The sequence below is a fragment of the Saccopteryx leptura genome, chromosome 2 (assembly GCF_036850995.1).
Source record: "Saccopteryx leptura isolate mSacLep1 chromosome 2, mSacLep1_pri_phased_curated, whole genome shotgun sequence".
Lineage (NCBI taxonomy): Eukaryota > Metazoa > Chordata > Mammalia > Chiroptera > Emballonuridae > Saccopteryx > Saccopteryx leptura.
In genome coordinates, this window is record NC_089504.1 from 176,087,661 (window position 1) to 176,231,839 (window position 144,179).

The 144,179-nt window shown below is 37.7% G+C and overlaps 1 pseudogene; it reads right to left on the reverse strand.

Annotated features, from left to right (window-relative positions):
• Nucleotides 1-30,399: 30,399 nt before the first annotated feature.
• On the reverse strand, nt 30,400-94,104 carry LOC136391698 (ferritin light chain-like; annotated as a pseudogene).
• Nucleotides 94,105-144,179: the final 50,075 nt, after the last annotated feature.

Sequence of the window (144,179 nt, forward strand, 5' to 3'; positions counted from 1 at the left end):
AGTCAAACAAATTGAGCCATGGCTGTGGGAGGAGAAGAGAGAGAGAGAGAAAGGAGGAGGGGAGGGGTGGAGAAGCAGATGGTCGTTTCTCCTGTGTGCACTGACTAAGAATCGAACCTGGAACATCCACATGCCAGGCCAACAATCTACCACTGAGACAACTGGCCAGGGAGACACCTTAGAATTCTTATATGTAATATTTCAAATCAGATAATAGGTTTAATATGTAATGAGGAAACATAGATACAAATATTTTAAATATAGAATTCTAGACTCACAGGATCCAGTCAATTATATTTAATACCAACCATAAAATATTTTACTTGTGTCACAAACAAAATAAAACTAATATCCTGTGTGTAATAAATAATATTCTCAAAGCCTGTAGCTTTTACAAACACATTAATCTTTTTTTTCTTTGTAAGCATAAAGAAAGCTATTTTGCATCATAAAAATGGCTCAATTAATAGCATTGTCTCTTTGTGCAAGAATCAGAAATGAACAGAGAAAAGATTGTGAAGTAATTTCTAAAGATGGCTTTTCTAAAGCTTTTTTACATGTGCATTATAACTGTTGAATAAGGATTTGATCATTCAAATTAAAGAACAAGGAATTAATTAGTTTCAGGTAAAACTGTTTTATCATTCAATTTTTCTAGTAAGCTAATTGAATACTGCAGAATTAAACCTAGAAATAAGAAGCTACCCTTTTAAAATTTTGCACTCTTTTTCTGCTTCTGATATGAGTACTTTTATACATTTCTCATTGAGAGAGAGAGAGAGAGAGAGAGAGAGAGAGAGAGATGAGAAGGGAGAAAGAAAGACCTATTGGGTATATAAAGAATACAATTTTCTTGTGGTATAGTGAGTTGTTAAAATTTCTTTTTTTTTTTTCTTGAGATCCAACCTACATCACTTTTGGTTTATAAATCTGTATGTATTTTTTTTATTACTACTTTTAGAGAGAGAGGGAAAGGAGAGAGAAAGAACATTGATTTGTTGTTCCAGACATCTATGCATTCACTGGTTGATTTGTGTGTGTGCCCTGATCAGGCATGGAACCCACAACCTTGATGTATCAGGACAATGCTCTAACCAGCTGATCTACAAAACCAGGGCTCTATATGGTTTACAATATTATATTTCTATAAAACATTTCATTTTAGAACACATTTTTCACTTGTTTTTGCCATATTATTGACTATCTGTAAAACTTTATAAGGTTTTACTGTGAGGTGAAACATACATATGAAGTAATATATAAAAAAGAAATTTTGCCTGACCAGGCCATGCGCAGTGGGAAGGGAATTGGACTGGGACGCAGAGGGCCCAGGTGCGAAACCCCAGGTCGCCAGCTTGAGTGTGGGCTCATTTGGCTTGAGAGCGGCTTATCCAGCTTGAGTATGGGGTAGCTGGCTTGAGCCCAAAGTTTGCTGGCTTGAAAAAGGGGTCACTCACTCTGCTGTAGCCCCCATCAGAGCACACATGAGAAGCAATCAATGAACAACTAAGATGCTTCAATGAAGAATTGATGCTTCTCATCTCTCTCCCTTTCTGATTATCCATCCCTATCTGTCCCTCTCTCTGTCTCTGTAAAAAAAGAGATTATATTGTCAATTGAGACTATATTGTTATAATTGGTAGACACACTTTTAGGTATGAATATAGAATAAACTAGAATTTAAAACTGGCACAGTGAGAATTTCCTTGAGTTCAGCTTCAGTTCTCTGATGTTGAAGTTTTTAAAAGGCAATTAACTGAGAGTATATATTACAGCTGTTTGACTTGGTGAAAGTATGACTAATTAATAATAGGAAAATAAAAGAATGAATTAAGTGGAAGAAAGAAAGAGAAGATGTGGAAACAAATGACAAAGAAAAGAAAAGAAGAATTACTTTGAGGTTACAGAGCATTTTTATAATGTTATATCATAAAAATCCTATAAAATAAATATAATTTTATAAATAAGGAAACTGAAGCCCAATTTTTAAATAAGTTACCCAAGGCCACATTAGTGTAATTGGAAAAACACAAAATGCACACCATAAGATACAATTATTTTTAATATCTGTTAAGATACTCTGTGTCTGTCTGTTTGCTAAATCATTTAAGTATCAATGATAACCATTTTGCCATATGCTCCTAATAATGTCTATTTTCAGCTGCTCCTGCTTTATAACCATCTTATAACATTTAGAAAGTTTAACTAGAAATTTTCTCTTGGGCTGTATTCAAATTATTTATGATAATATCCTTAGCAAAAAGACACATCATTATTGTGATTAATCTCATCTGGCGAAAGTATCATTGCACACTAAATCATCACATTAGAAAAAAACAAAATCAGTAACTCCACTTAGAAAATTTGGTGATGATACTTGTTCAAGTATTGCAAAATTCATATTAAAATTTACCTCCATATGGCATTGCCATACTGAAGACCTCAGTTTAAAAAATTGGTGAGTTTCCATTTCTATTGAAAGTGTTACATCCCAGGAGACAGGCCACAGCAAACCCAAAGTGAATTTTAAAAGTTTTATTGCAAACCTGCGCAGGGACTGCAGGCAACCCACGTAAGGGAGCACTGCAGCCCCACAAACCTGCGCAGGGACTGCAGGCAACCCATTCAGGGGAACACTGCAGCCCCACAAACCTGCGCAGGGACTGCAGGTAACCCACACAGGGGAACACTGCAGCCCCCCAAACCTGCTCAGGGACTGCAGGTAATCCACACAGGGGAACACTGCAGCCCCCCAAACCTGCTCAGGGACTGCAGGTAACCCACACAGGGGAACACTGCAGCCCCCCAAACCTGCGCAGGGACTGCAGGTAACCCACACAGGGGAACACTGCAGCCCCCCAAACCTGCGCAGGGACTGCAGGTAACTCACACAGGGGAACACTGCAGCCCCCCAAACCTGCACAGGGACTGCAGGTAACCCACACAGGGGAACACTGCAGCCCCGAGCTTCTAAAATGGCTCCTTTTTATACGGTGGCTATCTAGGTTGAGCAAGCATTATACAGAAGCTGATGTGGCTGTTAGCTATTGGCTAGGGAGGTCGTGTGCAGTTATGGGGGGGGTATTGCTCAGTGGAGAATTTCAAACATAAACTTCTGATAAGGGTCTCTGACTCATCTGAACTCTTTGTTCTCAGCGTCACAGGGGCCCTATCAGCACTCCCTGTTCCTTCAATAGTTACACTCTTGGCAGCCCCAGCATATCAGCACTCCCTGAATCTAACATTCCCCCATCTCTTTTGGGCATAAATCAAACCCTTGATTCTTCATCAGTGGGGAGAATGGTATAAGGCTGGGGCTCATGAGAATTTTCTACTTTAGCTGTAGCTATAAGCAAATTGGGTCAGGGATCCTCCCTAGTATGTGCTGGCACACTGATAGTGTGCCCTTAGTACTACAAGCTTTACGGCTTGAATTCTCTTTTGTACATACTGTGTGAGGCAGTTGATAATATATGGACTAATGGTGACCCCCCTACTATAAGCAAAACGAGGGGTCCGGTAAGAGCTGTAAGTAACATAGTGAGCTAAGGGGATGAAGAGAATAAATTCTTACACTAATTTCTTTCTGCCTTGTATTTTTCTTCTCTGTACTAACTTCTTACAACTTGCACAAACCTTCTGCAACTTATATAAACCTTCAACTTTTATGCACTTTCTTATCCAGAAATAACTGGCCTTCATAACAACTTACTTTTTCCTTTTCTTTTCACAAGTACCTCTATACCTTATACCTTCTATTATCAAAACTATACAGTACCTTTCCAAATAATCAAAATTCTTAATTCCTAAAAACCTTAACCTTCAGCGAGGACTAAGTTAGTAATAAGTAATCCTCTTTTAAAGATTGCTTTTTGGAGGTGTCCTTTTCCTAAGTAGCCTATTGGATACATGACCAATATTCACAGGTTATTCTATAGTGGTATTTATAAGCACATATATAATTTTCATTTACCTTAGTTTCCCTCCCTCCCCAAAGTCTAATTAAAAGGAGGTCCTTAGTGAGTTTCTCTAGGCATTAGCCATGTGTGGACCAGTTAACTTCTGGTTTGTGGCTGAAGCAGGGCATGCTGTCCTTCTCAGGGTCAGCCTACAAGGGTTGGCGGGGTCAGTCTTCACTGTCCACAAAGGTGTCTCTGCTGGGACTGCAAGCTTCAGCCGGCTGCAGTGGACCCAGGTGGGTATGCCTTCTACCTTGGCAGTAGTGGGAGTGGTCAGGATCATGGTGTGTGGACCCGTCTACATGGGAGTCAGTCCTTGGGTGGTGTACTGCTAGGAGTGCCTCTTGGACAGTCTTTGAACAGTTTGCTGAGTAACCTATAAAACCTGCAAGTACTTAGGGAAAGGGTGTTACATTTCTACACTTTGCAGTTAGAGTTTAAGTCCTAGTGACCACTGCTTCTAGCTGGAATTAGCAGCAGGTCCCAGCCTATAATAGGCATGGGGCATTGAGATAAGAGAAATAAAGGAGATACTAAACATTAAATAAAGCAATAAAATCAGACTGTCAATACCCACAGTAGAGATCTTTGAGGGATAAATAATACTTAAATATTCAAGCAAGGCATAGTAGATGGCCCTTGTGTTTACAAGAAATGAGATTATCTTATCTGCTACTTGGAAGAAATACCTTAGGCTCATGAACGATGTCCTTGGGCCTTCAGTGGCAATTCCCAGCATGCTGGGCAAGGTCAGGTCACAGGTAGCTGGAGCAGGGCTAGAAGAGACTGAACCCTCCCTCCATGGAGCAAGGGGGCAGCTTACCTTCTCATTTCCCTCTTTCCACAGCACAGACTTGTCAACCAGTGGGGCTGGGAAGCCTGGCAGGCTTCAGTTCAATGACCTTTCTTTCCACTCTGGAGCAGGGCCTTGATGAAGCCCCTTAGAGCACTGGAGCCAAAAGTTGGTATTTCCTGACTTCTTTTGGGCCTTATTTGCCTTTTCTGTTACTTTTTTGGTCATTATAGACCTTAAAAGCCATGCTCAGAAGATCTCACTGAGGGGCTTGACTAAGAGAACAAAATTGGGAATCCTGTATTTAAAGAAGCCTATTAGACCGAGGAAAGAAAAGATTTGATCTGTGGTGGTAGGTGGAGGTTCAAGATTATGTCTCTAGAATTCTCTTTTCTACCTATTATGTTAAGAATTCTTCTATTAAGCCAATCAATAGTAATATTTGTTATCTGGGTTTTGTGACCTAACATTGAACAATTAACAATTACTGAATTATTATATATTCCCTAATATTTTAACTAAAATTTTAACATCACAGGCTATGAAATAGCAAATGAAAAGGAGAATTAACAAAAGACTGTTGAAATAACATATACATTTCTAACATAGAAAATGTTTTTTACAACAACAGATCCTTGGTACAAAAAGGAAGTCTTTGTATTTGACAGACTATACAATTCTATTATGGCTAAAGCAGTGGGTTTAGAAGGGGCCGTATTCCCTAAATCTTCTCCTCTGGTCTGGCTCCAGATAAAAGGCGGGGATTCCCCGGAGCCAAAGCAGAGGAGGTCAGGGGCTGTATAGCAAGGTGATGATAACCTCTAGCTTACTGCACTGTTATCTTTTGCCTGACTAAGCAGTGGCTCAGCCCTTGAGCCAGTGCCCAAGGGGGAGGGGCAAGTGCCTGAAACTGTGAGGGGAGCCTGCCTCTTCTCCTGCACACAGCTGCAGCATGGCCGCCTTTTCCTTCTCTACCTCTGCTGCTATACTGGGCTGCATACTGACCGTGCCACCCGCCTGCAGGTGGGTACTGGTGATAGTACGCTAAACTCTCTCTGTTTTCTATGGGTCTAGCAATCCTTGGTTTGGCCAGTCTGCTCTTAAGTTGGCCATTCTAGTTCACAAAGGGTCCGCAATGTGGCGGAATCAATAGGAGTCCCGTAGTCTCGTGCCCTGTGAGAGAAATCAGAAAAGTTATGAAGCAAGCACTGAAGTGGCATTAGGGCAGCAGATTGCCCCTGACCCATGGTCCTTGACTCTCGAAGGAATCCTGTGAGGAAGCAATGGGCGAAGCAGACAAACAAACCAAATATGCACACAAAACTAACAAAACTTCTACAAATATGCACACAAAACAAATGTAAGGCCAGGAGTGTGAGTGGGTTTTGGAGCCCAGTGTGTGTTTTTACTTGCCCGCCGGGTGCAAGCTAGAATTAAAGATGACAGCCCATCAGTCCTTGGCTCCGTTGTTTCTTTACCGACTGTCCGAATCCAATGCGAACCTGCATGGGCTGGGCAGCTGTTTCGATAGTGGCCCTGGCCGTGGCTCCTGGCTTTACAAATAATAACTCAGATTTTTGAGGATTTCAATGTGTTCTGCAGCATGCTCATTTCTTTCACATGCATTCTCAATCAATTTTATTCACCTATCTTTTATTCTATCTCTTTCCCTTTCTTCCCCCTAAAATCATAATATATATTTGCACTTAAGGAGAAATAGAACTTTCTGTACAAGTCAGGGAAAATTTGGCAGATTTTCAGATCATAAAAAGTTTGCATCACTTAAACCCAAAGATGATTTGAAGCCCAGTGTGTTCCAGGGCAGCGAATAGAACGAGTCAGGGGTGGGAGAAAAGGCAGCAATGCCTCAAACAACAGGAAAGAATTGTCTTAACCCAATAATTCATTATTGTAACTTTTCTTTGGACCAATCAATATTGTCTTATTTTTTTTTATTCCAAATCCTTGACTTATAGCATAATCTGTCTTTATACTATTGACCCTTTGCTTTATATAACAATGTAATATTGTTTTTGCAAATTATGTTTATTATACTGGGCATCTAAAGATTTTTTTCACATGCAAATTTGTGTTAAAACCACTGTAAGGCCAGGAGCCGCCATCGTGGCCATTCACATGCAGGTTCCCATTGGATTCGGGCAGACGATAAAGAAATGGTGGAGTCAGAGGATGGGGGGCCATCCTATTTATTGGTGTCTCACCAAGACAGGCAAACCACAAAAGAAGACAAGGGAAAAGCAGAAAACCAGCTCTTCCCATGAAGGGCAAGGGATCAGGGAAGCCCCTGCAATCGTGATAGCAGGAACTGACTGACTCAGCTCCTGGTCTGTCCCACTTTATAGTGTAGAAAACCAAAATCCCTTAATCCAATATACAAACAAGGAAGTCTCTGATACAAAGTCACTTATCCAAGGCATAATTGGATTCCTCATGAGAGTGCACCACCCAGATCATACAATTAGTCAAGGGTGTGGGGAAAAGCTTAGTCCCAAAACCAAACCTTAGGCTACAATGACCTGGCCTGCTTATAGCCTGTCCCCCACACCCAATATAAGTCACAAGCGAGCAAACATATACATCATATTTACAAACTTATTTGACCAACATTCCACCCCTTTTGCTCGCTTTACAATCTAAACCACAGGCATCTTCCATGATGGTCACTGTGCAAGGAGTAGGATACATTGCATAAACAGAAATAGTACCAACTACAGCAATAGGATTAACAGATCAAAAACTATGGGCGAAATGAGAGAGCTGTCAGTGGCACCAAGAGAGGCAAATCTTTTCCCTCTGGCAAAATACAGGCCAGAGTTTTGTCTGCAGACAGCACCCTAGCTGGCACCAGAGGCCGCCCTGAGCGGGCATACCAAACCTTATTGGCCAATACACCAGCATCTGCTGGTTCTATGTGTAGTAAAATAGGGGAACTCATTATTGGCCATAAAGAAATTACAAAGGTGCCCTTCAAAATGCTGTCCCCTTGAGCACTCAAGGGATAATACACTTCTACCTTAGGTGGCCAGGTGCTGGTTGCCCAAGGAGTTAACTGGAGGTCCACCTCTAACCCCTTTCCCCATGGTGCCAACAAAGCCACCCATCTCATATGGGGGGCCTGTACAGTCCAGGGCCAAGTCCATTGAAGCCGTTGTCCTTTAAGAAGGGCTGTTGGAGCAGGCAAGAGCACGTTGCCCTGCTGTCCGAAACCTGGCTTGAGTAAAATGTCCTTGGTGCGTATCTGCAACTGAATAGGGGCAGCTGTCCGATGCAGGAGGGCCTCTACTGGAGCTGGGCTTCCCCATCGAGGTCGCTCATTCAAAATCCGAAGTACTGTCCATAAGCAGCGTGTCCATCCAGTAAGAGAGCCGGTGCCCCCCTCCTGTCGCAGTCCCTGCTTTAAGAGTCCATTATAACGCTCAATGATACCAGCAGCCTGGGGGTGGTAGGGAACATGGTACTTCCAGTCCACCCCCAGCTTTTGAGCCCATTGCCTCACCATTGAACCAGTGAAGTGGGTACCATTGTCACTTTCAAGGACCAGCGGTCACCCGTATGCAGCACTCACGCGGTCCAGAGCCTGTATGACTGCCCTCTGGTCAGGGTTACGAGTGGGGTAAGCAGCAAGCAAGCAGCCCAGTGGCAGTATCTACACAAGTGACTGCATACTGGTACCCTTCTGACTTTGGTAAGGGTCCAATGATGTCTATCTGCCATCGTGTCAGTGGGACATGACCCCTCTGGATCTGTCCAGGTGACACCAGTGGTCTCCGAGGGTGTTCCTTGGAACATACTGCACATTGCTCACAGGCTGCAAGTACCTCTGCATAGGACACAGGCAAGTTCCAAGCCTTAACCGTAGCCCACATAGTTTTCTGTCCTGCATGGAGCAGGCGCCGGTGGAGCCACTGTGCCACATCACCTGCAGGTGCAGTCTCCAACCATCGCACCCTTGCCAACATATCTGCCTCATCATTCCCAGGATGGGCTAGAGGGGCATGCCCTGTGACATGATATACTGTCACCTGCTTCTGGTGTCCTATTTCCCATAAGTCCTGCCACATGGCCTGACCCCATAATGGACGGTGCATTACCATCCACTGGTTAATGTGCCAAGTAGCAATCCAAAGGGTCAGTCCACGATAGACAGCCCAACTGTCAGTACAGATCACCAGAGGTGAAGGTTCATTATGGGCAACTAGCCAAACAGCTCTTAATTCTGCCCATTGGCTGCTTTGGCCTGTACCCGTGTCCATCCAAATAGTCTCAGTGGCCGGATGGAAGGCGATAGCCGTCCATTTGGCAGGTTGGCCCCTGCTGGAACCATCAGTTTACCAGGCATCTTCGGGGATGGGCACCCGCCCCTCCTGGTAGGGACTGACCTCAGGTTCTGCCTCCTGAGCCCCAGTTGCACCTGACTCTAAGGTCGCATAGGTGACTGGACCCAAGACTTCCTGCAGTTCTGCCCTCAATGGGCTGGTGCTAAGAGCACAGCGTTGTTGCAGATAGGCACCCCACTTGGCCAGGGTAGACATTTGGGCCATACCACTACGTGGTTTAGTTGCCCAATCTCTCACCCATCCAGCTATAGGGTATGTTGTTTTGACTGTAACTGGTGTTGTGGTTGTAATACTCTCAGTTGCCAGGAGGGCAGCATACACAGCTGCCAGCTGCTTCTCTACTAATGAGTAATGCACTTCAGCACCTTTCCACAATTGGGACCAAAACCCAATAGGTTGCCGTAGGCGCTCTGTCTGCTGCCACAAGCCCCATCCAAACCCCTCAGAGGTTACATGAACATCCAGCTCACAGGGTCTGGCAGGATCAAACACATTTAAGGCCTGTGCCACCTTGACAGCTCTCTTAGCAGCTGCAAATGAACCTTGCGCCTGCTCAGTCCAATCCCAGCGAACCCCCTTTCGAATAAGGTTGTACAAGGGGCGTAGTAACTGAGCCAAATGCGGTATAAATGCTCGCCAATACCCCAACAAACCTAAGAATTCCTGTAACTGTTTTACCGTAGTGGGCAAGGGGTATGCTTGAATCTTATCTATAACTGCGTCAGGGATAACTTTTGTCTTACCCGACCAGACAACTTCCAAGAATTTAACAGATAACCCAGGTCCTTGTAATTTGTTCTCGTTAACTGCCCAGCCACATGCTTTCAAATGGGATAGCAGGGTAGGGACTGCTTGCTCCAATTCTGAAAGAGAATCACTAGTTAGCATAATATCATCAATATAATGGTACATACGGACTACCTCTGGCTGTTTCCATTTACCCAGGTCAGCAGCCACCAGCCCATGGCACAAGGTGGGGCTATGCAAATAGCCCTGGGGTAACACTGTAAAGGTCCATTGTCTCCCTTCCCAACTGAAGGCAAATTGGTCTTGACTCTCTGCAGCTATATCAATAGAGAAAAAAGCATTGGCCAAGTCTGCCACAAAGTGGTATGTCCCCAACTCATGGCTTAGCCGATCCATCATGTTAGCTATCGAGGGAACAGCAGCGTGCAAAGAGGGAACAACTTTATTAAGTTCCCTGTAATCTACTGTCATTCTCCAGGTTCCATCTGCTTTGCGCACAGGCCATACTGGGGAGTTGTAAGGACTGTGTGCTGGCCAGATGATCCCCACCTTTTCTAGTTCAAGGATTGTCCCTGTGACTTCTTCATAACCACCTGGCAGGCGGTACTGCTTGGTGTTAGTCACACGCCGAGGGACGGGTAATTGCAAAGGGGAATGTGATGCATGTCCTCGCAATACTGCCTTCACAACCCTGATCCGCAGCCGGAACTCCCCAGCTGTAGTTTCCAACCACAGTCCTTGCAAGACATCTACCCCCAAAATATATTCAGGAATAGGAGATACATACACCTTATATGGCTTAGGAGGCAGTCTCCCTATCCCCAATGGAATAGTTATTGGCTTCACTTGAACAGTTTGGCCCCCATAACCGTCAATGGCCACTGGGGTCCCAGGAAACCGCTCTGGGTTTCCATAGAGAAGGGAACATTCTGCACCTGTATCCACCAAGGCCAACACCTATTGTACATTGGAAGGGGACCAGTGGATAGCCAGTTCCACATGTGGCCTCCGGTCCCCGCCCATCCCCGTTAGACGGGTCCCTCGGCCTTTTTCCTATTCAAACTGGTACAATGGGTCTTGGGAGTTCCCCTCTCCCTTGGCCGTCTCTATCATATAATCTTGTAACCGAGCTGTGTGCGCACCAAACGTTTTATTGGTAGCTGCTGGGGCCTTTCGTCTCAGTGGTTGGAACTTCTGTTCTGGTTTAAGCTGCCGCCAAAGCTCCAAAAGAATTTTATTAGACTGGCCATCCAATTTTCCCTTATCTGCTCCAGCCGCAATCAAGTCTACCCACATCTGTGTTTGGGTAACCTTTACAGGCCCGTTTCCCTTGTTAGTTGGGGGGGAAACATAGGCAGCAGCCCTCACTGCTTTATGATCCCGAGCGGCCTCCAGCTCTCCCAAATCTGCTACCATCTGTGTAACTGCATTGATGGACTGCCCCACATAGGGGCCCGAGATAGCCACAAGTGACCCAAAAAGGGCTGACGGGGCGCTAGCAAGGACAAATTCCCTCATTTTGGCCGTAAACACTTCCTCGTCTGGCCCACGAGACCCAGGGTTGAAAACAGCATTCTTCATACCTAGTTCTCGAAGGACCTTTACTAACTCACTGTAGCACTGCCACCGACTCCTTGCCCCGGCAGTTCTCCAGCATTCTGCCAGACCATACGAATGGCAGCCATCACCCATTCTAATAGGGTATGGTCTCCTGGGTTGCCATGGCAGTTCTGAAGACGCTGCCTCAAGGAAGAGTGTGTGGTAATGGCGGCCAATTTCTCCATCTCTGTTTTGGAGAGCATGATGCCATCCACCCCTATATCCCATAATTGTAGTAACCAGGCTACCGGGGATTCAGTAGGTTTCTGCCTAAATTGTTCCCCCAACTCCATCAGCTCTGCCTGGGTATAGGGCCGGACCACAGAGTGTTCCATTACCTGGTCAGGAGGCTGTGGCTGCCCTTCAGGGACTCTTTGTTGCTGGGTTTTTACCTTCTTGGCGACAACTGGTCGGGCTCTCAGTGTGCGTATGGCAGCTTCAGCCTGAGCCTTCTCATCCTCAGAAGAGGAGTCGCAAGCGCTTGCTCCCGCTGACTCAAAGCCAATCCACCGGCATGGATGCTGCTGCTCCTTTGGTGACCGTTTAGGCTCCTGTGGCTGCTGGCTTTTGGCCAGAAGTTGAGACTCGAGCTCTTGAATCTGCAGTTGTTTCTCCAACAACTGCCGGTGAAAACGTTCAGCTTCCAGGGTAAACTGCAACTCGCGAACCTGTAATTCCTTCTCCAGTGCTCGCTCCAATTCCAGCCTTTTCTGCCATTCTATTTGCAATTCATACTGAAGCTTTTGACCTCAGGCAGTTTCCTCTTGAGTAAAAAACATGTAGCCCATGGCCCCAAAAGGACTGCCATGGGGAGCCAGAGCAGCAACCAGTACTCTATCCCACCCATCAAGGGTGGTGGCTCCATACTAATCTCTGAATCCTGCCGGAAACTACGCCAGTTGTAAGGCCAGGAGCCGCCATCATGGCCATTCACATGCAGGTTCCCATTGGATTCAGGCAGACGATAAAGAAATGGTGGAGTCAGAGGATGGGGGGCCATCCTATTTATTGGTGTCTCACCAAGACAGGCAAACCACAAAAGAAGACAAGGGAAAAGCAGAAAACCAGCTCTTCCCATGAAGGGCAAGGGATCAGGGAAGCCCCTGCAATTGTGATAGCAGGAACTGTGTGTCCAAGCTCCTGGTCTGTCCCACTTTATAGTGTAGAAAACCAAAATCCCTTAATCCAATATACAAACAAGGAAGTCTCTGATACAAAGTCACTTATCCAAGGCATAATTGGATTCCTCATGAGAGTGCACCACCCAGATCATACAATCATTCAAGGGTGTGGGGAAAAGCTTAGTCCCAAAACCAAACCTTAGGCTACAACGACCTGGCCTGCTTATAGCCTGTCCCCCACACCCAATATAAGTTACAAGCGAGCAAACATATATATCATATTTACAAACTTATTTGACCAACAACAAACAAACTTCTAAACCAAAACCAAAGGGAGAAGGCAGTGTCCTGCATTCCCCGACTGACCAGGTGGGGAGAAATCAGGTGGCCTCCTGCCTGCTCCACTACACCCTTTTCTAACCAGAGCTCTGTTTCCAAATACTCAAAGAGGAAGCTTCCTTACCAAACAGTCTCGAGACTCCAAATGTTTTGAATCAGCCAAATTCAGTTTCCAAACGGCAACTGCCGGAGGCTGGCCAGCTACCAATGTCTGCTGCAGCCCACTCCGTGAGGAGGGGTCTTACACAGCCTATCTCTCTGGGGGCCTTGTTGGGCAGATAAAATATATTATGCTCACTTTGTTAAAGATGACGCTGCCCACGTGAGGCCGTCGCCCAGGTGATATTAATGTGTGTTGGGGGCAGGCAGGATCACTGTAGCCTGAGGCTTGGTTTTGGGATTAAGCCTTTCCCACCCTTTTTGATGTGGGGTGGTACAATCCAATCATGCCTCAGAGAAGTGACTTTGTATTAGACTTCCCTATTTTGTATATTGGATTAAGGGTTTGGATTTCTACACTATAAAATGGGGTCGGAGCGGGAGCTTGCGCTCTTCGTTCCTGGGATGATTAGCATGAGAGAGCAGAGGGAGCAGAGCAGAGAGCAGAAAGAGGCCATGTGGCCAGGAGAAGCAGCCAAGATGGCGGAGTGCTGAGTGAGATGCCAGTTTGTGCTGAGTTTGTATCTGGGATAAGGAAGGAGATGGGGAACTGAGGAGAATAAGGCTGGTGAGCTAGAAACCTTTGATTCTAGGAAACTCGGCTAAGTCGGTGGCTTTGTGAGCACTGAATGTGAGTGGGTTTTGGAGCCCAGTGTGTATTTTTACTTGCCCGCCGGGTGCAAGCTAGAATTAAAGAAAATGGCCTATCAGTTTTTGGCTCCATTGTTTCTTTACCGACTGTCCGAATCCAATGCGGACCTGCATGGGCCAGGAGGCTGCTTTGATAGTGGCAGCCATGCCTACTGGCTTTACAGGCCTCCATATGTTACATCCCAGGAGACAGGCCACAGCAAACCCAAAGTGAATTTTAAAAGTTTTATTGCAAACCTGCGCAGGGACTGCAGGCAACCCACGCAAGGGAGAAGTGCAGCCCTGCAAACCTGTGCAGGGACTGCAGGTAACCCACACAGGGGAGCACTGCAGCCCCGCAAACCTGCGCAGGGACTGCAGGTAACCCACGCAGGGGATCACTGCAGCCCCGCAAACCTGCGCAGGGACTGCAGGTAACCCACGCAGGGGAACACTGCAGCTCCCCAAACCTGCGCAGGGACTGCAGGCAACCCACGCAGGGGAACACTGCAGCCCCGCAAACCTGCGCAGGGACTGCAGGCAACCCACGCAGGGGAACACTGCAGCCCCCCAAACCTGCGCAGGGACTGCAGGCAACCCACACAGGGGAACACTGCAGCCCCCCAAACCTGCGCAGGGACTGCAGGTAACCCACACAGGGGAACACTGTAGCCCTGAGCTTCTAAAATGGCTCCTTTTTATATGGTGGCTATCTAGGTTGAGCAAGCATTATACAGAAGCTGATGTGGCTGTTAGCTATTGGCTAGGGAGGTCGTGTGCAGTTACAGGGGGGGGGTATTGCTCAGTGGAGAATTTCAAACATAAACTTCTGATAAGGATCTCTGACTCATCTGAACTCTTTGTTCTCGGCGTCACAGGGGCCCTATCAGCACTCCCTGTTCCTTCAATAGTTACACTCTTGGCAGCCCCAGCATATCAGCACTCCCTGAATCTAACACAAGCACCTCTTTAGACTTGTCAGCTACTTGAGATAAAACTGGTATTGGAGGAAACTCACTCTGATCAGTGCTGTTTCTGAAACCGTTCTTTGCCTAAGATTTTCAATAAGTAATTCCTCTCCTACTTGAAAAACCAAATTTTCGGTAAACATGGTCTCATAATAGTCTTCGTAACTCATGACCCTGGTCCCTAGATGAGATGATGTTGCCAAATTTTTGTTGCCTAATCTATCACATACCAGTAAAATTGGTTTTATAGCATCATTTCATTGACTCTGATTTAAAACTCAAGTTGGAGTTCTGTAAAACATTGAACTGTTCTATTTCAAGAGGATCAAAAGCTATCTTGTTTCAAACAAACAGACTTAACTTCAGTGTTCCCATCTTAATCTCTTCCACCTAACAGATATTCCTCTTTCCTCTCTACAGCACAGTTGGCACATCTCTGTTATCCACTTAATGTGAAGTACAGCTCTTTATATATTTCATTGACACAGGGACCTTGTCTTATTTACTACTGACATCTCACAACCTGGTTCATTCCTACTCAGTAAATAACTGTCAAATGAATAATACTATTTATTTATTTATTTAATTAATTTATTTATTTTGCATTTTTCCAAAGCTGGAAACGGGGAGGCAGTCAGACAGACTCCTGCATGCGCCCGACCGGGATTCACCCGGCATGCCCAAAAGGGGGCGATGCTCTGCCCCTCTGGAGCATCACTCTGTTGCATCCAGAGCCATTCTAGCACCTGAGGCAGAGGCCACAGAGCCACCCTCAGTGCCCGGGCCATCTTTGCTCCAATGGAGCCTTGACTGGGGGAGGAGAAGAGAGAGACAGAGAGGAAGGAGAGGGGGAGGGGTGGAGAAGCAGATGGGCATTTCTCCTGTGTGCCCTGGCTGGGAATCAAACCTGGGACTCCTGCACGCCAGGCCGACGCTCCACCACTAAGCCAATCGGCCAGCACTGAATAATACTATTTATGATAGTTAATTATTAAAAAGTGAATGCTTACTTTACTATGCATTTTACTTATATTGCCTTATTTAATCCTTATAGCAATCCATGAAATAGATTCTGTCATTATCCTAATTTTAGAAATAAGGAAACTAAAACAACTGATAAAGATTAAGTTACACAATCTTTCATACAATAGTATAATGGCAACACCAGGAATAATTTGAACAAGTCCCTGGAGGTAATTGAAGGCGATGAGATTAAAAACACAATTAGAGGATTATATTGAAAAAGAGGAGTGTTACTGTTTTCTCTGAGATTTGAGGGAAGGGCATAAGCATAAATGTGAATATTAATTTGGAGGGGATATTTTTAAGTGAAAAGGAGTGGAAAATGGAAGAAATTCTAACTATTGATCAGAGAAAAGCTATGGCCCCAGGAGATTACTGGCATAGAATTAGCACCTTCTGCTTTAGACTGGTACTTGTTAAGTGTCAGAGCACAAAAGTCATATTACACCATAGCATTCTCATCAGGTACTTTAAATTTGTGTTTCATTTCAGTTTCTGATAGCTGGTCCTTACTTCATTTTCACCCTCATTTTATGTCTCTAAGTTTCCAGACGAGATTAGCAACATATACACACACAGAACATCTCAAAAAAATGTCTTTCCAGTATTAGACCAACACCTTGTTGTGCCAGTTGGAGAGCTGATGTTAGCCTTGTGGCTTATTCTGATGTATTGTGCTCAGTACTAACAAGACAAAAGGGTTTCTATTAATGTATTAAAATGATAGGATCTCTATAATCATTAGCTTGAAATCTATAACATATAAAGAAATCATCTAATTTAGAATTAAATGCCAATTTTGCTACATCCAATACAAAAAAAAAAAGCATCAACTTATTTCCCCATCAAATTGTTGACATTGAGGAAGCCCAAAATTCCTAAAAAAGAGTACTTTTTCCAGATTTAGAAGATGGAATAACGGACCACCTGGATTGCCAATTTGCAAATCCACAGGAATTGACTCAGTAAAAGGTCAGGAGACATCAGTTCCTCAGGGAACACCAGGGATACCGCCTTAGCTTTTCAGAAAAGACAAATAGCCCTCCTTTCCTAGAGAATGCTTTGGAGAAAGTATTTAAAAATTAAATCAATCTTAACCACTCCTAGATGTTTTTGATCTCTAATTTACAATGCTGTCTTGTCAAAAGCTACATTCTAGAAGTATAATTATCTGAATAGCCTAACCCTTGATTAGACACAAAATATACTACTCACAAAAATTAGGGGATATTTCAAAATGAATATGAAGCCATAAAAGAAAGAAACATTTGATTTTCTTTTTTTTAAACAAGAACATCAGAAAAGCAAGCTACAAGTCAAAGAAAGTTGTTTGATTTTGTAAATGGTGCAAAACCAACTTTTATTTCATTGGTGAAAATGCACTATTAAAAAAGGCTCAAAGTACTGGAGTATCTGCACGTTCTCTGATCCCCTCATTTTTGTGAGCAGTATATTTCTTTTCTAGATTTAGCAACACAGAGTTGTGATTTGATTCATACCTACCACCTTGGGTCAAATTCTGTATATAAAATTACAGAAATAGACAGGAGATAATTCTCTCTCTCCTTCCCTCTCTCTTTTTCTCTGCATATCTAAGGGCTTTAAGGTCAACATCACAGGATTACATACTTGTAAAGGTTTCAGCAGCAATCTATCTTCAGAATACTTCAGCTCTGGCCCTGGCTGGTTGGCTCAGCAGTAGAAAATCCACACATCGTGTGGAAGTCCCGGGTTCTATTCCTGGTCAGGGCACAAAAAAGAGGTGACCATCTGCTTCTCCCCCTCTCCACTTTCTCTATCTCTTCCCCTCTTGTAGCCATGACTCAATTGATCCAAGCACATCTGCCCAGGCACTGAGGATGGCTCTCTGGAGTTTTCACCTCAGGTGCTAAAAATAGCTCAGTTATGAGGGGCCTAAGATGGACAAAGCATTGGCCTCAGATGGGGGTTGCCGGGTGGATCCCAGTCGAGGCACATACAGTAGTCTGTCTTTATTTCTCCTACTCTCACTAAAAAAAAAAAAAAAAAATACTTTAGATTTTAACAATGAGGACTTCTTTTCCTGGCAGTGATGATAATATATGTTCTGATTTCTCTCATCAAGCAAAGGTTCAGATTCCCGTTAACATTTTATTCTTCAGTTGATCTTCCGAATTCGTCTGGAGCTACTAAGGAAGCTATTTCTGAAAGCACCTAGAGTAAGCAATGGGAAATATTACTGTAATAAATCATGATTTCGAGGCCCAGAGACAACTGGGTCCCTGGGTGACATAAAAGCCCTTCAAAAGACTTGATCAGATTGTCTTAACAGTGGCCGTCTGGCTACCAGCTGCCAGGAAATATATCTGTAAGAATGATTGTTACTGGAGAATAACTGGGTTTTAGTCATCTGCGTAGAATTTAAAACTTTGTCTCTGATATTTCAGAAAAATAGAGCTTAATACTATATCTGCTTCAGTATGTTTGTGTTGAAAACACCACAGAGCAGTACTAGGTGAGAGGAGAAGGATAAAGATTATGCTCAAAGGAAATGACCTGTAGGTTAAATAAAGTATCCAGAAGTGGTGACTCTACCAAGTCAGCAACAATATCAGACAACAAAGGACCTTTTTCAAGGATGCCTGGGGCTTTTATTTTTACAATAGCTCTTTATATCTGTATACCTCTCTGGAGATTACAAAATACTTCAAGCACATTATAGCAACTAGTTTTCCTTCATACCCAAAAACCCAACATCAAAAAAAACAAGGTGCAGAGTAAAAAGGAAATATGACTGTGGTTACTTCTGTCCTATTTCTGAAAAGGCACTTTGCATTTCCTACAGTCTCATTTTGTTGATGAAAGATGAGACAAGTTTCTCCAAGTTTCTTGAAATGTCATGAGTTCTTAATTATGAATAACCTTTTTTCCTTGAGTACTTGTATTTTTAAATGCCTAATTCAGGGCTTCTCAACTTTGCTATTGTTTACATTTTGGGTGGGACAATCCTTGGCTGTGGGGAGGGTGTGTTGTCCATTTAGGATGTGTAGTGCAGCACCTCTGTCCTCTACCCACTAGATGCCAACAGCTACCACCACACCCCGTTGTGAAAGTCATACATGTTGCCAAATGAATTGGGGGCTGGGGATATAAAAAGACTAATAAGGCAAGAGAACATAACAGCTGCTGTGATTTAAATGAATTCTTATATGAAAAAAATTCATATTATATATGAAAGATTTAAAAGAATTGTTATTAGCAAATATGTTTATTACACACTAAAAAGAATATTGTTGATTCTTTTGGACATCACATGAACAGGTAAGGTCAAACATTTATTGTTCCACCCAGCCAAATGAGTCTTTTTTTACATTTTGGAAGAATTTGTTTAGCCTTTTAACTTTGACATACCTTTATGTTTTGGGATTCCTCCTGATACAAGGTCCTTTCAAAAATTAGATTTGGTATTTTATTTTTATTCTTTCAAACCTCTCTTTTCTTTAGCTGACAAAAAAGACATAACATTTTATTGTAGTTGTATTATACTGGATTCATGCTGAATCTTCTGAGTCACACTTCCTCTTTTTTGTGTGTGAACAGAACCTGTATTTGCAGAATCCCTTCTAAACTAATGATAAAATACAGATGTTCATTCCTTAAATTAATATATCTCAAGAGATAACCTAAATAAATTTTAATCTCAAGTAGAAGTAAAGACACATCAGGCAAATTGGGAATAAAAATTTACATAATTAAAAATATTTTACAGAATTTTTTAATGGAATTAATGAGAATAAGGTGCAAATAAATGTCAATTAAGCTATTTTCAATCTCTGGATAATATATAAACTTGGAAGAAAAGCAAAATGTTAGCTTGATCCTAATAAAAATTTAGCAAAACAGATGAGATCAACTGGATGGATGGATAAGGTTCCAGCAATTCAGGAATAATCAGACATTATAAAGTGAAAGAAACTGAAATTCATTCAAGAACTAACTAAATAAAAATGAGGTGGGCACATGAAAATGTTTTGGAGGTCTCAATTTGATAAAAATATAAATAGGCATGTGAATAACACAAATATTAAAAGTAACTTTCTTGAATAAAGCAGATAGACCTTATATATTAAAGAGAAGAGTTTATCTTTCAACTTGGAATAAGGTATTTTACTCATTTACAATAGATTTACAGGACTGTTGCCCTGACTTTTCTGGTCCACTTGAAGATAACACCCTGTGAAGTATCCAACTTCATTGTCATCCATAATATTTATATTCCTTTAAATGCAAAGTTCTTACAGTTTTAAGCAGTTTTATGTTAACGAGAGCCCTAAATTCTGTAAACATTCTAGTAATTTCTGTGCAGTGCCCAATTTGGGATTTTCTGAAAGCATGACATAAAGAGCCAAAAAGAGAACCAACTGACCAAGATTCTGCTTTGGAAGATGATAAATCCAAAGCAGAACGTGATTTAGCTTTAAGAACTAGGGATTTCTTTTGGAAACCAGAAACAAATATATATATTTAGTTTATGTCTCACCCTGTAGGAGTCATGTGGGCTAATGAACTATTTTATTTTATTTACTTATAAGATGGTTTTAACAACTGTTATGCATCAATCACTGTCCTAGGAACTTACTGATATCAACTTATTGCCTCTTTGAAATAAGCCTATAAGGCTCATAATATTATAATCCTTATTTTTTAATTTAATTTAATTTTTTTATTTAGTTTTCTTGTCCCATTTTTTTAGATAAGGAAATTAAAGAGGTAAAATTACTTATCCAGGACTTTCATTTGACAGAATGCTAAGCCAGCATTCAAGCACAGACATTGAGGCTCTGTAGTCTATGCCTTATGTACTATACTCTGCTGCCTGAATCAGAAATCAAAACATAACTGAAGCAGCCCTGCAGAGGATGAGGACTTCCTGAACGCTTTTGACAGCTCGAGTGATCAAAACCTGGGAAATCAATTTTACTGTGGGAGCCAGGAGTGTGTGACAAGAACCTAAAAAGAGAGAGGAAGGTCAGAAATCAGCAGAACTGAAAAATGAAATAGCAGTAAGGAAAGAGAGTCTAGGGGAATGGCTAAGAAAAATTTGCATTATATGTCAGGGCTGCCAGCCACCATGTCACAGGTGGATCAGGCTAATTTAGAGTAACAAAGTAGAATTTGAAGAAAATTTCCCCCTGTGATCTTATGTCTCTCCTCACTTTCTCAGCCTCCCAGCACACAGTGGGGATGTAGGACAGAAGGAAAAACAACTTAACACGTTTCAGCTATCATTTTAAAAATTACTGTTCTTTCTTTATACATTGTTCTTGCTAGTGATTACTTCCTTTTTCTCTAGAACTGCACAATTGATAAAGGAAAATCTTGGCTCCGAGGCACTGTTATGTTCAGGGTACAAAGTGAAAAACAAATCAAGATCCATATAAGATATCATTCTGATCACAAACAAGGTATAGGAAGATGAATCTAAAAATAATGGTCCTGTAATATGTTAAGTGAACAAAAATACTATCATCATACATCACGTAAGTTATGTTTGATACATAAACCGACTTGGAGGTGAGTATACAGGGTGAATTACATGTCTTTTTACTTTTATATAACATTATGAATTAAGAAATTAGGTAAATAACTTTCAGTAACAATTGTGACTTTAATTGACACCTCTTCTCCAGCTTTTCCCTGAATTGGGGGAAGGTATATAAATATATAGAAAAGTCTATTTTAGTCTATAAAGCAGGGAAGTGAAAAGTACATACATGAAACTCCTCCAGCATCTGAAATGGAGACTGGTGGTACACTCCTGTCAAAAGTACAGGACCATGTGGTAAAAACAGTCCACACAGTAAGTTACTATATATGATATATTTGGGAAACAATTTTATTTTACTAAAATCCTTGGGAAACCTATAAATAAAAGAACAAGAACTTTAAAAAGATGTTTGCTCCATCTGGCATGTTCATCGGGCAATAGTCTTGCCATGGGAGTGGTACAGACAGCTGCTGTAACAGACTTACAAGGGCCTTCTCCAGCAAAGGGGAGCTTCTCCTTACTGAGAAAAATTGTAGAAGAAACACATCCTTCTTCCATATTCTATCCCATATGATACCTTGATTCCAAAGTGGCAAAATAAAATCACAATAAATACAAAATAAAAAATGTTCTTTCTCCCTTTAACCTCCCTGGCAGATTCTACCAGAGATGCACAGAGTCTCCTTGGAGAACCCACCTCAGTTCACAAGTGTGCATGAGCACAGATCTGCCTCTGTAAAGATGCATAAAAAGAAGAAAGTCTCTGGGATGAGAAATGCTTTGGCAATTCAAAATAAGAGAATCACTAGGAAGATTGAGAAACAATCATTCTTCTTTGAAATAATGTTTCTGTAAGATAGAAGGTAGAATGTTAGAAAGTCTTTATTTTCAACAAGACATAAGACACTACTAGAAGACATCAAGCACAAAAAGGGAAATTATGACATCAGGAAAAAAATGCATGGACAGAGAAAACATAATTAGAAAAAAATTTTAAAGCACTGGAAGCTGCAAAAATTAATGGTAATACTACAGACACCTAGAATAATGAAATAGAAAACATAGTTGTTTTTTAAAAAGTAACTTAGAAAAAAAGATGGGGGCATGATATTAATAAGGAAAATGAGAGACATAAAAGAAATAATGGTTTGTTTACTTATCAATCTAGTTAACAAATACAGGGTAGAGAAAAAGTAGGTTTACACTTGCAAGTACACAAAATACAATTTGTTCTTGTATTATTATTTATTAATTATTGTTATTATTTTCCATACAAGCAACTTTTTGTATGGAAAATACTTTTGTATGGAAAAGTAGGTAAGCTTACCTTTTCCTCACCCTGTATATTTTGAGCACCCACTCTTTAAAGGCACAGCTATAAGCACAGATGATAGAACAGTGAGCAAGACAACGTGCTTGCCTCAGAAAGGTTAAATTATAGTGAATAGTACTGACAGCAACCAATGAGCAAATGAATATATAATATGATGTCTAGTAGTGTCAAGTGTGAAAACAGCTAAAGCAAGCAAAAGTACAAGGAATAATAATGTCAGACATGGCCTCTACAAGGTGACGTTTGATCAGATAATGCAATAATGTAACCAAGTGAACTGTGTGAAAAGCATTCCAGGTAGACTTTAGCAAGTTCAAAAACCATGAGGCAAGGTTAAGCATGTCCAATCACGTCTTTTAACTACTAAAAGTAATGGAATGACCAAATGTACATAGAATGCTAGATGATGAAGTCAGAGAGTTACTCAGAAGCAGATATTTTTAGATCCTAGAAGATCACATAAGAAGTTTTGATTTACATGAGAATGATTAGAGACACATGTATCTGCTCTATATTATTCTTTTCAAAAAGAGAACTGAAATTATAAATCATAATTACAAAATTTGTTTACCTATTCTATAGTAAGTGAGTAGAAGGAAACTGGGTAGAAAGAGGGGAAAAAGTAACAATTCCTTGTATGGAAAATACTTTTGTATGGAAAAGTAGGTAAGCTTACCTTTTCCTTACCCTGTATATTTTGAGCACCCACTCTTTAAAGGCACAGCTATAAGCACAGATGATAGAACAGTGAGCAAGTTTTTACATATTCAGAATAAATACAAACAGGAACAAGGAGCCAAGCTATATTCAAGTAAGTAACATAACTGTTTTGAAACAGAGATGTGAAAAGAAGGATCTCAAAATATATGTTGCTCATGTATTTTGAACACATGCTTTGAATTTAAAAATAAAACAATGACAAACCTCTAACTCTTCTTAAAACATTTGTTGGTGCTTAGAATTATTCAAAATGTTTTCCTCCTAGCTCTGTAAGCTTTCCACTACAATTTATTTAATCAACAGAGTTATTGCTCAGAGATATCGGAACATACCTTTAAGCTAGTCTGTTCAAACTAAATTTGAATGATGACAGAGCAGAAATGTCACGGACTTGGAACCTTACAGACAAGATTCCAAATTTGCTCTTTGTTTGCCGTCGGCATTAGACAGATCACTTAATCTCTTTGAGTATGGTTTTCTTCATTAGTAAAATTGACATAAACATAATAAAATCTAATTTACTGGATCATAGTGAAAATTAAATGGCATAATTGGGCAGAGTGCTGGATATGCACGACCTATTTATCTGAAACAAAAAGCAATCAAGTTTCCATCTTGTTAGAGTAGTAGTATCTCCAGTGTTAAAATATAAATGACTACATTATATACATATGATTGAAGGCTAACTTAAGAACCAAGCAGCAATAAATAAGCTTGAAGGAGATCCAATATCAATGTGTCAGTTAACATAGAATTTATTTGGGGAATTTTTTTTTTTTTTTTTTGTATCTTTCTGAAGCTGGAAACGTAGAGAGACAGTCAGACAGACTCCCGCATGTGCCTGACCAGGATCCACCTGGCACGCCCACCAGGGGCGAAGCTCTGCCCACCAGGGGGCGATGTTCTGCCCCTCTGGGGTGTCGCTCTGCAGCGACCAGAGCCACTCTAGCGGCTGGTGCAGAGGCCAAGGAGCCATCCCCAGCGCCCGGGCCATCTGTGCTCCAATGGAGCCTTGGCTGTGGGAGGGGAAGAGAGAGACAGAGAGGAAGGGGGGGGGGGTGGAGAAGCAAATGGGCGCTTCTCCTATGTGCCCTGGCCAGGAATTGTACCCGGGTCCCCCACACGCCAGGCTGATGCTCTACCGCTGAGCCAACTGGCCAGGGCCTATTTGGGGGATTTTATATGACAAGATTTAGGTGTTAGAGAAGTTCCTTTTGGTGATGATGAAACCTTTGTAATCTAAATTAAATATAGTAATCATTCAAAATTTTCCACACTTAAGATTGAAAAGTAGGTCCTGGCTGGTTAGCTAAGTGGTAGAATGTTGGCCTTGTGTGTGGATATCCCAGGTTCAATTCCTGGCCAGGGCACACAGAAAAAGTCACCATCTGCTTCTCCACCCTTCCCACTTCCCCTGTCTCTCTCTCTCTCTCTTCCCTTCCAGCAGCCATGGCTCAGTTGATTCAAGCATAGGTCCTGGGCACTGAGGATGACTCCCTGGAGCCTCCATTTCAGGTACTAAAAATAGCTCGGGGTTGCGAGCATGGCCCCTGATAGGCAGAGCATCAGCCTCAGACAAGGATTGCCAGGTAAATTCCTGTCGAGGTGCAGGTGGGAGTCTGTCTCTATCTCACTTCCTCTTACTTGAAAAAGAAGGGAAAAAAAAAAGATTGAATAGTCAGTTACATGGACTTTAGTAGATTTGGGTCTTGATGCAAAAAGAAAGCAAATTGGCCAAAAAAGGGACATATTCCTTTAATCATCTTTAACCTGCTCACATCTTTTTTTTTATTATTCATTATTTATTCTTTTTTTTTTAGAGAGAGGAGAAAGAGTGAGAAGAGAGAGAGAGAGAGAGAGAGAGAGGGAGAGAAAGGGGGGAGGAGCAGGAAGCATCAACTCCCATATGTGCCTTGACCACACAAGTGCAGGGTTTTGAATCGGCAACCTTAATGTTCCATGTCGACACTTTATCCACTGTGCCATGACAGATCAGGCCAACCTGCTCACATCTTGGTAGTAAGGGTGAACACAGGACAGTGAAGCAATGGTTTTCCTTGCAGAAAAGATGATTCTTGTTATTAAGATGCTTAATTTATTTTGTTATTAAATAGTTGCTTATAAAAACTAAATTTCATTCTATTTTTCAAAAATATAATGTAAGGTCTATTGATAATTATTCTGGTAACAAAATAAAGAAAATGAAAAAATTTGCATTTCAAGCATGATTTGAGGAACACAATGACATTATGAGCTACATGGCAATATTTTAAAAAATTATTATTTTTCAAAATAATATTACATAATTATTTTTCTGTCCTGCCAACACAATTCAGTGAATATTTTAGACTAGTATGAATAGTAATATATATATATATATATATATATATATATATATATATCCAACCATATTTAGAATTCTTATAAACCAAAAGGAGGCATTTTTTTTTGTTTGTTTGTTTGTTTTTTATAATTTTATTTTTTTAATGGGGTGACATCAATAAATCAGGATACATATATTCAAAGATAACAAGTCCAGGTTATCTTGTCGTTCAATTATGTTGCATACCCACCACCCAAAGTCAGATTGTCCTCTGTCACCTTCTATCTTGTTTTCTTTGTGCCCCTCCCCACCCCCTATCCCTCTCCCATTCCCCCCTCCCCCCTGTAACCACCACACTCTTATCAATGTCTCTTAGTTTCACTATTATGTCCCACCTACGTATGGAATAATACAGTTCCTGTTTTTTTCTGATTTACTTATTTCGCTTCGTATCATGTTATCAAGATCCCACCATTTTGCTGTAAATGTTCCGATGTCATCATTTCTTATGGCTGAGTAGTATTCCATAGTGTATATGTGCCACATCTTCTTTATCCAGTCATCTATTGATGGGCTTTTTGGTTGTTTCCATGTCCTGGCCACTGTGAACAATGCTGCAATAAACATGGGGCTGCATGTGTCTTTACGTATCAATGTTTCTGAGTTTTTGGGATATATACCCAGTAGAGGGATTGCTGGGTCATAAGGTAGTTCTATTTTCAGTTTTTTGAGGAACCACCATACTTTCTTCCATAATGGTTGTACTACTTTACATTCCCACCAACAGTGTATGAGGGTTCCCAAAAGGAGGCATTTTGAATCAGAAGAAAATGAAGATTATAATGAATACTGTTCAGATAGTAACTATTTAGAAGAAAATAAAGTTTTATTACTAATCCTAACATATAAAAAGGAATTCTAGATGAATTGAAGTTTCAAGCAAATTAACATTTGGAAGAAAACATACAGAAATATTTTAAGAATATTGGAGTAGAAGAGTACCTTTAAGGAAATGCACCAAATTCAAAAGGCATATAGATACAACATGACAGACTTGACTACACAGAATTTACAAATTTAATATAGTAGCCCTGGCCGGTTGGCTCAGTGGTAGAGTGTCGGCCTAGCGTGCGGAGGACCAGGGTTTGATTCCCGGCCAGGGCACACAGGAGAAGCGCCCATTTGCTTCTCCACCCCTCCGCCGCACTTTCCTCTCTGTCTCTCTCTTCCCCTCCCGCAGCCAAGGCTCCATTGGAGCAAAGATGGCCCGGGCGCTGGGGATGGCTCTGTGGCCTCTGCCTCAGGCGCTAGAGTGGCTCTGGTCGCAACATGGCGATGCCCAGGATGGGCAGAGCATCGCCCCCTGGTGGGCAGAGCGTCGCCCCATGGTGGGCGTGCCGTGTGGATCCCGGTCAGGCGCATGCGGGAGTCTGTCTGACTGTCTCTCCCTGTTTCCAACTTCAGAAAAAAGAAAAAAAATATATAGTAAAAGATGCCATAAATGACAAGCAACAAAAGACTGGGAAACATGATTTAAAAAGAACTTCAATAAAGCAACACAGGGATAAATAACTGAATAGTAAAATGGGCAAATAATGCAGGCAATTCACAGAAAATAAATAAAAATAGCAATAAACACACCAAAAAATATCCAGGCTCATTAACAAGAAAGGAAACAAGCCTCACTAGCTGAATAGAAATTGTATAGTCAAGAGCACAGGTGCACAGGTTGGAGCAGCATTTTGTCTTTATTTAGAAATAAGAAGCCACACAATTGGAGAAAACACCTTCAACTCCACTGCCTTCATGAAACAATGTTGCTGATACAAAGGGATCCTTGATTCATAGGTATTCTTATAAACTTCTAGGCCTGATTTATTGATGGTTCAGCTAAATTAAAACTTAATGAACTGCTATTGATGTTCAGTCATAGTACCATCTATTCGTCAACAGAAGTGGATGTGGTTATTCCAGTAAGTGGGAATAACTCAAGACAGTCTTAATAGCCTTGGTCAATACTACACTTGACAAATTATTTTATATTTTTACTAATACTCAGGCTGTTGCTGATGTCCCAGTTGTCTGGTCTATCAATTGGTAGACTATAGACTGGCAGATTAAATACACTTTTTTTAGCATAATCTATTGAAACAAATCTTAGCTGGCAATCAGATAGACTGAGTCACTTATATGGATGTCTATAGTAAGGGCCTATTCTCTAATGAGACCAAGTGGAATCAAGCTACTGTCAATCCTCCTCAGATGACCATGATCACTACCTAATTCATTGTGTGCTGGACATAGCAACACATTCACTTTTGTAAAGTGGACATAAAATAAAGAACTATCTGTTTCTGGGATTTGATTTTTACCTTAGTTACAGAAATCACCACTTCATGTCACCAAAAGTTGACACATTTGACTAGCAGTGGGAGGCCATATTTCAGGAGTAATTGCCCCAGCTGCTTTCTGCAAATGCACTACATGAAATCTTTGATCCCTCTCTTAAGGCTGTTTGTGGTATTTCATGACTGTCAATGGTTTTTCTGGTCATGGTGTTGTCATTCTAGTTTAATCAGCTAACTCTGGCCACCCTACTATGACAAATTTAAACTACCATGTTCCACTTTCCAATTTATATATGGTTTTACCTTTTGTCATAACAGTAAAAAGAAATAGGCTGATGATCATGAAATTTAATGGACATTCATGCCCCTTATCATCTTCAGGCTGATGGAATCATTAAAAGATGAAATAAAGATTTTTAAAAATCATCTAAAAATTATTTCTGATTCAACCTACTTTATCTATTTCTGGTCTATAGCCTTTATAAGACAATTTTGTCACCAAATGTGGCCATTCCAGAATTGACTGATCACCTTCTGACTTCCTTCTGGGAGAGGAAAGGGGAGGGAAAATATATAAAATTCTTTTAAAAATTCAGGATTCTTCCCTGACCATTTCTGAGCATGATGCCTATCTTATTCTTACCAGTAACTGCAGGTAGCCATGACTGATAAACCCTCTGGTTGGTAGCCCAGCCTAAGAGCTTCAGACATAATTCTGGTTCAGCCATCTGGATCCCAGAAACATAGGGGCATCCATCAGGGCATTCTGCATTACCACTGAAGAACATGGGGGTAAGAGTATGAGGCATCATCTATTTATGCTCACACGCTGCTTGCTCTATTGTGAGCACTAAAGTTCTTTGTCTCTAACCTTAGAGTCTTGTGTCTTCTACTTTCATTCAGGAAAAAATAATAAGCTAGTTCAGTAGCTTGTAACTAAGGTAAAAATAAAATCCCAGACCAGCATAGACATGAATCTGATACTCACCAAAATCTGAAAGGCACTGAATATGATGGTAAAACAAAAGAGATTATGTGTTTTCTGAAAACACAAAGCCTGATTTTTCTTTTCTTTGATCGTTTCAATTTATTTGGTTTGTTCAACAGTTTGTGCTTAAATTTCAGTTAACTGAATTATACCATGAAACTGTTGCTATAAAAAGAGGACCTGTATTATAGTGATAGAATCTTACCCACAGACATAATTTTTGATTCACTCATTATAAAATATATTTATGTCCAAGAAAAATACCTTCCTGTTCTTTAAGTCATTATACTTATATGTAGTACAGTGTTAGTTTTAATTTTCATTAAAAAGAAATTGTTAAATTATATTTAATGACAATTATTTCATTCAAGAAATTACCCAGATTAGTTTAAAAATTAGCTTTTAGGATATTATAACTTAGTTGTATATATTATATAAACATTTTATGAAATGAAAGAAATCTAGTTAAATTATTTATTTATTTATTTTTATTCAGTGAGAGGAGGTGAGACACAGACAAATTCCCACATGAACGCAGACTGGAATCCTCCCAGCAAGCCCACTGGGGGTGATGGTCAGCCCATCTGGGGTGCTGCACTGTTGTTCAGCAGTGAAGCTCTTTTTCATGCCTGAAGTGGAAACCATGGACCCATCCTCAGCACCAGGGACCAACTAGCTCCAATAGAGCCATGACTGCAGGAGAGGGAGAGATGATAGATAGATAGATAGATAGATAGATAGATAGATAGATGATAGATAGATAGATAATTGATAGATAAATAGATGATAGATAGATGATGATAGATAGATAATTGATAGATAGATAATAGATGATAGATAGGGATAGATGATAGATAGATGATAGATAGATAGATAGATAGATAGATAGATAGATAGATAGATAGATAGATAGAAGTGAGAGAGGAAGGGGTGGAGAAGCAGATGGGTGCTTCTCCTGTGTGCCCTGACTGGAAATCAAACCCGGGACATCCACACGCCAGGCCAATGCTCTACCACTGAGCCAACTGGCCAGGGCATTACTATATTTTATTTATTAAATTTATTGGAGTGGCATTACCTAATAAAATTATATAGGTTTCAGGTGTACAGTTCTAGTCTACATCCTCTGTATATTATATTGTAAGCTCACCACCCCAAGTCAAATATTCTTCCACAGACATCTAGTTAAATTAAAAGAACTAAGGAAATAAATTTTTTCAGCAAACTGTCAACTCAAGAGCAGCTTTCTGAACTTCTTATATTTCAGTTTTTATTTTTGACATTTTTTTTCTGCTGCAAAAAAGCTTTATTGTTTCCATTTGGTTCAATGTCTGGGAAAGGACTCCAGAAAGATTAAAAGGATGCCTCAATGGTTTCAGGGAGAGGTTCAGGCAAAAGCCAGACACAAAGGAAATGCAGAATGGTCCCTCAAAAGCCTCTGGGCTCCAAAAGATCCTAGTTACACTAGAGAGTGAGCCTTTCAAAGAGATACTCACCCAGCCCAGCCTGGGGGCTTGGGTGGGTCAGCCTGTGGAGGCTGGTCAGGTGGTCACCCATCTTCTTGATGAGTTTCACCTTCTCATCCAGGAAGCGGTTCTCCACGAAGTTACAGAATTGAGGGTCTGTGTGGATAGAACCCAGGTTATGCAGATCCCAAGGGGTCTGGTTCAGATTCTTCTCCACTGCCATGGTGACTTCCTTGGTATCCTGAGTCTTAACTGCACTTATTGTGGGAAGGCTTCGGCATGTCCTGGAAGAGAAGGTGACCACCGCACTGTAAAGTACCCCAGCCCACTGGGAACTACCAGTGTCACGTGGAAGAAACCTACTCAAGACACAAACTTCTGTCAACAGGAAGAGAGGGGGAGGCTTGCCAAGGGAGGCAAAGAAGACCTAAATTTCTTTCTCACGTAGGTTTTATTGATCAGAAGCAGAACAGAGGTAACAGGATTACAAGGAACGAAGGCCAGGTGGTAAGGGGAAAGAAGAACTAATGGCCATTTTGCTGACATGGAGAAAGGGCTAATTTGGGTCAGTACATTCTTTTTCTTTTGCTAAGTAACAAGCACAAAGGAAGGGAAAAACTAGAACCTCAAAGCTAATTTTCTAAAGCCTGTTCACATGCATTCCTTTGTGTCTGCACAAAGGTCACTCACTCACACAGCTTCTTTTTTTTTTTTTTTTTTTTTTAAAGCTGGAAATGGGGAGAGACAGTCAGACAGACTCCCGCATGCGCCCGACCAGGATCCACCCGGCACGCCCACCAGGGGCAACGCTCTGCCCACCAGGGGGCGATGCTCTGCCCCTCGGGGCGTCGCTCTGCTGTGACCAGAGCCACTGTAGCGCCTGGGGCAGAGGCCAAGGAGCCATCCCCAGCGCCCAGGCCATCTTTGCTCCAATGGAGCCTTGGCTGCGGGAGGGGAAGAGAGAGATAGAGAGGAAGGAGGGGGGGGGATGGAGAAGCAAATGGGCGCTTCTCCTATGTGCCCTGGCCGGGAATCGAACCCGGGTCCCCTGCATGCCAGGTCAACGCTCTACCACTGAGCCAACCGGCCAGGGCCACACAGCTTCTTGGTGTTTGCACCCAAGAGACATTCACTCAGGGCTTTTAACTTTTTAAAATTCTCCAATCTAAGTCATAGAAGGTTCAAGGTTAGATGGGTGATTCCCTACAGTGCTAGGTTTGCATTATTAAGAGATGCTGGGGTCCTCACACTTTCTCTCTGGGCAAATTGTGGAAGAAGTGGCCCACCCCCTCCATAGCCATACATCGTGGTCAAAATAGAAACCTAGAGAGAGGTAGGTGTAGGAAGCCCATAAAGGTAGTTTGACCAGGTGTTTGATAGCAGCTTCCACATCAATGGAATAATTTTGACAAGTCTGGGAGCTTGTGGTTGTTCAGCAATAAAGAGTTAAGGTTAAATAAAAAAAACAGTGTTGTTTGCTTTGGATGGTATTCTCGGTGGTAGAGCATTGCCCAGCATGTGGATGTCCCAGGTTTGACTCTCGGTCAGGGCGCACAGGAGAAGCGACCACCTGAGTGTATCCACCCCCTCTTTCTTTTCCCCTGCCCTGGCTCAATTGGTTTGAGTGCACTGACCTCAGGTGCTGCGGATGGTTCCATGGCCTCCGCATCAGGCAGTATAAAAATAGCTCAGTTTCTCAGCAACAGATGGGCAGAGCATCATCCCATAAAGAGCCTGTAGGGTATATCCCAGTTGGGGTCCATGCAAGAGTCTGCCTCCCCTCTTTTAACTTAAAAAAAACCAAACCAAACAAACAAAAACTGGTGTTAGGTGGTCTTGAAGGCTGAGGATGGCTGAGGTGGTTCGAAGGCAGTGACTGGAGAAGAAGGAGGGTAAGGGAGATTGGAAAAAGAGGCGTCTCTGGGTTTGTTTCATCCAAACACTGTTGAACAAGAGACAGATTTGGGGACCACCAACAGCACTGCAACATTTTTTTAAACTAACTGGTTATGTGTAAATCCAATAAGATTAAAAAATGTCAACTTATTATTTCCATACGAACAAATATCCTTTGCTAATATTTAAATGCCATCATTACTGATAGAATTTCATCATAGTTTCTACTAAAAAAGACAAAGATCACAATGCAAATTAAAGGTCTTTTGTGTGTGATGGCAAAGTAAAATTTGAGAATATTCACTGGTGTCTTTGGTTAACAAAAGTAATTAATTCCAACATGCATCTATATAGCTAGTAGAATAAAAGCTTCCTTAGAAATATGTGTGTGTGTGTGTGTGTGTGTGTGTGTGTGTGTGTGTGTACATGAGATGAATGATAGCTTTCTGTATAGAAAATGTGAGTCACAGTAAAATATAAATTTTTTTTTGCTTCTTTAGTTCTCACCAATAACTGACATTTTCTGGGTTGGGAGTTTGTATATTTAAAAAAAGGTTTTTGAACATACGTTTATTAAAGCTGGGGACAGTGAAACAGGGAAGGACTTAGAAGAAGAAACAACAGGAGAGAGCCTAGGCAAGGCTCCTTTGGTTCTCTGAGAAGTAAAAGTTACAGTGAAAGATGTGAGCCAAGACAGCACTACTATCAGCTCACTGGAAATTCAGAGAAAGGGGCCGTGGAGACAGGTTCAGGGGGTTAACCCAGATGAGCTGCCCCTGCCCAGTGCTCCCTTGGTTGCAAGTCTCCTGGAGTCCCTTGGAGTTTAGGGGATGCATGCCTGTGGGGGAAGAATAGGGAGAAGGGAAAGGCATGGCATGTTCTTGGGAGGAAGAGCACCAGTCTGTACATTGTTAAGTTACCATAATCAATATACTGGTATTAATTTTTTAATTAAATTTATTAGGGTGACATTGGTTAATAAGATTATACAGGTTTCAAATGTATAATTCTATGATACACCATCTTACATTTACATTGCGTTACATTGCATTACAGTGTTAAGCCCACAGTTTTGCACAGAGCATACTTATATTTTACCTTCTAAATTAATTCAAAGCTGATGAAAATATAATCAAGCTTATGTTAGCTAGACTGTAATTTAACTATTTATAGGAAGAAGCTTTTATATTTCCAATATACTCTTAAGTGATGGGGAAAATCTGATTTTATACGGATATTCTGTGCATAATTTTCATGATATGTTACTTTATATTGATGCAATCTCAATTCATTTTTCCCCACAAAACTGGAATCAGAACCTTAAACTAAGGTGTGCAGACAGCCTTGTGCAGCGATTTTCAACTGGTATGTTGCAAAAATTTTTAAAACATGTCTGAACTGACTACAGACATTCTTTGGGTTACAAGTGAAATAGGTTCTGTAGATTTGTTCTTAAGCTGAATTTGTATGTAAGTTGGAAAAAGTACATTTACCTATTATATGCAACTTAGATGTTTGTCTTAAAGTAGTATTTATGTTTTCTTTCTGTGCATATAAATACTTAAACATTTTCAAATACATCCTTAAGCCATTGAATGATAGAAGATGATGGACTTGGAGAGAATGCTACTGGAGTCAGTTTCTTGAAGTAGGCATCAAGAGAGTTTTGTATAGAGCTTTCCTTTTTCTCATCATAAATGGCCTATAGCATCTCAGGCCTTTAGTAACTGTAGGGTAAACTTTGGTAAACCTCTTTGTATCAGAATCTTGCTACTCTAACTTTGTCGTTCTTGATTCAATGAGACACAAAGCATCAGCAACTCTTTTGTAGAAAACTTTTTCTGTTCTGGAGTTTTTAGGTTCCTGTTTTCTTCCCTAAATGCTATCATCTGCTGCTCTAGTTCCATAAGGTCCTCATTGGTTAGTTCTTTGCCATGGGAGTAAAGTAACTCTATAATATCATTTTTACTGATGTCCAACTGCAGTTGATTACCAATAGTCCTTATGGTGCTCCATTTGTAAGTATGAGTTGCAAGTAAGTTGGATGTTTGTAACTCAGGGACTAACTGTATTTTGTCAGGTGCACTGATCTATTTTTACTTAGATTGCCAAATTAAAAAATGACAACATCCAACACAAAATATATATCTGATGTAAATAAATCAAAATTATACCTATTCTTTTTGTCTGATAAGCAAAAAATAAATTTTTTGGTGTGTTACAGAATTTTAGTAGTTCGTGTGTGCCATGAGATGTAAAAGGTTGAAAGTCACAGCTCTATTGCAATAAGTTATCTAAACTTTTTTCAAGTAGCACAATTTATTAGTAAAATTGTTTGAAAAGAAATAGTTCATTCAGTACTTATTTAGTATTCTTTCTACTCCACCACACTGAAATTATAGCATTTAAAATTCTGAGACTATAACCATAACAGTATAAAAGTAAGTGCCTGGGTTTTTAGGACTCAAAGTAATAAGATATTTGAATCTTCCTCTGGCCACTATTGTTGAGACATACATGTTTGGAAATATTGGTAAAGGAATATAATCAGAAAGTGTTTCCTGCTTTTTATTTTATTTATTTAGTTTTTTTTAATTAAATGAGAGCAGGAGAGGCAGAGAGACAGATTCCTGCATGCCCAAATGGTGACCCACCTAGCAAGCCCCCTAATGGGGGAATGCTCTGTTCATCTGAGGTGTTGTTGCTCTACTGCTGGGTAACCAAACTATTTTTAGCACTTGAGGCAGAGGCCCAGGACCCATCATCAGCACCAGGGGCCAACTTGCTCCAGCCAATTAAACCATGGCTGCGGGAGGGTGAAGAGAGAAAGAGAGAGAGAGAGAGAGAGAGAGGAAAGGGAGGCGTGGAGAAACAAATGGTTGCATCTTCTGTGTGCCCTGATCAAGGATCAAACCCAGGACATCCACATGCCTGGCCAATGCTCTTCCACTGAGCCAACTGGCCAGGGCCTCTCTGCTCTTTAAGATCTAGGAAAAGAACAGGGAAAGATGGACCTGAACATGGTAGGGCCTTAACTAATCTAATTGAAACAATAATAGAGACCCTGATGTTATCTACAGTCAAACTGTAGCCCTAAACTCATCTTCTTACAGTATTTGAGGTATTTGATTCATTTTATTAAGCTGTCCTTTCAACTTTCTGAGGGAAAAAGGAGAGAGAAGAGAAAGTAAATAGTACTTCTTACTATATTCCAGATTTGGTTTCATACAAATCAGAGTTCCAACTGTCTATTTGATGTAATTACCTAAAGGTAGGCATCTGAAATTGGACACTTTTGAAATAAAGCTTCTCTTCTTATTCTCTACCTCCTTTATTTTCTTAAAATCATTGACTCTGTGTCCCAAATCAGGGGGCATTTGATGTCATTCTCAATGCCTCCTTTACACCTCTCTTCTTTCCCATTTAATCAATAATAGAGTATCAGATATATTTGGAGATTTTTAGATTCATTTTCCCCTGTCTCTCCCAGATGTCACAGTGTTAAATCCAGTCCTTCATCATCTCTCAGTTGAATAATTGCAGTTATAACCAAGTACTGTGGATGTGGAAGATATCTAAACTTTTGTGTTTCAGCTATGCTTCTCCCAGAATTCCCATTTAGTCACCAGTTCTGATATGCTTATAGTCAATTTCAGGGATTTTTAAAATATTCTCTTGAAAGTACTAAGAAGGTCAAATATCATGAGTCATTTTCATATCCTTCCATTGTAAATGGAATCCTGTATTGAATCTCTTACATACAAAAAAGGTCAGTTTCACTGTAAATATCATGTCTGTCATTGAAACAAGATATTGCTTAGCTACTGACTGATACAGTTATTCATTTACAGTCTTCCCAAGAGTAGTTTTCTAGTCTTAAAGTCTAGTTTTCCAATATAAATTCCAATCCATTAACAAGATTCATATGGATGAGTGTTTTTTATGCCATGATTAAGATTAGAGAGTTTGGGGGAATGTGTTCAGCCTTCTTTATCTAGGAGCTATGTGACCCTCAGCAAATTATTCAACATCTCTGAATCTGAATTTCCTTATTTACACCATGGATATTTAAGATATTTTTGAGAATTGCATGAGGTAATATATATTACTATATTATACATGGTGAGCATTACATAACTGCTATTATTATGTAAAATTTCTACTTTAGTTTCTTTTATACCTCAAACCAACATACTCTTTTTTCATTGCTACATAAAAAAATCTTACCACTCTTGTAACTTTTATCTCAAATTCAACTTTTCAAATATTTATTTATTTATTCATTTATTTTTATTAACTGAGAGGTGAGGAGGCAGGGAGACAGACTCCCACATGTGCCCCTACTGGGATTCACCCAGAAAACTCCCTACAGGGCAATGTTCTGACCATCTGGGGCCACTGCTTTGTTGCTGGGCAACTGAGCTATTTCAATGCCTGAGAAGAAGCTATGGCACCATCCTGGCACCCGGGACATACTCACTCCAATTGAGCCATGGTTTCAGGAGAAGAAGAGAGAAAGAGAGAAGTAAGAGGGGAGAGGTGGACAAGTAGATGGGCACTTCCTTTATGTGCCCTGACTGGGAATCATACCTAGGACATCCACACATCAGGCCAACATGCTACCACTGAGCCAACCAGCCAGGGCCTACAAAAACTTTTTAGAAAAATTTGCAATGTAAACAATTGTCTAGTAAATTTTATTTTTATATTTGTCCTGTATAGACATCTGTTTTTCTGAACTTACTACTTGCTTCCCTTAAATAATAAATTCAAGAAATTATTTCATTTTCTTCAAAGTAAATCCAAATTTTATGCAATAGTTAAATTTATTTAGCAATCAGATTAGGCCACTCAATTGAATAGGGGAGGAATAGGTACAAAAAAAACCCAATTCAATTCACCATGGTAGATTCTAGGACTGGAATATGGTTTCATTGTCTCAGATAGTACCACTATAATAAATGTTAATATTTTAAAATAACAAATGTTAGCAAGAATAAAATATATTTCTTTTTTCACTCAAGGTATTTTAGATGTTAATATTTTAAAATAAATGCTAGTAAGAATAAAATATATTTCTTTTTTCACTCAAGGTATTTCCTATTCAAGATTATTATTCAAAGTAAATACAAACCATATGCAACCATTACATAATTAGCTAATGGATTGATTTGTCCTTTTGACTCTAGAAGGACACAAAAAACTCATTCTGCCCTGGCTGGTTGGCTCAGCGGTAGAGCGTCGGCCTAGCGTGCGGAGGACCAGGGTTCGATTCCCGGCCAGGGCACACAGGAGAAGCGCCCATTTGCTTCTCCACCCCTCCGCCGCGCTTTCCTCTCTGTCTCTCTCTTCCCCTCCCGCAGCCAAGGCTCCATTGGAGCAAAGATGGCCCGGGCGCTGGGGATGGCTCTGTGGCCTCTGCCTCAGGCGCTAGAGTGGCTCTGGTCGCAACATGGCGACGCCCAGGATGGGCAGAGCATCGCCCCCTGGTGGGCAGAGCGTCGCCCCGTGGTGGGCGTGCCAGGTGGATCCCGGTCGGGCGCATGCGGGAGTCTGTCTGACTATCTCTCCCTGTTTCCAGCTTCAGAAAAATGAAAAAAAAACAAAAAAAAAAAAAAAACAAAAAAAAACTTATTCAGTCTCAAGCATCAATCTCAGGTATTTCCAGTTTGATTCCTGAAATGTATATAGGCTGTGGGTAAAGTAACTTTATAACTGTTCCTATGGAAAAATGCAGTAATTAATTAATAATAATATAAGAATAAATTCTGTTTTGCATACTCAGAAATGTGAACCTACTTTTCCCCAGTACTGTAAGATAATTATAAAAAATGTATTAAAATACTTTCTTTTATTCTTTTATTTTTTCCAGGAACATTGTTTGATTTTCACGTCTTTTATTTTCCAAGAAAATTTGTTCATTATTAATTGTATATAGGCATAGTACAATGTACTATAAAAAGTCTTCAAGAGATTGCAAATTCTAATGCTAACCCATATTTAGCCTTTAACTGGTTAAATATTTTAGCTGAATATTTTTTCTATGGAAAGAATTCTAAGGTGATAGTATTTAACCTATAATTCTCTTTTCTTTGTTCATTTGTATGGAATATATATATATTTTTCCTCTGTTTAAAAATTTTTCTCTCACGTGGTTTTTAGTAATTTAAGTATAATATGGCCTATGTAGCTTTCTTTGTTTATACTACTTTGATTTTATTTATCTTTCTGAATACGTGGGTTTAGTTTTCATGACATTTTGAAAATTTTCAGCCAATGTAATATAAAATTTTTTTCTTAATTCCCCTTTTGGTACTTCAACTATGATGACATTAAACAGTTTGAATTTTTTCCATGTATCCTATAGACTCTATTATTTATTGTTTTTATCTTTCTATGCTTTATTTTTTATAATTTCTATTTCAGTGTCATAATGCTCATTGCTCTTTTTATCCTGCATTATATAACCTGGTGTTATTCTCAACCAATGAACTTTTAAATACAGATAGTGCTTTTTACGTCTAGAAATTTATACCTTTCATTTCTTCTGTCATTATTTTCATATTTTTCTTACATACTTGAGCATAGTTTTAAATAATAAGCCAAACATGTTGTATTAACTTCTTAGGGAAATTCACGTTTCTTCTGAAGCAAGTTAAATGGTTAAAAATATATGTAAATATCAAATAAATTTATGAAAGTGTACTAAGAGCATTAAAGACATAGAAATTATACTGCTCACAAAAATTAGGGGATATTTTAAAATGAATATGAAGCAATAAAATATCCCTTAATTTTTGTGAGCAGTGTATATGCACAACATTAAAAATTAGCAGGTTTTCCCTTTCACTTCTGTTCATCCTCCATATTTAAAGAATTTATCCAATAAAAAAAATGTCTAAAAGGTTGTGGTGCTGCCTCCATAATTTTTATTCTGGAGAATAAAAATAGAATAGCAATTTCAATAATCCTTTTGCATCAATTGACATAATATAAAAGAACACAAGGGACTGACTGTCAAAAGACCAATGTTTCAGAATTTTTAAAAAAGTGTGAGATATACAGTCTGTCTTCTTTCCTCTCTATGATTTCATCAAAACTTTAGTTCTATAATCTATGATCTTGTTCTCTAATATATCAGTTTGTTTCCAAAACAATGTTTTTCACATGTAGTCTCACTTTAAGTTTGGTGTTTTTGAAAGGTTTACTGATTTGTTTACTAGAGTGATCCAGTTGCCTTTTATAAACCGCAAATGTTAAGGCTGTAATTTGTGACTGGAATTTAAAAGGACAAATAGTAAGAAATGCAACTAGAAAGAAGGGCAGCAAATGTTACCTACAGGGATCCAGTGAAAACCCATTTTGACTGGAGGAAGTTAAAAAAAATATTTTCTCCACCTCTGGGCTTAAAAAAGAAACCACCTTAAGTTTAGGCTTAAAGGTGTCCTATAGCTGTATAGACTCAATATCACTGGAAAAGTCCCATCCTCAATTCCAAGGGAAAAGAAGCTTGCCTAAAATGGGCTCAGTTGTGACAAAAAAAAACACAGTCCACTCCTTACCAGACGAATTAGCATGATACATAATACTAATACATAATAAGTAACAAATAATAAATGTCTACCACTGAAGAACTAATAAAAAACATGGAAAAAAATCCACCTTCTATGAGTGGCACAGGCTTAGAGGAAACACAGAAAGTTGAAGGTAAAACAGTAACACTGAGAAAGTCTAGCAATTTGGTCCTTCAGTAAGCATAAGGTAATGCTAAAGAAAAATTTAAAAAGACTTTGTTTATTGATTTTAGAGAGAAGAGGGAGAGAGAAAAGGGGCTGTGGAGTGGAAAGCATCAACTCATAGTAGTTACTTCTCATTTGTGCCCTGATGAAGCAAGTGTAGGGCATTCCAGGTCAATAGGTCAGGCTACGGTAGGGCAATTTGAAGGCTGTAGTACACTGAGGACAATAACAAACTTCAGACAAAAATAAACAATGAAACCCAAGGCCCCCTAAATTTGTAACTAGATTAACTCAACCCAGCACACTTAAGACAGAGCAGAAAAAGAAGCAGGCCAATTGCGGTCAAAAATATTGTTTATCTCAGTCTCTTCTGTTCTAAAAATTATGAAATATACACACACACATGAAAAAAAAATCAAGTTACTATTAGAAGACAATCAAGAATAATACAACCTAGTATTAAGGATAAAGTAATCACCAGAATCAGGTGTTGGCAGGGAATCTAAAATGACTATGATTAATAAATTAAAAGTTCTAGTGGAAAAAGTGGACAACATGCTTGAGCAGAAGAAAAATTTAGCAGACACATGAATGAAATGGAAATACTAGGAAACTAATTGTGACAGAGTTGAAAAGTATCTTTGATTTAACAAAACAGAATAAATTAGCAGAAAAATAAATGACAAAATATTCTGAGATATTATAAAATGATTTAATGTTATGTGTAATTAGAGTTACATAAAGTTAACTGAGAAATAATGGAGAAGGAATATTTGAAGAGATAATGACTGAGAATTTTCAAAAAATAATAAAAATCATATATCCAAAAGCTCATAGAACCCTAAAAAGAATATTAGAAAAAAAACAAAACTAATAACAACAACAAAAAACACCAACAACAAACACCCCACTCATAAACACATCATATTGAAACTGCTGACAATTATGAATAGGGAATAAATCTTGGAAGCAGCCAGACATGAAAAAGACAATTTTCACCCCAAAAGACAAAGATAAGAATTACAGAAGCTGTTTCCATATCTTGGCTATTGAAAACAACATTGCCATAAACATGGGGGTGCATTTTATGGGGGTGCATTTCTTTTTTTTGAATCATTGATGGTGTTCTTGGGATATATTCCTAAAAGTGGGATGGCTGGGTCAAAAGGCAGTTTAGTTTTTAATTTTTTGAGAAATCTCCATACTCTTTTCCACAGTGGTGGCACAGTCTGCATTCCCACCAGCAATTCAGGAGGGTTCCCTTTTCTCCACATCCTCGCCAACACTTATTATGTGTTGTTTTGTTAATGAGCACCATTCTGACTGGTGTCAGGTGATATCTCATTGTGGTTTTAATTTGCATTTCTCTAATGATTAGTGATGTTGAGCAAGTGCCAGTCAGTGGACAAGTGGATTAAAAAGCTATGGTACACAATAGAATACTATGGGGCCATGAAAAAGAAGGAAATCTTACCATTTGTGACAACATGAATGGACCTGGAAACTATTATGTTAAGTAAAATAAGCCAGGCAGAGAAAGAAAAATATCATATAACCTCACTCATTTGAAGAATCCAATGAACAATATGAATTGAGGAATGGAATAGAGACAGAGGCAGGATCAATGGGTCCAGAGGGAAAGCAGACAGAGGGAAAGGGGATGATAGGAAGGGATCAGAAAAGGGAAAGAGATTGGTGAATTTATACACACATCATAAAACGTTATAGAGAGCAGAAAAGCTAATCCTGGAGGGGAAAGGGGAGAGCATTGTGGGGAGGAGAAAAAGGGGAATGTTGTGGGGAACTTGAGGGGGGATGCATTCAGGGGGACACTAGAATCTCTGCAAACACAATAAATTAAAAAAGAATTAAAGAAAAGAACTACAGAAGCCTTCTCATCAAAATTTATTCAATACAAAAGACAATTTAATGTCATCTTTAAAGTGTTGGAAGAAAAACAAAGTCAACCAGGAATTTACTACCTAGAAAAAATAGAGGGATAAAGACTCTTGATAGGATGAACAAAAACTGAGGGAATTCCTTGACAAGATATATGAACTAAAAAATTTTTTTCTTTAAGTTGGAGTTTTATGATATCTAATAGAAAGTAGAATTTGATGACCACTAGAAATAACCACTAGAAGTGGCAAAAAATAAAGATAATTTTTTTAATTAAGTGAGAATCAGGGAGGCAGGGAGGCAGAGAGACAAACTTTGTGTCCCAACCAGGATCCACCTCGAAATCCCCCTTCAGGGTGATGCTCTACCCATTTGGGGCTGTTGCTCCATAGCAAAGCAACTAAACTATTTCAAGGCCTGAGGCAAGGCCATGGAGCCATTCTCAGCATCCGGAACTGACTAGCTCAAACCATTTGAGCCATAGCTGCAGGGGAGAGAGAGAAGGAAGGTGGAGAAGCAGATGGTCATTTCTCTTGTGTGCCTTCACCAGGAATCAAACCTGGGACTTCCACATACTGGGATGATGCTCTACTGCTGCTGAGCCAAGCAGCCAGGGTCAAGATAAATTTTTAATAAATAATATTTTTTTTCCTGAATTGGACTAAAAGATAATTAACTATACAATATAAAAAATGTAATAAAATATATTTTGTCTGGAGCATATCTAAAAGTGGAATGTACTGTTAAAATAGCCCAAAAACTAAGAAAGAGAAACTGAAACTTTCTAGATTTATATGGTAAGTTTCAGAGTTCTTACAATACTTATCCATACAAAGAATAAATATATGGCTCACGAAAATTATGAGCTATTTCAAAATGAATATGAAGTAATAAAAAAAGAAGTATTTGATTTTTTAAAATTAAATAAGATCATCAGAAAAGCAAATGGCAACTCAAAAAACATTTTGAGAGACAGCCACCCTAAACCCTGGGATGAGTCACTCCCCAAACCTGAACTGAATATTTCCCCTGAAAACAGCAATATCAGCAAAGGGAAGCAGGACACCAGTCAAACAAGCTCTCCCGTGGCACTCAGAGCAGAGTCGCTTAGAAGGAGGGAGCTTTCAGGACTACAGTAGTGAGTGTTAGGGTCTGAGCTGCAGCACCCTCACCCACATGGCTGAGGGCTCACCTGAGGGCTGACAGCAGTGGGACACAAAAGCGCGGTTCTATTGGCAAGGGCAGAAGCCAGCTGGCCACCACTAAGGCCCAGTTTGTAAGCTCAGTCTTGTCTGGCTGGGGAGGAGGGGACATGCAAAAATGGTCAGGCCCAGGTGCAGGCCGCCTGCAATCCAGCCTGTGGGGGAAGGGCAGGAGCCCCAGAAGGAGCGGAGATATGCCCTTGAGCAAGGGTGCAGGAGCACAGCCTTGCCCCGCCTGCAGAACCAAGGCTTGTGGCCTAACTTGGGAGCTGGCTCCTCCTGCAGGGGTGGATCCAAAAGCCCAGAACAGGTGGAGTGCCACTACTGAGCTTGGGCACACAGTCCCACCAGGCATGTGGAGCCAAGGTTTGCAGACATTCCACAATTGGGCTTCTCCTGCAGGGGTGGGGCAAAAACCCAAAATCAGGTGGAGACCCGCAGCTGAGCAAAGGTGTTCACCCCTGCCTTCAGGGCCGAGCATAACACCACCCGCAGGGGCGGGGCGAAGATCAAGGCCACTGAATCTTGTACACCCGAGCACATGATCACAGCCACTCCCGTGAAGGACAGGCAGAAACCACAGCAACAGCCCCAGTGGGCAGGCACCAGCAACGCCCATACCCGAACGCCCTAGGCAGCAAAAGCAGAGGGGGTGGAGGGCCTGCAGACAGACCACACCTAGGGAACACACAGGCCAACCCAGTGGACTCCAGTGGCCAAAACCTTCCTTTACACAGACAAAATGAGAAGGCAGAGAAATGCAACACAAATGAATCAAGAGAAATCCCCAGAAAAGGACCTGAATGAGTAAGATATACCAAATTACCAGATGCAAAGTTTAAAATAACAATTGTTAGGATGCTCAAACATCTTAAAACAACAATAGATGGTCATTACAAACACCTAAATAAAGAGATAGCAAATATAAAAAAGGATATTGAAATAATAAAAAAGAATCAGTCAGAAATGACAAATACAATATCAGAAAGGAAGAACACAATGGAAGGAATTAAAAGCAGTATGGATGAAGCTGAGAATCAAATCAGAGTTAGAAGACAAAATAAATGAAGGCACAGAAGCAGAGCAGAAAAAAAGAAAAGAGAATCAAATTGTCTGAGGAAACTCTAAGAGAGCTCTGTGAAACATGAAGACAAATAACATCCACATCATAGGGGTTCCTGAAGAAGAGAAAGAACAAAGGATAGAGACTTTGTTCAAACTTATTATAGCTGAAAACTTCCCTCAATTAAGGCAGGAAAATGTCTCACAAGTTCAAGAAGCACAGACAACTCCATTAAAGAGAAACCCAAAGAAATCTACACCAAGACATATCATAACTAAAATACCAAAGCTAAGTGATGAAGAGAAAATATTAAAAGCAGCTAGAGAAAAAAAGACTATCACTTACAAAGGAGTCCCCATAAGGATGACATCTAACTTCTCAACAGAAACACTTGAGGCCAGAAGGGAATGGCAAGAAATATTCAAAGTAATGCAGAACAAGAGCCTACAACCAAGACTACTTTATCCAGCAAGGCTATCATTTAAAATTGAAGAAGAAATAAAAAGCTTCCCAGACAAAAAAAAAAAAAAAAAAAAGCAACAAACAACTCAAGGAATTCACTACAACCAAACCAATGCTGCAAGAAATGCTAAGGGACCTGTTGTAAACAGATCAAAGGAAAAAAAGAATATAGCAAAAGAGAAATAAAGTTTTAAAGAATAAAATGGCAATAAACAACTACATATCAATAATAACCTTAAATGTAAATAGATTAAATGATCCGATCAAAAGACACAGGGTAGCTGCTTGGATAAGAAAACAGAACCCATACATATGCTGTCTACAAGAGATATACCTTAAATCAAAAGATGCATATAGACTGAAGATAAAAGAATGGGAAAAAAAATTTCATGCAAATGGAAATGAAAAAAAGCTGGGGTAGCAATATTTATATCAGACAAAATGTACTTTAAAACAAAGGTTATAGTAAGAGATAAATAAGGTCACTACATAATGATAAAGGGAGCAATCCAACAGGAAGAATTAACTGTTATAAATATCTACACACCTACTATAGGAGCAACTAAATATATAAAGCAGACTTTGATGGATTTAAAGGGCGAGATCAACAGCAATGCTATAATAGTAGGGGATTTCAATACCCACTAACATCACTAGATAGATCCTCAAAAAAGAAAATTAACAAGGAAACAGCAGAATTAAGGGACACACTAGATCAACTGGATTTAATAGATATTTTTAGAACCTTTCACACAAAGCAGCAAAATAAACATTCTTTTGAAGTGTGCATGGTACATTCTCTAGGATATACCGCATATTACGGCATAAAACGAGTGTCAACAAATTTAAGAATATTGAAACCATATCAAGCATCTTTTCTGACCACAATGGCATAAAACTAGAAATCAACTACAACAGAAAAACTGAAAAACACTCAAACATTTAGAAACTAAACAGCATGTTATTAAATAATGAATGGATCAACAATGAGATCAAGGAAGAAATAAAAAATTTTCTTGAAACAAATGAAAATAACCATACAACAACTTAAAATATGTGGGTCACAGCAAAAGCAGTCCTGAGAGGGAAGTTCATAGTATTACAGGCATACCTTAAGAAGCTAGAAAAAGTTCAAATAAACAACTTAATCTTGCAACTAAAAGAACTAGAAAAAGAACAGCAAGTACAGCATAGAGGAAGTTGCACAAAGGAAATAATAAAGATTAGAGCAAAAATAAATGACACAGAGGCAAAAAAAAAAAACAAATACAGCCGATCAATGAAACCAAGAGCAGGTTCTTTGAAAAGGTAAACAAGATCAATGAACCCTTAGCCTGCCTCATCAAGAAAAAAAGAGAAAAAACTCAAATAAATAAAATTAAAAATGAGGGTGGAGAAGTAACAAGGGACACAAAGGATTGTAAGAAAGTACTATGAAGAACTGTATGCCAAAAAATTAGACAACCTAAGTGAAATGGACAAATTCCTTGAAAAATATAATCTTTCAAAAATCAACCCAGAAGAATCAGAAAACCTAAATAGACCGATTACAACAAAAGAGATCGGAACAGTTATCAAAAACCTCCCAACAAACAAAAGCCTAGGGCCAGATGGCTTCACAGGCAAATTCTACCAAACATTCAAAGAGTAACTAACTCCTATCCTTCTCAACTATTTCAAAAAATTCAAGAAGAGGGAAAAATTCCAAGTTCCTTTTATGAGGCAAGCATAATTCTGATTCCAAAACAAGGTAAAGACAACACAAAGAAAGAACTGTAGGCCAATATCCCTGATGAATTTAGATGCTAAAATTCTCAACAAAATATTAGCAAACCGGATCTAGCAATACATGAAAAAAATCATACATCATAAAAAAGTGGGGGAGGCAAGGCTGGTACAATATTCTCAAATTATTCTGGGGAGGCAAGGCTGGTACAATATTCTCAAATCAATCAATGTGATTCATCACATAAACAAAAGGAAGGAAAAAACCCACCTGATAATATCAATAGATGCAAAAAAAAAAAAGCATTCTATAAAATCTAGCACCCATTTATGATAAAAACTCTCAGCAAAGTGGGAATATAAGGAACATATGTCAAAATGATAAAGGCCATCTATGACAAAACCACAGCCAACATCATACTCATTGGGCACAAGTTAAAAGCAATCTCCTTAATATCAGGAACAAGGCAGGGGTGCCCCCTTCCACCATTCTTATTCAATATAGTTCTGGAAGTTCTAGCCACAGCAATCAGACAAAAAGAAAAAATAAAAGGCATCCAAATTGGAAAAGAAGAAGTAAAACTATCATTATTTGCAGATGATATGATATTGTACATAGAAAACTCTAAAGTCTCAGTCAAAAAACTACTGGCTCTGATAAAAGAATTCAGCAAGGTGTCAGGATATAAAATTAATACTCAGAAATCAGAGGCATTTTTATACACAAACAATAAACTGTCTAAAAGAGAAATTAACAAAATAATCCCCTTCACTACTGCAACAAAATATATAAGATACCTATGGGTAAATTTAACCAAAAAGATTAAATACTTGTACTTGGAAAATTATAAAACATTGATAAAAAAATCAAAAAAGATATAAACAAGTGGAAGCATATACTGTGTTCAGGGCTAGGAAGAATAAACATTATTAAAATGTCCATATTACACAAAGCAATTTATAAATTCAATGCAATTCCTATAAAAATACCAAGACCATACTTCAAAGATATAGAACAAATATTTCAAAAATTCATTTCGAACCAAAAAGAACACGAATAGCCTTAGTAACCTTGAAAAAGAATAATAAAGTTGGTGGTATCACACTTCCTGATATCAAGTTATATTACAAAGCCATTGTACTCAAAATAGCTTGGTACTGGCATAAGAACAGGCATATAGATCAATGGAACAGAACAGAGAACCCAGAAATAAACCCACACCTTTATGAACAATTGATATTTGACCAGAGTGGTGATAGCATACAATGGAGTAAAGATAGTCTCTTTAACAAATGGTGCTGGAAAAATTGGACGGCTACCTGCAAAAAAATAAAACTAGACCACCAACTTACACCATTCACAAAAATAAACTCAAAATGAATAAAAGACTTAAATATAAGTCAGGCAACCATAAGCATTCTAGAGGAAAACATAAGCTATAAGCTTTCTGACCTCACTCATAGCAATATATTTGCTCATTTATCTCTATGTGCAAGAGAAATAAAGGACAGGATAAACAAATGTGACTATATTAAACTAAACAGCTTTTGCACAGCTAAAGACAATAAGAACAAAATAAAAAGGCAAACCACACAATGGGAGAACATATTTGACAATATGTCTGATAAGGGGTTAATAACCAAAATTTATAAAAATCTTGTAAAACTCAACACCAGGAAGACAAACAATCCAATCAAGAAATGGGCAAAAGAAAGGAATAGACACTTCTTCAAAGAGGACCTACAGATGGCAAATATGCATATGAAAAAAAATGCTCAACATCACTAATCACTAGAGAAATGCAAATTAAAACCACAATAAGATATCACCTCACACCATTCAAAATGGCACTCATCAACAAAACAACAAAGAATAAGTGCTGACGAGGATGTGGAGAAAAGGGAACCCTCCTGCACTGCTGGTGGGAATGCAGACTGGTGTAGCCACTGTGGAAAACAGTATGGAGATTCCTCAAAAACTTAAATTTCTTTGACCCAGCCATCCCACTTTTAGGAATATAACCCAAGAATGCCACATCAACGATTCAAAAGAATAAATGCACCCCCACGTTTATGGCAGCATTATTTACATTAGCCAAGATCTGGAAACAGCCCAGGTGTTTACCAGTGGATGAGTGGATTCAAATGCAGTGGTACATATGTACAATGGAATACTATGGGGTCATGATAAAGAAGGAAATATTATTTTTTGCGACAATATAAATGAATCTGGAAATTATTATGTTAAGTGAAATAAGCCAGGCAGAGAAATAAAAATATCATATAACCTCATTCATTTGAGGAATCCAATGAATATGAACTGAGGAGTGATGTAGAGACAGAGGCAGGATCAAACAATCCAGAAGGAAAGCCAACAGAGGGAAAGGGGATGATAGAGTGATAGGATGGGATGAGAGCAGAACAGCAAATCCTGGAGGGAAGGGGGGAGGGTGTTACAGGGAGGGGGACAGGGGGGATATACTGGAAAACATGGGGGAGAGGAGGAGGTATTTGGGGGGACACTAGAATCTATGTAAACACAATAAATTAACCAAAATAAGAGAACTCTACAAGAGTTGTCTGACTTCATTAGAAAGAGCAATAGAAGAGTAATGTGTATATCAGAAGATGAAGAGGGTGAGAAGGGAATGGAGAGTTTATTCAAACAAACAGTTGATGAGAATTTCCAAAGCCTATGAAAAGAGAGCCTCAAAACAAAGAAGCAAAGAGGACACCAATTTACCTGAACCCAAACAGACCTACTCCCAAGCACATCATAATAAAATTGTCAAAATCAGTAACAAAGAAAGAATACTCAAGGCAGCTAAAGAAAATAAGAACATAACATAAAAAAATTATCTTTAGACATCTCAGCAGAAACCTATAAGCCAGAAGAAAATGTATCTCAACATTCAAAGTACTGAAGGAGAGGAATGACCAGCCAAGAATACTATCTTCATTAAAGTTATTCTTCAAATATGAAGGAGAAATAAAAATGTTTGTGGACATAGAGAAGCTGAAGAAATTTATCACAATAAAACTCACACTGCAGGAAATACTCAAAGGACTTATTGGACCAGATACAAAGAACAAAACAAACCAAATCTACAAGTAAAGGTCACTGTCGTGGCAACAATGAACAACTTGGAGACCAGATGACATGCTTTGAGGAGTGAAGGGGAAGCAACAGCCAGTCAGCAGCCTGAAAGACTGAAGCCCCATCCTCAGTCTTACTCAGGTATCTATTAGCAATTGCAAGTAGCTCAAGGAAGCAGTCAGCAGAAGTTTTTAGGGGATGAAATAAAGGACAAGGAACAAACTGACTTCTAATTTCTGTTCTGAAAGCCTAAACATTATCTGTTATTGAACTTATCCTGCTGTTTTGTTGTTTCCAACATGCACTGTTACCTATATGGGTCAGAGTGGAGGCCCCTGTGCTCTCATCTGCTCAGGGATGTTGCCCTAGGGTGCCTCTCTGTTTCTAATTCTTCATAGCATGTTCTTACATGTCCTCCTGACTTTGCTTTTCTTGTTTGTGTATTTGGGGCTTCAAAAGGCTATTGGCTCCTTCTGTAATATCTGTAAGCTTGGGTGAATTTCTCAAGTTCTTGAGGCCTCTAAGAATGTTCTAATGTTCTTTTTTTTTTTCTTTCAGAACAATATTTTTCTTCCTTTTAAAGTCCTTTCTATTCTTTCCTTTTCTCACCTTTGTCTATTTTATCAGTTTTTTCTCTTTTTTTTCTCTGTACAAACCTTCTAAACCCTACACAAACCTCCTGCAACTTACACAAAACTTCACCATTTAGATATAACCACCTTTCAGAACAATTTACTTTCTTTCTTTTTCTTTCAAAGTACCTCCATACCTTATACTTTTTACTATTAAAGCTATATAATTTTTTTTCTAATTAATCAGAATTCTCAACTTCTAAAAACCTTAACTTTTAGTAGGGACTATGTTAGTAATTAACAATTTTAGATTGATACTTATATAAACATATTTTATGACCTTTAAAAACAGATTCATTTCTTGAGAAACAAACTAATATTTTCAAAAGATATAATAGAGATAACAGGAACCTTTTCTAAACCAAAGGAAAAAAACTATATTTTTAAAAGAACTTTAAAAGAAATTAATTAAATTAAACTAGTAGTGATATCAAATGTATTTCTAGACCACCTGGTTAAAAAAACTTGAAGTAGTTTTATATTTTACAGTATTATTCATAACTTTTCTGTTGGTCTCAAGATTACAATAGTTCCTAGGTCTTCAGGAGAAGGTTTTAAGATATTTAAATTACCTGGTTTCTTTATTTTTCTTCCTAAAATTACCCTCAGTTTTATTTTATTGTTCAAAGACCCAAATTAGGGTTATCCTAGTTACAATATTAAGTATAGTTTTAACTTGGCCTGATAATTTGCATAAACACAACAAAATAATCAATAATAATTGATCATATTCACATTTTATAATCTGTTTTGCTAAAACTTTATGAGGGATTTTTAAACTGAGTTTTAATCAGCCACTCAGGGCACACAGAAAAGCCATGCTACAATATTGTTATTAGGCCCTGCCTGTAATCTTTCTGAAAATGTCCTTCTTTCCCACAGTTGAAATAGGTTTCTGGTCTTGGTCACAGACTGTCTCCCTTTCCCAACCCTCAGGTCCCTCCTTAAGGCTTTGTCCTAATGACTCTTCCAAGAATCATCCTAGGGTAGGGAGAGTTACTTAAGGGAAAGGTAGGGTTGGGTGGGGGAAATTTGAGTTTTTAAAGGGGCTCTGAATTTAAAGGAGCCCTGAACCCAAACCTAACATTCTAGACTTTTGTTTTTTAAGAAAAATTTGTGAAGGTCTCTTTTTCTGTAGCTACTTCTTGCTGGTTAGGGTCAATAAAAGATCTAGGGGGAAGGGCTGGTCTGAGGTCTGGGCTAAGTGTTAAGAACAGTTTTTACAAGCTCTTTCCAATCCCAAGGGGTAATTTTATATCTCATCATAATTTTTTCAACCACCCCCTTGGTTAAAGTACTTTTCCAATCTTCTAAGACTAAACTTCTCTTTTTTGGATACCAAGGACATTGTTGTTAGAATGTAAGCAAAAGGGCAGTTAAATTCCAATCCAACACTCTGTAGCTTGGAGCAGTCTCTGTAACTATAAGTTGAGACTCTGCTACTGAGGAGAAAGGGAATTTCCCATGAGGAAAAAGAGATTAAGGGAGAGGAAAATCCCTTGGCTTGATCCCTAAAAATGATTTCACCACAAGTATTCAAAGGCCTTTCCCCTGCTGCTTGTGTCCCTTACCAAATGGAATGAGTGGACGTCCTTTTCCTTTACCAGGCTTTGGTAAGTCTTTTCTTCTGGTCCGTCACATGGAGAACACTTGTTGCTGCAACAATAAACTACTCAGAGTAACAAACCTGTTTTTGTTTCCTGTTTCCCACAGAGAGCACCACTTGTAGCAGTGATAATGAACTACACAGAGAGCAGATGATATGTTCCAAAGGGTTGAGGAGAATCAACAGCCTCAGTCAGCAGACCAAAGGACAGAAGTCCTGTAGCTAGCCTTAACCAGATATTTATTTACTAACAAGTAAAAATAACCAAAGGAAACAGACAGCAGATGTTTTCAGGGGATGAAGTAAAGGACAAGAAACATGCAGACTTCTGATCTCTGTTCTGAGAGCCCAAACATTCTCTGTTACTGAATCTTATCTTGTTTTGCTCTTTCTAGCATGACTATTTCTAGTACATGTAAGAGAGGCCACTGGACACTCATCAACTCAAGGCTTTCACCCTAGGGCACCTTTCTGTCTCTAATTCTTCACAGCATATTCTTACAGGTCACAATAAAAAGAAGGATAACCTGTGACAATAATAACATAAATGGGAGAGGATAAAGATTTGCAGTAACAAAGAAAATTGGAGTGCAAAAGCATTCATAAGACAAAGGACTACAGTGGTCCCTCATCTACCATAAGGGTTAGGTTCCAGAGCCCCCTGTGATGGGCAAAAATTCAAAAAGTAACAACCTTATATTTATTTTATTATTCATATACATTTTAAGGCTTTATAAACCCTCCCCACCCACACTCTTATAAAATTTTCCCACAGTGTTATTAACCTTGCCCACATTCTTATAAACACTTCCTATACTCTTAAACACTTTGTACACTCTTAAACCTACATAATTTTAACAACATATAAAATTCTATATGGGTACTCAGCAGTTAATACTAATATATTTTAATTAATAGTTATTTTTTTTTTTGTATTTTTATGAAGCTGGAAATGGGGAGAAACAGTCAGACAGACTCCCGCATGCGCCTTGACCGGGATCCACCCAGCACACCCACCAGGGGCGACGCTCTGCCCACCAGGGGGCAATGCTCTGCCCCTCTGGGGTGTCGCTCTGCCGCGACCAGAGCCACTCTAGCGCCTGGGGCAGAGGCCAAGGAGCCATTCCCAGCGCCCGGGCCATCTTTGCTCCAATGGAGCCTTGGCTGCGGGAGGGGAAGAGAGAGACAGAGAGAAAGGAGGGGGGGGATGAAGAAGCAAATGCGCGCTTCTCCTATATGCCCTGGCCGGGAATCGAACCCAGGTCCCCCGCATGCCAGGCCGATGCTCTACCGCTGAGCCAACCGGCCAGGGCCTTTAATTAATAGTTTTTATATTTTTTATTGTTTTTAAATTTTAGGCTATAAAATGCATATTTTATCAAAAAATAATTAAAATAATAAATATATAAATTATCTATGTACCAAAAATCCTGCAATATAGTGAAAAATATGTGATACAAAATTAGATATATCCAACTTAAAAATCTATGTTACAGCCCTGGCCGGTTGGCTCAGAGATAGAGTGTTGGCCCGACGTGTGGAAGTCCTGGGGTTTGATTTCTGGCCGGGGCACACAGGAGAAGTGCCCATTTGTTTCTCCACCACCCCCATCTTCTTTCCATCTCCCTCTTGCCCTCCCACAGCCAGGGCTCCATTAGAGCAAAAATTGGCCAAGGCGCTGAGGATGTCTCCATGGTCTCTGCCTCAGGCACTAGAATGGCTCCAGTTGCAATGAATCAATGGCCCAGATGGGCCGAGCATTGCCCCCTGGTGGGCATGCCAGGTGGATACTGGTCAGGTGCATGTGGGAGTCTCTGTCTTTTGCCATCCCCCACCCACTTCTCACTTTGGAAACGTACAAAAAAATAAAAAGCCATAATACAGTGAGACCACAAAAATGAACTGTGATATCATGAAGGATTACTGTAGTATACATAGGAAAAATTTTCTCTTGATAACTTAACAGAAACGACCCATGAAAAAGCCACTAGTGAAATACACAAATTAAAAAAAAGGAGAAACAGGGAAAAGAAGAATGGAATACCAACAAAGAAAAACAACTGACAGAAGAAACACAAAAGAGAACAACCGCACAAGACACAGAGCTACCAGAAAACAAAACATAAAATGGCTATAGGAAATCTTCAAGTGTCAATAATTACCTTACATATAAATAAACTGAACTCATCAATAAAGAAGCACAGAATAACAGATTAAATAAAAAAGCAAAACCCAACTGTATGCTGTCTTTAAGAGACACCTCTCAGTTACAAGCACAGAAGACTAAAAGTAAAAGGTTGGAAAACAATTCCCCAAGCAAATAATGTCCAGTGAAAAGCAGGTGAAGCTGTACTCATAATTAATAATGCTGACTTCAAAACAAAGGTAATCAAAGGCAAAATTGAATATTTCATAATAATAAAGAGGATATTATATCAAAATGATATCACTTCTTTTTATATGCACCTAACCTGGGAGCACTAAAATATATATGAAGTCTATTAACTTATCTAAAAATAGAAGCAGACAAAAAACATAATTATACTTGGAGATCTCAACACACCATTGGTGGCTTTAGATAGACCATCCAAACAAAAAATCAATAAACAGCCTTAAATGACACCGTGGACCAAACGGACATAACAGACATTTACAGGACATTTTATCTGAAAACATCAGATTATACACTCTTTTCCAATGTGCATAGGACATTCCAAAAATAGACCATATGTTGGGCCACAAAACTAACATCAACAAATTCATAAAATTTGAAACTATATAAAAAAATATTTTCTAACTATAAACTTTAAAATTAGAATTCAATTAAAACAAAGAAAATGGAAATTAAATAACATACTTCTAAAAAATGGGTCAAAGAAGGAATAAAAACGGAGATGAAACGATATATAAAACAAATGAAAATGATGAGACATATCAAAATTTCTTGGATGCAGGAAAAGCAGTAATAAGAGCAAAGTTTATATCATTACAGGCTTATGTGAAGAAATAAGAATGAACCCATGTAAACAACCTAATATTGCACCCTAAGAAACTAGAATAAAGAGATAATGTCAGAGTAATGGCACGGTAGGAAGTGATACCGATAAATCTCCCCCAAAACTCAACAAGATCTTCAACCAGAAACAGAAAAACCTATCCTTGGAGCCTCCAGATGTTTTGCAATACACCCAAAGGTATGGTCGAGTGAAAAATTAGCTAAATATATAATCAAACCCCAAAGAAAATAGGGAGTAAGAAATGCTCCGCCTTCCTCACTAACCTAAACAGGGCTGCTTTCACTAGGAATTGAGAATATAGAAACTAAGGTGGGCAAAGGGGGTGAATAGATCCAGGCCACGGCACAAACGGCCGAGCCAGGCTGTGGCACAAAGATCCAAGCTGAGGAAAAAATGTGCCTGTGGCAACCCAGTCAGTACAAGTTAACACTCGCGCCAAACCCAGACAAAGAAAGACAAGCGGGGCAGCCATTTTCCCCGATCTCTGGGTCGACACGTGCAAATATTGTGTGAGAGATTCCTCCGAGTGCCTCAGCACTGGGCGCTCGTGTTACCCCACAGAGAGGCAGCGTCAGGGGCCTTTGTGTGTGGAATCTCCGGGCTTCCCCAGTGCCCTGAAAAAGCCGCGCAGGGAGAGGGAGCGAGAGCCAATTCCAACACTGGAACTTTACCGTGCGGGTGAAGGTTTCACTCAGAGGGTGAGGTGGCTGGCCTGATATCCTGGTCTGCGTGTGCAGATACTGAGCAAGAGATTCCTCCGAGTGCCTTGGCAGTGCGCGCCCATGTTATCCCACAGAGGGGCAGAGTCAGGGGCCTTTGTGTGGGCCAAAAGCGGAATCTCCAGACAGCCCCAGCGCCCTAAAAAAGCCTCACGAGCCAATTCCAATGCTGGAACTTTTCCGTGCAGGAGGAGGTTCCACTCAGAGTGTGAGACTGCTGGCCTGCTATCCTGGTCTGCGCACGCAGATAGTGAGCGAGAGTTTCCTCCAAGCACCCTGGGAGTGAGCGCCTCCCTGTGTTACTGGACAGAGTGGCAGAGCCAGAGGTCTTTGAGTGGGTGGAAGCCCTGCCTGATTATGCTAGCAGCTCTGACTGACTGAGCCTTACCCAGAGCCCTGTGCTGAGTGGGAATAGAGTGGGGAGTTGCCAGCTCTTTGAGCCTCTTACTGTCCAGGCAGAGGCAGCAGCAACCCCATAGCTGGATTATCAGGCTACTAATTGAGGAAGAAAAGACTAGGAGAGAGGCTCCAGGAACACGAACTCTCTCACTGTTGGAGCCTATAAATGCTAATGAGCCTCGACTGCCAACGAGACTGAAGCACAATACATGACATCGCCATAGAGACTTATCAACTGCAAAACTCTACCTGAGCATGCCAAAGGGGCAGAACCCAGGGTACAGAGTCACCAACCAGGAAGAGGGAGAGAAAAGAAAAAGGAAGAAGATAACCTCTCAAAATCAAGAAAAATCCACAGACTTTATAAACTATCCCATTTTATTATAGTTGTTCATTTGTTTCTCTTATCTTCATTCTTGAATTTTTTTTCCCTCCTCCAATTTGGTTGTTTAACTCTCTGCCAGTCATACTCTCTCCTCTCCTTGAACTACACTACCCATAAGTGTTACATCTCCCATTATCTTTTCTTTCCTCTTCCTTTCTCTCTATGAGGGTTGCACTCCAAAACTCTTAACTCTCTCTCTCTCCTCTTTTTTCTTTTTTCTTCTTTTAGTGGTTCTCTCTTTTTTTCTCTCTCTCTCTTTCTTTTCTCCCTCTGTATTAGTTTCTTTCTTTCTCCTTTACGTCTCCTCTCATTCAAAACTCAATAACAAACAAATTATCTTATCTGAAACTCAAACTTATGTTTGTGGCATTGTGGAAGGTTTTTACTTCACCTTTCTAACTCACTAGCAGTGCTCCCATCCCGGGCTCTCCATTTTATCTAGTTCTTGTTTGACTAAATACAATAGTAACTTTTTAATTTGTCCCCCCATTTTCCTGTTTCCCTTATTCCTCTCATCATAACTCTTAGTCAACCAACACCTAAAAGCAAATCATTTTATTCTTGACCTAAATTTTTTCCTTATTTTTTTTGTGGGTCCATACCCCCCTTTTTTTGTTTTTTCTTTTTGTTTGTTTGTTTTTTGTTTTTTGACCCTTTATTACTTCTCCCCAATTCAGGCCCTCCATTACAGGCATTGTTTGTTCTATTTAGTACAATATAATTCACAGTTCACCACAAGATTTTCTCAAGAAAGACAGTAGAGGAGAGGAAAGAAAAAAAAGAGGGGAGAAATAATTTCCTTTTCTTTAATTTTAATTTAATTTAATTTAATTTATTTAATTATTAATTTTTTTAAAAAAAACAACTCTTTTTTTATTTTTGATTCATTTTTTTAACTTTTTATTCTTTATTACATATCATTAATACTATCAACAAAACCACCCTCAGATGCCATTAAGGAAGAGAAAATCGAATATCATGGATACAAAAGAAAAAGAGGTAACACAGAGAGATGAAGAAAAATCTATGGAGAAAAAATTTAATGTATTGGAAACCTTGGAGTTAAACTACAGAGAATTTAAAATAGAAATCCTAAAAATACTCACAGATATACAAGAAAACACAGAAAGGCAATATAGGGAGCTCAGAAAACAACTCAATGAACACAAAGAATATATTTCCATACAAATTGAAACTAAAAAACAAATCAAACAGAGATGAAAAACTCAATTCAGGAGCTGAATAACGAGGTAACAAGCTTAGCTAATAGAACAGGCCAGAGAGAAGGTAGGATTAGTGAAATAGAAGACAAGCAACTTGAGGTACAACAGAGAGAAGAAAGAGACTCAAAAATTTAAAAAAATGAGATAGCCCTACAAGAATTATCTGACTCCATCAAAAAGAATAACATAAGAATAATAGGTATATCAAGGGGAGAAGAGAGAGAAAATGGAATGGAGAACATACTCAAACAAATAATAGATGAGAACTTCCCAAGCCTGTGGAAAGAACTAAAGCCTCAAATTCAAGAAGCAAACAGAACTCTGAGTTTTCTTAACCCCAACAAACCTACTCCAAGACACATCATAATGAAATTGGCACAAACCAACGGCAAAAAAAAAAATTCTCAAGGCAGCCAGGGAAAAGAAGAATACAACATATAAAGGAAGGCCAATAAGATTATCATCAGATTTCTCAGCAGAAACTCTACAAGCTAGAAGAGAGTGGACCCCAATATTTAAGTCCTGAAAGAGAGGAACTTTCAGCCACGAATACTATACCCATCAAAGCTATCCTTCAAATATGAAGGAGAAATAATAACATTCACAGATACAGAAAAGATGAGGGAATTTATCATCAGAAAACCTCCACTCCAGGAATTACTAAAGGCGGTTCTCCAGTCAGATACAAAGAACAAAAAAAAACAAAGCCACAAGTAAAAGCTCCAAGAAGAACACAATAAAACCAAATTTAAACTGTGACAACATAAAAGAAAGGGAGGGGAGAGGATGGAGATTAACAGTAGCAAAGGACGATGGAGTGCAAAAGTACTCACAAAACAGTGCACTACAATGAACAGGGTAGGAATGCTTTTCATTACTTAAAGGTAACCACCATTGAAAAAACCACCACAGAAGCACATGATTTAAAAAAGATAGCAACAGAGGAAAGATGTATGGAATACAACCAAATAAAAACAAAAGATAGAAAAAGGAAAGAGAAAGATCAAACAAGACACAAAACTAACAGAAAGCAATCTATAAAATGGCAATAGGAAACTCACAAGTGTAAATAATTACACTAAATGTAAACGGATTAAACTCACCAATAAAAAGGCACAGAGTAGCAAAATGGATTAAAAAAGAAAATTCAACTGTATGCTACCTACAAGAAACTCATCTAAGTAACAAGGATAAAAACAAATTCAAAGTGAAAGGCTGAAAAACAATACTCCAAGCAAATAACATCCAAAAAAAAGCAAGAATAGCAATACTCATATCTGATAATGCTGACTACAAGACAGCAAAAGGACTCAGAGACAAAAATGGCCATTTCATAATGGCTAAGGTGACACTGAATCAAGAAGACATAACAATTCTTAATATATATGCACCAAACAAAATATATAAGACAGCTACTTATTGACCTTAAAACAAAAACTGACAAAAATACAATCATACTTGGAGACCTCAATGCACCGCTGATGGCTCTAGATCGGTCATCCAAACAGAGAATCAACAAAGATATAGTGGTCTTAAACAAAACACTAGAGCACCTGGATATGATAGACATCTACAGGACATTTCATACCAAAGTGAATGAGTATAAATTTTTCTCCAGTCTACATGGATCATTCTCAAGAATTGACTATATGTTGGGTCACAAAAACAACATCAGCAATTTCAAAAAAATCAAAGTTGTACCAAGCATATTTTCTGATCATAAAGCCTTGAAACTAGAATTCAACTGCAAAAAAGAGGAAAAAAATCCCACAAAAATGTGGAAACTAAACAACATACTTTTAAAAAATGAATGGGTCAAAGAAAAAATAAGTTCAGAGATCAAAAGATATATATAGACTAATGAAAATGACAATACGACATATCAGAATCTATGGGATGCAGCAAAAGCAGTGATAAGAGGGAAGTTCATATCACTTCAGGCATATATGAACAAACAAGAGAGCGCCCAAGTGAACCACTTAACTTCACACCTTAAGGAACTAGAAAAAGAAGAACAAAGATAACCCAAAACCAGCCGAAGAAAGGAGATAATAAAAATCAGAGCAGAAATAAATTAAATAGAGAACAGAAAAACTATAGAAAAAATTAATAGAACAAAGAGCTGGTCTTTGAAAAGATCAACAAAATTGACAAACCCTTGGCAAGACTTACCAAGGAAAAAAGAGAAAGAACTCATATAAACAAAATCCAAAATGAAAGAGGAGAAATCACCACGGACATCGTAGATATACAAAGAATTATTATAGAATACTATGAAAAACTTTATGCCACTAAATTCAACAACCTAGGAGAAATGGATAAATTCCTAGAACAATACAACCTTCCTAGACTGAGACAAGAAGAAGCAGAAAGCCTAAACAGACCTATTAGTAGAGAAGAAATAGAAAAAACCATTAAAAACCTCCCCCAAAATAAAAGTCCAGGCCCAGACGGCTATACCAGCAAATTTTATCAAACCTGCAAAGAAGACTTGGTTCCTATTCTACTGAAAGTCTTCCAAAAAATTCAAGAAGAAGCAATACTTCCAAACACATTTTATGAGGCCAACATAACCCTCAAACCAAAACCAGGCAAGGATGGCACAAAAAAAGAAAACTACAGACCAATATCTCTAATGAATACAGATGCTAAAATACTAAACAAAATACTAGAAAATCGAATACAACAACATATTAAAAAAATAATACATCATAATCAAGTGGGATTCATCCCAGAATCTCAAGGATGGTTCAACATACATAAAACGGTTAACGTAATACACCATATCAACAAAACAAAGAACGAAAACCACATGATCTTATCAATAGACGCAGAAAAGGCTTTTGATAAAATACAACACAATTTTATGTTTAAGACTCTCAACAAAATGGGTATAGACGGAAAATATCTCAACATGATAAAGGCCATATATGATAAACCATCAGCCAACATCATATTAAATGGCACAAAACTGAAGGCTTTCCCCCTTAAATCAGGAACAAGACAGGGTTGTCCACTCTCTCCACTCTTATTTAATGTGGTACTAGAGGTTCTAGCCAGAGCAATCAGACAAGACAAAGAAATAAAAGGCATCCATATCGGAAAAGAAGAAGTAAAGGTATCACTTTTTGCAGATGATATGATCCTATACATCGAAAACCCCAAAGAATCCACAAAAAGACTACTAGAAACAATAGGCCAATACAGTAAGGTCGCAGGATACAAAATTAACATATAAAAGTCAATAGCCTTTCTATATGCCAACAACGAAACATTTGAGAATGAACTCAAAAGAATAATCCCCTTCAAGATTGCAACAAAAAAAATAAAATACCTAGGAATAAACATAAGAAAGAATGTAAAGGACTTATACAATGAAAACTATAAACCATTTTTAAGGGAAATCAAAAAAGATATTATGAGATGGAAGAATATTCCTTGTTCTTGGTTAGGAAGAATAAATATAATCAAGATGGCCATATTACCCAAAGTAATATACAAATTTAATGCAATTCTCATCAAAATTCCAATGACATTTTTTAAAGAAATGGAGCAAAAAATCATCAGATTTATATGGAAGTATAAAAAACCCCGAATAGCCAAAGCAATCCTAAAGAAAAAGAATGAAGTTGGGGGCATTACAATACCTGACTTCAAACTATATTATACGGCCATGACAATCAAAACAGCATGGTATTGGCAGAAAAATAGACACTCAGTCCAATGGAACAGAATAGAAAACCCAGAAATTAAACCACATATATATAGTCAAATAATTTTTGATAAAGGGGCCAAGAACACACAATGGAGAAAAGAAAGCCTCTTCAACAAATGGTGCTGGGAAAACTGGAAAGCCACATGCAAAAGAATGAAACTGGACTACAGTTTGTCCCCCTGTACTAAAATTAACTCAAAATGGATCAAAGATCTAAACATAAGACCTGAAACAATTAAGTACATAGAAGAAGACATAGGTACTCAACTCATGGACCTGGGTTTTAAAGAGCATTTTATGAATTTGACTCCAAAGGCAAGAGAAGTGAAGGCAAAAATTAATGAATGGGACTACATCAGACTAAGAAGTTTTTTCTCAGCAAGAGAATCGGATAGCAAAATAAACAGCCAACTAAATGGGAAATGATATTTTCAAGCAACAGCTCAGATAAGGGCCTAATATCCAAAATATACAAAGAACACATAAAACTCAACAACAAACAAATAAACAATCCAATAAAAAAAATGAGAAGAGGACATGAACAGACACTTTTCCCAGGAAGAAATACAAATGGCCAACAGATATATGAAAAGATGCTCATCTTCTTTAGTTATTAGAGAAATGCAAATCAATACTGCAATGAGATACCACCTCACACCTGTTAGATTAGCTATTATTAACAAGACAGCTAATAGCAAATGTTGGAGAGGCTGTGGAGAAAAAGGAACCCTCATTCACTGTTGGTGGGAATGTAAAGTAGTACAACCATTATGGAAGAAAGCATGGTGGTTCCTCAAAAAACTGAAAATAGAACTACCTTAAGACCCAGCAATCTCTCTACTGGGTATATACCCCCAAAACTCAGAAACATTGATACGTAAAGACACATGCAGCCCCATGTTCATTGCAGCGTTGTTCACAGTGGCCAGGACATGGAAACAACCAAAAAGCCCGTCAATAGATGACTGGATAAAGAAGATGTGGCACATATACACTAGGGAATACTACTCAGCCATAAGAAAGGATGACATCAGATCATTTACAGCAAAATGGTGGGATCTTGATAACATTATACGAAGTGAAATAAGTAAATCAGAAATAACCAGGAACTGCATTATTCCATATGTAAGTGGGATATAAAAGTGAGACTAAGAGACATTGATAAGAGTGTGGTGGTTACGTTGGGATGGGGGAGAGGGAGAGGGAAAGGGGGAGGGGGAGGGGCACAAAGAAAACTAGATAGAAGGTGACAGAGGACAATCTGACTTTGGGTGATGGGTATGCAACATAACTGAATGACAAGATAACCTGGATATGTTATCTTTGAATATATGTATCCTGATTTATTGATGTCGTCCCATTAAAAAAATAAAAGTATTAAAAAAAAGAAACTAGAATAAGAAGGACAAAGGCAACGCAAAGTCAATAGAAGAAACAAAATAGTAAAAATTAGAGAACTAAATAAAATAGAGCACAACATCAACATAAACATAAAAATAACTAATACAACAAAGAGCCAGTTCTTTGAAAAAATAAATAAAGTTGACAAACCCCTGGCTAGACTAAGAAAAAAAAAAAGGCTTATATAAACAAAATGCAAATGAAAGAGAAATTATCACAGACATTATAGATATACAAAAGATGATATATTATTATGAAAAAGTATGTGCCATCAAATTTAACAACTTAGAGGAAGTGGATAAATTTCTAGAACTATACAATCTTCCTAGACTGAGTCACAAATAAGTGGACAACATAAATAGATCTAAAAGCAGGGAGAAAATAAAAACAACTATCAAAAATCTCCCCCAAAATAAAAGCCCAGGATTGGACCAGATGGCTACACTAGTGAATTCTACCAAACTTTCAAAAAAGATTTGGTACCTGTCTTTATCAACATCTTTCAAAAAATAGAAGAGAAGCAATACTCCCTAACACATTTTATGAGGACAAAAAGTTCTGCTATCAAATATTGGCAAGGACAACACACACACACATACACACACACACACACACAAAAACTACTGTCCAATAACTGTAATGAGTACACATGCAAAAATGATAAACAAAAGACTAGCAAATTAAATACATCAACACATTTAAATAAGAATGAATTATAATTAAGTGGGATTCATTCCAGGAGCAGAAGAATGGTTCAACATATGAAAATCAATCAACATAATACACCACCTCAACAAAACCAAGAACAAAAATTATATCTTATCAATAGATGCAGAAAAGGCAATCAATAAGATACAACATCTCTTTAAGTTTAAAACACTCAACAAAATTGGAATAGAAGTAAAGAACCTCAATATAATGAAGGCCATAAATGACAAACCATCAGCTAATATAGAAATGTTAAAAAAAAAAGGCTTTTTCACTAAAATCAGGAAGAAGACAGGATTGCCTACTCTCTCCACTCTTATTCAACATAGTTCTGGATGTTCTAGAGCAATCAGGCAAAAAATAAATAAATAAAAGGCATCCATATCAGAAAAGAACAAATAATGAGATCACTTTTTGAAGATGACATAATCTTTTATATAAAAACCTCAAAGACTCCACCAAAAAAACTATTAGAAACAATAAACCAATACAGTGAAGTCACAGAATATAAAATCAATATATAAGTCTTTTGCTTTACTATATGCCAATGATGAAACTTTGGAAAATGAACTCAAAAAACAATTCCCTTTATAATTGCAACAACAAAAATAGTAATATAAAATACCTGAGAATAAACTTAAGAAAGGATGTGAAGGGCCGATATACTGAAAACTACAAAGCATTATTGAAAGAAATTGAAAAAGACACAATGAAATGGAAAAATATTTTATGTTCATGAATTGGAAGAATCAACATAGTTAAAATGATCATATAACCCTAAGCAATATACAAATTTAATGCAATCCCCCTCAAAATCCTAGTGTCATTATTTATTTATTTATTTTTAAAATTTTTCTTAAGTGAGAAGCAGGGAGGCAGAGAGACAGACTCCCGCATGTGCCCAACCAGGATCCACCCGGAATGCCCACTAGGGAGTGATGCTCTGCCCATTTGGAGTGTTGCTCTGTTGCAACTGGAGCCATTCTAGTGCCTGAGGCAAAGGCCAGGGAGCCATCCTCAGTGCCCGGGCCAACTTTGCTCCAATGGAGCCTTGGCTGCAGGAGGTAAGAGAGATAGAGAGAAAGAAGAAGGGGAGTAGAGAAGCACATGAGTACCTCTCCTGTGTGCCCTGGCTGGGAATTGAACCTGGGACTTCCACACGCTGGGCCGATGCTCTACCACCTAGCTAACCGGCCAGTTCCTATAATGTAATTTTTTCAAGATATAGAACAACAAAAAAAGTTACCAGGTTTGTATGGAACCATAAAAAACCTCAAGTAGCCTAAGTAATCCTGAGGAAAAAGAATGAAGCCAGAGGTATCATACTACCTGACTTCAAATTATACTATAGAATCACAATAATCACGAAAGCATGGCATTGGCAGAAAACAGACATACAGACCCATGGAACAGAATTAAGAACCCAGAAAAATCCCCACACATATCTGGGCAAATAATCTTCAACAAAGGAGCCAAAACATACAATGGAGAAAAGAAAACCTCTTTAATAAACAGTGCTGGGAAAATTGGAAAGCCACATGTCAAAGAATGAAACTTGACTACAGTTTGTGCCCTTGCACAGAAATTAATTTAAAATGGATCAAACTCATAAATGTAAGATCTGAAACTATAAATTATATAGAAAAAAACATATGTACTAAGCTCATGACCTTGGCTGTAAAGAACAACTTATAAATTTGACCTTAAAGTCAAGGCTAAGAAAGGCAAAAATAAATAAATGGGACTATGTCAAACTAAAAATTTTCTGCAAAGCAACAGAACTGGACTACAAAACAAATAAGGCAGCCAATTAAATGGGAAATGACATTTGCAAACAACAGCTCCAATAAGGGTTTAATATACAAAACATAAAAAGAACTTATAAAGCTCAGCAATAAACAAGCAAACAATCCAATTAAAAAATGGGGAGAGGACCCACCCAAACAGACACTTCTCCCAAGAAAACATACAAATGGCCAACAGATATATGAAAAGATGCTAATCTTTGCTAGTATTAGAGATATACAAATCAAAACTACAATGAGATACCACCTCACACCTGTTAGATAGACTATTATCAACAAGACAGGTAATAACAAGTGTTGCAGAGGCTGTGGAGGAAAAGGAACCCTCATTCACTGCTGGTGGGAATGCAAATTAGTGCAACCATTATGGAAGACATTAGGGTGGTTCCTCAAAAAATTAAGAATAGAATTAACATATGATGCAGCAATCCTTCTACTGGGCATCTACTCCCAAAACTCAGCAACACTGGTATGTAAAAACACATGCACCCTCATGTTCATCACAGTACTATTCACAGTGGCCAAGACATGGAAACGCCAGCGTTCCTCAACAGAGATTTGGATGAAGAAGATGTGGTACATATATACAATGGAATACTACTCAGCCATAAGAAATGATGACATAGTGCCATTTATAACAACATGGATGGACCTTGAGAACATTATACTGAATGAACTAAGTAAATCAGAAAAAGCTATGAACTATGTGATTTTACACATAGGTGGGATATAAAACTGAGACTCATGGACATAGACAAAAGTGAAATGGTTAACAGGGGGAGAGTGATGAGGGAGAGGCAGCTGGGGGGAAGATGTAAAGAGGGACAACTATAGGGTGATTGAAAATGATTTGACTTTGGGTGATGAGTATAGAACGTTATCAACAGTTCAAATGCTGTGGAAATGTTTGCCTGAAACCTATATAGTCTTATTGATCAATGTCACCCTGTTAAATTTAATTGTATAACTAAAGAAAATAAAAAAGAAATGTATGTATATGGCTAGAAATGTTGTCCAAAGGCAAAAATGCTTTTTGAGTGGTGATATTAGAACAATGAACAAAAAATTTTTATACATTTCATATGTTTAAAACTACTTGCAAATCATGAATGAACTTCCCTTCATTGAATGGTACTTAACAATTTGTTTTTTCTTTTTTCTCAAGAAGACTTAACTCTTTGCTTGAAATTTAGTCTAAAGATTAAAAACATTGTACTTATTAATCCAGTGAAGCTCTCTATAATTAAAAATAACTTCATACCTAATTCTTATTTCTTGACAATGTAATTTGACAATGACTTATGATATTAGATCTGGCAAAGATGACAAATTTGATGTTAGTTGATAGACTTCTTTCACCTGGTAGAGCCTTATGGATGTGTTTTGATAGAAACAGTGAGCCATGGAACTACAGACCACCTTTCTTTACTAAAACCACAGAATCTGACTTGTCCTAGCCATCATCTCAATAGGACAAACAAATGTAAAGAGAATATGAAATTGGCCCTGGCCGGTTGCTCAGTGGATAGAGAATCAGTCTGGCATATGGACATCCTGGGTTCGATTTCTGGTCAAGGTACACAGGAGAAGCAAACATCTGCTTCTCCCCAACCTTCCCCTACTCTACCTATTTTCCTCCCACAACCAGAAGCTCTGTTGGTTTGAGCTTGGCCCTGGGCATTGAGGATAGTTCAGTTGGAGCACATCAGCCTCAGGTGGTAAAAATAGCTCAGTGTGAACATTGGCCCATGATGGGTTTGCTGGGTGGATCCCAGTCAAGGCACATGCGGGAGTCTGCCTCACTATCTCCGCTCCTCTCACCTGAAAAAAATAGTAATAGCAGTAGAAAAAAAATGGTGAAATTATTTTTTTCATTAAAAATTTTCTTAGTAAAATATAAACTAAACTACTTCAAGAATTCCAATATAGAATGAAGTTTTCCCACTCAGGAATTTCACCAAGTGATCTGATTAAGGCAAACAGAATATCAATTTCTCCAAGTTCTGCTTTCACAATATTGAAGAAAATGTGAGGAAGTTAAGGGTAGATAATGGTCTTGACATTGATGTCATTTCAATTTTATCGTCTCTTCGAACCAGCTCACCCATTTCCACAGTGTAGGAGTTTATCAAAGTATCTGTGATCCTTCAAGGTTTGCTTTGCTTAGGAGTAAGGTAAAAAACTTTAAAAGATTCTTCAAAATCTTTTGTGTTGAAAACAAACCCATGATTTGGTAACATACTAATCATTGATAAACAAGTCTTTTATTAAAAGTCTTTACTCTCTAATGTATTCTTAAAAAGCAGATATATTAAGTGCTATACCAGGCAAGATTAAACACAGAAAACAGAAATGGGTATTTTAAGCAAAATGAGATTTAATACAGGGAAATAGGTGTTTAAAAATCATCCAAAGGGATGGAGAAGTAAAATTCAGGTGTCTGATTTAGGCGTTTGCACTTTAAATAATACTATGCTAGGTATGAGGGAATGGGAAATTTTTGTTGTCATTGTTTCCTCCATTGCAATGGTGACAGCTGCCCCATGCTCCTTAAGGTGTTGACTAGACAGTGAAATGTGTCAGCAGTGCCATCAGAGGAAAGCCTCTACCTGCTTTCTGTCTTTGCATTATCACATGATTATATGTCCTTGACAAAACATAGCTTTCATTCAAAACCCTAGCTGGGAAGTGGAAAAAAGAAGAGGATGATGAGGGATGCCAGCAGCCATAGACAATACAGGTGTCCCTTTAGCTTTGTTTTTCTGTATTTCTGTTAGTAAAAATTGTTCCATACTTGTAAATTATATCCAATGATGAAAATAAAACCAATGGATATACAAACTTCTATATCCAACTTTAGCTTTATTTTTTTCAACTTAAGCTTGATTCAATGTATTATAATATATAGACATTTATAAATGAAATATGTTCTTTAACTACTATTAATGGTAGACTATTTTAAATAATAAAATATGAAAGTAATAATAATTGCATATATAATATTTTGTTACCCTTTGTGTTTTTTTGGAGTGACAAAACACGTTTTACATCATAAATTCAGCATCATTTCACACTACAAAATAATTTTCAAAGTAATATAAATTGAAAAAAAAGTTCTCTTTTGGGGGGATGAGAACTAGCTAAACTTCCTAAAGCCTGTCTATGTACATTCCAAATTATCATGGAGTTAAAAGTTTATGCTTTCAACTGAAACTAATCATATACTTCTAGAAACCAGTTAGGAACAACTGAAGAACCAGGAAACTGAGGATGTTCAAATTTACCTTATACACAGAAAGGAATTTCATAGTTTAAAAGTTTTGGACAGAGAAATTCTAAGTTTTTTTTTTCTTTCAATAGTTAAAAGTTGTTTCTTTTTCTTTAAAATTAAATATATTTGGGTGACACTGGTTAACAAAATTATATAGGTTTCAGGTGCCCCATTCTACAACACATCTCTGTGCACCATATTGTGTATTTACCCCCAAAGTCGAGTCTTTGTTAATCACCATTTATTTCTGCTATGCCCTCATTCACCCCCCACCCCTCCCCACTGGTAGTCATCACACTGCAATTTGTGTGTGTGAGTTTTTTCTCTCTTTTTTTGTAAGGTTTTTAGCCAAGGTTAAACCAAGATTAAAAGGTGAAGGTGTATGCAACTTAAGGATAAAGAAGATAAAGAGGTTTTAGCTGGTTAGAACAAAATTTTCTGCTTAGTGAATCAACCTGATCCAGAGCAATAGCATATACCAAACCCACACACATGTTGAGGTCTACTTTTACTCCATCGTAATAGGCTTCATGGAAGAGAGGCTGGATTTCAAGTAATTAACCCACAGTTATTCAAGAGCAATGAGCATTTACTGATCGAAGGGAAACACCCCATTCCCTTTTAAACAATTTTATTTGTTTTATGATAGGTTCCTTTTGTTGAACAACATAGCTATATGTAGGTTACAGTTACGTTATGTATGTTATTTTCCAGGTTTTATTACTAAGTAAGTTACTTATAATTTTTTGTAGGGCTTTTGTTGTAGAAATATGTTAGCATTTGATTAGACAGCTTTTGGAATTTTTTAGTATACTTTGTAAATAATTGGTCTTTGTTAATTAAAGGGGAGAAGGTAAGAAGGATCAAGTTTTACAATAGTTGGGGTTATTTTAGATTAGCTAAGTGAGAGAACATTTCCTCAGAAGATGACATTTAAGTAGAAACAGACATAAGATAAAAAAGTGAGCCACAAAAAGAGCTAGAAAAGATAGCTTCTGGCAAAATGAGGGGAGTGAGTGAGAGGGTGCTCACTTTGGAGAGGCAGCAGCGCACCTGAGAGGTGGGAACCTTGACTGGACATGATGACTACTTGAATTTGTATGATGACAAACCACTGGAGGGTTTGGGGCAATAAACTAATATGACCTAATTTACATTCAACAAACAAATACATAAAACCTCTCTCTGGCTATTGCCAAGGAAAAAAACTTTAGGGCATAAGTGGAAAGCTAAAGCATCTATCCAAAATGACCACACTCCCGCCAAGTCCAAAGTGTTATAGGAGTTATAGGAGTAAAAAGGAAGGAATGATTAATTCAGTCTGTGTGGATTTAACACTTATTAAAAGAGTGAACCAAGCCTTTAAGAACAAATAGAAATATATAAATGGACACTGGGGGTAGGAGAAATGGATCCCTAATTAAGGAAAAGCTGAGAAAAACAGAAATAAGATTAGGGAAGATGTGATTAGTGGAAGGCTGTGGGTTAGATGATTAGGGAGTTCACATAGAGAAGGACTGGGAGATGAGATGGTTTAAGTACAGCCAGGCTCTGTTCTGGAGCTTGTAATTTATTCCTTTAACAGTGGAGACCAATTTTTTAAAATTAATAATTTAGATTTTATTTAATGGAAAAAATCTATTTACCAACTTCTTGAAAGTTTCCCCTAGTATAGAGTGCTCTCCAGGGAACTGGAAATACAGGAATAAATAAAACCAAAACAATTGCTTTGAAATTTCACAGTTTTCACAGTTTGGTTGGAAAAAATGTAGATCCCAAAAGCAAGTAATGTCACCTTTTCTACAGCTTCTGGAGGTGGAATTTCCCTGGTCTGTGGTTATTATAGCTTTGTTTTAGAGTCTCTGGTTTTCCATTTCTGTGGAGTTCAAACTCAAGGTAACATAAACTCTTGCCCTTCTCTCATTGACCCAATGCTTCCTACTTATTATCTTCCACATTATAACAGATCCTGGCCTCATATGATAGTGGGAAAGATTAGTTTATATTGTCATTAAGCATCCCAATTAAATCTGGCACCAAATCCCCTTCCACAAGACCCTCCAGTTATTTCTGAGAGTCCTCCAAGGAGCTGTTTGATGAGTACTCAGGGATAAGTTCCTCAAATGTTCTACTTCAGCTTATTCATTAATTCATGAGCATTAATATTGGTAATAAGACATCACACAGAGAACCACTCTGCAGGGTACAGTCAGCATCTCCTGGAGATAGTCACTTACTGTGGCACTTGAGAAGGTAGCCTTTCCATCCCCTCCAATATTACCCCCTGCTTAACAGAGAGCAGGCCTGTCTCAAAATTCACTGCACAACTCTGGGATGCAGACCTAATATTTCCCTGAAGATGTGAGGGCAAGAATACAGAACTACAGCACCAAGCATAGTGTAACACTAGCTCTTAACTATGCTTGTTCTCAGGGTCCACGTGTCCCAGGGCGGACATCCTCAGAATTTCTTACTTCTCTGTCTAGCTTGTGGGAAGATGCTAACTCCTGCTCAAAACACACACACACACACACACACACACACACACACACACACACACACACACACACACACACACGAGAAACTACTGGGAGTACTCTGTGCATATCTATGATTCCAAAGTGAAAGTTACATAGCCATGAGGGGAAAAGCAGTTTCAGAGTCAGAACTCATGTTTTATCTTGTTTCCAACAAAGGTTTTCTTCGGATGCTTCTAAATTCCTCACCATTAAGAGTAAAGACTATATTGTTTCCCAAAAGGATGTGGAACCATCCTTCAGTCACTACATTCCTATCAGTTGGAACTGTTGGAATGTGACCAGCTAGATCCACAAAGATACCAAGTCCAGATGGATCTTTGAGGAGTTTATTAATTATCCGGCTAGCTACTCGGGGCACAGTCCCAAATCATATAACCCCCATACAACTCTGAGGCTACTTTTATAGACCAAATCACATTCCAGTTGGGTTGAGTAAGGATGGGCTCGTGATCTCTTTGTCTTTTATGACTTTAGGGTGAGTCTGAGTATAGAAATTCTTGATTAAGGTACATAAACATTGTTGTCTGAGGTTTTCAGATAAGTTCTATCTTCTTTGCTCTGTGTGGCAAGTGGCCCCAGGCACCCTTTCAAAGAATTCTAGGAATTAGCTAAACTATGACTAAGTGACCCAGTTGCCCTTGTAAGTCAGGAAGCTCCTGCATTCTTCTCTTTCCTTTCTCCACAGAAAGGTGGGGGTAAGTAGCCTGACTTCCTCTTTAAAATGGCTTTGCAAATGCTAAGTTTTACAGTTCCTTAGCATCTTATCACAGAACATAATATACTGTTCCCAAAAATTAGGGAATATTTTATAGCTTCATATTCATTTTGAAATATCCCCTTATTTTTTGTGAGCAATATAGTTCAAGAGTGGCATACCTGAATCATTCATCTGAATAACAACATGTAAAGAGTTCAAAAATACTAGTCAACCTGTGTGATATAAAGGTCAGACCAATAGATTTTTCCTGCAGTATCAGTATAAGGGCAGAAAAATTTTCTTCTTTTTAGGTACTTTGACTGCTCTAATAATTAAATTGACATAAAACAGAATAACAGGAGTAAAACATAGTTTGTACATATGGGAGCACCATAAAACTATGAGGCACCCTGACAGTAAGGTAATTGAGGGTTATGTTCCATGCTGAGCTGAGGAGAAGAGGTGGGCACTGGAGCTTCCTGGAGGAGGGATACAATTCACAGGCAAGTGAGAAGAGCAAATGTTTGATAAACAAATATCTGCCAGGCTGGACAAAGGAATCTTTCTAACATAAAAAGTTATCTGGTATTAGCTCTTTTTGTGGCACAGATTCCCTATTTAAATTCTTTTAAACATTTTGGGAAAGGTAAAAAGCTCTTCCAGAGTCTGCTGGGTCTCCCTTGTCTTTAGTTAAAAGTGATCTGCATGCCAAAGTGACACATTCCAGTGTGGTGTCAGGGTGGTATATTCTGTTTCCCCTCATCAGTTTTGTCCATGTTGGGCAGATAAAATATATTATGCTCACTTTGTTAAAGATTACGCTGCCCATGAGGAGGCCGTCGCCCAGGTGATATTAATGTGTGTTGGGGTGGGCTAAAGGCAGGCAGAATCCTTGTAGCCTGGGGCTTGGTTTTGGGATTAAGCCTTTCCTACCCTTTTTTGATGTGGGGTGGTACAATCCAATCATGCCTCAGAGAAGTGACTTTGTAATAGAGACTTCCCTATTTTGTATATTGGATTAGACGTTGTGAAGCTACACTATAAAATGGGGATGGAGCGGGAGCTTGCGCTCTTGGTTCCTGGGATGATTAGCATTAGAGAGCAGAGGGAGCAGAGCAGAGAGCAGAAAGAGGCCATGTGGCCAGGAGAAGCAGCCAAGATGGCGGAGTACTGAGTGAGATGCCAGTTTGTGCAGAGTTTGTATCTGGGATAAGGAAGGAGATGGGGAACTGAGGAGAATAAGGCTGGTGAGCTAGAAACCTTTGATTCTAGGAAACTCGGATAAGTCAGTGGCTTTGTGAGCACTGAATGTGAGTGGGTTTTGGAGCCCAGTGTGTGTTTTTTACTTGCCCGCCGGGTGCAAGCTAGAATTAAAGAAAATGGCCTATCAGTTTTTGGCTCCGTTGTTTCTTTACCGACTGTCCGAATCCAATGCGAACCTGCATGGGCCGGGCTGCTATGATGCTGGCCCTGGCTGTGGATACTGGCTTTACAGTCCACAAATATTTGAAAACCATTATACCCAAGGCTACAAGTATGAGATCAGTTTATAGTTCAGCGAACTCTAAATTTTGGCCAGGAAACGTTTCTTTCAAAAGGGCAACAAGTTTGCAGGCATGGCTTCAGTTAAAAATTATACACAGCATTGTCCTTCACCTGTAAGAGCAGTGTTATTCTTAAGATAAACATTTATATTCTGATATTTGTTTTGTTTTCTACAAACATGGGAGGTGCTTAGATAAAAAAAAAAGTATATTCAAAGATACTTTTCCTAAAACAAAAGTACAATTTTCTTGAAAAGTCACAAGAAATTTTCTATATTCAGAAAAAAAAATAGGGCTCTTTTTTTTTTCATATATCAGATTCTTAAAACTCTCAAGATCTCTCTCTCTCTCTCTCTCTTTATCCAGGGAATTCTTGTAGCCAACTCCAGTTGCTCCTGTGGTCACATAGTAGACTCCTGCTCATCTTTCACATGTCTGAGGAAATTTCATCTCATGTATTGTTTGTCCCCCTCACTATAATGTCAGCTCCTTAACAGTAAAGATGCCTCTCTCCTCTGTGCCTCTAGACTAGCTTGTAGTGGAGTGCCTGGCATATGGGAAGTGTGCCTGGCACACGCTGAGCTCAGTGCTCACATCTTGAATTATTACATTCAGAAGATGATAGATTTTCCAAAAATAACTAGTAAGTACAAATGAATAGGGGATCTGAATGTTTACCTCACACTATGTAATAGTTTTCATGGCTACATTTCTTTCCTCACATTTTTAATTGAATAGATACCTTTTACTCTACTAAAATTATTTTCAAAAACTATTACCCATAAAGCAAAAATAAACTTTTTTCTTTTCTTACAACAATGTCCAAGTCAGGCCCTACTTCAATTTGTATTCTTCCCTAACCTGGCCCCCCAAAATAATTTTTTTGTTTTGTTTTCTCATTTGTGTTCATAATAGTTTATAACATTGTGCTTCTATTATACTTTTTGCCACAGCATAATTAATTTTTAATAGTGTATTTTTTCATAGTCTTTAAATACTTCAGAAGGCATTCTTTTTCAAAAATCTCTTTTAAAAAGAAGCCCAGGAGCCTCCTGCTGGGTGAACACATGGGAATCAGGGAGAATGGTCTGTTCAGGGATCATAAAAGCTCTTCACCCTTCCCAACTTGTCCTATGCCTCTCTTCTATCTGACTGGTCCTGAGTTATAGTCTTTATAAAAACTGATATTCTATAAATTTTCTCCAATTGGCCATAGTAGGCAAAGTCGGATGTGCTCAAAATAAAAGAGAAATCAATGCAGCACTGCCGGCTTGAAGATGAAAGAACCACATGGAAGGACTGAAGCCTGGCCTCGAGGAGTTGTGAGCAATCCCTGGCCAACAGCCAGCAAGAGAATGGAGGCCTTGATCTTACAAACACAAGGAGCTGGGTATTGCAAACAACCCAAAGACCATGGACGCTGATTCTTCTCCAAAGCTTCCAGAGAAAAAGCCAGTCTGGCCAGCAATTGACCTTGGTCTTGTGACCTTTAACAGAGTACCCATTAGAGAGACTGCCAAGCCTTCTGTTCTATATCTACAGAATTGTGATGTAATAAATAAGTATTATATTTATAAAAGAAAATATAAATATGTAAAATCCACACACAAAAATATTCTCAGCACTTGTGGTTGCTCAAGAATGTTTTTGGAGATACCATTAGAATAATGCAGAATAATATCCTTAAATATGCCTTTTGTCAAATAAGTCATAATAATTTACTTTTAAAGGAAAAAATATATAGTAACTTTGAAATTACCAAAAAGCTACCATTAGTGGTTAAACTCCTCTTGCAATCTTACTTTGGGAAAACAAAGTAATGACTTGTTTTAACTTGTCTATTCTTATCTCCATATATAACTCTATTTATGTGGTTCTTTTTTTTTTTTTTTTGCAAGAAAGACATGGAGACAGATATACAAACAGACAGGAAGGGAGATAGATGAGAAGCATCAACTTCTAGTTGCAGCACTTGAGTTGTTTTTCATTGATTGCTTTTCATATGTGCCTTGACTGGGGGGTTCTTGCTGAGCCAATGACCTTTGTGCTCAAGCCAGCCACCATGGGATCATAATTTCATGCTCCAGCCAGTGATCCTGCACTCAAACCAATGAGCCAATGTTCAATCTGGCCACCTCAAGGTTTCCAACCTAGGACGTCAGTGTCCCGGGTCAACAGTCTATCGACTGTGCCACCACCGGACTGGCACATCATTTTTAATTGGTTGTTTTGGTCATGTCAATGGATTATTCTTTCCATTTATTAGTTAATAGTACTTTATTTTTCCAGGAGTATTTAATAAGATGTCTAATTCACTGTTTCCTGATTTAAAAAAATTCTTCAGGCAGCTAATATTTTTACTTTATTCAAGTATTTTAGTAAATGTAAAAAATAATTATGAGATTCTTTAGAACTGAACTTTATAGGTATAAGCATTATATTCCTATCTTCTATTCAAATTTCATGCCCATAAGCTAAGCTATCAAACATAACAAAATATAGAACATATGCTGATATGATTTTAAGATACCAAAAGCTTCTCCTTACCATCAACATTGATGGTCAAAACAACAGTCATTTAACAACATCTTCTCTTTGCCAGGTGTCTGTCTGTTTCTGTTTATCTCAGCTGACTCCCTGTATCAAGTCTGTTTTATGCTCTTTCTTACCATTCTTTTTGGTTCAGTTGAACATAGATAGTCAACTATTTATTGAAGAATTGTTATTGTGAATATAAAGATGAACAAAATGATCTCTGCTTTCAAATATTTTGCATGTGGAAATGACTATAATGTTATTTAATTGAAACAATAAAATATTTGTCTGCAGGATTCAAAAAAGGAAAAAAAATGATCTGTCATAAACATCCATCGAATGTTGACTGTGTTTTCCAGATAGATGTGTTAGTTTACAAAGGAATGATCATTGTCCCCAAAAGAAATCTGAAACAATGAAAGCTAGAGTAGTTTTAGATATCAAGTGATCTTTCATGAATGCAAATCTGACCACAGTGTATCTCTGATAAAAATAATCAGTGGCTTCCTTTTTCCATTAATAAAACTACCTAGCTTGCATAATAGGCCCTTAACCACCTGATTTATGATAGTTTACCAGTACTGGTTTTATTTATTTGTTTATTTTTGTATTTTTCTGAGTGAGAAGAGGGAAGGCAGAGAGACAGACTCCCTCATGAGCCCAATGGGCATCCACCCAGCCAGCCCACTAGGGGGCGATGCTCTGCCCATCAAGGGCATTGTTTCCTTGCAACCCTGAAGTCATGCAGCCACGAAGCCATTCTCAGCACCTGGGGGCCAACTTTGCTCCAATGGAACCTTGGCTGTGGGAGGGAAAGAGAGAGACAAAAAGAAAGGAGAGGGAAAAGGATGGAGAAGTAGATGGGCACCTCTCCTGTGTGCCCTAGCTGGGAATTGAACCCAGGACTTCCACACACCAGGCTGATGCTCTACCACTGAGCAAACTGGCCAGGGCTTACCAGTACTGTCTTTAATAGTTTCCTGTAATGTATCACCTTTCCAAATATGAATATTTTACACTTTGGTCATACAGAACTGTTTACACAATGGCTATATTCTCATAACGTTGACTTTGCATAAGCTGTTTCCTGTGCCAGGATTTCCCTTTCTGAGATTGTCTAGTTTGGCTTTCCAATCCATTCAACAAATCATTCAAGCTGGAGTTTCAAAACTTCATCCTATGTTCTCCCATCACATCTAAAGTCATTATACATATATGACATTTAACACACTGATATTAGATAAATTTGTCAATCTACTTAATGATTATTTCTTGAACCCCTTTCACCTATACTGAGTAGTAGGATACTAACATAATACACTGTACTGTATTTAATTTAAAAAAGCTGTTGGTCTTTAAAAAAGAAGTCAGAGAAGGAATGATTATCATGTAGGAATTGACAAAAGTAGGTTTAAAGTTGTTTCTATGGAAAATAATACAATAATTAATAAATATAATACCAGAATAAACTGTTTGTGTTCTGCACTCACTACTGGAAACTTACTTTTGCCCACCCCTGAATATGATATTTGATATTCTATAAATTACATCTTTTTGGGTTTCAGAAAATATCTGCAAATTAAACTAAATTTTTCAAAATTTTGTTTGATATTGGATGTGAGACAGCAATAGAACTTACAACACTTTCTCCTTTTGTCCATGTCTAACATGTTTGCTATTCATTTATTTTTTTTTTGCTATCAGAATAAGATTAAAGATTTGCTTTTTGCTTTTTGATATTTTCTCTGTATGATTGCCTATCCATATCATAATGTCTTGTCAGCACTATGATTAGTATTTCACTAACAATGCCCCTTGAAAATATGTAATTGTTGTCAATAGCCCCAAAGGTACACCTTGAAATTAGGCCATGTCTTGGATTCTAGAACATAAGCAGCCTTGGAATTAGATTCTGCCAACTTATCTTTAACAGGCTAAAAATTAATTACAAGTAGAAGGGAAAAATAGTTTTCTCATCTATGGCGAATAGGAGATATTGGGAATCTAAATGTTAATTCTACCTTTGTTTCAACAAGAAAAATTCTATTTTCTTTGGGCATATCTCTTGCACAGAAAACAATTTTTTTCTTGATTTACACTAACTTTAAGGCATGTTTGCTTCTGGTAGCTTGTAAATTAAAAGGTTTTTATTGGATATCTGCATTGTCTCTTACTCAATATGTTTCTTGTCTGAACATTTAAATTTTAGTAAAGGTTTATATACTTTCAGTGCAGTAATTTTGCCATAATACTGGTGGGAAAATGTTATAAAATGTTTGACCATGTGGCCTCTTGATGCACAACATTTAATACAAAACTCAAAGTAAACATTTCAAAAGTACTTTTAAAATCATTACCAAGTATTGATGCTATATTATAAAGGATATATGACAAGCTGAATGTTAAGCATCCTTAAATTGAATAGCACTTTCTTAATAACAGAAAAAAATGGGGACTACAGAAAGAAAACATATTTAGACATTAGACTTTACCTAGTCAACTCAAATCAGGTGAGATCACATTAATTTGAGGATGCCATGTCCTTAAGCCTCATGGTTATACAAAAAAGATTATTTTAGAATTAATAATATTAATACCTTTAAATTACAAATCTTCATTGAAAATGTTTTGGTTGTGACAGAAAAGATTTATTTTTTAACATTATATTTGTTCCAGATTATAGATTGCATCATCTTGTATGTGCCCTGACCAGAGATTAAACCCACAGCCTTGGTGTATCATTAATGATGCTTTAATCAACTGAGCTAACCCGGCAGCGTTTCTATACAAACTTTAATTGGTAATTAAATTTTCTTATTTAGTGGTTGAAATATGTTAAATAGTTAATATGAAATACATAGAAAATATACCATCTAAAAGTAATGCATCTTAAATTCTTAGGGCAGAATCACAGAACTTTCTCAACTTAAATTATATTCAGAGATCTCCATGATGTTTGCAGTTTTACATAAAAATTTTGTGAACTTTTTTGTTGTAATTTATATAGAATAAAATCTAGTATTATAAGTGTATGATTTCAGGAATTTTGATAAATATATTTGTATAACCACCAGCAGAACACTTTTATCATTCTAAAAAAGTTCTCTAATGTGCGTTTGAAACAAATTTTCTCATTGCCACTACAGCTCCTGACAACTACTAATCTATTTTCTGTCATTATAGTTTTGCTTTTTCTAGAATTTCATGTGAATAATATTAAAAATATAGATAATATATTTTGTGTTTGGTTTCTTTCACTTGACATATCATTTTTTCTAATATTTATTTATTTTATTTTACTTTTTGACAGAGACAGAGAGAGTAAGAGAAAGAAACAGATTGGGACAGACATCAATTCTTTGTTGTGGCATCATACTTGTTCATTGATTGCTTGTTCATTGATTGCTTTCTCATATGTGCTTTGACCGGGGGGCTACAGCAGACTGAGTGACCCCTTGCTCAAGCCGGAAACCTTGGGCTTCAAGCCAGAGACCTTGGGCTTCAAGCTAGCGACCTTTAAGCTCAAGCCAGTGACCATGATGTCATGTCTATGATCCCACATTTAGGGCAGCAACCCCACAGTCAAGCCAGTGAGACTGCACTCAAGCCAGATGAGCTTGCGCTCAAGCTGGCAACCTCGGGGTTTTGAACTTGGGTCCTCCGCATGCCAGTCCAATGCTCTATCCACTTCACTACTGCCTGGTCAGGCCACTTGACATAACATTTTTGAGATTCATCCATATTGTTACATATATCAATAATTTTTTCTTTATTATGGCTGAGTACAACTTCATTTATTAATATACTACAATATGTCTGTACAAAAACAAATTGATAAAAGTTGGACTTGTTTTCATTTTATGGCTTTTAGAATAAAGCTGCTTTGAACTTTCAAGTAAAAGTATTATTATAAACAAATGCTTCCATTTCTCCACTAAATTCTCAGGGTTGGGTTGCCAAGTCATATGGCAAGTTATGTTTAATTTTATAAAATATAGCTAAATAGTTTTCAAAGTGACTGTACTATTTTGTATCTTCACTAGAACATGTGAATATTCTAGTTGCTCAGTGTTCTAACCAATACTTTCCAAATTTATTTATAAATCCAGTATAATTGTAATCAAAAAGTAGACTTTTTAAAGAACTAACAAGCTGACCCTAAAATACATGTGAAAATGCAAAGGAACGAGACTAGCCAAGACAACTTTGAAAACATTAAATAGGTTTGGGGGACACAGATTACCTGTTTATAAAAATTATAAAGCTTTAGTAAACAAAATATTTTGCTACTGATGTAAAGATCCACTAATAGATCAATGGAATCAGGTTGAAAATCAAGAAGTAAAGCCAAAAATATATGGCCACTTGATTTTTGGCAAATGTTACATGGCAATTCAGTGGAAAAATAAACTTTTCAACAAATGATTCTAGAACACATGGGTAGTTATACAAATACAAATGAATCTCAATCTTGATGTTGTACTATATACAAAAATATAACTCACAATGTATGACAGGAAATATGACAGGAAAGTCATATTGAAATATGACAGGAAAGTCAAGAATTATATTAAAATCAATAATCAGAAGTCATCAACATTTAAAGCACCATTGAAAAGAAATCAAAACAACAATAGTCAAGCCACCAACCTGAAAAAATATTTTCAAAACATTGACGTGTATACAGAATATATTAATACTCTTACTACTCAGTATTAAGAAGATAAATACCAAAAATTTTAAGGGAGTAGAGTATTTAAATATTCATGCCAACAGTGAAGATACATATTTGGCAAAGGGCACATTAAAAGATGTTCATGATCACTAATTGCAGGGAAATGCACATTAAGATCACAAAAAGATACTACACAATTAAAAGAATGGCTAAAATTAAAGACTGATCATACCAAGAGCAGGTGAGGATTTGGAGCAACTAGAAAGTCTTATACAATGTTGGCAAAAATGAAAAATAATACATTACTTTGGAAAAAAATAGTTTGGTAGTTTCTTAAATAGCTAAGCAGATCCCTACTCTGCTACCCAACCATATTTTTCAAGAGATTTACCCACAGAAATGGAAACTATTACTTACAAAAAAATCTTGTACACAAATACACAAATTTTGCTACCAGTTTTATTTTTAATAGTCAAAAATTATAAATAACACAAATATCTAAAACCAACTGAGTGAAGAAAAATTGTGGTATACTCAGACATTGAAATATTACTCAATAAAGTAAGAATAAAATTTTCTCATTGATCATTCCCAAAATGATTATTTTGTATAAAAAGATTCAAGCCAAAGAGGGCCTACTCTAGGAATACATTTCTATAAAATTCTAAAAAAAAAACAAAACAGTAGCAGAAAGCAAATCAGTGATTGTGTGGGGGTAGTGCTGGGTATGAGAAGAAAAGAAAAATTTGCAATGGGCATAAGGAAACTTTGGGGACTAATAGATACATTCATTATTGTAATAGTGTCAATGCCCATATTTATCAAACAGTACTATTTAAAGGTTTCTGGTTTATTTTATGTCATTTACCATCAATAAAGATGTAAAAACATTAATCATGTTTATAGACATTTTTTTTAACTTCTAGTTAAATGAGAAAGTATAATGCACTAATTTTCACTGTTGAAATCTTCCTGTTAAGCTCTATAAAGATTCTAAAATTTCCTTCTTGGTGGGACTCAGGGAAACTGGGCTGTTTGAGTCGACTTTCCTTCAAGACCAGAGTAGGTAAAACCAGCCTAGCAGTGCAGCTTGGTATTTCTATGTACACCTGGGCCTAGCAGAGGCAGCCACACACTCTGGATTGCTTGTACCTCCAAGAAGGTTGCTGAGGGCCAGTCATGGGTAGTGTCTCCCACTGGTATCTTAAGAAAAAGCTCCTCCCACCTGCTCCAGCTGAGGCAATAGCACTCTCTGTGATCAGCCCCAGTACAGTGGCTCATGTGCATTGGATAAGGTAGAGTTTCACAGACAGCCATCCTGGGCACTCGATATTATGTCTTGCTGGGCTAGATTTACAGGGAGAAGGGAGAAAGGCATGTAGCACAGACATTTAAAGTGTGGGTCCCTGTGAGTCTATTGTTGGATCTAGCTGAGGGCCTTAGCCACCTTTGGGAAGAACACAGTCAGCTCCAGGAGAGGACTCTCTCAGTCTTTGTCCCTGAGACCAAGGTCTCATCAGCTGAAAGAACTTCCACAGAGGGGACTTTTGGCCACACTTGGTCTGAAATGTCTTCTCACCTTGTTGAAGAGAAATAAAATTTGAATATCCAGCAATGGCTGAGGGATCAAGCTCTGGAGTAAGAGCCATATTCCCTGTACTGAGCTTCTGACAAAGAGACTCCTGAAGTAAGGGGTTCCACAAATATTGAATTCAAAATCTCAGCTTTCCTAACCCACCAAGCATGCAACCTGTAGAGGGGTAGTTTGGGTGAGGCCAGTCTGAGCCCACATTATAGTCTTACTACAAAAGACCCTGTGGGAAGACAAGGAACCTTTAAGAGGAGGAGAAATAGCTAAAATGTGGCAAGAAATCTTACGGACCATGGAGCTTTGACAAAGCTGCAGTTATTTCTAAGGAGGAGAAAGCTAATCTTTATAGAAAGGTTAGCCCCTCCCACAGTTCCCAGGCACAGAAAACACAGACATGAATAGTGTAAAGTGCAGTAGCTGCAGACAGGTAGCCCACAGTGGGATACCAAAAACAGCTGACATCAACCCAAGAAGAACTAGAGCCAACACTACTGGTAGTGGATGGCACACAGAACCAATCCTAGACTCAGCTATCTACACAAGCAACACACCCAAAAGGGGAGTCTAGCAGGCAACAGACACTCTGAAGAATAAATATGGCCAACAGGACTGACATTGCATAGTGTATAATACACATGATAAATGTTGACCCTTAGAACCAACCAGAAGGGATAACCAAACACATGAAAGGACCAATTGCATCTAATATTCACATACAACAAGAGGGAAAATAGCATTCCTAAAACAAAGAAAACAAGTGCCATGGAAAACAGTACTACCAAGCCCATCTTCTTCATAAAGAGATCACAAAAATTTCAAAGTCAGATAGTACTACCTAATAAACAGACAAAATGGGAAGACATAGATATTCAACCAGAAGGAATTAACAAGAAAAATCCTCAGAAAAAGAACTAAATGAGATGGAAGTAACCAAACTACCAGATGCAGAGTTTAAAACAATTATTTCTTGGATGTTCAAGGATCTTAGAGTAACAATGGAAGGACATAATGAGCACCTAAATAAAAAGATAGCAAGCAACAAAAAGGACATTGAAATCATAAAAAAGAACCAGTCAGAAATGAAAAATAGAGTTTCAGAAGTGAAGACTGCACCAGATGGAAATAATGGCAGGCTGCATGAAGCAGAGGGTCAAATCAGCGATTTAAAGGACAAGATAAACAAAAGCATGCAAGCATAACAACAAAAAGAAAAGAGGTTCAAAAAGTTTGAGGAAACTCTAAGAGAATCTTGTGACAACATGAAGAGAATCAACACCACGTCATAACGTTTCTTGAAGAAGAAGAGAACAAACAGGGATAAAGAACCTGTTTAAAGAAATCATAGCTGAAAACTTCCCTAAATTGATGAAGGAAAAGTCACACAAGTACAAGAAGCACAGAAAGTCCAAGTTAGGAGGAATCAAGGAGGCCTAAACCAAGACACATAATTAAAGTGCCAAAGTTAAGAGACAAAGAAAGAATACTAAAAGCTTCAAGAGAAAAGCAGTTAATTACCTACAGAGGAGCTCCCATTAGGATGGTATCTGATTTCTCAAGAGAAACAATTGAGGTTTGGAGGGAATGGCAAGCAATATTCAAAGTGATGACAAGCAAACACCTAGAACCAAGATTTCTTTACCCAGCAAGGCTACCATTTAAAATTGAAAAAGAAATAAAAAGCTTCCTAGAGAAATAAAAAAACTTAATAAATTCATTACAACCAACCCAGTACTTCAAGAAATGTTAAGGGGTCTGCTGGAAATAGAACAAAGGAAAAAAAATAAAGAAAAAGAGGATTGTTGATTTAAAGAATAAAATGGCAATAAAAAACTACATATCAATAATAACTTTAAATGTATATAGAATAAATGCTCCAATCAAAAGACATAAGGTGGCTGCATGGATAAGAGAACAGGACCCGTACATATGCTGTCTACAAGAGATCCACCTCAGAACAAAAGATGAACTTGGACTGAAAATGAAGAGATGGAAAAAAAGTATGCATTGCAAATGAAATGGAAATAAAAGCTGGGGTAGCAATACTTATATCTGACTAAATAGCCTTTTAAAGCAAAGTCTACAGTAAGGGATAAAGAAGGTCACTACATAATAATAAAGGGAGCAACCTAACAGGAGGATATAACCATTGTAAATATCTATGCACCTAATATAGAAGCACCTAAATATATAAAGCAGATTTTGATGGACATAAAGGGCAAGATAAACAGCAATACTATAATAGTAGGAAATTTTAATACACCACTAACATCAATGGATAGATCCTCGAGACAAAAAATTAACAAAGAAACAGCCACCTTAAATGACACACTAGATCAACTGGATTTAATAGATATCTTTAGAACCTTTCACCCCAAAGAAGAAGAATATACATTCTTTTCAAGTGCTCATGGTAGATTCTCTAGGATGACCACATGTTAGGACAGAAAACAAGTCTCAATAAATTTAAGAAGATTGAAATTGTATCAAGCATCTTTTCTGATCACAATGGCATGAAACTAGAAATCAACTACAATAGAAAAACTGAAAAACAATCAAACACTTGGAGGCTAAATAGCATGTCATTAAATAATAAATGATTTAACAATGAGATCAAGAAAGAAATAAAATATTTCCTTGAAACAAATAAAAATGAATATAAAACAACTCAAAATTTATGAAACATGGCAAAAGCAGTCTTATAAAGGAAGTTTATAGCATTACAGGAATACCCTAAGAAGCAAGATAAAGCTCAAATAAACAACTTAACCCTGCATCTAAAAGACTAGAGAAAAAAATAAAAGTCCAGAAGAAGGAAATAATAACAAACATAGTAGAAATAAATGACATAGAGACTAAAAAAAAAAATACAGAAGATCAATAAAACTAAGAGCTGGTTCTTTGAAAAGGTAAACAAGATTGATAAACCTTTAATCAGACTCATCAAGAAAAAAAGAGAGAGGACTAAAATAAACAAAATTAGAAATGAAAGTGGAGAAGTAACAAACTAACACTGCAGAAATATAAAGGATTGTAAAAAAAAATCCTATGAAAATCTGTATGCCAGAAAATTAGACAACCTAAGTGAAATGGAAAAATTCCTAGAAATATATAATTTTTCAAAACTCAATCTGGAAGAATCAGAAAATCTAAACAGACCAAATGCAACGAATGAAATTGAAACAGTTATAAAAAAATTCTCAGCAAATAAAAGTCCTGGACCAGATGGCTTAAAAAGCAAATTTTACCAAATATTCAAAGAACTAATCCTATCATTCTCAAGCTATTTCAAAAAGTGCAAGAGGAGGGAAGATTTCCAAGCTCCTTTTATAATCCTCATTCCAAAACCAGGTAAAGACACTACAAAGAAAGAAAATTATAGATCAATATCCCTGATGAACATAGATGCTAAAATTCTCAAAAAAATATTAGCAAACTCGATCCAGCAATACATGAAAAAAACATACAACATGATCAAGTAAAATTTTTGGGGGGGTAGACAAGGCTTGTACAGTATTCACAAATTAATAAATTTTTTCATCACATAAACAAAAGGAAAGATAAAAATCACATGATAATATCAATAAATGTAGAAAAAGCATTTGATAAAATCCAGCACCAATTTATGATGAAAACTCTAAACAAAGTGGGAATACAGGGAACATACCTCAACATGATAAAGGCCATCTATGACAAACCCATGGCCAACATCATACTCAATGGACAAAAATTAAAAGGAATCCCTTTAAGATCAGGAACAAGGCAGGGGTGCCCCCTTTCACCACTCTTATTCAACATAGCTCTGAAAGTCCTAGCCACAGCAATCATGATTCACAGGAAAAAGAAATAAAAGGCATCCAAATTGGAAAAGAAGCAGTAAAACTATCATTATTTGCTAATGACATGATACTGTACATAGAAAACGCTAAAATCTTCACCAGAAAACTACTAGACCTGGTAAATGAATTCAGCAAGGTGGCAGGATATAAAATTAATATTCAGAAATCAGTGACATTTATATACACCAACAATAAACTGTCTGAAAGAAAAATTAAGGAAACAATCCCCTTTTCTGCAACACAAAAATAAAGTACCTGGGAGTAAATTTAACCAAGGAGTTAAAAGATTTGTACTCAGAAAATGATAAAACATTGATAAAATAAATCAAGGAAGATACAAACAAGTGGAAGCATATACCGTGTTCATAGATAGGAAGAATAAACATTAAAATATCCATATTACCCAATGCAATCTATAAATTCAATGCAATTCTTATTAAAATATCAATAGAATACTTCAAATATCTAGAACAAATATTATAAAAATTTATATGTAACCAAAAAACAACACGAATAGCTTCAGCAATCTTGAAAATAAAGAATAAAGTGGGAGGTATCACACTTCCTGACATCAAGTTATACTACAAGTCCATTATACTCAAAACAGCTTGGTACTGGCATAAGAACAGGCATACAGATCAAAGAAACAGAACAGAGACCCATAAATAAACCCACATCTTTACGGTCAATTGATATTTAACAAAGGAGGTAAGAGCATACAGTCGAGTAAAGACAGTCTCTTTAATAGTGTTGGAAAAATTAGACAGATACATGTAAAAAAATGAAAATAGACAACTAACTTACACTATTCACAAAAATAAACTGAAAATGAATAATAGACTTAAATGTAAGTTGTGAAACCATAAACATTTTGGAAGAAGATACAGGCAAGTAAACTCTCTAATATCTATCATAACAATATTTTTGCTTATTTATCTCCATGGGCAAGTGAAATAAAGGAGAGGATGAACAAATGAGACTATATCAAACTAAAAAGCTTTTGCAAAGCAAAAGGTATCATGAAGAAAATAAAAAGACAACCCACAGAATGCGAGAACATATTCACCAATACATCTGATAAAGGGTTAATAACCAAAATGTATAAAAACCTTCTGAAACTCAACACGAGGAAGGTAAACAATCCAATTATAAAATGGGCAAAAGAACTGAATAGACACTTCTCCAAAGAAGACATACAAATGGCCACTATAGGCATATAAAAAAATGTTCAAGTCACTAATCATCAGAGAAATGCAAATTAAAACCACAATGAGATATCACCTCACACTAGTCAGAATGGCGCTCATTAACAAACAACACACAGTAAGTGCTGGCAAGGATGTGGAGAAAAGGGAACCCTCCTTCACTGCTGGTGGGAATGCAGACTGGTGCAGCCACTGTGGAGAACTGTATGGGGTTTCCTCAAAAAATTAAAAATAGAACTGCCTTTTGACCCAGCTATCCCATTTTTAGGAATGTATCCTAAGAATACCAAATCACTGATTCAAAAGAAGATATGCATCCCCCCCCCCATGCTTATTGCAACATTGTTTACAATAGCCAAGATCTAGAAAAAGATCAAGTGTCCATCAGTGGACAAGTGAATTATAAAGCAGTGGTACATATATGCAATGGAATACTACACAGCTGTGAAAAATAAGGAAATCTTACCTTTTGTGACAGTATGGATGGACCTGGAGATTATTATGCTAAGTGAAATAAGCCAGGCAGAGAAAGAAAATATCATATGATCTCACTTATATGTGGAATCTAATGAACAAAATGAACTGAGGAATGCAATAGAAGCAGAGGCAGGAGCACAGGGACCAGAGGGACAGCTCTCAGAGGAATGGGGGATGAGGGGATGAGATAAGAGCAGGTAAAGGGATTAGTAAAACTATATATACATAGCACAGAGATATAGATAACAGGACAGCAAATCCTAGAGGGAAGGGGGGAGGGAGTTAGGCGAAGGGTGGCAAAGGGGATATAATAAGGGACACAGGGTTGGGAGGGAGGGTGTTATATTCAGTGGGTCAGTTGAATCCATGTAAACACAATAAATTAAAATCAATAAAAAGTAAAAAATAAATTAATTAATTTAATTAAATTTTTATAGTTTTTTTAAATTTGTTTTGCTTTTCCTACTTGTTACATTTTAGAGAAAGAGTTACATGTGGTTAAATTAAATGTCTACTTTCTGTTATTTGTTTTAAATTTTATAATTGGAATTAGCTATTTGGGCAATAATATTTTATGTTTTGAACTCCCCTGAATATGTGAACATTAGTTTAAACCTAATTAATTAAACACTTAAATGCACTGGTTATTTGATTTTTCTGCTCATTTAACTTGATTTGATACTTGAATAGAAGTTTTCCAAAGAATATATCTGAGTCTTCTCACACACCTAAAATTGGTGAGAACAAAAAGACAAAATACATCACCTCTATTACCATATGGCAGACCGTCCATTTGGCATCTTGCTTGGAAAGTTGCAAACTCAATTAAATGCACATATGGCCCATAATAGTATGCTTTCATCTTTGCCAAGACTCATTTCTCTATGGCATTTCCAAATCATGGCTATGCTATAAACCTTTTCTTTGACTAAATTGTATACATATATATTTTTTTTGCTTGATAATTTCAAATTGTACAATGTTTTTCTACTATAAAACTAATAATGGAAATATATTAAATAGAATATTAGTACAAATTCTACAAATGTTTTTTTTACTAAGGTGCACTGATTTAGGAAATCAAGTTTGGAAATATCTAAACTAAATGTGAGGTAGTGGTAGAATTAATAAATCTCTCTATAATATTGAAGCAGCTGTTCTCCTTTGAAATAATGAGCATATGGTTTAATCATATTTTGATTTGATGCCCTTCAGCTAAAGAAATATTTTAGTGGAATGCAAACAACTTTCACAATTTTTTAGTATTTCTCAAGCCACCTATTTTCTTGGCTAAACAGAAAGCTAATGAACATTCTAATGAAAAGCCAAAGGCAGTACTTAGATTTCTTAACCAAAGAGAAGACAAAGGGAAGATGAGAACCATGCAACATCTTTATTTATGAGATACCTACCTAAATATTTAAAAGATTAAGAAAAAGCAGGATGTACTAGAATAAAGTAATGGTATAAAGATGCTTCAGGTGTTGCATAGGTGCCAGTGTTGTCAAGGTTTGAGCCAAGAAGGACATATACACGAGAAGAGAGAAAGCAACCATAACTTTCTAACAAAGTATGACCAGGGTTGATTCAAGTAATTAGCATCAAAATTATGTAAGGACTCATGAAAATTTGAGCTGAAGTTCAGTGTTAGATGGATACAAGTAGGAGTCCTTTAGAAAACATATACAAACCCCAAAGTGTGCAAAGAAGTAAAATATAGGAGATAAAAGAAAGATTGCTCTAATTAGTCCAAGACTAGGTGGGAAGCAGAGAGTGAGCAGAAAATAATTAGGTCAGTATCAGAAGCAACAGACAGATATATTCTGAAGGAACTGAACTAAGCTATTTGAGAGTTACTGAGTAAATTTGTGTTTTAACTAGCCTAATCCAGCACTCTATCAATGGCTTCTTTTAGCAAAGCCTATCCTGAATCTTAGAATTATGTAATTTTATAAAACAGTTATTCTTTAGTTAGAATTTCTCTTTCTACTGTGGTAAGGCATTGTACTGTAAGAACTGACTCTGGCTGGTGTGCTCTAAATAAAGATTGTTGATTTAAAATGTAGATGATTGGGTCCCATTCTCAGAGGACAGATTCATTAGATATAGTGTTGAGCTAAGATTTGCATTTTAATGAGCTCTCTGAAAAGCTCTGGACCAAGAATTCTTTCCTTCTGGTTTCTCATTGCATGTGGCCCTTTGAGGCCCAGAGTTCTGTAAAAGGCCATTTGTGAATTTGATCTTGATTAATTACCAAAAAAGGAGCTATTTCCATGCACACTGTGCCAGAAGAAGCAAAGAGTTCAATAAAACTTACTTATTGTCTCTGAGGTATTACAGTAAAGAAAAATAGTAGTATTGTATTCTGCTATAGAGCTAAAAGAGGGTACTGTTAAATTTATTGGGTTCTTAACCATAGTCTTCTATCAGTTATAGTTATTCAGGTGTGTTTGCTGCAAGACTTCTCTATGTTGTTTTTTTGTTTTTGTTTTGACATTCCAAGGTATCTGTGACTCTCCAAGAGGAATGATTACATCCTAGCATATATAAAACAATGTGACCATAGGAATCCCTTTTGAAAGTGGAGTATTGATTAACATTCTTCCAGAGCTAAAGTTCAGTAATATATATTATGAAAAACACTAGTGTACTGACTTTAACCACTATAGATTTATACAAATATATAGCAATAGTGAAGAAAATATTGCTCAGAAGTGTATGCCTGAGCATTATTGTTCATTTACAATAGAAGCTGAACTCAGAAATTTGTCAAGCTTAACCACACTAGACTGTGGCTGAGTGGACCCTTAAGTAAAGTTTCTAAACATTAATACTGTATGCCATCATGTTAGGGAAGGAGTTGGTTGTAGTTGTGTATATATCAATGGTTGATAATGACCTGAGAACAAAGGTAACTACTAAGGTATTTAAACTGCCTAGAAAGAGCTGCACAAATAGGGATGGATTTTTAAAAATAATTTTATTTATTCACATTAGAGAAAGAGGGAGGAAAAAAGAAAGGAAGAAGAAGCAGGAAGCATCAACTCCAATATGTGCCTTAACCAGACAAGCCCAAGGTTTTGAACCAGTGACTTCAGCATTCCAGGTTAATTCTTTATCTACTGTGTCACCACAGGTAAGGATTAGGGTTGGGTTGTAAATAAAAAAAGCCCTTAGGGTTAAAAAATGATATATAAGTTAGTACAAAATACTAAAGTGTAAGGAGGCAGTGAATTCCAGAAACAGAAACAAATTTGAGAAGTTCGTGTGACCTGAATCAATTAATATCATGGAATGAACATGGTGAAAATTTCTTAGGTCAGACATTTTACTCCTAGGTAATTTATCTATAGTGTACCTTTTCTTTATTTAATTTCTTTGAGTTCATTTCTTCCTCAGCTCATAAAGGGGAAAACAGATGTAGAGTTTTAAAATGATAGACTGCCATTTATTGAGTTGCCCATTATACTCTAAATCAGTCGCAAGAAGCACACTAGTTTGTTACAAATAGTTTTAAAACATGTTATGCTTGACTATTTAGTCAGGGGTACTGATTGCTTTTCCCATAGTTTGTCAAATAAAAAAATGACAACACCTTACACAATAGCTTTATGGTGTGAATGAATTAAATTATACTCATTATTTTTGTCAGATTGGCAAAAAAAAATAATCTTTTAGTGTGCTACAGAATTTTAGTAATTAGTTTATGTGTGTCATAAGATAAGGTTGAAAATCACTACTCTAAATCTATGCTAATCTCCTGATACTGACCAATCAGTGAAGACCAAAACTTTGAAAGGACACACATGAAAGGCTGAGGAATAGTCTATTAAGATTCTTTCTTGGACACCCCTTAAAATCTCCACTCTTAAAAGCCCTTAGGATGAAGAATTTAGTATGTCTCTCTAGGGAGCATGCTTGTGCCTTTTCACACCACTTTTCCTCAGGCATGTCTTTCTTGCCTCCCCCTTTCTGTAAGCTCTAAGAGCCCTTCTTTTGCCTTGTAACTTCTTTCCTGAGCCTATTTTTTCTAAGACTCACACCTTTTACCTCTGTGACATTCTAAATAAACTTTCTCTTATAGTTTAAAAAATAAATTCATGTTAATCACTTTTCTATATTATGTATTATAAAATATTACCTAAAATAATACTCATATAATTTTTACAACTTAATATATTAGGCAATTTATTAGATAATAGACAATCTAAGGCAATGGTCACAAAATGCTTTACAAAGTGAAGGCAAAGCACCTTGTCAAAAGACAAACCCTCTAAGCTAAAAATATATAAGAGACTTGGGATTATTTATGATGATTTCATTTTGTTAATATTGTTTTATTTTTAGGTTTTATTTCTGTTAGTTGTGACTTAAATACATGTGGCTACCCCACCTTAAAATTATGTCATTGTCCCTTATCCTTTTAAAATGTAATCTTAAAAATTATAATAGTGACAGAAAAATATCAAATAGTTTGTTCTATTATTTAATAATAATTTTTACAATATCTTAATTGCCTTTGTTGTCACTACATCTAACATAATTAACTGGTTATTAATAATATAAAATAAATGAATTATGACACTGATATGAAAGGAAAGATTGGACAATGAACTGTAACAAATATAACAAAATACCTTTCTGCCTTTCTATATTACAGTTAAAAGGCCATGTACATCTGTGAAGTGTATGAATTAATAATTACTCTAAATGAAAGGTATGATCAAGGCTTAGTAAAATTTTTATACAATACAAAATGTTATAGTTGTTGATTGTATTTATACAGTCTGTTTAGACAGGTCATATCTTCTCCTCCACAACTCAAAGGAGAATTCTTTCTACTAGGTTAGAAAAGTCTTTGATTATACACATGGTTGTTTGGCAACAATGCATTATTCAGATCAATCCCCAGATGTTCTGATCTTAAAAACTTCAAATCAAGAGCTTTCCTTGCCACTACAATTAAAAATAGCTACTGCTTTCATTGGCTTTTTACTCTGAGAACTCTATGAGATTAATATTATTTTTCCTGTTTTTCAAGTGAAGAGACTGGAAGAAAAAAAACTGCTCAGATATGACAATCAAAGCAAGTCACTTGCAAAATTAAACTTTGAATCTGAAGCATGTGAGATACTTGCTTATGAAGGACTGAATAAAATGCATTTCTTTTTTTTTTTTATTGAAGCTGGAAACGGGGAGAGACAGTCAGACAGACTCACGCATGCGCCCGACCGGGATCCACCCGGCACACCCACCAGGGGGCGACGCTCTGCCCACCAGGGGGCGATGCTCTGCCCCTCCGGGGCGTCGCTCTGTTGCGACCAGAGTCACTATAGTGCCTGGGGCAGAGGCCGAGGAGCCATCCCCAGCGCCCAGGCCATCTTTGCTCCAATGGAGCCTTGGCTGCGGGAGGGGAAGAGAGAGACAGAGAGGAAGGAGAGGGGGAGGGGTGGAGAAGCAAATGGGCGCTTCTCCTGTGTGCCCTGGCCGGGAATCAAACCCAGGACTTCTGCACGCCAGGCCGACGCTCTACCACTTAGCCAACCGGCCAGGGCCTAAAATGCATTTCTTATGCTCTAAAAAAATCTTTGTTTGTTTTTAAAACAAAGTATTATAAATAAGTATTCACACTATTCTTTTTTCAGAAATTGAATTTATAATTGTGAGTCTATAGATGGCACTAAAAATTAAAATAAATAAACAGACAAATAAATAAACATAGATAACTTGGGACCATAGAGCAACTTTTCAGAATATTATTAATTGCTAATAATTTTATTCTATTTTATTTACACATCACTATTATTATTATTCTCTTATGGGCTCCATTTTTATTTTTTTGAAGAATTAGAAAAATGCATACTCAAACACATAATGCTAGAAAGAAAAAAAATCATTTTTGCTTTCCTCCAGGTTGATGCAGCACTGGATGGAGCGCTTCAATCAAGAAAGATGGAATTGGGGTGACATCAGATAAATGGCCGCATGAGAGATACCCCTGTTCTCTCCCCTTGAAATTTCAACAAGTTCCACAACTATATGCAGAGAAAAAAAAAAAAAACCCAGATGAACCTGAAATATACGCATACCAGACAGAAAGATATGATTGCATAAGAAGGTCGGCCAAAGCACAGAAGAAAAAAGAAATACCAGAGGACTGTCTTTCTCTTTCCTCACGGACCTGAGGGAAGGAGGCACTGTTGCTGCAGACTTTTTCTGAGACCTAGAGAAAGGAGAAGAGGAGAGTCTGGGGGGAAGGAGCTAAAATAGGGGCAATGTCCAAGAATGGGGAGCAGGGTCATTTCCCAGCATCTGCCACACCAGTGATTGCAGGGCTGGACAATTACAGGCACTGGGCAAACACAAAGCCAGTGGCATGCTCCCAAGAACTAGAGCAAATAGCTTGTGGAGATTGGCTCATGGGGCACTGGGGCGCACACGATCTGATGGCTCTTCAGCCTTGTGATGCCAGACACCCCTGATCTGCGAGCTCTACTGCAACTGCTCCAGAAGCTCGAACACTGGCTTATGGTGAGCAGCCCCAGCCTTGCCCAGGGCTGTGCTTTGAATGCTTAGAGTGGTATCAGAGGAGGGACTGGACTGTGTCACTCCAACCTCCTCATCCATCATTGCTCCCATTGCTGTGAGAACAGTGGTTGTAGCAGACCCCCCCTCTACTAGGTCTCCAGGTGACTTTCTCCTGTGAGAGGCAGGGCACCTGGATGCTTGATCCCCTGCTCTGTTGGGACATAAGGGAGGGCCTTGGAAGACCCCTGGTTGGCCATTCCTAGAGGCATAGCACCTCAAAGCCCTAACTACAAACCCCTCTTACCAACACGATGGCCCTGCCTGCATCACTACAAAGGTGACAGCAGAGCACCCAAGAATCTCACAGAAGTAAGTCTTGTAGTACAGTGCCCCCTGCCAGAAATAGGAATAATTATCTCTTGTTGGTGTTATTAACAATACCACTTGCAAATGTCATCAAAGAAAAAGAAATCAAATATGGGTATAGAAGACAGAGATGTAGTTCAGAAAGATGATGAAAAATCTCCAGGAATAAATCACAGTTACATGGAAATATTGAAGCTTAATGAAAGAGAATTCAAAATTGAAGCTCTAAAGATACACAATAAGATACAAGAAAACACTGAAAGGCAATTTAGTGAGCTCAAAAAACAACTTAATGAACAAAAAGAGTACTTCATCAAGAAAATTGAAACTATGAAAAGAAACCAAACAGAGATGAAAAACTCAATATACAAACTGAAAAATGAGGTAACAAGCTTAGCCAATAGAATGGGCCAGATAGAGAAGAGTATCAGTGAAATTAAAGACAGGCAACTAGAGATACTATAGAGAGAAGAAGAGAGAGACTTACAAATTAAAAAGAAATGAGAACTTGTATTATGAATTTACCTTTGCCACCCAGCTTAGTGTATCCCAAGGTTCTCTTTACCAGGCCACAGTCACAGAGCTCCAGGGAAAAGCAACCTGGTCTCAACTCTCCAGGCAGAGGAGAACAGAAGCTCCATATCCACACATGCTGCAAATGGCTTTTTCTAGTCTACCTGAATCATTACCAGCTAGAATCAGCGGTCATTGGGACTTGAACATGAGCTGCAAAGTATAGAATGGCGACAACAATTACAGTGCATGCAGACTTTTCCTGTGGGGGACTTTCCTGGACTCCTGCTCCCTGTGACAGCTCCTAACAGACTGAACTGTGGTTGGGTTGCATTTTTCAGGAATTTGGCATGGTGATGGGGACAACTTGGACTTGGTGAACATGTTAAGGACACTACTCTTTTATGGATTCTTGCTGTATTGGCCAAGAGTTTGCTTAAAGGCTTTTAATCACTGTAAAAAAAATAGAGGACTGGATGAAGAAGATGGGGCACATATACACCATGGTATACTATTCAGCTAGGAGAAATGGTGACATCGGATCACTTATAGCAGAATGGTGGAGTCTTGGTAGCATTGTGTGGGGTGAAATAAGCGAATCAGAAAAAAACAAGAACTGCAGGATTCCATACATTGGTGGGACATAAAAGCGAGACTAAGAGGCATGGACAGGAGTGTGGTGGCTATGGGGGGTGGGGGGAGGGAAGGAGGGAGAGGGGGAGGGGGAGGGGTACAGAGAGAACCGGATGGAGGGTGGCGGAGGATGATCTCTCTTCGGGTGATAGGTATGCAACAGAACTAAATGACAAGATAACCTGGAAATGTTTTCTTTGAATGTATGTACCCTGATTTATTTATGTCACCCCATTAAAATAAAAAATTATTTATAAAAAAAAAAAAAGAAAAGAAAACCAGAGAGAAGGTGACGGAAGACAATTTGACTTTGGGTGATAGGTATGCAACATAATCAAATGTCAAAATAACCTGGAGATGTTTTCTCTGAACATATATACCCTGATTTATCAATGTCACCCCATTAAAATGAATGTACCCTGATTTATCAATGTCACCCCATTAAAATATCCATTAAAATGAATAATAAAAAAATAAAAAAATAAAAAAAAAGAAATGAGAAAGCCTTTCAAGAATTGTCTGACTCCATCAGGAAGAGCAATATAAGAATAATGGGTATATTAGAAGAGGAAGAGAGAGAAAATGGAATAGAGAACATATTTAAACAAATAATTGATTAGAACTTCCCAAGCCTGTGGAGTTAGAGCCTCAAATCCAAGAAGCAAATACAATGCCAAGTTTACTCAATCCAAGTAGACCTACTTCAAGGCACATTGTAATGAAATTATCACAAATCAATGACAAAGAAAGAATCCTCAAGATAGCCAGGGAGAAGAAGAATATAACATATAAAGGAAGGCCAATTAAGCTATTATCAGATTTCTCAGCAGAAATTCTACAAGCCAACATTTAAAGTACTGAAAGAAAGTGGACCCCAACATATAAAGTACTGAAAGAAAGAAAGTACCAACCAAGAATACTATATCAACCCAGCTTAGTGTATCCCAAGGTTCTCTTTACCAAGCCACAGTCGCAGAGCTCCAGGGAGAAGCAACCTGGTCTCATCTCTCCAGGCAGAGGAGAACAGAAGCTCCATATCCACACATGCTGCAGATGGCTTTTCCAGTCTACCTGAATCATTACCAGCTAGAAGCAGCGGTCATTGGGACTTGGACATGAGCTGCAAAGTATAGAATTGTGACAACAATTCCAGTGCCATGCGGACTTTTCCTGGATGTGGACTTTTCCTGGACTCCTGCTCCTTGGGACAGCACCTAATAGACTGAACTGGGGTTGGGTTGCATTTATCAGGGACTTGGCATGGTGTTGGGGCCAACTTGGACTTGGTCAACATGTTAAGGACACTACTCTTTTATAGATTCTTACTGTATTGGCCAAGAGTTTGCTCAAAGGCCTTAATCACTATAAAAAAAAATAGAAAACCAGATAAAGAAGATGTGGCACATATACACCATGGTATACTATTCAGCCATAAGAAATGATGACATCAGATCACTTACAACAAAATGGTGGGATCTTGATAACATTATACTGAGTGAAATAAGTAAATCAGAAAAAAAACAAGAACTGCAGGATTCCACACATTGGTGGGACATAAAAATGAGACTAAGAGACATGGACAAGAGTGTGGTGGTTACAGGGGAGAGGGGGAGGAAAGAGGGAGAGGGGAAGGGGGAGGGGGAGGGGCACAAAGAAAACTAGATAGAGGGTGATGGAGGACAATCTAACTTTAGGTGATGGGTATGCAACATAATTGAATGACAAGATAACCTGGACATGTTTTCTTTGAATATATGTACCCTGATTTATTGATGTCACCCCATTAAAATTAATAAAAATTTATTTATTAAAAAAAAGAATAGTATATCCATCAAAGCTATCTTTTAAATATGAAGGGTAAATGAAAACATTTACAGACATATAGAAGCTGAGGAAATTTATCACTAGAAAACCCCTGCTACAAAAAATACTAAAGGGGGTTATCCAACCAGATACAAAGTACAAAACAAAACAAAATTACAAATAAAAAATTATGACAAAACTACAATAAAAATAAGAATAATCTGTGACAACAATAACATAAAAGGGAGAGGATAAAGATCAGCAGTAACAAAGGAGGATGGAGTGCAGAAGCATTAATGAGATGAAGGACTCTAATAAATATGATAATTTTTTTAATAACCTAATGGTAACCACCCCTGAAAATGCACCTACAGAAACACATAGCTTAAAATAAGAAGAAACAGAAGATAGAAGTAGGAAATACCACCAAAAACAAACAAATGACAGAAAAACAAAAAAGAAGAACCAAACAAGACACAAAGCTATCAGAAAGCAGTATATAAAATGGCAATAGAAAATCCTCAAGTGTCAATAATTACACTAAATGTAAATGGATTGAACTCACCAATAAGGAGGCACAGAGTAGCAGAGTGGATCAAGAAGCAACACCCAACTTGAAGTATGCTGCCTTCAAGAGACACATCTAAGCTATAAGGATAAAAATAGATTCAAAGTGAAAGATTAGAAAACAATTCTCCAAGCAAATAATATCTAAAGAAAAGCAGGAATAGCTATACTCATATCTGACAGTGCTGACTACAAGACAACAAAGGTAGCCAGAGACACGGATGCATATTTCATAATGATAAAGAGGACACTGTATCGAGAAGGCATAACACTCCTTAATATATATGCACCAAAACAGGGAGCACCAAAATATATAAGACAACTACTAACTGATTTAAAAGTACAAATAAAAAAAATAATCATACTTGGAGACCTCAATACACCATTAATGGCTTTAGATCATTCATCCAAACAGAAAATCAATAAAGAAATATTGGCCTTAAATGAAACATTTGAAGAAATGGACATAATAAACATCTACAGGACATTTCATCCCCAAACGTCATAGTATACATTTTTCTCCAGTGTACATAGAACGTTCTCAAGAACAGACCTATGCTGGGCCACAAAACTAGCACCAACAAATTCAAAAAGATTGAAAGTATACCAAGCATATTCTCTGACCATAAATCTTTGAAACTAGAATTCAACTGCAAAAAAAAAAAAAAAAAAAGTAAGCACACCCACAGAAAAGTGAAAAATTAAACAACATAGTTCTAAAAAATAAATGGGTCAAAGAAGAAATAAAAGAAGATATCAAAAGATATATACAGACAAATGAAAATGATAACACAACAGAATCTCTGGGATGCAGCAAAAGCAGTAATAAGAGAAAAGTTCATATCATTATAGGCTTACATGAAAAAACAAGAGAGAGCCCAAGTAAACAACCTAACATCACATCTTAAAGAACTAGAAAAAGAAGAACAAAGAAAAACCAAAACCAGCAGAAGAAAGGAAATAATAAAAATCAGAGCAGAAATAAATGAAATAGAGAACAGAAAAACTATAGAAAAAATTAATACAACAAAGAGCTGGTTCTTTGAAAAGACCAATAAAAGCAACAAATCTCTAGCAAGAGTCACTAAGGAAAAAAGAGAAAAGACTCATATAAACAAAATCCAAAGTGAAAGAGGAGAAATTATCACAGATATCATAGATATACAAAGGATTATTCCAGAATACTATGAAAAATTATATGCCACCAAATTCAACAATCTAGAAGAAATGGATAAACTCCTAGAACAGTACAATCTTCCTAGACTGAATCACAAAGAAGTAGAAAGCCTAAATAGACTGATAAGCAGGGAAGAAATAGAAACTACTAGCAAAATCCTCCCCCAGAATAAGAATCCAGGGCCAGATGGCTATACTAGTGAATTCTACGAAATATTCAAAGAAGAGTTGGTTTCTATCCTCAAAGTCTTTCAAAAAATTGAAGAAGAAGCAATACTTCCAAATACATTTTATGAAGGCAACATAACCTTTATACAAAAACCTGGTAAGAAAAACACACAAAAAACTACGACCAATATCTCTAATGAATACAAATGCAAAACTTCTAAAAAAAATACTAGCAAATCGAATATAACAACACATCAAAAAAAATAATTCATCTTGATCATGTGGGATTTATTTCAGAAACACAATGATAATTCAACATATATAAAATGATTAATGTAATATATTGTATCAACAAAACAAAGAACAAAAACTATATGATCCTATTAATAGATGCAGAAAAGGCATTTGATAATATATCATTTTATGTTTAAAACACTCAACAAAATGGGTATAGAAGGAAAATACCTCAACATCATAAAGGCCATTTATGACAAACCATCAGCTTACATCAAATTAAATGATAAAAGACTGAAAACTTTTCCTCTAAAATCAGGAACAGGACAAGGCTGCCCACTTTCTCTGCTCCTATTTGACATAGTGCTGGAAGTTCTATCCAGAGCAATCAGAAAAGGGAAAGAAATAAAAGGCATTCATATTTGGAAAGAAGAAGTAAAGGTTTCGCTTTTTGCAAATGATATGATCCTGTATATAGAAAACCCTAAAGACTCCACAGAAAGGCTATTAGAAACAATAAACCAATACAGTAAGGTTACAGGATACAAAATTAATATACAGAAGTCTATTACTTTCATATATGCCAACAATAAAACATCAGAAAAAGAACTAAAAAAAAAATCCCTTCTTTAGTTGCAATGATAAAAAAAAACAAACCTAATAATAAACATAACAAAGAGTGTAAAGGACCTATATACTGAAAACTACAAAGCATTATTAAAAGAAATTGAAAAAGACACAATGAAATGGAAAAATATTCCTTGTTCATGGATAGAAAGAATAAATATAGTTAAAATGACCATATTACCCAAAGCAATATATAAATTTAATGCAATTCCCATCAAAATTCCTAAGTCATTTTTTAAAAAAATGGAACAAAAATATCATCAGGTTTATATGGAACCATAAAAAAACTTGAATAACCAAAGTTATCCTAAGGGGGAAAAAAAATGAAGCTGGAGGCATTACAATACCTGACTTCAAACTATAATATAGAGCCACGATAATCAAAACATCATGGTACTGGCAGAAAAATAGACACACAGACCAATGGAACAGAATAGAGAGCACAGAAATAAAACTACATATATATGGTCAAATCATCTTTGATAAAGGAGCCAAAAACACACAAGGAAGAAATAAAAGCCTCTTCAATAAACATTACTGAGAAAATTGGAAAGCCACATGCAAAAGAATGAAACTTGACTATAGATAATCTCCTTGAACAAAAATTAGTTCAAAATGGATCAAAGACCTAAATATAAGATTTAAAACAATAAATTACATAAAAGGAAACATATGTACTAAACTCATGGACCTTGGCCATAAAGAACATTTTATGAATTTGACCCTGAAGGCAAGGAAAGTAAAGGTAAAGATAAATGAATGGGACCACATCAAACTAAGAAGGTTCTGCACAGCAAAAGAAACTGTCAACAAAACAAATAGCCAACCAAATGGGAGATGATATTTTCAAACAACAGTTCAGATAAGGGCCTAAAATCCAAAATATACAAAGAACTCATAAATCTCAACAACAAACAAACAATCCAATAAAAAAACGGGAAGAGGACATGAACAGACACTTCTCCCAGGAAGAAATACAAATGGCCAACAGATAAATGAAAAGATGCTCATCTTCATTAGCTATTAGAGAAATGCAAATCAAAACTATAATGAGATACCACCTCACACCTGTAGATTAGTTTGTGTCAACAAGACAAATAATAACAAGTGCTGGAGAGGCTGTGGAGAAAAAGGAACCCTCATTCACTGTCAGTGGGAATGACAATTAGTACAACCATTATGGAGGAAAGTATGGTACTTTCTCAAAAAATTGAGAATAGAATTACCATAGGACCCAGCAATCTCTCTACTGGATATATAGCCCCAAGACTTGAAAACATGGATATGTAAAGACACATATACCCCCATTTTCATTGCAGCATTGTTTACGGTGGCCAAGACATGAAAACAGCTGAAATGCCCTTCAATAGATGATTACATAAAGAAGATGTGGTACATATATACTATGGAATACTACTCAGCCATAAGAAATGATGACATAGTACCATTTACAACGACATGGATGGACCATGAGAACATTATACTGAGTGAAATAAGTAAATCAGAAAAATCTAAGAACTGTATGATGCCATACATAGGTAGGACACAAAATTGAAACTCATGGACATAAATAAAAGTGTAGTGGTTATCCAGGGGAAGGGATGGGTGAAGAAGGAGGAGGGTGAGGAGAAGGGGAGGGGCTTAAAGAGAAACAAAATATAGGGTGACAAAAGATGATTTTACTCTGGGTGATGTGTATACAGCATAATCAACTGTCCAAATGATGTGGAGATGTTTTCTCTAAATCTATGTATTCTGGTTGACCAATGTCACTTTGTTAAATTTAATTGTCTAAATAAAATAAATAAATAAATAGAATAAAAAAGAAAGATGGAATCTATGGTATGGGAGAGGGACTCAGCATAAGGATCCCAGCAGCTGTTCCTTCAGCTCCTTCCACGGAGCCACAAACCCCAGAGTCTTGTCCTACAACTCTAGTCTGCTTTACCCTCCCTTTGCCAGAGAGTAGGATGAGTGGCTGGAAATGAAATTCTGTGTTGGCCCCTCGAAAGGCAGTTTTTGTCTTTAGTGGACCGCCCTCTCTACCTGATGGAGAGAAACCCCACTTTTTTTTATATCCAGGCATTACGTGGGTACTTCCTTCTAGCTCTGGTACTCTGACTAGGGGACTTGGCCTGAGGCTTAGACCCCATGCTTCTCAGGGAAAACTCCCCAAGCTAAAACATCTCTTTGGAACCCCTGCCACTACCCGTGGGAGAAGGGTCAGCCCCTTTTGTGTCTCTGCACTTTTTGCCAGTCCTGATGTGATCTTTTCTGAAACTTCTTGATTATAAGACTTTTCTTCAATTAATATTCAGTTGGTTATTCAGGATGATTGTTCTCTAATTTTATTATAATTCCAGTTTGGTCCTAGGAGGAGGTGAATATAGCTCCCACTTACTCTGTTACTATCTTGGATCTTTTATATAATTTCTAATTCTTACTCTAAATTCTGAGCCCTATAATGCCCAGAACTTATGCACAACCCAGTTTTCTTCACTTTGCTATCCCACCATTCCACCATCCTTGAAAAGAATGCAGCCTTTCAAAATTACTCATAAAGGAGATAATAGGAGAAAGACAAATTTAATTTTGGAGCTTATAAACATATGAGACTCAGTGAAGTGACCAAAGCATGCAGCTTTTATAACTTTTAGACAAAGAAACAATAAATTTGTGAAGAATTGACAGGACAAAGAGGTTTGACCTTGGCGTAGCAAATCACCTAAGTAATAAGGTTTATTTATACAGCCTTCTTGGCCATAAATTCCCTTTGTCTGGTGATAAGGATGCATTCTACCCTCTTGGTACAGAAAGGGTAACTTTCATATGGAAGATTTATTTTCTGCTCTCAGGGAACACAGAGGACAGTATATCCTTCTTGCACAGGTTGTTTCTTAAGTACCTTTAATTCAAAATAATCAAAATGCCATAGTGACTTATGTAGGAGTAGCATATTTTACTCTCCTGAAAAGATTAAAAAATATGTATGTAAAACATCTAGCATATAGGGGAAAATAATAAATGATAGGTAATATATATATACAATGACTAAAAGGTCAGTATTTGATGGAAGCCTCTATAATACATGCTTTGGGATTATTCATGGCCCTGGTAACATGCTTAATTTGACATTTAAAATAGTATCACCATATGGTTATTGTTTTCCCTATTCAAAATAAAAATGTCAAATGATTCCATAAACCAAATTAGCAAGCACTGGAAGCAAGAGAAATTGGAAGAAGCAAACCTGGAAATCAGGTGCTTTAAAAATTTGAACCACATAATGTAGAATCTAGAATAAAAATGAGATTTAATTTTTAAAACAACAGATTTTGATTAAATTTATATTTTATGTATATTATGTTATCATATGTTCTTCAGTATTATAGTTAACTCTAGTGGCAGTAAAAATAATGCTTTATAGCTTCAGAAAACAAAAAGACATCTTAATTGATATCTAAATTGTTTTATTAAGTTTACCCAGATATTCCATTAGTAATGTACACTTGTACATTATTTTCTATTTTATAAAGTGTTTTGCATAGATAATCTTTTTAAAATTATTTTTATTTTTTTAATTATATTTTGCATTCAATATTATTTTGTATTAGTTTCAGGTATACAGCATAGTGTTTAGACAATCATACTTTACAAAGCGTTCCCTTTGATATTTCCAGTACCCACCTGGCAACATACATAGTTATTACAATATTGTTGACTATATTTCTTAGGCTGTGTTTTACACCTATATGACTATTTTGTAACTACCAATCTGTACTTCTCAATCCTTTCACCTTTTTCACTCAGTCCCCCAACATCCCTCCTCTCTGGCATCTATCAGTCTCTTTTTGGTATCTATGAGTCTGTTTCTGTTTTGTTTGTTTATTTATATGATTTTTTAGATTCCATATATATGTTAAATCATATGGTACTTGTCTTTCTCTGACTGGCTTATATAACTTAGTGTAATATCCTCTATGTTCATCAATGCTATTTCATAAGGTGAGATGTTCTTTTTTTATAGCTGAGTAGTATTTCATTGTGTAAATGTACCACAGATTATTTTTATCCATAGATCTATTGATGGGCACTTGGGCTGCTTTTAAATAATGGCCATTATAAATAACGCTGCAATGAACATAGGGATGCATATATTATTTTGAATCAGTGTTTTGGGGTTTTTTGGATTTATATCCTGAAATGAAGTCACTGGGTCATAAGGCAGTTCTGTTTTCATTCTTCTGAGGTTACATCATACTGATTTCTACAGTGGCTGCACCAGTGTGCATTCCCACCAACAGTCCACTACAGTTCCTCCACATCCTCATCAACTCTTGCTGTTTGTTGTTTTATTGATGATGGTTATTCTGACAGGTGTGAGGTGACATTTTATTGTAGTTTTAATTCACATTTTTTTCATGATTAGTAACATAGAGCATCTTTTCATATGTCTATTGGCCATCTATATATCCTCTTTGAAACAGTGTCTCTTCAGGTCCTTTGCCCATGTTTTAATTGCATCATTTGTTTTTTTTGGTGTTAAGTTAGATGAGTTATTTTAAATTTTGGATATTAACCCCTTATCTGATGTATCATTGGTGAATAGTTCTCCCATTCAGGAGATTGTATTTTCATTTTGTTGATGCTTTATTGTTGTTCTGCAAAAACTTTGTTTGATGTAGTTCCATTCATTTATTTTTTTATTTTGTTTCCCTTTACATAAATAACCTTATTTAATCCACTTTATGATGATCCATCAGCTGAGCTTTTAAATGTTTATGTAGTTACTGTATGCAGGATATTCTTCTTAAAGTAACTGTTGAGACCAGACCCATCCTGTGCACATTCCAGTTTTTATCAGTCAAAACTTATAGTTATAGTCAAATTATAAGCTGTTACCTTCCTCATCTTGTCATTTTCTCTTTATTCATTGAGCTTTTCCTTCACTGTAGTTCCCAAACTCTAATACTTCAGTGACCTGACCCAGTCCTTTCCAATCAGACTCCTCTAACTTTGACCTATATAAATGCCATAACTTCAGGAAGAAGGTTCTTTAAGGTTCTTCCTCAACCTCTTTGACTTAAGTGAAACTGGTTTTACCCAACACACTCCATTTTCTCTCTAATTTTCTTCAGTGATCTTGGGGTGAGGTGTGTGATTTTTGCCCCTTTTCTCATCTCAATGCCTCTGTCAACGATTACTTCTTTATCTTCTTGAGAAATGAAAGGCCCTTTGGGAGTTATGGTATTCAGCTGCTGTACCCTCTTTCCTTCCTTTTTTTTTTTTTTTTTTGTTGTTGTTAAATAACTTTTTGTAACCTCCTCTTATTTGTCTGCAATTTTATCTCTCGGCTTACAGATCTTCTCTGTATCCCTGTACATCTCAGACCAGCCATTGCCCTGGTGACTGATGTTCTGCAAATGGCATGTTCCACCCAAAGGTCTCCTCCTGACTTAAATCATTCAACCTCAGTGACAATCTCTGCCTCTATTTACCATGGTTTTGTCAACACGTGTAACAATTATAAAACTAATAAACTTGAATACTACCTACTCTCTTTTCAACTTGCTTATTTACTTTTGTTCTTTAACAAAAATGAGACCATCTATTTTGGTGGTCCCTTCACTCCTCTTCTGTTCAAATTTTATGGCACGTCATTTCAGTAAACCTCTTGCAAAACTAAACTCCTTTGCCTTACTTTCTAATTGAATGCATCTGCCCAAATCCCTACTCTGAATGAACCCAACCATCTGTTTTCTCTAAAGCTGCACTGATTGTTCTAAAACCACTGGGAAATGTCCCATTAGACAATATATTAATTCTAATGTAAATTGAGAATCAACAGTTTCAAATGGATCCTCCGCTCTTCTACATTTCTAATTCATTGATAACTCACTTCTACTTTCTCTACAATTATCTCATACTTCTCTACTATTTTTTCAAACATTGGATGAACCTTATCCTGCAAACTCTCAGCAAGTAAACTTGACTTCTTTTTTTTTTTGTAGTTAATGACTGCACTCGTGCTTTTATTTATTTTTATTTTTTAATAAATAAATTTTTATTTTAATGAGGTGACATAAATAAATCAGGGTACATATATTCAAAGAAAACATTTCCAGATTATCTTGTCATTTAGTTCTGTTGCATACCCATCACCCAAAGAGAGATTGTCCTCCATCACCCTCTATCCAGTTTTCCCTGTACCCCTCCCCCTCCCCCTCCCACTCTCCCTCCTTCCCTCTCCCCACCCCCCGTAACCACCCCACTCCTGTCCATGTCTCTTAGTACCGCTTTTATGTCCCACCAATGTATAGAATCCTGCAGTTCTTGTTTTTTTCTGATTCACTTATTTCACTCCGCATAATGTTATCAAGATTTCACCATTCTGCTGTAAGTGATCTGATGTCATTATCTCTTCTAGCTGAATAATATACCATGGTGTATATGTGTCCCATCTTCTTTATCCAGTTTTCTATTTTTTTACAGTGATTAAAAGCCTTTAAGCAAACTCTTGGCCAATACAGCAAGAAACCATAAAAGAGCAGTGTCCTTAACATGTTCACCGAGTCCAAGTTGGCCCCATCACTATGCCAAATCCCTGAAAAAAGGAACCCAACCACAGTTCAGTCTGTTAGGAGCTGTCACAGGGAGCAGGAGTCCAGGAAAAATCCACATCCAGGAAAAGTCCGCATGGCACTGGAATTGTTGTCACCATTCTATACTTTGCAGCTCATGTCCAAGTCCCAATGACCGCTGCTTCTAGCTGGGAATGGTTCACGTAGACTGGAAAAGCCATTTGCAGCATGCGTGGATATGGAGCTTCTGTTCTCCTCTGCCTGGAGAGATGAGACCAGGTTGCTTTTCCCTGAAGCTCTGCAACTGTGGCATGGTAAAGAGAGCCTTGGGATACACTAAGCTGGGTGGCAAAGGTAGATTCATAAAAAAGTTGGCAAAAGCGGGAAAGAGAGCTCTAAATTAGGAGTAGGTCCCAGCCTGAAATATGAGTGAGGCATTGAGATAGGAGGGATAAAGGAAACACTATATATTAAGCAAAGCAGCAGCAAATAGGACTATCAACACCCACAACAGAGATATTTGAGGAAAGAATAAAAAATCTGACTCTTCAGGCAAAACATAGTCAAGAGGCCTTTGTGCAAATGAGATCAGCTTACGTGCTTCTTGGAAGAAATACCCTGGGCTCGTCCACAGTGTCATGCCACCCCAGGCATGACAGTGCAAGCTATGCCGGGATCACGGACTTAATAGCGACTAATCCATCGAGATGTCTTATTTAAGAGCAAGTCATGGGCGATTTTACGTTCCATGGCCCTGAGGTAAGAACCAGATGCCGTTTACGACCCAGTTTAGAAACCCCCACGATTAATGGGCCCGGAGCAAGAAGAGTGCTACCATGTGGTGTCCCTCGGGTTGTTGGTTTCACGGAGGTTGGTAGATTAAGGGACCCCCTTTGGACAGGGATAGTCCTGTTGACAAGGATTTATTATAATCGAATGGTTTATGTATGATGACCAATTAATATGTCCTGTACCATTTAATTAATATGTACCTGCTTAATATTAATGGGGCATATGCTGATGGTCCTGGGCATCTTAACCTTCAGTGGCAAACCCCAGCTTTCTGGGCAAGGTTAGGTCATAGGTGGCTGGATCAGGGCTGGAAGAGACTGAACCCTCCCTTAGAGGAGCGAGGGGGAAGCCTAACTTCCAGTGTCCCTGTTTCCTCACAGCAGAGGCATGTAAGCCTGGCAGGCTTTAGCCCAATGACCTTCCTTTCTACTATTGAAGCAGGACCCAGATGGCATCTTATGAGACCCCTTTGGGGCGTTGGAGCCTTTAAGGGTGTATCCTAAGAGCTGGTAGTTCCCCTAATCTCTATTGGGCTTTTTCTGCCTCTAGGTATCTTAAAAGCCATTCTCAGAAGATCTCGCTGAGGAGTATGAGGATCCCCATCCGCCTATATAAATCTTTTCCATATATCTGGAGCTATTTGGAAAAAGAAAAAACAGTGTTATTAGCTGGATCTAATAAAGAAGGTAGTAGTTTGCAGGTGCAAAAGATTTGGTGTCTCCTGTTCATCAGCATTCCAAAGAAATGTAAATTTTTTTTAAGTAAAAATCATGATATGGTAGACCCGTAGGAGTTCCAGGATATGACTACCCCCTCTTGAATTTTTTTTTTAAATTGACCTTAAAATGTTTGCTGAGTACAGTTTACCTTAAATTTAAAGATTGTAAGCATGACAAAATACAGTAAATCCTTTTGCTCCATATGCAGGAGCATTTTCAGTTTAGCCAGTTTAGGAAATCCAATAATAGAACAATGCATACAGACAATGAGCTATAGCATGCTTAGCAGCCTCTCCTGTTCTGACAGAGGTTACTATAGATCCGGAATATGTATCCACTGTAATGTGGACATACGACTGTTTGCCAAATGAAGGTATATGAGTAACATCCATCTGCCAAAGTTGTCCTGGTAGGGGTCCTTGAGGCTTAACTCCAAATAAAGGGGCAGTATAGGACCCCTTGGACAGGATTTCCCAATCTGCCGTGCTGCTTCCCGAGAAAGTTGAAACTGTTTACACTGGGCTGCATGCAGCATTCTGGTGATGAATAATATGAGACTGACTTGCTCGGTCTGTCATGGTTGCTCCATATAATTTTCTTTTGGGTACCTTGATCAAAAAAGGCATTCCTAGGCCCTGGCCGGTTGGCACAGTGGTAGAGCATTGGCCTGGTGTGCAGGATTCCCGGGTTCGATTCCCAGTCAGAGCACACAGAAGAAGCACCCATCTACTTCTCCACCCTCCCCCTCTCCTTCCTCTCTGTCTCTCTCTTCCCCTCCCGCAGCCAAGGCTCCACCAGAGCAAAGCCACTCCGGGCACTAAGGATTGCCCCATGGCCTCTGCCTCAGGTGCTAGAATGGCTCTGTTTGCAACAGAACACCCCAGGTGGGCAGAGCATTCCCCCCTGGTAGGCATGCCAGGTGGATCCCTGTCAGGCGCATGCGGGAGTCTGTCTGACTGATGCCTCATTTCCATCTTCAGAAAAATACAAAAAATAAGTAAATAAAAGAAAAAATACAACCAAAAAAAAAAAAAAGAAAAGAAAAGAGAGAGAGAGAAAAAAAAAAGACAGTCCCTTGTGCTAAAGCTCCAGGGAGCATGAAGTGAGCTTGAGTATGTCCTATGAAACATGAAACTCTATGTTGACATATAAGTCTTTGAAGAAGGAGGAACTGCTGAAATAGTTCATCAGCATTTGTCCCTAAGACAGCCGTCTTTATAGTAGAAACACCATAAGTAAATATTTGCTGTCTGTTTATAGATTAAAGGGGGAATATGGCAATACTAAAAAGCCATGATCTTTGTGCCCCTCCTCACCCCAACCCCCTCCCTCTCTTACCCCACCCTGTAACCCCAACACTGTTGTCCATGTCTCTGAGTCTCATCTTTATGTCCCACTCATGTATGGAATCATATAGTTCTTAGTATTTTCTGATTTACTTCTTTCGCTCAGTATAATGTTATCAAGGCCCATCCATGTTGTTGAAAAAGATCCGATGTCATCATTTCTTATGGCTGAGTAGTATTCCATAGTATATATATACCAAAGCTTTTTAATCCACTCGTCCTCTCATGGACACTTGGGCTGTTTCCAGATCTTTGCTATTGTGAACAATGCTGCCATAAACATGGGGGTGCATTTCTTCTTTTCAAACAGTGCTATGGTGTTCTTGGGGTATATTCCTAACAGTGGGATAGCTGGGTCAAAAGGCAGTTCGATTTTTAATTTCTTGAGGAATCTCCATACTGTTTTCCACAGTGGCTGCACCAGTCTGCATTCCCACCAGCAGTGCAGGAGGGTTCCCTTTTCTCCACATCCTCGCCAGCACTTATTCTGTGTTATTTTATTGATGAGCACCATTCTGACTGGTGTGAGGTGATATCTCATTGTGGTTTTAATTTGCATTTCTCTAATCATTAATGATGTTGAACATTTTTTCATACACCTATTGGCCATCTGTGTGTCCTCTTTGGAGAAGTGTCTATTCATTTCTTTTGCCCATTTTTGGATTGGATTGTTTGTCTTCCTGGTATTAAGCTTTACAGGTTCTTTATAAATTTTGGTTATTAACCCCTTATCAGACGCAATGTCAAATATATTCTCCCATTGTGTAGTTTGTTTTTTTATTCTGTTCTTATTGTCTTTAGCTGTGCAGAAGCTTTTTAGTTTGACAAAGTCCCATTTGTTTATCCTGTATTTATTTCACTTGCCTGTGGAGACAAATCAGCAAATATATTGCTGCGAGAGATGTCAGAGAGCTTACTGCCTATGTTTGCTTCTAAGATGTTTATGGTTTCCCTGCTTATATTTAAGTCTTTTATCCATTTTGAGTTTATTTTTGTGAGTGGTGTAAGTTGGTGGTCTAGTTTCATTTTTTTGCAGGTAGTTGTCCAATTTTCCCAACACCATTTGTTGAAGAGGCTGTCTTTACTCCATTGTACTTCCTTACCTCCTTTGTCAAATATCAGTTGTCCATAGAGCTGTGGGTTTATTTCTGGGTTCTCTGTTCTGTTTCATTGATCTATGTGCCTGTTCTTATGCCAGTACCATGCTGTTTTGAGTACAATGGCCTTATAATATAACTTGATATCCAGAAGTGTGATACCTCCCACTTTATTCTTCCTTTTCAAGATTGCTGAGGCTATTCGTGTTCTCTTTTGGTTCCATATAAATTTTTGGAGTATGTGTTCTATATCTTTGAAGTAAGTCATTGGTATTTTAATCGGTATTGCTTTGAATTTATAAATTGCTTTGGGTAATATAGACATTTTAATGATGTTTATTATTCCTAACCATGAGCATGGTATATGCCTCCACTTATTCGTATCTTCCCTGATTTCTTTTATCAATGTTTTATAATTTTCCAAGTACAAGTCTTTAATCTCCTTGGTTAGATTTATTCCTAGGTACTTTATTTTTTTGGTTGCAATGGTAAAGGGGATCGATGCCTTGATTTCTCTTTCTGACAGTTCATTATTAGTGTATAAAAATACCTCTGATTTCTGAGTATTGATTTTATATCCTGCCAACTTGCCAAATTCATTTATCAGGTCTAGTAGTTTTTTGACTGAGACTTTAGGGTTTTTTATATACAATATCATATCATCTGCAAATAATGATAGTTTTACTTCTCCTTTTCCAATTTGGATGCCTTTTATTTTTTTTTTCTTGTATGATTGCTGTGACTAGGACTTCCAGAACTACATTGAATAAGAGTGGTGAAAGGGGGCACCCCTGCCTTGTTCCTGATCTTAAGGGGATTGCTTTTAATTTTTGCCCATTAAGTATGATGTTGGCTGTGGGATTGTCATAGATGGCCTTTATCATGTTGAGGTATGTTCTCTGTATTCCCACTTTGCTGAGAGTTTTGATCATGAAAGGGTGCTGGATTTTATCAAATGCTTTTTCTGCATCTATTGAAATTATCATGTGGTTTTTCTCCTTTCTTTTGTTTATGTGATGAATCACATTGGTTGATTTGCGAATATTGTACCAGCCTTGCCTCCCAAGAATAAATTTCACTTGATCATGGTGTATGACTTTTTTCATATATTACTGGATCCGGGTTTGCTAATATTTTGTTGAGGATTTTTGCATCTAAGTTTATCAGGGATATTGGCCTCTAATTTTCTTTTTTGTGTTGTCTTTACCTGGTTTTGGAATCAGAATTATGCTCGCCTCATAAAAGGAGTTTGGAAGTCTTCCTTCCTCTTGAATTTTTTGAAATAGCTTGAGAAGGATAGGAGTTAGTTCTTCTTTAAATTATTGGTAGAATTCACTTGTGAAGCCATCAGGCCCAGGACTTTTCTTTTTTCGGAGTTTTTTTATTTATTTTATTTATTTTTTTATTTTTCTGAGGCTGGAAACGGAAAGAGACAGTCAGACAGACTCCCGATGCGCCCGACCGGGATCTACCCGGCACACCCACCAGGGGGCGACGCTCTGCCCACCAGGGGGCGATGCTCTGCCCCTCCTGGGTGTCGCTCCACTGTTATCAGAGCCACTCCAGCGCCTGGGGCAGAGGCCAAGGAGCTATCCCCAGCGCCCGGGCCATCTTTGCTCCAATGGAGCCTCACTGCGGGAGGGGAAGAGAGAGACAGAGAGGAAGAAGAGGGGGTGTAGTGGAGATGCAGATGGGCACCTCTCCTGTCTGCCCTGGCCAGGAATCGAACCCTGGACTTCTGCACACCAAGCCGACGCTCTACCACTGAGCCAACCAGCAAGGGCCTTTTGGGAGTTTTTTGATAGCTGTTTCAACCTCATTTGTTGTAATTGTCTGTTTAGGTTTTCTGATTCTTCCAGATTGATTTTTGGAAGATTATATGATTCAAGGAATTTGTCCATGTCATCGAGGTTGTCTAGTTTTTTAGCATACAGTTCTTCATAGTGTTTTCTTACAATATTTTGTATTTCTGTTGTGTCAGTTGTTATTTCTCCTCTCTCATTTCTAATTTTATTTATTTGAGTCCTCGCTCTTTTTTTCTTGGTGAGTCTCATTAAAGGTTCATCGATCTTGTTTACCTTTTCAAAGAACCAGCTCCTGGTTTCATTGATCCTCTGTATTGTTTCTTTAGCCTGTATGTCATTTATTTCTGCTCTGATCTTTATTATTTCCTTCCTTCTACTAGCTCTGGGCTTTACTTGCTGTTCTTTTTCTAGTTCTTTTAGATGCAGGGTTAAGTTGTTTATTTGAGCTTTTTCTAGCTTCTTGAGGTATGCCTGTAATGCTATAAACTTCCCTCTCAGGACTGCTTTTGCTGTGTCCCATAAATTTTGAGTTCATGTATGCTCATTATCATTTGTTTCTAGGAATTTTTAAATTTCTTCTTTTATCTCAATGTTAACCCATTCGTTATTTAATAACTTGCTATTTTGTTTCCATGTGTTTGAATGTTTTTCAATTTTTCTATTTTGGTTGATTTCTAGTTTAATGCCATTGTGATCAGAGAAAGTGCTCAATATGTTTTCAACCTTTTTAAATTTGTTGAGACCGCTTTTGTGCCCTAACATGTGGTCTATTCTAGAGAATGTACCATGAGCGCTTGAAAAGAATGTATATTCTGCTGTTTTAGGGTGAAAGGTTCTGAAGATATCTATTAAATCGAGTTGATCTAATATGTCCTTTAAGTCTGCTGTTTCTTTGTTAATTTTCTTTCTTGAGGATCTATCTAATGATGTTAATGGGGTATTGAAATCCCCTACTATTATAGTATTGCTGTTGATCTCGCCCTTTAAGTCCATCAAAGTCTGCTTTATATATTTAGGTGCTCCTATATTAGGTGTGTAGATATTTATAATGGTTATATCTTCCTTTTGGATTGCTCCCTTTATCATTATGTAGTGACCTTCTTTATCTCTAACTATGGTCTTTGTTTTAAAGTCCATTTTGTCTGATATAAGTATTGCTACCCCAGCTTTTTTTTCATATCCATTTGTGTGAAATATTTTTTTCCATCCTTTTATCTTCAGTCTGTGTGCATCTTTTGATTTAAGGTGTGTCTCTTGTAGACAGCATATGTATGGGTCCTGTTTTCTTATCCACGCAGCTACCCTATGTCTCTTGATCGGATCATTTAATCCATTAACATTTAAGGTTATTACTGATATGTAATTGTTTATTGCCATTTTTTTCTTTAAAACTGTATTCCTCTTTTGCTATATTCTTTTTTTCCTTTGATCTCTTTACAACAGGTCCCTTAGCATTTCTTGCAGTCTTGGTTTGGTTGCAGTGAATTCCTTGAGTTTTTTTTTGTCTGTAAAGCTTTTTATTTCTCCTTCAATTTTAAATGATAGCCTTGCTGGATAAAGTAGTCTTGGTTGTAGGTTCTTGTTCTGCATTACTTTGAATATTTCTTGCCATTCCCTTCTGGCCTCAAGTGTTTCTGTTGAGAAGTCAGAAGTCATCCTTATGGGGGCTCCTTTGTAGGTGATAGTCTTTTTTTCTCTAGCAGCTTTTAATATTTTCTCTTTATCATTTAGCTTTGGTATTTTAATTATGATGTGTCTTGGTGTTGGTTTCTTTGGTTTTCTCCTTAATGGAGTTCTCTGTGCTTCCTGAACATGTGAAATGTTTTCCTGCCTTAATTGGGGGAAGTTTTCCGCTATGATATGTTTGAACAAAGTCTCTATCCCTTGTTCTTTCTCTTCTTCTTCAGGAACCCCTATGATGCAGATATTATTTCTCTTCATGTTGTCACAGAGCTCTCTTAGAGTTTCCTCAGACTTTTTGAATCTCTTTTCTTTTTTCAGCTCTGCTTCTGTTCCTTTATTTATCGAGTCCTCTAACTCGCTGATTCGATTCTCTGCTTCATCCATCCTGCTTTTAATTCCTTCCAATGTATTCTTTTTTGTGTGTGTGTGTGTGTTTTTCTGAAGCTGGAAACGGGGAGAGACAGTCAGACAGACTCACGCATGCGCCCGACCGGGATCCACCCAGCACGCCCACCAGGGGCGACGCTCTGCCCACCAGGGGGCGATGCTCTGCCCCTCTGGGGCATCGCTCTGCCGCGACCAGAGCCACTCTAGCACCTGGGGCAGAGGCCAAGGAGCCATCCCCAGCGCCCGGGATATCTTTGCTCCAATGGAGCCTTGGCTGTGGGAGGGGAAGAGAGAGACAGAGAGGAAGGAGGGGGTTGGGGGTGGAGAAGCAAATGGGCACTTCTCCTATGTGCCCTGACCGGGAATCATACCCGGGTCCTCCGCACGCCAGGCTGACGCTCTTCCGCTGAGCCAACTGGCCAGGGCCATTGTATTCTTTATTTTAGATATTGTATTTGTCATTTCTGACTGATTCTTTTTATTATTTCAATGTCCTTTTTTATATTTATTATCTCTTTATTTAGGTTTTTATAATGGCCATTTTTGGTTGTTCTAATATCTTTGAGCATCCTAACAGTCGTTATTTTAAACTCTGCATCTGCTAATTTAGTTATATCTGCTTCACTTAGGTCCTTTTCTGGGGATTTCTCTTGGTTTATTTGTGTTGTATTTCTCTGCCTCTGCATTTTCTCTTCACAGGAGTGGCTGTGATCACGCACTCGGGTGCACAAGCGTTGATGGCCTTGGCCTTTGCTCCGCCCCTGTGTATAATGTTTTGCTCGGTCCTGAGGGCACTGGCGAGCACCTTTGCTCAGCTGCAGGTCTCTGCCTGTTTCCAGGCTTTCACCCTACCCTTGCAGGAGGAGCCCACTGGAGGAACAGCTGCTAGCCTTGGCTCTACTGCCGGGCAGGACTGCGTGCCCAAGCTCAGCTCAGTAGCGGAACTCCACCTCTTCTGGGCTTTTGGTTCCACCCTCTGGGAGGAGTCGGCTACCAAGTCAGACCGCCAGCCTGGGTTGCATGGGCGGGGCAAGGCTGTGCTCCTGTGCCCTTTCTCAGGAGCTGGTTCCTCCCTTTCTGGGGTTCCCGCCCTTCTCCCGCAAGCTGAATTACAGGCTGCCGGCAGCTGAGCTAGACCGCTTTTGCACGCCCCATTCTCCCGAGCTGGGAAAGAATGAGCCTACACCTGAGCCCAGTGGTGGCCAGCTGGCTTCTGGTTATGCCAGCAGAGCCGCGCTTTTGTCTCGTGCTGCTGCCCACCCTCCAGCAAGCCCTCAGCCGCGTAGGTGGGGGCGTTGCAGCTCGGACCCTAAGACTCACTACTGTAGACCCAAAATCTCCCTCCTTCTATGCGACTCTGCTCTGAATGCCGCGCGGGAGCTTGTTTGGCTGCTCTCCTGCTTCCCTTTGCTGGTATTGCTGTTTCTAGGAGAAATATTTACTTCAGCTTTGGGGAGTGACTCATCCCAGGGGTTAGGGTGGCTATCTCCCAAAATGTTTCTCCCTGTGCCTCCTAGATTACACTCTCTCCATGTTACTCTGGTCCTCTCCTCTCTTCCGCCGTCCCCAGGAGCCCTGGGTGAGTGGTTGTGAGAGACATGTTCTGCGCGGTCCCTTTAAGAAGGATCCTGGGTCTGAGAAATCAGACTCTTTCTCACAAACAGTATCCTGACTTGTTTCCAGCTAAATACTGTCCTTACACCTCTTCTGGGCTCTGGGGCTGCAGGCTGGGGCTTGGTTACTGGGGTTCAGGACCCTTCCCCCTCTGCTAAACTCACTTCCCGCCACGCGAGTCTCTCCCTGCTGCCGTTCGCTCCAGGGAGCTGGGCAGCCCTCTCCGCATTTCCACTTTTCCTACCAGTCTCGGTGTGGCTTCTTCAGTGTTCCTTGGTTGAAGAGTCCTCTTAGTTTAGTCCAAAGTTGGTTTTTCCAGATAATAGTTCTTAAAATTTGTTTGTAATCCACTTTGGTTCTTGGAGGTAGATGTTGGTATGTCTGCCTACTCCAGCACCATCTTGTCTCTTCTCAAACTTGACTTCTTTTTAAAAGAAAAAGAATCAGATGGAAACAACTTAACTTTCTTTATGTAAAATATTCAACCCTATTTATATCTGTATATATTTTTTCTTCAGTTTATACTATTAAGTAGAGAACCTCCTACCTCCTCCCTAAGGCTGGTGATTTTACATTGTTTTGGACTCTATCCTCTCTCATCTTTTAAAACTGTAAATAATCAATTATCCTCTTCTGATTACTTAACATTTCTCTCATTGTATTATTTCTTTTTAATTTCAAAGAATAGGAAAAATACCAAGATGTTCTTGTTGTTTAAATTGCACAAATTTAGGGTATATTTCTAAAAATAGATAGCTGGATCAATTTAACTTTTTGAGAAATCATACTGTTTTCCACAGTGGCTGCACCAGTCTGCATTCCCACCAGCAGTGCAGGAAGGTTCCCTTTTCTCCACATCCTCACCAGCACTTATTCTGTTGTTCTATTGATGAGCGCCATTCTGACTGGTGTGAGGAGATCTCTCATTGTGGTTTTAATTTTCATTTCCCTAATGATTAGTGATGTTGAGCACTTTTTCACATGCTTATTGGCCATCTGTATGTCCTCTTTGGAGAAGTGTCTATTCATTTCTTTTGCCCATTTATTGATTGCATTTTTTGTGTTCCTGGTGTTGAGTTTTACAAGTTCTTTATAAATTTTGGTTATTAACCCCTTATCAGACATATTGTCAAATATGTTGTCCCATTGTGTAGTTTGTCTTTTTATTCTGTTCTTATTGTCTTTAGCTGTGCAAAAGCTTTTTATTTTGATATAGTCTCATTTGTTTATCCTGTCTTTTATTTCACTTGTCCGTGGAGATAAATCAGCAAATATATTGCTTCAAGAGATGTCAGAGAGCTTACTACCTATGTTTTCTTCTAAGACACTTATGGTTTCATGGCTTGCATTTAAGTCTTTTATCCATTTTGAGTTTATTTTTGTGAACACTGTTCCAAAAGAAGAAATGCACCCCCATGTTTATAGCAACATTGTTCACAATAGCAAAGATCTGGAAATAGCCCAAGTGTCTGTCAGTGGATGAGTGGATTAAAAAGCTTTGGTGCATATATACTATGGAATACTACTCAGCCATAAGAAATTATAACATTGGATTATTTACAAAAACATGGATGGACCTTGATAACATTATACTGAGTGAAATAAATAAATCAGAACAAACTAAGAACTATATGATTCCAAACATAGATGGGACATAAAAATGAGACTCAGAGACATGGACAAGAATGTGTTGGTAACAGGGAGGGGGGATGAAGAAAAGGGAGGGGGTTGGGGGAGGGGAAGGGCACAAAGAAAACCAGATAGAAGGTGATAGAAGACAATTTGACTTTGGGTGAAGTGTATGCAACATAATCAAATTTCAAAATAATATGGAGATGTTTTCTCTGAACATATGTATCCTGATTTATCAATGTCACCCCATTAAAATTAAAATAAATAAATGAATAAATTGCACAATCTTTACTACGGCCTTACATAGTCCCCCATTCTCTGTCAACTACTGCCCCTAGATTGTCTTCTGAAAAACACAAGTTTTCATGGCTTATTCATATTTCTTAATACTTCACACTCCTGCAAAACTGTTTGTGTCTGGCTTTCTTTCTCTTCTTTCCACCACAGAAACTCTATCTAAAAATTTCAATGAATTTAATGTCACTAAATGCACTTGGCATTCCTCAGCCCTCACCTTGATGCCAGTGAACATCTTTCCTTTTCTTAAAATTTTATTAAAAATATTTATTTAATAATTACAGTTGATATAAAATATTACATTAGTTTCAGGTATACAACATATTATATAACTTACAAAGTGATTAGCCCAATGAGTCTAGTACCCAGCTGACACCAAACACAATTATTACAGTATTATTGACCATATTCTCTATTTTGTATTTTATATCTCCATGACTATTTTGTATCTACAAATATGTATTTTTTAATTCCTTCACCTTTTTTACTTCCCCCCTCTTCCCCTTATTTGGAAACCATTAAAATATTCTCTGTATCTATTAGTCTATTTCTGGCTTGCTTGTTTGTTTATTTTGCTTTTTAGATTCCACATATAAGTGAAATCATATGGCATTTGTCTTTTTTTTTTCTGACTTACTTTACTTAGTGCAATGCCCTCTAGGTTCACCCATGTTGTGGCAGATGGTAAGGTTTTATTCTTTTTTTATGGATGATGGTATTGTTTTTATGCACTATTCCATTGTTTTTATGCACTATTTCTTTTTTATCCATTTGGCTCTTGACGGACACTTAGGTTGCTTCCATATCTTGTTTATTGTAATAATGCTGCAATAAATATGTGGGTACATATGACTTTTTGATTTAGTGTTTTAGATTTTTTCAGATATATATGCAGAAGTGGGTCCTTCTTAATCTTTTCTTATAGACAATTTATATAATGACAGTCAAAATTTCTTTCAGAGTTGAATGGAGGGCTTTCTATGTATAAAATTAAGACTTCCCTCAGTAAACAACTCTGGATCTGTTCTAGCACTAACAGTACAACAATATAATTGCAAGCTAGAACCCTATTAAGAATATGAGTCCATTACAAAAGAATTGAAAAATCTTATTAAAGTATCCACCCAGCAATGCTTTATTAAACACAGTTATATATCCCTAAATTATCAAATATTTGATGTTTTATATTAGATATTTAGATATATCTATTAAATTATATGTGTTTGCAACTGTTATTTTTGCTCTTAGACTAATATATATATATATATTTTTTTTTTTTTGAGAGTTAAGATTCTTATTTTTAGTAGAAACATATACCATACACTATTATATCAGCCTGGATAGGCCAAAGATAATTTGTACATTAAAATAATAAATTATAACATTACTAAAATAAACATAAATAAATCAGCACACAGTTTTATCTATTTGCAGTGTTACAGTAACAATGCAGGTATTTATTATAATTCTACAATCTAGTTTCTCTTAAGACTCTTGTTAATGTAAAAATGATACTTAAGATATTATACACCAAAAGTATAAATGTAGTAGTACTGCTGTTTAGAGACAAAAGAGTCAAGTTATACAAATAGTACCCTGCATATTAAATAAGTATTCTTTATCTTATAAGGGCTCTTGGAAGACAAACAAAACTGATAAAAACATAACACACAGTTGATCACAGAAGAAGAAAAAATGAAGTGAAAGGAATATTCAAGATTGATAACACTTCCAGCTTTGTAAAAATATCTAGTATATTACTTTGTAGAATTAAAATACATACAATTAAATTAGATGTTTTGCTAATGGTCATATTAATATTCAATGTCAACATTTGCAGTACTAGGCTATAAAGCTTTAAAATAGGCTGTCTTTATATGATGTACAGTCACTAAAGTATCAAATAACAAGGATGTGTTTAAAATAGATTTTTTGTTAGTTTTAATTTTGAAAGTAGCTATGAACTGTGCCTTGGAGCATTTAACAATATTTAACTGTAAAACATGGCAAGTGGTAAGTCCTCGCATAGCTTGGAAGAAAACATATGCTTTACAAGAGATAAGTGTAAATATGTATATACTGAGTTATATTTCATTTTTAATCTCAAGTTATTTAGGATGAATTTTATTTAAAGCATTTTGTTCAGCTTATTGCACTAAATTCTCATGCTTCCACAACTATTTCTTCTTATTGGCATTTTTTGCAAGGAATAAAATCCTTGTTATCATATTAAATTGCCTGATGAAGAATTGCCAGCTTTTGTTGCTTCACTTCTTTCACATTAGCATCATTTAAAAGAACTCTTTGAAGTTTACTCTGTATCAGTCTGTTTTATACCAAGCTATTATATGTTATTATTTGCTATATAATTGAAATATGGTATATTCAGTGCATAGGATACCTTATGCTGCCAGCTTAGATAATGTCACAATGTAAATGCATGACTGGTGTTTCAATTCATTTTAGGCAATACTTTTCTTTCTGTTTTCTACAGGGATCTTTCTAATATATTTAAAATGATGATAAATTTACATGATTCCTTATATAAACATTATACATTGAGAAATTTTATATTTTTACATATATAAATTTTTTCTTTTTCTTGAGGAGTCTGAGTGGCAGCTATTCAATGCTGAAACTGGGTCGTCAATAGCAATCTACAATTTGCCAGGAAATACTTTTTTTTTTAAGCAAGTGGGGGGACAGATAGGAACAGACAGACAGGAATGGGGAGAGATAAAAAGCATCAGTTTTTTATTGAGGCACATTAGTTGTTCATTGATTGCTTTCTCATATGTGCCTTGACCAGGGGGCTCCAGCTGAGCCAATGACCCCTTGCTCATGCCAGCAACCTTGGTCTCATGTTTATGATCCCAAGCTCAAGCCAGTAATCTAAATTTCGAACCTGGGTCCTCAATTTCCCAGGCTGTTGCTCTATCCACTGCACCACTGCTTGGTCAGAAAGAAATACATTTAAAAATTAATCTATTATAGGGCCACAATGATCAAAACAGCATGGTATTGGCAGAAAAATAGACACTAGGACCAATGGAACAGAATAGAAAACCCAGAAATAAAACCACATATATATGGTCAAATAAATTTTAATAAAGGGGCCAAAACACACAATGGAGAAAAGAAAGCTTCTTCAACAAATGGTGCTGGGAAAACTGGAAAGCCACATGCAAAAGAATGAAATTCGACTACAGCTTGTCCCCTTGTACAAAAATTAATTCAAAAGGAATCAAAGACCTAAATATAAGACCTGAAACAATAAAGTACATAGAAGAAGACATAGGTACTAAACTCATGGACCTGGGTTTTAAAGAGCATTTTATGAATTTGACTCCAAAGGCAAGAGAAGTGAAGGCAAAGATAAATGAATGGGACTACATCAGACTAAAAAGTTTTTGCTCAGCAAGAGAAACTGACAACAAAATAAACAGACAGCCAACTAAATGGGAAATGATATTTTCAAACAACAGCTCAGATAAGGGCCTAATATCCAAAATTTACAAAGAACTCATAACACTCAACAACAAACAAACAAACAATCCAATAAAAAAATGGGAAGAGGACATGAACAGACACTTCTCCCAGGAAGAAATACAAATGGCTAACAGATATATGAAAAGATGCTCAGCTTCATTAGTTATTAGAGAAATGCAAATCAAAACTACAATGCGATACCACCTCACACCTGTTAGATTAGCTATTATCAACAAGACAGGTAATAACAAATGCTGGAGAGGTTGTGAAGAAAAAGGAACCCTCATTCACTGTTGGTGGGAATGTAAAGTAGTGCAACCATTATGGAAGAAAGCATGGTGGTTCCTCAAAAAACTGAAAATAGAACTACCTTATGACCCAGCAATCCCTCTACTGGGTATACCCCCAAAACTCAGAAACATTGATATGTAAAGACACATGTAGCCCCATGTTCATTGCAGCATTGTTCACAGTGGCCAAGACATGGAAACAACCAAAAAGCCCTTCAATAGAAGACTGGATAAAGAAGATGTGGCACATATACACTATGGAATACTACTCAGCCATAAGAAATGATGACATCGGATCATTTACAACAAAATGGTGGGATCTTGATAACATTATATGGAGTGAAATTAGTAAATCAGAAAAACCAAGAACTACATGATTCCATACATTGGTGGGACATAAAAACTAGACTAAGAGACATGGACAAGAGCGTGCTGGTTACCAGGGGGGGGGGGAAGAAGGGAAGGAGGAGAGGGGAAAGGGGAGGGGGAAGGGCACAAAGAAAACTAGATAGAAGGTGACGGAGGACAATCTAACTTTGGGTGATGGGTATGCAACATAATTGAATGACAAGATAATCTGGACATGTTTTCTTTGAATATATGTACCCTGATTTATTGATGTCACCCCATTAACATTAATAAAAATTTATCTATAAAAAATTAATCCAAATCTATCATGTAAATTTATTAATAGTAAAATATCCTGTTGGTAATTTCAAATTTAGGAGTTTTCCTCATGAGAATAAACTAATAAATAAATAAAAATTTTGTTGTAAGAAAATTTACATTTCTTTGCTATTGCTGCATGTATATACATATATTTTTATAAAATGAAGCAAAATTTTATAGACTTTTTTCAATTTCACCAAAATATAAACTTTCTTATCAATTCTTTTATACATTGTACACAGAATTTTTTTTGTGTGTTAGATTCAAGCATCTGATCTAGAGATTAAAATATAATAACCAGCAGCATGAATTCACCTTGAGGTTTGAATGAAAAAAGATATTTATGATCTTCCTCCTGAGATAACTGAGCTAATGTAAAGTACAAGCTAAACTGGAACTATTGCCTGACCCTCCCTCACTCAATTTAATATTTTGGTAAACTTTATAGATTTTATTTCATTTTCCACACAAAAAATCAGTGTGTACTTGAGCACAGAAGGCAAACTATGACTCAGACTCCCCTAATGGGGGAAAAAAAGAAAGAATTATGCATGAGATGGGAAATTTTACATAACCTTTCTTGCTCAAGAAAATATATATGTATCTGTCTGTCCATGTCCCCATTTATCTGATGACTCATCATCAAACATTGGCTACAATAGATTGTTATGGTGCATTTGTGGTTATCTAATATACACAAAATGTGTTTTGTCTGGCTCTGGTGGAGAGACAACTCAAAGAGGTGCCTTGTACCACTCTTAACAAGAATAAGCTTTTCTTTCAGGCAATAGTAATAATAGCAGCAATAGTGGTAATATAGAAGCAGTAGTAATATTAACAAATATATGTTGGTCCTGGCTGGTTGGCTCAGTAGAGTGTCAGTCCAGTGTGCAGATGTCCCAGGTTCGATTTCTGGTTAGGGCACACAGGAGAAACAGCTATCTGCTTCTCTCTCCTTCTCACTCCCTCCCCTTTGCCCCCCATAGCTCGTGGCTCAATTGATCCAAGCATTTGCCCTGGACAAGGTTACCAGTTGGATCCTGGTCAGGGCACATGCAGGAGTCTGTCTCTCTGCTTCCTCTACTCAGTTAAAATAAATAAATAAAAATAAGTAAGCAAATTAATTAATTAATTAATTGGAGATCAGGAGACAGGCTAAGGCCAATAGATAAGGTCACCCCGATATGAATTTAAAGAGCAAAAGACAAATGTGCTGGAGCCCTGAGTCCCTCCAATGTTCAGATATAGAGAAAGTGAAGCACATTAGGCAAAGGAGACTGAGGGAGTCAATCAAGTTAGAAGAGGACCTAACATGCAATTGTCTGGAAGCCAAGTCAAGATATTGCTTCAAGGAGAGGATAATAAATCCACCACATCAGAGGCACCTTATATATTGCCACTAATACCTTAGATGGAGAAGTGTTCCACTCATCAATAAGTGCAGAAACAGAGATGTGAAGTTAAGATGGAGGTATTATATATTTGGCATAAAATTAATTAGTTATTTTCCATGAAAGTATCAATTATAGAGCCTGCATGGAATATATAGCAACAATAATAAAAGTCAACACCTCAAGAACTAGCACATTATCCCCTCTACAATTTGCTTTGAGCAACTTCATGATATAAGGAACCAAGTGTCTTAACAAATCAGCCCATTTGAAAGAATCGGTCTCTTTTGTGTTTAGAGAAAGGATTTTCTCACAGAAGATGCTAACTTAAATGAACTGTTCTAACACTAGCCTTATTGTCTAAAACAAAATGGTTAACACTCCTTAGTTTTTCATCCATGCTGATTGATGGCTTCTTTAAATATCTAAATCTTTATTTTAAAATACTTTTCTTCAATATTATATTCTATATCCAACCATGCTGATTTTGAAGAAATTGGTTTCAGTTTCATAAAAACAGTATACATTATTTTTATTTCCTTTTATATACACTTTCCTTTCAAAGTTATTTCATAATTTTTCTTTAAGAATATAGACACATAGTAGGTTCAACTTAGATATAAACTTCTCAGTTTTACTTTCTCTTACCTTCTAATATATTATAAAACAAATTCCGACAATTTTTAAAATAATTCTGTGTTCTAAGAAAATAAAAAGAACTCAAAGTTTTCCAGACTACAAGTGACAGAGTTAGGAGGTCTGTCCAGCTCCAAACTTAGTACTTTTTTCTCTGTTGGAAGTGAATTTATCCACATAATTCCTATTCATTACCTACTCCACATGCTCTTAATGTTGTTCTCTAATTTGTTTCTAGATCAAGAGGACACATTTCATTCAGAAACAAAAGTCACCACTATTTTATATGGATTAATGATTAGAAGTATGAAATTTTTGAAAACGATAATTTTACAAGTTTCCTTCATATAAACAAATAAGAATTTTGTGTTAGAAAATGAATAATAATTTTCTAGGTAAGGTCTTCCTTGACTCTTCAGTAATGTTTTACCTTTGAGAATTTACATACACTTTAAAGATACTAACTTTTATGTGGATAAGAAAAGAAAGAGGCCCTGGCCAGTTGGCTCAGTGGTAGAGCATCGGCCTGGCGTGGAGGAGTTCGGGGTTCGATTTCCAGCCAGGGCACACAGGAGAAGCTCCCATCTGCTTCTCCACCCCTCCCCCTCTCCTTCCTCTCTGTCTCTCTCTTCCCCTCCCACAGCCAAGGCTCCATTGGAGCAAAGTTGGCTCGGGTGCTGAGGATGGCTCCATGGCCTCTGCCTCAGATGCTAGAATGGCCCTGGTTGCAACAGAGCAGTGCCCTAGATGGGCAGAGCATCGCCCCCTGGTGAGCATGCCAGGTGGATCCCGGTCGGGTGCATGTGGGAGTCTGTCTGACTGCCTCTCCATTTCCAACTTCAGAAAAATACAAAAAAAGAAAAGAAAGAAAACATTTCATTGGACAAGCTACATTATTCTAGATTCCAAAACAGGAGTCAGAAAGCAAGCCCATAACTAGATTTAGAAAATTTAATAAAAACAAAGTAAGAATACATGACAGGAATCAATGGTATAAAGCTTAATCTGATTAATGACAGTTTGTCATATAGATTCCAAGCTTACTATAGACCACCTTAATTTTAGAAAATTATCAGTTGCTGATTTCATTCTGTGGGGTTATTATATGCCTAAATAATAAGTTCAGGCTTGATTATGCCTCACAATCTTCATTGTAACATAGTGTATCATTTAATTTAAAAGTGCCATTACAATTTTTAATTTAATTTGAAAAAGCACAGTTCTCTTGACAGATGGATAACAGTTGCCTACAGTAATTAAACACATTAATTTGAGCCATCAGTAAAGAAAGTTGCATTCACAGCAATCATCTGACAGATTATGTTTTTAATTTGTGGACTGTATTTGGTATTCTGATTCAAGGGTTAATTCAAAGGTAAAAGAGGGAAACTATTTCTTTTAAAATGAATGGCTCAATAGCTCTAGTAACTGCTTCTTTATTCAAATAACTGCTTATTTGATGACTTTTATTTCCTTAATTTTATGAAGTCATCATTAAATATGGATCAAAAACACCAATTGTTTATAATTAGATACATTTGGTCACATTATTATAAGGAGAAAAGAAAAAATATGTTTGTGGAATTAAATTTAAAACCTGAATAACTTTTTATTTAATCCTAGACTTTAGTCTATATTAATAAAATATTTTTTTCTCATTAACCTGAATTTGAGGTTCTTAAATGAAAGTTTTTCTTAATTTTCTATTCATAAAAACTGAAATAACAGTGTGTGGCACAAGGAGCCATTTTTGTTGAAAGAATGAATTGTAATCTCTTTGTGTATATAAAATTTGATTGATGATAATTGTGGCCAACAAATTTTAACAAGGTGTAGTAGCAAGGGTTTAAGGAATCTGTTAGGGTTAATATAAACATTTTTTTTTCAAATTTACAAAAAAAGAGCTTAATATCCTGGAATTTATATCTAATTTAATTTCTATACCATTGATATGTCATTTTCAAAATGTCTAAATGTTTGTTCTTATTAAGCAACACATTAAAAAAATTAATTGTTTTTAAAAGAACTACTTATATGCTGAATTAGCAGGGTCCAGTATTTTGTAATATCAGTACAATTGTTCTCCATTGTTTTTTCAAGACTTTTTTTTTCATTTGGATAAAAACACTATTGATAACATTTTATAATATAAAAATGTTTCAGACTTAAAGTATTGCCATGAGGATTAGGATTGAATGGCTACCTTTAACTCTTCTAAGTAGGCAGCATGAAGTCAATGTAAATAGACTTAGCTTGTTATAGCACAACGTCGTTTCCGCCAGCCCTCAGTAGTCAGTGATAATCCTAGTTTGCATTTTCCCATTAGTGCCAATAATTCACATTCTAGTGAGCGAAATATGAAAGGTAGATGCAAATCATGTCTGGCCACTTGAGAAAGGCAACTGATCACTGTTTTTTGGTATACTTATATTTAAAAAACCAACCAAATATTTATTGTGTTATGCTATAAGACAGAAACTACATTTCATTGAGTCTTAAAATGCCATTAAAAATACTACCAATAGTTTCTCTGCCCTTAACAGAAGATGTGCAAAATGAGACAATCTAAAAATCATTATAGAACAAAATATTGCTGGTGTAATGTAGCATGGGTATTAAGGAAGAAAATAAATCACATTTTATTTTGGTGACTAGAGAAGCAGAATATTTTATTTAGTTGGGTCTTAAAAGGTTGAGTGAAATTTACAGATGGATATTTAGGAAGGCATATTTAATGGAAGTAATTTGTCCCTCATATATAGAGGTACTGATTAGATGGTTGAAATTTTATTCTTTTTGAATAAAGAAGGAACATGGTTTTACTACAGTTTAAAAAACATTTTTGGACATTTTGGAAAATTATGAAATCCATTGTCAATATTGTTGATTTTCTGGGGTGGTTCAGTTAAGGGGACTTGAATATGCCAAACCAGCTAATTACCTAGTGTTTTCTCAATCCAAGTCTAATCACTTTTTTTCTGCCTATATTTAGACTATTTCATTGTTCAAATCAAGAAGGTTAGGAGAGGAACAGAAGGATAATTTAAATTTAGTCAGTTTTGCTATTTCTTAGCTCTGGTAAATGTTCTGATGCAGAAGGTGATCGGAAATAATGATCTTCAGTAATTGTCTATGGATAGCATTAAGTGGCAGAATGCTGCATCTGACTGCAGAATGTCACATCTGTCCCTGTTTCCAGGACTTCAAGATAATATTTCTATATCAAAAATAGCTTTATGTGAACGTCATAGGTTAAAGAGTTCGTACACACATCTGTGCTTTTTAATTATCCATGCTGCAACTGTCCTGCTTTACAGTAGATAAATGAGAGCTATTTTTTATATCTATATTTATGTTCTCTAAACTGACACTCCTTGAAACAAAAAAATTTACATTGTTCCTAAGCATTTTTAAGAAGTTTACTTTGGTTTTCTAAATAAAACTTTAAAGTGTCCCTGATGTTTCTAGTTAATTTCTGTCAGATTGCAATTTGATCACAGGGTCAAACTGTTTTCTAAGTGCACAGGTTCTTCTGTATCAATGGACTGAATATAAAGAATCCTTTACTGGCAAAGGCCAAATTATAATTCTTTGCTGAAGGACATTAAATACATGGAGAGGTGGCTTACATTTATAGTTAAGAAAATATTTTGAAGATGCTATTTTTCCTAAATTTATCTATTATGTTAATAAAATATTAACCTATGTTCCAGTAGGATTTTTTAGGACTTGATAAATTAAGTTTAAAATTTATATTAAAAACCAAATTGCTAATATTAGCCAAGACTTTTGCAAAGAAAGATGAAAAGGGAGATAAAAGGAGAAAGGGTTTGCTCTATAAACTGCATAGACTTGTAGGTAGTTATTAAAAGCATGTGTTATTGGCACGGTGATAAAAAAATAAATAAACAGAAGAAAACAATAAAAACCAGTTTGCTCAGTGGTAGAGCATTGACCTGATGTGTGGAAGTCCCGGTCTAGGACAGGGCACACAAGAGAAGTACCCGTCTGTTTCTCTATCTTTCCCCCTCTCCTTTCTCTCTGTCTCTGTCTTCTTCTCCTGCAGCCAAGGCCCCATTGGAGAAAAGTTGGCCCAGGTGCTGAGGATGGCTCTGGTTGCAATGGAGCAAAGCCCCAGTTGGGCAAAGCATCACCCCCTGGTGGGCATGCCGGGTGGATCTTGGTTGGGCGCATGTGGGAGTCTGTCTCTCTGTCTTCCCACTTCTCACTTCAGAAAAATACAAAAAAGAAAAAGAAAAAAGAAAAAAAACCCAGAAGTAGAACATACCTGTTTAAAATTTTGTCAGAAGATAGAAGGGATATAGCAAGGTAAATTTTAGAAGTGGGATTATTGAACAAATAAACTTGAATTAATAACTATCCATAAGAAAGAAAGAGAAAATAAATCTCTGCCTCACACCATCATAAAAATAAACTAAATAGATTAGCGACTTATATTTTTTTCTTTTTTTTTTTTTGTATTTTTCTGAAGTTGGAAACGGGGAGAGACAGTCAGACAGACTCCGCATGCGCCCGACCGGGATCCACCCGGCACGCCCACCAGGGGGCGATGCTCTGCCCCTCCGGGGCGTAGCTCTGTCGCGACCAGAGCCACTCTAGTGCCTGGGGCAGAGGCCAGGGAGCCATCCCCAGTGCCCGGGCCATCTTTGCTCCAATGGAGCCTCGGCTGCGGCAGGGGAAGAGAGAGACAGAGAGGAAGGAGAGGGGGAGGGGTGGAGAAGCAGATGGGCGCTTCTCCTGTGTGCCCTGGCCGGGAATCGAACCTGGGACCTCTGCACGCCAGGCCGACGCTCTACCACTGAGCCAACCGGCCAGGGTGCAACTCTTATTTTAAAGCCAGAAATTTAAAACTTTTAGAAAATACATTAATATATTTATAGACTTTTAGTTTGAAATGATTTTTTTTATTTGTTTGTTTTTGTTTGTTTTAGGTGAGAGGAGGGGAGATAGTGAGGCAGACTCCTGCATTCTCCTGGACAGGTATCCACCTAGCAACCCTGTCTGGGGCCCATGTTCGAGTACTGAGCTATTTTTAGCCCCTGTGGCTGATACATCCAGACAAACCAAGCTTTCTTCAGCACCCCCAGCCACATTCAAACCAACAAAGCCACTGGCTGAGGGATGGGAAGAAGAAGAGAAGGGGGAAAGGGAAGGGGCGAGAAGCAGATGGTCACTTTCCCTGTGTGCCTTGACTGGGAATTGAACCAAGGAGGTCCTTACGCTGGGCCATGCTCTATCTACTGAACCACACAAGACAAGGCTGAAATGATTTCTTAAGACACATAAATGTCAACAACAAAAACAAAAATAATATTACATTTAACTTCACAAATTAAACACTTTTAAATATTAAAGTCACTTTAAATAAAGTTTAAAAAGCAATGTTAAAAAGACCCCCTCCCCCTCTCAAAAAAACATATTCAACCTGGAAACGGGAAAAGGATGAATGAGCATTTCACATAAGGGTCAAATATAAATGATAAATATATGATCAACAAACATGAAAAATCATATGCCACATTATCAATAATAATCAGAAACATTCATATCAACTTTTGATGTGTTCATTTTATAAGTATTGATTGTAAAAGCTTAAGTCTCCAGATTTAAAATAAATATACATTAGTGAAAAACTCTTTTATATTACTAGTGAACTATTAATTAGTTTAACCACTGTGGAAAACAATTAGAAATTACCTTGTACAGTTCACCATGTCCATACTCTATAAACCATCATTTTCATGACTACACATATATTTAAGAGAAATTCTTGTATGTTTCCTGGGAAACTTGGATAAGAATGTTTCTGGTATAATGGTTCATAGTAACAAACAAGTAAAAAGAATCCAAAAATTCATCAACAGAATGGACAAATAATGTGTCATATTCACAATCTGGAATATTAAAAGGTGGCAAGATAAATCACAAAAAAATAGTATATATGGCTATAAATACAAAACAAAAATAATTTTAATAAATTTTTTTGAGACACAAAAATATAATTATAAAAGAAAGTATATGATAAACACAACATTTAAAATATTGGTTACCTGGCTTGGTTGGGGGGGATAAAACAGAAAAGCAACATATGTGAGGATATGTTATTTAAAATATTTTGATATTGTGATAGATTTTACATTAATTTGCTCATTATACTATTAAATACATAAATAAAGTAAAAAGAGATTGCTTATAGAGAAATGGCATGTGGCTTGATTGCACAGTTTTTTTTTAGCAAGAGAGATGGAGAAAGAGAGAAATAAAGGGAGGGACAGACTGGGAGAAAGGGAGAGAAATAAGAAGCATCAATTCTTCATTGCAGCACCTTAGTTGTGCATTGATTGCTTTCTCTTATGTGCCTTGACCAGGGGCGGGGAGGCTATAGCAGAGCAAGTGGCCCCTCGCTTAAGCCAGAAACCTTGAGTTCAATCCAGTGACCTTTGGGCTCAAGTCAGTGATTATGAGGTCATGTCTATGGCCACACTCAAGCCAGCTATCTCCCGCTCAAGCTGGTGAGCCCACACTCAAGCTGGTGAGCCCGTGGTCAAGCCGGCCACCTTAGGGATTCAAAACTGCATCCCAGTTCAGTGCTCTATCCAATGTGCCACCACCTGGTGAGGCGATTGCACACTTCTTAATAGCAATATATAATACAAGAAGAAGTTGAAATAACTTTTAATTAATAAAAAGTAAAAGCTTTAACCTTGGAATGCTTATCAGATATACATTGCGAGGAAATGTGTCATTTATGAACCTACACTGCTAATACTTTTAGAGAATGTATTCACATAAAACACATTAAGGGAATGCTACAAGACATAGGTGAACTAATTGTGATGATCATTTTAGGGGGAATGTTTACTATTGCTTAAAAAACGTAAAGTCAAGAAAAAGGAAAAGATCTCAGTTGGTTAAAGCATCATCTTTATATATCAAGATTGTTGTTCCATCCACATTCAGGGCACATACAAGAATCAACCAATAAATACATAAATAAGTAGAACAACAAATCAATGTTTCTCTCTGATGTTTTCTTTTTTCTCTCTCTCAAATCAATAAATATAAATTTTAAAAAAAGAGAAGAAAAAAGAGACAGACAACATGATTGGAAGAACATAAAAGTGTATTAAATAATTGTCTTTCTGAGAAAGATTCTGTCCAGGAGAAAAATAAAAATATTCAATTAAAAATACCATATTAAATATATAAAATAAAAAAGCATACATATGGCAAATAATTGCTAATATAATGGCCATTATAATAAATAAAATGAATGAAAATTATCAATTAAAGAAGGTGATTAGATTGGATAGTTATATTTCAGGTTCTCTTCCTCTTATTTTCTATATTTTTTCTGAATTACATTTTAAATGCCAGAGCGACTTATTGCCCAAACTTCACAAAATAGCTTCTTTGTGGAGGTTCACTCATTAAACTTACAACTGCTTGATTTGCTCAATTTAAATTCCCAAAGTTAAAATGAAGACACAGGTTTATGAAGGTGACATCTGAAAGCAGCCTAAACTGTGAAGAGGAGTGTGCATTCAGTGTGAAAGTAGGTTTGTGTGTCTCTTATTTCAAAGGTAATAAGAGCTCCTCAAAGACAGCAAATCAATGCATTCCAAATGAGAATAATTTAGTAGTTATCGCATTGAGTAAGCATAAAACCACCAACAGAATCTGTAGAACAGAATACAGAACAGAATACATTCTCATCATCCCTTAAAATGTCTAGAGTAATGTCAAATTATAAGTGTTGATTTTGTTAAAAATGCTAACAAGACAGATGATGCATAATCAATATGTGTAAAGCTTCTGTTAGTACCTTATTGCTCCATACAAAATAATTACTTTTGACTAACAACTTTACTTAAAATAATTCAACCAACTTTACATGGAGACCTTTTTCCTCATAACATTTCCTTACAATATGGCCTCAAAATTTAAGTTAGGAGGAATGCTAAAAAAAAAACTTTATGGCCTATCCCCCAGCAGAGATTGCTAGATCCAACTGTTGAAGGGCGTGAACTAATACTGTGTGAAGAGTATCTTTAAGAACCTACATCCAGTACAGAACCAGTATAGCACATTCTGACCAAAATGTAGGAATAAAGTGAACTTTTTTGCAGCCAGAAATAGGATCAAATTTTATATTTTCTAAAATGATGGGCAATTATCTCACCTTTTAGCAAGATTTCTTTCTTTTTTTTTTTTGTATTTTTCTGAAGCTGGAAATGGGGAGAGACAGTCAGACAGACTCCCGCATGCGCCCGACCAGGATCCACCCGGCACGCCCACCAGGGGCAACGCTCTGCCCACCAGGGGTCGATGCTCTGCCCCTCCGGGGCGTCGCTCTGCCGCGACCAGAGCCACTCTAGTGCCTGGGGCAAAGGCCAAGGAGCCATCCCCAGCGCCCGGGCCATCTTTGCTCCAATGGAGCCTCAGCTGCGGGAGGGGAAGAGAGAGACAGAGAGGAAAGGGGGGGGGGTGGAGAAGCAAATGGGTACTTCTCCTATGTGCCCTGGCCGGGAATCAAACCCGGGTCCCCCGCACGCCAGGCCAACGCTCTACCGCTGAGCCAACTGGCCAGGGCCGCAAGATTTCTTTTAAATGTATAGTTTAGAATTGAAGTCAAACTTCTCTGGATAAATGTAATTTATTTCTTAAGATCAGCACAAGTCTTACCAACAATATAGTGTATATTTTAAGCATAGCAAAAGCATATTATTATTTGTATCCTGTTCTGCTGCCCCCCCCCCCCATTTTTTGTTCATTTACTCAACAGTTATTTACATAGACATCAAATAGTGTTAGCATCTGTGGCAAGAATGGTGACCATGGTTTCTGTCTTCATAAATCATAGCATCTAGTGAAAACAATAACATTAAACAAACAGGAGGCAAATACATAAAATTATTGCAAGTGGTATGAAGAAAAATAAGATTTTCTAGAAAAAAAAAGAAAAGAAAAGAAATACAAGATGGGAGACTTAATTTTGATAGAAGGTCAGGAATAGATCTCTGATTAAGAGATAATTAAACTGAGATTTAGAAAGAGTAAAAGTCATGGAAATGTTGGTGGCAGTGTTGGGACAAAGGGTCACTGGGGTGGGGGAAAGATCAGGACAGGAAATATCTGGTGCTCAGAGTAACAGACAAGCCTGAGAAAAGGAAGATGAAAAGGAAGAAAGATAGGACACAGTAGGTGATGAGGCTAGTGAGGTCATTAAGCTAGAGAACACAGGTAAATTTTTCAAAGCTAAGTACCCCAATACATGATCTTTTCTACACATGAAACTCGTTTTCTGTTTTGTACTTATTATACATTAATAATGATGCTCAACAAGTTCCTTCTGCTTTTGTAGGCTGGTTCTCCCCCGTACAACAGTCAGAATATAAATATGCATGTGTATGAGTGTAGTAGTTACCTTAGCTACTAGTAGAGATTCTAATAAAACCTAATGGCACTAATTGATAATCATAATGACAAGTCACATGAATATTTTTCCTTTCTAGAATAGTTTGAAAGCCCTCTAAATGTTTTTGATGGAGTGTGTGTTTGCAATGGATTTTTAAAAAATGTGCAGTTCTTAGAACAAGAGTCAATAATAGTGCTCAGTGCTCCCTGGGATTGCCTTATTATTCACTGCTTAATGAAAGATATTTTGAAATAAATTTTACCTATAGTAAATTTTGCAAACATCAATTAATAAATTTGGCCATGATTATGGAAAGCAATTTGGAAAATTTTTCAGCTATTTAGATAATATAAGAAAATATTATGTAAAAATCAAACTGATTATTACTGTTGTACTTAACCCCTCTAAAGGGATAACATTTCAAATTAAAAGAAAACTAAATATAATACTCCCTTTTATTCAGAGACTGAGAGGGATTAGAAAAAGAAAAAAAAAGTGAATGTAGAAGCCTCTGCCAGTTTTTCCATGCTGCTGAAAGAGAAGGATGGGCATAAAGAGCCCATTGTTTCAGCAAAGGCCGTGAGTCTTTGGATATGCAAAATTATGCCTGGAGTCTGGCCAAGCACATTTCAGAGAACTAAATTATTCTATATAATAAAGTGATAGGAGTATCTGTAAAAAAACTAAAGGTGGGGGGGTAACAAAAGGTGGGATGGAAAGAGTAACAAAATCAGAGACTGGAAAGAAAAAGGGATGAGCAACTCTACTATGGGGAATCACTCTGTTTTCCTCACACTTTTAGTAAAATAGGTTCTTCCCAGAAGTGCTTTGTGAAGTTCATTTCAATGTGTGTGTGTTTGTGTGTGTGTTTAGGGAACTTTAAAGAGAGATTGAATTCTATGTTCATGTAAGAGAAGAATAGAGGGAAAATGATAGCCAAGGACTGTGAAATACAAGTAAAGTGGATAATCCAAAAGTAACAAAAACTCAGAATAATTTATTCTAAAAATAGAAGTCCCCTGGAAATTAATAGAAATTGTGGGTAGGGCCTGTATTAACAGAATATGGGCTGAGATAATTCAATGTCTTTTACTTTCCTAATTTCAGAGGAAGAAATGACAATTGGATTTCATTAATCAATCAACAATACAAACTCTGAAGCCGGAACTAAATGACAGCTCCAGTCAAAGGCAGAGCCATCTTAAGGATAAAGCACATCTAATAACCCCAATGTTACTTACCGCCCTCAAAAATATTCCTCTTTGCTGTGAAACACTCCTCTAAGAGATAATCATAGATATAACTTTGTTTTACAAAGCTGCCTATAACGTTTCTATATGGGCCAGCAATAGTGCTCTTAGGTGTTTATCCAAATAAGTTGAAAAGTTATGTTTACATAAAACCTACACATGACTATTTATAGCAGTTTTATTTATAATAGTCAAAATTTGGCATTTTAAATGGTTGGTATTGGCCCTGGCCGGTTGGCTCAGTGGTAGAGCGTTGGCCTGGTGTGCAGAAGTCCCGGGTTTGATTCCCGGCCAGGGCACACAGGATAAGCGCCCATCTGCTTCTCCACCCCTCCCCCTCTCCTTCCTCTCTGTCTCTCTCTTCCCCTCCCGCAGCAAGGCTCCATTGGAGCAAAGATGGCCCGGGCGCTGGGGATGGCTCCTTGGCTTCTGCCCCAGGTGCTGGAGTGGCTCTGGTCGCAACAGAGTGACGCCCCGGAGGGGCAGAGCATCACCCCCTGGTGGGCAGAGCATCGCCCCCTGGTGGGCGTGCCAGGTGGATCCCAGTCGGGCGCATGCGGGAGTCTGTCAGACTGTCTCTCCCCGTTTCCAGCTTCAGAAAAATACAAAAAAAAAAAAAAAAAAGTTTGGTATTGTTGAGGAGAAAGCACTCCTCCAGCTCCTCCCCCCACCATCCCCAGTCTACCATTCCTAAATTCTTACCACAAGATTAATAATAAAATTGACATAAACCCAGATTAACAGGAGAAAAACAACTAAATATGTGCATATGTGAGAATGATGAATGATACTCAGAGGAATAATAAGCCAATCAGTGCTTTAAAATTTTTAGACAATAAAACAATATATTTGTGAGGAATTGATAGGACAAAAAAAAAAACGTCAGTACCCCGTAAAAAGGAATTTAAGCAAGATTTGAGCAACCTCATTAGTGAGGTTTCTGAACAAGGTTTGGGTTTCTATAGCAAATTAGAAAAAAGAAAAGGTTTGTTTAGACAGCCTCTTTGGCGCTGGATGTCTTAACCCTAGTAATAAGTGTGGCTCCAGATGTGGGGAGGGCGGCTTTCACGGGGGAGATTTAGCTCCTTCTTTCAGGAAGACATGGAAAGAGAAGTCAGAGTGCTCTTTATGAACTGAAGATTTTAAGTCACTTAAAAATAATCAATAGAGATCAGAGACAAGATGGCGCTGGAGTAGGCGGACATACCAACATCTACCTCCAAGAACCAAAGTGGATTACAAACAAATTTTATGAACTATCATCTGGAAAAACAAACTTTGGACTAAACTAAGAGGACTCTTCAACCAAGGAACACTGAAGAAGCCACACCGAGACTGGGAGGAATAGCAGAAACGCAGAGAGGGCTGCCCAGTTCCCCGGAGCGAACGGTAGCAGGGAGAGACTCGCGTGGCTGGAAGTGAGTTTAGCAGAGGGGGAAGGGTTCTGAACCCCAGAAACTGAGCCCCAGCCTGCAGCCCCAGAGCCCAGAAGAGGTGTAAGGACAGTATTTAGCTGGAAACAAGTCAGGATACTGTTTGTGAGAAAGAGTCTGATTTCTCAGACCCAGGATCCTTCTTAAGGGGACCACGCAGAACATGTCTCTCACAACCACTCAACTGGGGCTCCTGGGGATGGGGGGAAAGAGGAGAGGACCGGAGTAACAGGAAGAGAGAGTAATCTAGGAGGCACAGGGGGAAACATTTTGGGACATAGCCACCCTAACCCCTGGGACGAGTCATTCCCCAAAGCTGAAGTAAATATTTCCCCCAGAAACAGCAATACCAGCAAAGGGAAGCAGGAGAGCAGCCAAACAAGCTCCCGCACGGCATTCAGAGCAGAGTCGCATGGAAGGAGGGAGCTTTTGGGTCTACAATAGTAAGTCTTAGGGTCCGAGCTGCAATGCCCCCACCCACGCAGCTGAGGGCGCGCCGGATGGCGGGCAGCAGCGGGAGACAAAAGCGCAGTTCTGCTGGCGGGGGAGGAAGCCAGCTGGCCACCACTGGGTTCAGCTGTGAGCTCAATCTTGCCCAGCTGGGGAGAAGGGGGCATGCAAAAGCGGTCAAGCTCAGCTGCCGGCACCCTGTAATCCAGCCTGCGGGAGAAGGGCGGGAACCCTGGAAAGGGTGGAGACCAGCCCCTGAGCAAGGGCAGAGGAACACAGCCTTGCCCTGCCTATGCAACCCAGGCTTGTGGTCTGACTTGGTAGCCGGTTCCTCCCGCAGGGATGGAGCCAAAAGCCCAGAAGAGGCGGAGTTCCGCTACTGAGATGAGCTTGGGTCCTGCCCAGCGATAGAGCCAAGGCTAGCAGCCGTTCCTCAAGTGGGCTTCTCCTGCAAGGGCAGGGCGAAAGCCCGGAAACAGGCGGAGACCCAAAGCTGAGCAAAGGTACTCGCCAGTGCCCTCAGGACCGAGCATAACATCACACACGGCAGTGGGGCAAAGGCCAAGGCCACCAACGCTTGTGCACCTGAGCACGTGATCACAGTCACTCCCTTGAAGAGAAAATGTGGAGGCAGAGAAATACAACAAAAATAAACCAAGAGAAATTCCCAGAAAAGGACCTAAGTGAATAAGATATAACCAAATTAGCAGATGCAGAGTTTAAAATAACAATTGTTAGGATGCTCAAAGATATTAGAACAACCATAGATGGCCATTATGAAAACCTAAATAAAGAGATAACAAATATAAAAAAGGACATTAAAATAATAAAAAAGAATCAGTCAGAAATGACAAATACAATATCTGAAATAAAGAATATAATGGAAGGAATTAAAAGCAGGATGGATGAAGCAGAGAATCAAATCAGCAAGTTAGAGGACATGATAAATAAAGGCATGGAAGCAGAGCAGAAAAAAGAAAAGAGACTCAAAAAGTCTGAGGAAACTCTAAGAGAGCTCTGTGACAACATGAAGAAAAATAACATCTGCATCATAGGGGTTCCTGAAGAAGAAGAGAAAGAACAAGGGATAGAGACTTTGTTCAAACATATCATAGCGGAAAACTTCCCCCAATTAAGGCAGGAAAACATTTCACATGTTCAGGAAGCACAGAGAACTCCATTAAGGAGAAAACCAAAGAAACCAACACCAAGACACATCATAATTAAAATACCAAAGCTAAATGATAAAGAGAAAATATTAAAAGCTGCTAGAGAAAAAAAGACTATCACCTACAAAGGAGCCCCCATAAGGATGACTTCTGACTTCTCAACAGAAACACTTGAGGCCAGAAGGGAATGGCAAGAAATATTCAAAGTAATGCAGAACAAGAACCTACAACCAAGACTACTTTATCCAGCAAGGCTATCATTTAAAATTGAAGGAGAAATAAAAAGCTTTACAGACAAAAAAAAACTCAAGGAATTCACTGCAACCAAACCAAGACTGCAAGAAATGCTAAGGGACCTGTTGTAAAGAGATCAAAGGAAAAAAAGAATATAGCAAAAGAGGAATACAGTTTTAAAGAAAAAAATGGCAATAAACAATTACATATCAGTAATAACCTTAAATGTTAATGGATTAAATGATCCGATCAAGAGACATAGGGTAGCTGCGTGGATAAGAAAACAGGACCCATACATATGCTGTCTACAAGAGACACACCTTAAATCAAAAGATGCACACAGACTGAAGATAAAAGGATGGAAAAAAATATTTCACACAAATGGATATGAAAAAAAAGCTGGGGTAGCAATACTTATATCAGACAAAATGGACTTTAAAACAAAGACCATAGTTAGAGATAAAGAAGGTCACTACATAATGATAAAGGGAGCAATCCAAAAGGAAGATATAACCATTATAAATATCTACACACCTAATATAGGAGCACCTAAATATATAAAGCAGACTTTGATGGACTTAAAGGGCGAGATCAACAGCAATACTATAATAGTAGGGGATTTCAATACCCCATTAACATCATTAGATAGATCCTCAAGAAAGAAAATTAACAAAGAAACAGCAGACTTAAAGGACATATTAGATCAACTCGATTTAATAGATATCTTCAGAACCTTTCACCCTAAAACAGCAGAATATACATTCTTTTCAAGCGCTCATGGTACATTCTCTAGAATAGACCACATGTTAGGGCACAAAAGCGGTCTCAACAAATTTAAGAAGATTGAAATCATATCGGGCACTTTCTCTGATCACAATGGCATTAAACTAGAAATCAACCACAATAGAAAAATTGAAAAACATTCAAACACTTGGAAACAAAATAGCAAGTTATTAAATAACGAATGGGTTAACATTGAGATAAAAGAAGAAATTTAAAAATTCCTAGAAACAAATGATAATGAGCATACATGAACTCAAAATTTATGGGACACAGCAAAAGCAATCCTGAGAGGGAAGTTTATAGCATTACAGGCATACCTCAAGAAGCTAGAAAAAGCTCAAATAAAAAACTTAACCCTGCATCTAAAAGAACTAGAAAAAGAACAGCAAGTAAATCCCAGAGCTAGTAGAAGGAAGGAAATAATAAAGATCAGAGCAGAAATAAATGACATACAGGCTAAAGAAACAATACAGAGGATCAATGAAACCAGGAGCTGGTTCTTTGAAAAGGTAAACAAGATCGATGAACCTTTAATGAGACTCACCAAGAAAAAAAGAGCGAGGACTCAAATAAATAAAATTAGAAATGAGAGAGGAGAAATAACAACTGACACAACAGAAATACAAAATATTGTAAGAAAATACTATGAAGAACTGTATGCTAAAAAACTAGACAACCTCGATGACATGGACAAATTCCTTGAATCATATAATCTTCCAAAAATCAATCTGGAAGAATCAGAAAACCTAAACAGACCAATTAAAACAAATGAGATTGAAACAGCTATCAAAAAACTCCCAAAAAAGAAAAGTCCTGGGCCTGATGGCTTCACAAGTGAATTCTACCAAATATTCAAAGAAGAACTAACTCCTATCCTTCTCAAGCTATTTCAAAAAATTCAAGAGGAAGGAAGACTTCCAAACTCCTTTTATGAGGTGAGCATAATTCTGATTCCAAAACCAGGAAAAGACAACACAAAAAAAGAAAATTATAAGCCAATATCCCTGATGAACTTAGATGCAAAAATCCTCAACAAAATATTAGCAAACTGGATCCAGCAATATATTAAAAAAATCATACTCCATGATCAAGTGGGATTTATTCTTGGGAGGCAAGGCTGGTACAATATTCGCAAATCAAACAATGTGGTTCATCACATAAACAAAAGAAAGGAGAAAAACCACATGATAATTTCAATAGATGCAGAAAAAGCATTTGATATAGTCAAGCACCCATTCATGATCACAATTCTCAGCAAAGTAGGAATACAGGGAACATACTTCAACACGATAAATGCCATCTACGACAAACCCACAGCCAACATCATACTCAATGGGCAAAAATTAAAAGCAATCCCCTTAAGATCAGCAACAAGGCAGGGGTTCCCCCCTTTCACCACTCTTATTCAACGTAGTTCTGCAAGTCCTAGCTACAGCAATCAGACAAGAAAAAGAAATAAAAGGCTTCCGAATTGGAAAAGAAGAAGTAAAACTATCATTATTTGCAGATGATATGATATTGTATATAGAAAATCCTAAAGTCTCAGTCAAAAAACTACTAGACCTGATAGATGAATTCGTCAAGGTGGCAGGATATAAAATCAATACTCAGAAATCAGAGGTATTCTTATACACTAATAATGAGCTGTCAGAAAGAGAAATCAAGGAATCAATCCCCTTTACCATTGCAACCAAAAAAGTAAAGTACCTAGGAATAAATCTAACCAAGGAGATTAAAGACTTGTACTCGGAAAATTATAAAACATTGATAAAAGAAATCAGGGAAGATACAAATAAGTGGAGGCATATACCTTGCTCATAGTTAGGAAGAATAAATATCATTAAAATGTCTATATTACCCAAAGCAATTTATAAATTCAATGCAATACCAATTAAAATTCCAATGACTGACTTCAAAGATATAGAACACATACTCCAAAAATTTATATGGAACCAAAAGAGAAAACCAATAGCCTCAGCAATCTTGAAAAGGAAGAATAAAGCGGGAGGTATCACACTTCCGGATATCAAGTTATATTATAAGTCCATTGTACTCAAAACAGCATGGTACTGGCATAAGAACAGGCACATAGATCAATGGAACAGAACAGAGAACCCAGAAATAAACCCACAGTTCTATGGACAACTGATATTTGACAAAGGAGGTAAGGAAGTACAATGGAGTAAAGACAGCCTCTTCAACAAGTGGTGTTGGGAAAATTGGACAGCTACCTGCAAAAAAATGAAACTAGACCACCAACTTACACCACTCACAAAGATAAACTCAAAATTGATATAAAAGACTTAAATGTAAGCTGTGAAATCATAAGCATCTTAGAAGAAAACATAGGCAGTAAGCTCTCTGATATCTCTCGCAGCAATATATTTGCTGATTTGTCTCCATAGGGAAGTGAAATAAAAGACAGGATAAACAAATGGGACTTTATCAAACTAAAAAACTTCTGCACAGCTAAAGACAATAAGAACAGAATAAAAAAAACAAACTACACAATGGGAGAATATATTTGACATTGCGTCTGATAAGGGGTTAATAACCAAAATTTATAAAGAACTTGTAAAACTCAATACCAGGAAGACAAACAATCCAATCAAAAAATGGGCAAAAGAAATGAATAGACACTTCTCCAAAGAGGACACACAGATGGCCAATAGGCATATGAAATAATGTTCAACATCACTAATGATTAGAGCAATGCAAATTAAAACCACAATGAGATATCACTTCACACCAGTCAGAATGGCGCTCATCAATAAAACAACACAGAATAAGTGCTGGCGAGGATGTGGAGAAAAGGGAACCCTCCTGCACTGCTGGTGGGAATGCAGACTGGTGCAGCCACTGTGGAAAACAGTATGGAGATTCCTCAAGAAATAAAAATCGAACTGCCTTTTGACCCAGCTATCCCACTGTTAGGAATATACCCCAAGAACACCATAGCACTGTTTGAAAAGAAGAAATGCTCCCCCATGTTTATGGCAGCATTGTTCACAATAGCAAAGATCTGGAAACAGCCCAAGTGTCCATGAGAGGACGAGTGGATTAAAAAGCTTTGGTATATATATACTATGGAATACTACTCAGCCATAAGAAATGATAACTTTGGATCATTTACAAAAACGTGGATGGGCCTTGATAACATTATACTGAGCAAAAGAAGTAAATCAGAAAAAACTAAGATCTATATGATTCCATACATAGGTGGGACATAAAGGTGAGACTCAGAGACATGGACAACAGTGTTGGGGTTACAGGATGGGGGGAGGTGAGGGGCACAAAGATCATGGCTTTTCAGCATTTGCCATATTCCCCCCTTAATCTATAGACAGACAGCAAATATTTACTTATGGTGTTTTCACTATAAAGTCTGCTGTCTTAGGGACAAATGCTGATGAACCATTTCAGCAGTTCCTCCTTCTTCAAAGACTTATATGTCAACATAGATCTCCATGTTTCATAGGACATACTCAAGGTCACTCCATGCTCCTTGGAGATTTAGCACAAGGGAATGCCCTTTTTTTTTTCCTTTCTCTATTTTTTTTTCTCTTTTCTTTCTTTTTTTTTTTTTTTGGTGTATTTTTTCTTTTATTCATTTTTTTTGTATTTTTATGAAGATGTAAATGGGGAGGCTCTCAAACAGACTCTTGCATGTGCCTGAGCAGGATCTTCCTGGCATGCCTACCGGGGGGGAATGCTCTGCCCATCTGGGGTGTTGCTCTGTTGCAAACAGAGCCATTCTAGTGCCTGAGGCAGAGGCCATGGGGCCGTCCTTAGTGCCCAGGGTGGCTTTGCTCTGGTGGAGCCTTGGCTGTGGGAGGGGAAGAGAGAGACAGAGAGGAAGGAGAGGGGGAGGGGTGTAGAAGTAGATAGGCGCTTCTTCTGTGTGCTCTGACTGGGAATCGAACCCGGGAATCCTGCACACCAGGCCAATGCTCTACCACTGTGCCAACCGGCCAGGGCCTAGGAATGCCCTTGATCAAGCTACCCAAAAGAAAATTATATGGAGCAACCATGACAGACCGAGCAAGTCAGTCTCATACTATTCATCACCAGAACGCTGCAGCCCAGTGTAAACAGTTTCAACTTTCTCGGGAAGCAGCAGGGCAGATTGGGAAATCCTGTTCAATGGGTCCTGTACTGCCCCTTCATTTGGAGTTAAGCCTCAAGGACTTCTACCAGGACAACTTTGGCAGATGGATGTTACTCATATACCTTCATTTGGCAAACAGTCGTATGTCCACATTACAGTGGATACATATTCCTGATCTATAGTAACCTCTGTCAGAACAGGAGAGGCTGCTAAGCATGCTATAGCTCATTGTCTGTATGCATTGTTCTATTATTGGATTTCCTAAACTGGTTAAACTGAAAATGCTCCTCCATATGGAGCAAAAGGATTTACTGTATTTTGTCATGCTTACAATCTTTAAAGTTAAGGTATTTTTAAAGTGTACTCAGCAAACATTTTAAGGTCAATTTAAAAAAAAATTTAAAAGGGGGTAGTTATATCCTGGAACTCCTACGGGTCTACCATATCATGCTTCTTACTTAAAAAAAAAAATTACATATTTTTGGAATGCTGATGAACAGGAGACACCAAATCTTTTGCGCCTGCAAACTACTACCTTCTTTATTAGATCCAGTTTATAACACTGTTTTGTCTTTTTCCAAATAGCTCCAGATATATGGAAAAGATTTATATAGGCGGATGGGGATCCTCAAACTCCTCAGCGAGATCTTCTGAGCATGGTTTTTAAGATACCTAGAGGCAGAAAAAGCCCAATAGAGATTAGGGGAACTACCAGCTTTTAGGATACGCCCTTAAAGGCTCCAACGCCCCAAAAGGGTCTCATAGGATGCCATCTGGGTCCTGCTTCAATAGTGGAAAGGAAGGT